General features: G+C 38.3%; 2 protein-coding genes across 3 annotated transcripts; both read right to left on the bottom strand.

Moving 5' to 3' along the window:
* Window positions 1-2,215: 2,215 nt before the first annotated feature.
* FAM98B (family with sequence similarity 98 member B) lies at window positions 2,216-19,996 on the bottom strand. Of its 2 annotated transcripts, none has more exons than XM_059819373.1 (8): window positions 19,918-19,996; window positions 18,826-18,974; window positions 17,860-17,994; window positions 16,972-17,150; window positions 10,032-10,112; window positions 9,510-9,626; window positions 6,939-7,106; window positions 2,216-5,454 (listed from the first exon to the last, which is right to left on the bottom strand). In XM_059819373.1, exons 1-8 carry the CDS (start codon window positions 19,980-19,982, stop codon window positions 5,101-5,103), a joined length of 1,248 nt encoding a protein of 415 aa, XP_059675356.1. In that variant the 5' UTR covers window positions 19,983-19,996; the 3' UTR covers window positions 2,216-5,100. The 2 variants fall into 2 exon arrangements, with proteins under 2 accessions (XP_059675356.1, XP_059675357.1); XM_059819374.1 differs by having other exon boundaries at window positions 17,860-17,985.
* Window positions 19,997-50,216: 30,220 nt separating this feature from the next.
* SPRED1 (sprouty related EVH1 domain containing 1) lies at window positions 50,217-110,331 on the bottom strand. The gene is made up of 6 exons (XM_059819589.1): window positions 109,940-110,331; window positions 74,792-74,966; window positions 66,740-66,908; window positions 65,275-65,324; window positions 56,607-56,765; window positions 50,217-51,698 (listed from the first exon to the last, which is right to left on the bottom strand). Exons 1-6 carry the CDS (start codon window positions 109,969-109,971, stop codon window positions 51,039-51,041), a joined length of 1,245 nt encoding a protein of 414 aa, XP_059675572.1. The 5' UTR covers window positions 109,972-110,331; the 3' UTR covers window positions 50,217-51,038.
* Window positions 110,332-131,266: the final 20,935 nt, after the last annotated feature.

Below are 131,266 nucleotides of genomic sequence, written 5' to 3'. Positions count from 1 at the left end.
GATAGATAAACATGAAAATATATTCAACATTTTAAAAATACCCCAAAATAGCAGCTAAGACTGATAAATCCTGTTGTGCAGCTAAGATAACTCTGCCTGCTTGTGGTATAAACTCTGGATTCTAATAGAACTTGTGTGTATATATACACTTTGTCTGCTCTGGGCTGTGGAGATCATGAACGAACTCTCATTTAAAAAGAAAAATTCCCTACTGTCAGCAGCTGGCCCGAAGGCTACTGTGTTACTCGGTTATTGAGTACTAAGTTTGAGTACTTAGTACTCAAAATTGAGTTATGACCATAGATTTGTACAGTCTTAAATGTTAACTTAATGTTTCTCTGTGGTGTCTTCTTGTTCCTACAAACAATCGGAATGATTTAGAAGGGATCTGTTTGCAGGAACATATGTGGTGCTTCATATATGCTGAAAACTTCCTGCTTCAAAGCTGTCAGTAGATACCTGGAGAATTTCAGAACTCTCAAAGTACTTTCAGGTTCTCTGTTTGCCTAAAACCCCTCTACAGTTGGTTTGGGTTTTTTTGGTTGGTTGGTTGGTTTTTATGGTAGTCCCTTCTTATTTCTTTTGGGACATCCTTTTTGTTGCATGAAAGACTAATAGCAGAAACTGACCTTACTGGGATACTGCTGAAACTGACAAAGCTACTGAACAAAAAAATCACTCACATCCATATTAATCTTCAAGCTGCTTCATGCTGGGAAAAAAAGATACAATTAAAGTACTAAGTGCTGTTTATAAGTCGCATTAGCAAACACTGATACTGAAATTTATCTTGCCATGTCTAATTTAAATGAAAAGCACTCACCTTTATTCCTTCTCCAGGTTCAGCTGTGTTTCATGTACATACAGGAAGGAAGAAAAAACAAGTGCCCCCCACCCCAACAACTGTTTAAGTGTGAATTCTGATCGTTTAAAGATAAAAGCAAATAGACTGAGTAATATAACAATTAACAAGGCAGGGCTACTGTTCATATTCAGATTAAACACAACTGCCTTTAAAGCAGCTTGTATGTTTTTGGAAATACCTTTTTGTTACAGTAGCAATCTGTTATTTTGTTGTAACTGATCTCCATGGCAACTTGAAGAATTTTTGTTTTAATGCTGTTTGAGAAGATTGAAAAAGTGTACAGATTGTAAAGATTTTATATACATTGTAAGATTTCAGTTTACTATTTATAATAGAAAAAAATTAAAATTGCACTTCATGCCTCTGAGTTTGTATCTATCTATCTTGAATATAGCTTGATTAAATTTCTTTATTTTCCTTGACTCTGACACCTGAGACGCTTCTGCAGGATTAACCTAGTACCAGAGTCCCTAGACTAGCTTCACCTTCTGTGAGCCTTGGAACATTGCCTGAGGAAATTTAGGAAGCGAGGTATTTGCAGATCATTCTTTCGGTATTTTAGTGGTTGACACAGTACAGACACTGATTTGCTACTCACTAACTATTCCAAGTATGACAAAGCACAATTCTTCATTAGCACAATCTCTCACTTCTATTAAGAACACTAATTTTGAAAAGATTTCACAGCACAATAGCTAAATTTAAACATTAAACATAAACATGCTAATGCTGGCTATTACACAGGCAGCACTGTATCACCCTAAAGACTTGCTATTCTTTACCTTGTAGTAAATCTCAAAATACCTTCTCTCAGTTATCTTTTTATATGGGGCAATGAACATCCATTGTTATCTTCGGTCATCTGAGGGAGGTGAGGGAAGAAGAACAAGGAGTGCGGGCTGCCTACTGAAAACACGATTCCTATTTATATGGGCAAATCTGCTCTACAGTCTTGCACATGTAAAACAAGTTGTGCTTTACTTCATAATTATAGAATTTAAAAAAAGAAAACTTCAGAAGTAATTAGAAGATATTTCCTTAGTTTAATGTAAAGACAAAAAGTAATGATCATATAGACCTATGTAATTGCTTTTACTAAGGTAAAATTTAACTGAGATTCCTTAGTAATCCCAGACAATGTAATAGAGATATATTTGTGACATGCCCTGTCTGTTGAAATTTTCTTATGTTGTTATCTACAGCCTTCTCCATTTTGGCCAAAATATATCAGTTATTTTCATCATCGTAAAAGGTAAGTTTCATCACTATTGTAAATCACCAGCAGGAGTTTTTCCTTACAAACACAGGAGGAACATATGATAGTGGATCCAAATCACACTACACAAGTGATGCAAGTAACTTCAAATACAGTACTTTATTCCTTAGTGTTTACAGCTGTTAACAAAAGTGTCTCTCTCAAATCCTGAAAAGAACCCCAACCTATTTTTCAATTCTTGATCAAACAAAACAATATTCAGATAGATATTCATTAAGTGTGAATAAACACAAAAAATGCTCACAACCATGTGTATGAAAATCTTCTACTTACAACAGAATTTTTGAAAATACTTTTTTCCAAGACACATACAAAATTTGAGGAGAGGTTTAAATCAATTATTTTCATAGTATTATTGCATCTTTTGATAAATTAAAAGCATACGTTCTGACAACAGAAGACAGAAAAGGATAACTCTATGAAATGTGGTGGTGCTTACTTTAGTTTTTGACTACTGGTTTCACATTTTGGAATTATTTAAGAAAAACTAAAATGGCCAGATTAAAAAACAAAATCTCCAGCCTATTTAAATTTCCATCTTTTACATGGTCTACATAAATATAATTGAAATATGATATTGAAATAATTAAACTGTTAGAATTACTTGTGGGCACATAGCTACTTCACTCGATTGTTTACTGCACTCAGAACTGTCCTACCTGCCACAAACAGGATAAACTGATGAGTGGAAAAGCACCAAGGCACATCCACATACACCGTTACAACAGTTCAACTAAACCAGTGCAACTTCACACCTAAGAGTGATGAAATCTTTATGCATAGATAAGCCATTTGATTTTGCTAGCATATTTCCTTGGTGAAGCTAAATGCTTGACTGCTGTTCAGAAACTACTTGTAGCAAAAAATAACAGTGGGATGAGCAAACAGAATTTTGTATCAAGGCTTTGGTTGTTATAAACAAGTCTCTCCTCTGTTCCTTTGCTGACTTCACCCCCAAGGCCAGCAGTCTCACTTGGTATTTATGTCTTTCAACTGGTGAGCTATTCCAGAGCATTAGGCAAAAACCAAGCTCAAAAGCAAGAAACCCAGTACTATGCTCCCACATGACCCATGAGGGTCTCTCCGTAATGACTGCAGGGGCTGACAACAGCTTAGGCCAGAAAGGAGTATAGAAAAAAAACTGGCAAAGGAACTATATTATTAGCAGCTGGATGAAGTTAGGCCATTATTTCAAGAGTTCACATCCAAGTTAACATGCTCAAGCAAGGAAAACTTCTGCCCTTTTTTGTTAGGCACCTGCTGGTACCCTGAAGTATGGGTAAGGCTGTATCTACCACATCACAAGCAGCATTCTCAAGCAGACTATGATCAGAGAAGAAATAACAGGAGAGAAACTTCTCAAGTTTATCTGGATTAAAATTTCAGATGAAAAGGTTGGTGATAGCTAATTAATAAAATCTCACAGAAGGTAAAATAACATCTTTAAAGCATACCAAATACAGACACCAGTACAAAATTTCTGCAGAAAGAACTCATAACTGTGGAACATAAAACTAAAATGAAATCCTGAAGTTCAGCCTGCACTTAAGCCTATAGCTACATACTCAAAGTGCTTCAAGGTTTCTGTGCTATGCAATGAACAGACACCCCCCAGGTTTATCAGATGCCTTCCCACATCTCTCTGTAGTAACCTCACCCTGATACACAGTTGTGAGTGGACCTGGGCATCATCGCCCGGTTCCACCTCTGTACTCAGGAGTGGCCTCACAGCAGGGGAGGAGATCTAAAAGATGCTGGATGACAAAAACTGTTTCTTTAACTGACAGCTCTAAATTTAATTCTTGTCTATATGTATTTACAGCCATAACTGCATGAAAGCTAACTCCTTCCTCTAAAGTAACACTGTCTGTGAAGAAGGCACCTATACCATGTCAAGACAGAGTTTCTTTTACGTTATCAGACCAATTGGTTGGTAGAGTAAGAGACAGAGAGAAGCCACTGAGGAAGGGCAACTGCTGTATGAGATGTCTTATTAGCTGAGCAGCTGGCGATTCCCAAACATAGAGCAGGCAGGGGAGAAGAAAAAAAAAAAGGGGGTGAAAAAAAAAGAAGAAACAATGTTCTTTCTCAAGAAGCTCAGCTTATTCAACCTTTATGTCTCAAAGCTGATTCAGAAGGAATATATAAATAAACTCTTACCAGACATGATGGTTGCAGAAGTTTCCTGCCCAGTTTGATCTTAAAATATTTTTATGAAACACCAATAAAATGGAAAATAGGTAAAATGAAAATAGACACTATCAAAACTCACCATGATTCTGAGTTTATGGTACATGCTCTGACCTTCAAATAGTCTCTGATACATTTATGAACACACCAAATGACCTGATTTTATTAGTTTCTGTAGAGTATTAATTCAGAATGTTACTTTTATGTGAAGTTCCAGAAGAATAAGGAACCTAATTGAGTAATTTTGACCAAAGCCTTAAGGATTTTAACATTTGAAATTAAAATTCATTTACACGTCCCACATGAAAACTAGATGAAGAGAAAAAGACTGAAAGTGGCATTCTAGAGTCCTTTAAAAGAGTTTCCATCTGGTTCTGAGGCCTATTTTGTTTTTTCTACACAGCATTTTGGAGCAGGGAAGTGGACATGCAACATGCAATAATTAGAGAGGCCTGAACATTAAATAATATATTTTTTGTTTGTTTAGAAAGGATTTTATTCAGTTTTCTGAGGCTTATTTTAAATAAAATGACATATTAAAAAACACCATATGAGCAGTATGAAAAACAAGGACTTCAGCCATCACATTTTACTACAAAAGTTCTGTTCAGTTAACTAAAAGAATTCAATGACAATATCAGTTGGTCTAATGCAATGATTCATATGGTCATACTTAATTCTAACCTAAACCCAAGTTAACATATCTAAATTCCTGATACCAGCAAACACCACCACTATATTTTGCCAGTTACTCAATATTTACAGTATTTTAGTATCTTCGGTAGCCTCCCCCTCCTCTTCCACCATATGGATCACCATAGCCTCCCCTGCCACCATAACCTCCCCTGCCACCATAATCTCCCCTGCCACCATAATCTCCCCTGCCACCTTGGAAGCCACCTCCACCTCTTCCACCACCTCTGAAACCCCCACCTCCAAACCCACCACCTCCTCCTCCTCTTCCCCCTCCACCCCCCCAGTTGCCCCTTCCACCCCCACCCCCACCTCCCCAGCCACCTCTTCCACCACCTTCTTGTCTTTTTTGCCAAGGAGGCATTTCAGGAGGAGGTGGTTCAATCTCTGTTGGTCTGCCTCCACGGTCAGGTACTCTCCCCATCAGAACCTACATGGAAAAATAGATCATTTTTAGTTTAAAAAAAATAGTAATATTAACTTGAAGAGACACGGGGTGGTTCTCCTGTGGACAAAGACATGCTGCCTGCTCTTTACAGAAAATATGGTCCGCTCAGTGTGGAGCTTGACAGCAGAATCCCTATTTCCAGTCCTTGTAACTTGCCACAACACAACAGAACTCTGAAAGCGATCCCATTTTCCACCTGTAAAATTGAAATAACTGCAGCTAGCTAGCTCATATTACTTTTGTGAAATCTTTACGAAGAAAACTACACGCATGCGAAGTATTAGTATTACAATAAGCAAGATACGTAATTCATATATAATATATATGAATTTATAAATATATATTAATCTAGAAAATACTCCTTATGATGCGTCTCTTCTACTTAAATTTCGAAGTTCAAGTTCAAACCTAACCAGCTGGCAAAACCCATAACCTGGCAAACTGATGTGCAGTTCTAAAAGGAACACCCGTTTGCCCTAGATTAGAAACTACTGACACTCAGTAGAGAACTGGAACGGACAAAATACATAACATGCTGCAGCAACACTTTCAAGAAAAGGGGAAAAAAAGGGATCTTGACTTTGGTGGATATTACTCAGTGTATAAAAAGGGAGACTGTACTGAAGAAAGTTACACAAAACATTTAGTTGAAGAACAAAGAGGTATCCAAGTAGGTCTTTTTTGTTGTTGTTTCCGTATTTCCTAAACTCTCTGTGTGATGAACGTTAACATACTCTGGTCAGTCCCAGGCACTCCAATTAAAGTCCTCTCAAGAAAAAAAACCCTTCTCTGAGATCCTACAATAATAATGAAATTCCAGAGTCTTTGGTATCAAAACATATTAAAGGATATCTAAACAAGGCATAAAACTTCAGAAAAATCTGTAAATAAAGGATTAATAAAAACAGGCTTAGTCACCATTTGAATAGTGAAATTAATGTAATTACTGGCAAGCTGCAGCTTTTATCATACACAAGAAAGCAGTACAATGTTGATTTATTACTGTAGCCAAACCAAATAACTTTACTTTGCAGCAAAATGACACTTCCACAGAAACTTTTGTGATTTATAATATACCAATAAACTAAAGATGCTGGTTTACGAACTGAACAACATAATCCTGGCAACAGGTAGCTCAGGAATTGATACCAGACAGACTTACACATATCCTGAACTTGAGGTGTGCAGTTGCACAGAACTCAAGAGGTCATTTACACACACATCCCCCACCATTGCTCCTTATCTAGACTACTGTTTCATCCTGTTGCATGACTGACTGTGTAATAAGATAAAAAAGAAGTTGCTGCAATGTTTACTGGAATGCTGCAAACCTTCCTTTCTTAAAGCACCAGGTATCTTGCAAAAAGAAATTAAAATATTAAGCAAGAGTATAATTCCAGAATTACTTCTGATAGCTCTGTAAACTTCCATGTCCTTTTATCACATTTCAGAAAGAAAAAGTATACCTTGTTGATGGCACAGACTGTATTTTCCCGTGTTGATCCACTACTTGTTCTTATGATCTTCGATAAATCTTCTCGAGCAGCAAGAAGGTGAGCTAACGTAATAGTTGACTTTGGAGATAATGCATAGCGCTTGGGCTGATAGATTCGTGCTATGTCATCTGTTTTTACCTGAATGATAAAATCAATCACAACTTACTTGCTAGGCATAAAGCACACAAACACACTTACAGTAAACCATGTATTGGTCTCAGTAAGTTTCAATTTGAACACAGGGGGTAATGTCTGAAAATCTAGGTTATCTTACAAAATATAGTGCCAGTTGTTACCAATTCTCTTCATATGGATGGAACTATTGAACAAAAAGTGCTGCTGATTATGTTTAATTGATGCTGAAACTTAGCACCATTACAAAAGAAACTCTCCTATCCACTGGCATCAAACAGATTCTTCGATGTTTTCCAACATATGTAAAGACTAAAATTTAGGAGTCCAAACTGCTCTCTCAAGAGCTTTACATAGCCATATTTAACAAATCACTTCTAAATCAGAGGAAATCAGAGCAGCTTCAAAACAAGGTCAATTTGTGGAAAAAAATTTTAAATGTATCAATGCAGCAAAACACTTGTGCAAGCCATGAAAAAGGGAGACTGATAAGGGGAGAAAATAAGATTTTTTCCAAACACACTTTGATGTTTTGTTTGTTTTACAAAAAAGAAAAATAAATACACTTTCTGGGAACATCTAGAAAGATCTTCAGAATAAAAAAAAATTTGATCTTGGATGGACCAGACAACAGGTGCTGTTCCTTTACATGACTGTTTTGCCAGGCAATCACTACACCATTTATGGATCCATTTCAGTCTGCAAACTCACCCCTCTTGGGGACTGAACAAGTTAAAAAAAACCCCACAAAAAATGTCAAACCGTCAAAAGCAGAGAAAGGTATCAATACCTATTTAATGGTGGGGAAGAAAAAGCAAGCAAACAAATAAATTAAAAAAAGGACAGCAATTTGCCTCTTGGCTTAAAAAAAAAAAAAAATCTAAAATATCTAAAATGCCAAAACATTTTCAATCCCCAAAACCTTCCTGGAGAAGTTATAAACAAATATTTCTAAAAGAGAACTAAGGAAAAAAAAGATTTAAAACCGTATGTAATTTTGAATTAATATGTAACCTCGTTATTTCCGTAACTGCATACTATTTCATATCAACAGTCGTTATAAGACAGGAAAATGAATCATCTTACTACTTTATCATCATTAAAAATCTCTTTAAACTATTGTTCTACTGTGAAAGTGTATTCATTGTTTTTCATGTTGTTTGAATGGAATAATATCAAGTGACTTTAAAATTTTAGTCTGTTTAAGTTAGTCATCAGTTAACATCAAGAACATTTTAGAAGCATACTTTAAATTTGAAAATGCATAGTTGTACTGGTACAGCTATAAGGAAGTTATACACTGAGGGACATCTCCTGGCTTCTGTGAGCTAAATGCCCTCCTTTTCCTTTCTTGCAGCATAAAAGCATTCACAACCCCTGCAGAAATTAAATAGTGAGCCATTCCAAAGCAGCACAGCAGCATCTAGATTCACGTCTTCCAGTGATACTTAGTGAGCTTCATGAAACCAATTCTGTCTGCATGTGTCAACACCAAACTGTGACACCAGAAAGACTTGTAACAATTCATATTTTCAGTAAGCTTCTGAAGTTTTAAGACTTATCCCATCTTAAGCTTTCTACACAAACCTTTGGAAGGAAAGTTGATCTTGCAGCTCATGAGAAAAAACATCTGCCTTCAGCTTCCCACATGTACATTCATCAAATTACAAACTTTTTACATCTTATCTCCCTGCTTTCTAGAACAGAAACAATATGTATTTCTGGCTCAGAAATATCAGACTGGTTAAATCATGACTATTTTTTAATATACAGAGTGCTAGGAAATAGTACAAATGATCACAATTAAAATTATACCAGCAGAGAAAATTCACAGGAGTGGTCTGGAATTTTTAGCCACTTGAAGGATTACAAGTAATTGTGTGCTTTTATCATACAAGCTGCTATTCAAATAACCTGTTCAACTGACCATTTGTTTATTCAGTAGCTTTGAATCCAAGATAGGCAGCAGTCACTGTAATCTCACTGACTTTATGGGCAGTCAATCTTTGCACCCAACCTACCATAAAGCCCAGTGTTTGTCTTCCTCCTGCATCTGCATAAGAAATGTTGAGGTTCCCTCCTAGTTTACTCGATTAGAGTGGGGTGGATATAGGAAAGAAAAAGGGGAGATGTGAACTCATTAAAGTGAGAAACCCCAACAGAGGATGCTAGAATTTAGAACTGTAAAGCTATAAACAGTCACAAAGGACGGACTGTGCCATCTGGTTAAATCCTTCCCCTTCCTCAATATATATATAACTTGGATGTTACAACCTGGGATGAGAAACTGGTTAGAAAGACGACAACAGTAATGGAAGTGCATTTACATGGCATGTGTATTCGGTAGGAAGACTTGGGGAATTGTAGCAGACTCCCACCTACAGGAAGCAAAAAATACAGCAAGCTTACCTTTGCTCTATCAGACCAGCCAAAAGACTGTACTGTCACATCTAGCCTCTTCATTAACATACGTCTGCGACATTCATACTCACTGCGAAGAGCATCATTGATTTTTTCCAATCTTTCCTGCAGTGTTACAATAAAAAAATCCAAACATTCACATCTATAAAGTTATAAAAGCCAATTTAAAGTTAACCCCATTCAGCAACTAAGGTATCTACTATGGCCAGGTGACCACTATAAACTACTACATAAAATTAGGTGTAGTGCTGTGTAGTGCTACAGTAGTATGTATCTACAAAATATTTTGGAAGTTAGTAAGTGAATTAATCAACCAACACAAAGTCTGTTTTACAACATTAATTCTGGAAGTATCTGATTATCATTGTTAATATTTAGCAATTGAATTTTAGTTTTAATATTTAGCAATAGAACAGTGACGGTAAATTGGACAAAGTTAGATGAAGCCACATGCATCAATTTTGACCATCCTGTTAAATACAGAAAACAAATGGAGAGACTTTTGTTTACCACTTGGTCAGAATTCAGAGGTTTTGTTAGCAGTGATTTCCCCACATGGTTATTTTGAACTTTTGAGAGAATGTCCTTTATCTGAAACGAAACGCATACTTCTCAGAACACAAATGATATTTACATTTATTTCAGCACAATTTACTGCAATCACAATTTGCTACTCTTAAGATCAAATATAGCACGTTTGTTTTAGCAGACTCATAAAAACAGATATGCATCTTCCGGCTTATCATCCATTACAAAAAGAAGATTTCCTAAGTACCTTCTCTACATGACCAACCTCTATACAAAAAAATTTTATGGCACACCACTTCTCCTCCCAATTATGATAGAACAATATCTACACGGCCAATTTACCAAGTGCATATAGACACTAGGACTAGTTGAATTACTCATTTTACTTATTACTAAACGTTGCAACTACAACTAAGGAAATGTAACAATTGGAAGCTGGGAGTTCTGTTGCCACATGCTAGACTTGGCTACAAAAATCTGGTGATGGGTGCTAGTAAGAAAGGCAGGAGATAGGATCGGTATGCAGTCATTCTCTCTCACTAATTTTCTTTTAATCCCATAATTGGTTTCATTTAACATTATGTTTAAGACTTTTGCATTCACTCCAAATCAGCCTTGCTTATACTTCTTACATTAGTTTTTGCCCTCAATAATCAGGGATGAAGTATGCTCTCTCTTTCTGCTTTCCAAACTCCACTGCATTCTCCTCTCTCATTACAAGAAAGCTCTACCTCCTCTTCTTGAAGGAACTTCCTTTGGCAGAGCTCTTCTAAAACTGTTACCATGAATGACCACAACACTCGTACATACAACTTTCCAGCCAACTGATTTTTCAGCTGGAGTAGACCGCATGCATATTATTGTTCCTGCAAGTTTTGCACACAGTCTGATGGGGAGAAGAACTACATCCTCATTTGCTTTTGTAAATAATTATAGGGAACCAAGTCAAACAAGACTAAAGCTAGAGTTAATTTTCTTTTACATGTCACAAGGAAGGATTAAGGTAGTGCATAATCTACAGTAAGACCTGTAGCTGAGGACAGCCATTAGATACATTTGCAAGGTTTGTAAGACTTCATGTAGGCACACAGGCATTTACATTAAATTTATCATAAAGGTATTGTCCAAAGCTCACTCTTCCAGTATTATCTTAGTTCATCTTGTCAGAGTTTTGAGCTCTATATATTACAGAAATATCATCTCCAGTGACCACTATGAAAAAAACATCTGGGAGACAGAAATTAAATTCCAGAGCACTTAGTCAATTGATTAAAGAAAGCTACTTGAAAAAGAATACTTGATAAAACAACTCTCATATTTCAGGGTTTTTGTAATTATCTCTTCTTCCTTTTTCTGCATATACCAAGGAAAGAATCTGATCTCGAATTCTGTGTGAAAACCAAGATGTATATTTTGTTCTTTTCACATCACCTTTGGGCAGCACTGTGGCAAGTTAAAAACACAATAGCCCCAGGAAAAGTCTGAAGTAAAAAATACTGTGCAGTGAGCAAATTACAGGAAAACAGTGTTTTGACTCCAGCAGAAGACAGCCTAGTAGTATCTGAAAAGTGGCCATCTATTTACTGTAATATTCCCTGCCATTATACTCCATCCATATGAAAAAAGAGGTACAATAAGGGATGAAGTTCTGTTCCATGTACCCTACTGATCCCTACACTCCTCTTTCTCTGCTAGTTGTTGCTTCTTTGCAACCTTTATTTTCTTTACAAAAAGCCCTCCAGGGTTGTCTGATTTGTCTGTCTTCTAAATGTAGCCAACTTGTTTTGATTTTAGTGAAGCGTGTACATGATGCCTCTCATAATTTACTTCAAAATTCAAATATACCTAAGCACAAACTATGCTTGAATTTGAACACATGTCTGAAGAATCAAAACCTAAAGTGAATAATCAACAATATGATAAGATCAGCATGACAGCAAGAGATGAAGACATCAGTAATTAGTTTAGAAGATGGAATAAACAGAAGATGAATTAAAAATTCTACTAGGCAAGAGGTGTCTCTCCATATACCATTAAGGTCAGAAATATAACCTCAAAGGTTCTAATGAGTTGAAAGGAAGAGAGTGTATCAAAATGAGACTGGCTGCTGGAAAAAAACAACACAACAAAACCAAAACAAATCCTCAACGTAATTTATAGCTATAAAGTGAAAGAAAATTTGGAAACCAGTGATGCTGAATACTATCTAGAGATTAGAATTTTTGCAAGCTTGCAGCTGCAAGGGCAGCTAAGAGGTAAATACAACACTGGGCTCCACATACAAAAGCCATACATTCTGCCACCACAAGTCAATCACAATTAAAAGACCTAATCCAGCACTGCATACTCCTGATCTCCATAAATTGAAAAATGAAAGGAAGTTTAGATAGAACAATTAAGGAAGACAATCAGTGAAAATCAGAACTAGAAGAAACAAGAACAGCTAAATGAAACAATCCTTTATTGACTAGGAAACTGCCCCCAAATTTCTGTAACCTTTTTTTTCCAAGTTAAAGAGAATACCTCTGTAATTTTATCCAGTGACAGGTTTATTAATCAAGTAACATTTAAGGAGGAATCTCTTCACTGATGAACTGGTCTACATTCATGTTTGTGACACACTGTAAAGTCATACCCAGATTACTGAATCTCTACTTTACTCCCTCACTCCCATCAGCAGGACTCTGAGGGCATATCCTACAACTACAATGGTGACATAAGCTGAGCTGCTTTACAGTTGCAGAATACATCGTCCAGTCTTGACTGATGACTGATGACGAGCTCTGACGTACACCTGCCTGCGAGAGGACAAGAATCCAACTGATGTGAGAATCTACGCTATAACCCACATTCTGAACATGGCAGTTGCCCTAGATTAAGAAGTATAACCAGGAATTTAAAAAAAAAAAAAACACCACCAAAATCCAGAAAGAAGTCTGCATGGGTAAGTGGGAACAATACCAAAAGCAGTGCCCAGATAAAAGAGCAGTGAAAACATACTCATAGAAATGTAAAAGAAATTGTAACAGCCAATCATCCTAAAGTTCTCACACGCTCAGCTGTAAAAAGCAAACCAATTAATTAAGAGCTAGATGGAGACCAATATATTTGACTGTTCGACATACTATGTAATCAATGACCTTGGTAAGATTAAATATTTATGGTATTGCTTTGGAAGTTCACACACTCTCTAAAAATAGTTTAAAAACAAATCATTATTGGATTTGTTTGAGACAAAAATACTGACTTAAAACCTGCTGTATAAAAATACACAGTTATTCTATCATTACCAAATAAAGCATACCTTTATGTATTGAACATTACATTTCTCATCTGTTTTGTAAGTCTACACTCCTTTAAAAAAAATTTTAGCTCACATTTCACTACCATGTTCCATATATTTATTAATTATCTTTACCCTCTGTCAAAACAGAGCAATAATTTTTATGTTTAACACCATTTGCACAGATAAACATCACATATGCATGCACCTCCAGGGTTTCGAAAAGAAGATTTTTGAAAAAAACCTGATCTGGAGACAGGTGTCATTTTATTAATTTAAGTTAAACTATCAACACTTTACGGAAGGAACATTGTACTAATTAGCCCTAAGGCGTACTTCACAACTGCAGAAAGATCACCTAAAATCTTAAGCGCAAAATATTTTTAACCCATCCTCTGCCTCTCTTCCATTTACCTGCAGATCATTTTAATTTCAATATTTATCTAACTTTAAAGACATTTTTGTTTGACCTTTATGTCTGGTGAACAGGACAACTCTTTCGTCCTGTTCCCTGCAACTACATTGATACTTAAATGTACAGGCACCATTATGTCTTTAAAATTATTAAAACCTAACAGTTAAAAGCAACACACTAACTTAAATATGAATAAATTCTAGGAAGTATTCCCACATATTTTTAAGGATATTCTTCTCATATTTCACTTAAATGTTACTTTAGTTTTGATTTAATTTCTTCGGTAACACTTAGTTTCTTTTCATCCTCAACTATTAGGGGACTACTTTTCACATATTAGAAAACAAATAACGTAGGCCAAAAAAATTTAGAAGTCTTTCAGATAGTATCACATTAAGAAATCTTTCAAATAAACAGTATTAGAATGCCACTTCGTAATTAGGTGTGAAATTCACACTATCTTGACTGGAAAAAAGCCAGATGTGAGGATGAGCTACAAAGCACAACACCGGCATAGACTTTTCTGAATCTCTGATCAACGTTCATTTAGAATTTATGGTGATTTTGGTACTAAATTTCAGAATGCCTCCCAGATTTACCCTTTGTAAATATACTTCACAAGGGAACAGCATTTTAAAAAAAGAACTAAAAAATTACTGTTAGTTTTTCAGTGCTATAGAATAAAATAAAATATATTTAGTGGTAGCAGGCTGTAATACTGTCAATTCACCTCTCATATTTTCTTATCTATGTTGATAACCACTACCCCAGTTTATTACAGGAGATGCAAATTTAAAAGGTACTTCCTATGACTGCATATTCAAAGTTTGAGCTACTATAAAACTCATCATTTGAATGAAGAAAGCAATCTTGATTTTATATTAAATAAACTGACAAATTATTAAAAACAATCAATGTTCTAACGTTCCATACCAAAATACAATGTGTGATCTGTCCCTTTGGTAGATTGCTGCTGCACAGCCAAACTATTCTCAGAACTATTCCCACAGCTACTGACAATGCTGAAGATGCTAGACAGAGACAAAGAGTAGACATGTTGAAATGCTGCAGATACATTTGCAAAGTCAATAAAAATACTAGATTAGTTTGTATGTTTCTATTAAAAAATATATAGTATAATACTAAAAGTCAACAGTGCAATTAGACACAGAACCTAATTAAATCAGAAGCAACAAAATATTTGGAAAAAGAAATTGATCATTTCAAGTGAATTTTTGTGAGAGTCTAAAAAAAGTAACAAATGGCACTCTGAAAAAAACATTTACAAAGCCAGTGAATTCCAACTGGTGGTATCACCGTTCTAACGCAGCCACATCTAAAAATGTAGGTGTCTAACTCTGTGCTGTATCAAAATAACTCTGAACCTGTCCCATATTAAAGTAAGGGATGAAGGACAAGGAAACATACAGCAGAAATTCTACAATATCTCCCGAGAGGTAGGAAAAAAAAAATCCTATGTTTGTAAGGAGTGAAACATGCAGAGAACAAATTACACTGTTAATTTGGAGTCACAGAAGATGAACGAACTAGTTTTGCCACTTGTCTACACTCTGAAGCGAGTATAAGTGGTATAACCACTGTGGAATTGACAGACCTGAAAACCATTGCAAAATAGCCCAGGCAGTATTATTAAAAAGAAAGAAAAAAAAAAAGATTAAAAAAAAGATAACACGCTTTTAAGATTCTGCTCATTTTAGTACTTATGAAACTGTAACAGTTTACATAAACTGTAACAGTAACACCCTACACACCAATTCAAGCCTGTCATCCTATCTGAAAGGAAATCTTGGTTGCAAAAGGTGGCAGATACCAGGAGCCTAATAACTCAAAGAAAACTTTCTAGGCTTTCTATGTGTGCATGAAGGAGCTGGCCCACCAGGTCTGGTCTTGCTGTCCTGCAATTGCACAACTAGAGTCCTACCCTTTTCACATGGTACGAAACTAAATCTGTGCCCAAGAAGTGAAGCCAGGAAGTGAGCAAGAAAGGCCACTGCCCATGGCTGCAGCCTACAAACCCACATGGATGTAAACACAGCTAACACCCACAGAGGAAGATCAACAGTACTAGTCAAGTTTCAATCAATTAGTTATTAGCTGGAACTCTGACATTTTAACCCTCAGAAAACAGTGATAGAATTGTTTCTTCATCCTTTCAAAAATATTTAATGGAAAGACTGGATATAAAGATTTCATTAGAACTAAATAGATCAAGCACAGTTAATAGTGCAGGAATAGGCATTTTCACTGTCACCTGGATGCTGCTTTTTATAAATGAATCTATTAAAGGTTTCGTCTTGTCACACTAAAGACGTACAGATGTAAGAAAACCATGCAATTAACAGGCCCTGTCCCCAAAACCTATGAATGTTCAACTGCCCACTGGCTGATAAGAAAAGGAGGAGGGCAAAGTAAAAAAAAAGCATAATCATGTAAAATTATTAAACTCAAAGACTCAGCAGCAGAGGGAGATTCATTCCATGTATCTCCCATAATTCTTAAAGGGGATCTGTCACCCATTCTCTCACCAAATTCTAGGGAGAAATAAAGAGCAAAACTTTTAGCTGCCTGACAGAGAAGATAAATTCCACCCCAAGAGCCTATTTACATTCTGCAGTGAGGAAGTCAGATTAAGGATCACATCAGTGAAACAAGTTAGAAACTAGTGGGGACTATCCTGTTGAATAAGGTTTAAATCGGCTTACTCACTGGCTATTGGTAATTCAGGCATTTTCATTCTCTTCTGCTACTAAGGAAATGGCACTAACAAATCAATACTTGCAATTAAGAAATTTGTAAACTAAAAAGCAAAAATTTAAGTTTTGGATATTAAATTTAAATACACCCCAGAAACGACTACAGGTGCATAAATGTGCGAACAGTTATTATCCAAAGTCTTCTGCTTGCTGCAGCACATTTGAATGGGTAACAGGAAAACTATGTTACTTCAACTCATACCTTAAATTCGCATGGCAAAGTACACCTCACCAGGTACATCGCATCCTCAGGGAAATGCTGAAATACTTCACCTCATAACTAAAACAGTTTAACTTAAACACTAAGCTGGCTTTCAGAGTAAAAATTTCTTTGCACTTGTCAGACAGGGTTTCTATGGATTAGACTGCTGGGCCCTTAACTCTAAAATGAATGCTTACAGAGATAATGCTTACTGTTTAACAATAGAGAGAACACACAAAAGCCCATACCTTTTGTTCCACATTGGTTAACAAGGGAGAAATATCAGAAGACGAGGAGTTTGGCAGGCCCACTGCATCGCAAATAGCTTGCACTTCCTGATAAATTTCATCGTGCTTTTCCAAATGAGCGCCTTTAGTTTTCTTGCTGTGCAATATCTTTAAAGCCTGAAGTTCTGTACTTAGAAATACTAGAGAAAAAATTGTCATAATGGCAGATTTAGAGACACTTGAGTATTTCTGCATCCACATTCTCATATACAAATACAAGACGTACATTTATAATAAGACCATGATAAAAGGAAGACTCTTTCTGAGTTCTCTCCTGGACAGGTCAGCATCAGTTTCCCATTCTTTATCTGAACTAACTCTCACCTGACTTCCTACCTTCAGTCTACACAACATATTTAACTGCCTAACCCACTTCTGCCACCAGACCGCTAGTTCATTGGCTAGTTTCACATGATCACACTGGTTCCTGCTGCTACTCCTTTGTCGAAGTCCAGCTTAAACCTGGACTTTGCTTCTCTCAATCCTGCTTTCAATACCTTCAGATCACGTAGCATTTTCTTTTAAGCTGCCCAGAAGCCTCTCAGAAACAAGGGAAGCAAAGTCTCAGTTTCAGCTGAGCTGGAACCAGATCAAGAGAGCGATCAGGAAGCCTCAGTAGGTTGAACCATACTTCACAAGGAAATTTTCGTTTCTACTAAAATAGTTTTCTAATAGTTTTCTATTTTCGACTTCTCCACAAAGGAGCTGATGCATGCTCAGCTAGGTTGTAGTGATCGTACACATATACTTAAATACACATAAAGAACTATGTAATGTAAATTGTACAGTAATGATAGAGCATGCATGCAAAATACTGTATTATGAGTGGGAAAAATGGTTATAACTTACAGAGGAGTTTAAGACAATCTTCTTTCTCTCTTAATCTGTCCTTGATGTCTCCAGATATAAGTGATGAATACGGACAAGCCATTTCTCTCAGAAAGCCACTAATCTCAAGCTGGAAGCTCTCTATATCTTTATCACCTATGGGAATAAATAAATGCAAAGCTAATGACTTTTCACAGAAACATCAATCTGTAATCTAATTTCCTTAACTTATACATTTAAATCACAGGCTTCAATAGCTCAGACAAAGATTTACCACCTACCACCCTAGTAACATTTTCTTTCTTCTTAAAGAAGTCCTACATACAAGCAGACAAGCCTTTTAATAGCTACAGCAATATTGCTTTGAACGAGAAGGTGATGCTACAGCAGCCTTTGAAGACATGAATGCAAATGAACATCACTAGGAAGTGAACAGCTTACATCACAAAACAGTGTATCAATGTAATTAATTTTCTGATGAAGAAGTTACACGAGTCATGAACCCATTATTTTCAATGGTTGTTTTTAGTTTTACTACTTTTTGTGAAAACATAAGCAATATAAAATCTCATCCAAGTTCCAGCACTCAACAGAAAGAATCAGGTAGTACTAACGAGCAACTCGCGTATCTACACACAGTGCTGAATGGAATACTGAATTGGACCAACTAGCTGAAATAGCAGGCACTGGAATTTAAGCCATCAAAATATGATTACATATAACAACCACTCATAGGATGTATGAATGTACTTTTTATATTTATGTAGATCTAAAAAGCCCAAAAGCACCTTATTTTTCTTTTGAAAGAATCTTCACAAGACAAGACCTTAATCTAAGAGTCAAATATATGCAAATATCAGCCTCGGTTTGGCTACCTTTCAACTATCGTCTAAACTTCAACACTGTAATTTCACTATTAGCTGAACAATATGGTCTAAATGCACTGAACAAATACAGAATTGCTTTAATAAGTTAACATTCATATACCATCTGTTGAAGTGATGCTTTCTTCCATGTTACAAAGTGACTTTATTTGGGAACCCAACCAAATGCAAAGCTCAAAAAATTCTGGTGAAGACAATCCGTTTTCTGCTGCTTTGTTCAGAGCTTCCTCCTCCAACAGGGGACCTGTGTACCTGCACAGGGAGATAAACATTCGTGATATGAAGCAAGTTTAACATAAAATATACCCATTTAAAAATCATTTTACGAGCTGTTTAGTAACTACACCGCAAGAAATTAATCTTTGCGAGTTACTTTTGTCAAGGAAATAATTCAGACTTTTTTTAAACACACCAAAAAATGAGTGGTAATTTATGAACAAAATGGGTTGTCAGAAAATAGGAGGCAGGCATTTTCACATGCCACATATCACATGTGTATGTGAAAAGAGTTTCATGTCTCAATACATGCTAATCAGACAAGAATTCAAGTATTAATTCAAGTGTTCAGTCAAAGAAATTTCCTTCCAACATTAACGACTCACCGGCCTAGAGTACTGGCAATAAGATAACTGAAAATTAAACTAAATTTTACATTGTTTCTGCTCTGTTGCAGCTGAAGCACCTTCGCGGGGGGCAGGCAGGCGTGACCAAACCGGGCGGGCAGCCCGGCCGGTGGGAGACCCGGACGCGCCCGCAGAGGTGCTGCCCGGCCAGCGGCCCAGCCCCGGCCCCCCAGCCGTCGCTTCAGTATGACTAAACACCACCCCTTCTGAACGCTCTGTACCCCAAGAAACGCCCATGCAGCCGCGCTTCCTTCGTCCTTCCCGCATTACAACCAGGGCAAGCCCAACGCAGACGCTGTGACCCCGCTCCCGGGTGAGGCAAGAGGCCCAACCCCGGCCTCCGCCGGGCCTCCGCCGGCACTCGCCGGAACGCGGGCCCCGTCCCTCCGCCGCCCCCCGCCTGCCCGCCGCGGACGGCGCCGCGCTCCGCTCCGCTCCGCTCCCCTCCGTCTCGGGCCCGGCCTCCCGCCCGCGGCGAAGAGGCCCCCTCCACGCTCGGCCGGGTAGCGCGGCGGCGGGCTCCCCTCGGCCCTCGCCCCGCGAAGGGGGAGCCGCTGCTGCTCCCCGATTACCCCAAGGCCTCCAGCGCGTCCAAGATGTCGCACTCCATCTTCACGCCGGGCGCCAGCTCCCTCATGCCGGCACCGCGGCTCGCCGCCGCGCCGCGCTGTGCCCTCCTCAAACCGGCCCTCGGCAACCTGCACCCGTCGCTGCGTTCCGCCTGCCGCCGCAGGCCCGGGCCCGGCGGGAGGCCCCGGGATGGCGCTGCCCCCGCCCCCTCTCCCGGCGGCTGCCCCCCCCCCGCTCGGAGGGGCTGCAGGGCCGCTCTGTGCCACTGGGTCGCACGCAGCTGGAGGTGACCTTCCGTATAGGCCGGCCCTTGCTTTCCTCTCTTTTCCTGCCTAAAAAACTGGCTGGGTGCCCGGGCCCAAAAGGTTGTGGTGAATGGAGTTAAATGCAGTTGGTAGCCGGTCGCAAGTGGTGTTTCCCAGGGCTCAGTACGGGGCCCAGTTTTGTTTAATATCTCTATCGATGATCTGGACAAGGGGATCGAGTGCACCCTCAGTAAGTTTGCAGAAGACACCAAGCTGGGCAGGAACGTTGATCTGCTGGAGGGTAGGAAGGCTCTGCAGAGGGATCTGGACAGGCTGGATCGATGGGCTGAGGCCAATTGTATGGGGTTCCACAAGGCCAAGTGCCGGGTCCTGCACTTGGGTCACAACAACCCCATGCAACGCTACAGGCTTGGGGACGAGTGGCTGGAAAGCTGCCTGGTGGAAAAGGACCTGGGGGTGCTGGTTGACAGCCGGCTGAATATGAGCCAGCAGTGTGCCCAGGTGGCCAAGAAGGCCAACAGCATCCTGGCCTGTATCAGAAATAGTGTGGCCAGCAGGAGCAGGGAGGTGATCGTGCCCCTGTACTCAGCACTGGTGAGGCCGCACCTCGAATCCTGTGTTCAGTTTTGGGCCCCTCACTACAAGAAGGACACTGAGGTGCTGGAGCGTGTCCAGAGAAGGGCGATGAAGCTGGTGAGGGGTCTGGAGCGCAAGCCTCACGAGGAACAGCTGAGGGAGCTGGGGTTGCTTAGCCTGGAAAAGAGAAGGCTGAGGGGAGACCTTATCACTCTCTACAACTACCTGAAAGGAGATTGTAGAGAGGTGGGTGCTGGTCTTTTGTCCCAAGTAAGAAGTGATAGGACAAGAGGAAATGGCCTCAAGTTGCACCAGGGGAGGTTTAGGTTGGATATTAGGAAAAATTTCTTCTCAGAAAGGGTTGTCAGACACTGGAACAGGCTGCCCAGGGAGGTGGTTGAGTCACCATCCCTGGAGATATTTAAAAGACGTGTGGATGAGGCACTTAGGGACATGGTTTAGTGGTGGACTTGGCAGGGTTAGGTTAACGGTTGGACCTGATGATCTTAAAGGTCTTTTCCAACCTAAATGATTCTAAGATTCTATGATTCCCTTACTGAGGAGCATCCAGGCTCTCTCACCCTTCCCTGGCGGGGCTTGTCTCCTGGCCCTACGGCTGTCCCGGCTGCCCTGCTCCAGATTTGGCCCCAAACCACTGCCCACTGCAGTCGGCTTACCTGTCACCTACCCCGCTTCCATCAGATACCAGCCACCTGGAGAAATACAGGACCAGGAGAGACCACGTCCGCCCTTTTGGCCTTCAGACACGGCTCGTGCCTGGGAAGCCAGATCTGCCACCCACAGACCCTTACAGCCTGCTCCACGTGGTTAAAAAAAACAGGTTTTTAGGCCTGGACCTCTCCAAGTATTTCTGGGATCTCTGAATTTCGAACTGTGAAATTCTGCTTGAGGTGGTGCAGACCATGACTGCAGGGCACCCGTAGCTCCGATTTTCCACTGTGAGGGGCTGCAGCCTTGCCCCAGGGGTGTGGGCCTGATGGGGACCAGCTCCCAGAGCCTGGCTGAGCTTAAAATCCAGTCTGTTTATGGCATTTTTAATAAATCACAGAGGGGAGTTGGGATCGGTGGGTTGTGTTGTACTGACACACGCGATGGTACCAGCTATGAGCATGACCAGCTGCTCCTGCCTGAGGAATGCAGGGTTTCCAGCTGGTTGTGGCCATTGTGATGAAGACCTTGGAAGCGGCATACAGCTTTGCAGCCTATGTGTGATTGCCTACGGCATGTAGTAGCATGGGATCACCCGCTGTGTCACTCTGAGAACGTCACTTTTCAGTCCTGTGACCTGCAGGGATTTCCAGTTTCAGTACTGTTAGACCTATTAATTGGAAACTAGAAGGCAGGTCTCCCAAAACATGTGACTGTCTGATCCTTAGTTTTCTTTTGTCTTCTATTTTGAGATGTCTGGATTCTCATTTCCAAGCTTTTCTTAGCAACAGCAATGTTGAGAGAAAGACATAAACTAGCGCCAGTTTTTTTGTCTGTTTGATCCCAAACTATCCCTGTTTTGTCCCTCATTCACAGCCACTTCTGGTGAAGCATCCCCCGAATTCCCTCTAAAACAATATTGCTATATTAGCTCCTTGGAGTTTTTGATTTCATCTAGGTGAGCTCCTATCTTTTCTATTAACTAGAAAGAAAATGTCACGCTTTTTTTTTACCAGTCTTGCCTTATATGGACCTTGAGAAAATCCAGCAGCTGAATCTTTGATGATGACCAGTAAAGGAGTGCAATCAAACGGAAGTAATTACAACATAGATATTCTTAACAAGTGAAAACTCCACAAATTTTGAAGCAACTATTTTGAATTATTTCATTTAGCAGAAGACGTGGCTTTATTGAAAACTAAGCTTTAAAGAAAATGGGAATTAGGACAGCCATGACATCCTCCCACACACAGAGACAGAAATCTAGAAATTAAAAACATTATATATGGCAGTCAGTGGATAGAAGAGCATCTTAAAATCTGATAGGCTTATGTCGACCATATGATGTACATCAGTGCCAGTAGCTCAGCAGTCTCTTTCACAACTCTCAACCGTGTCTTGCTCCATATGACTGAGCTTTAAGAGGACTTCTGTTTCAAATGGGTTAATATAATAATTTCTTTAAATGAGGGAGAATGCATCTGGGAGTGGAGATTCTGAAAATAAGAACTCTTACTCCTGTTTAAACAACATTAATGTCCAATTAATAGAGTGTCCATTTAATAGAGTGAGAAAACAAGATATGCAGAAATAGCCAGAAATAGCCAGTTTTCTTTCCCTTTCTTTTCTAAAGTTGTATATTTATGCTACCTGCAGTGAATCATCACTGTACATTTGTTCTGAGAAACTGAGTAGTTTTCATATCACCCAACAGTACATGCTAAGAAAATAACTGGGAACAAATGGAAGTGAATCTAGCTAACATGATCTATCAAAACTAAAAAGTAATCTGGTAATTTAAGATGTACTGTGTGGTACAAGTATGTGGTAACATTATTCCCTGGGTCTCCCTCTCTCTGTAAATTTTCCTACAAGCCATAAATGTATTTTGATAATTTATGTTACAGGACAATATAAACTAGTAATTTCTCCTACTGTCTTTTGATAATATTGCATATATATGATAGCCAAGCACATGCATCAATCACTGTTTTAATTTCACAACAACTTTTCTGTATAGTAGAGATATTACGTATATGAGGAAATACAAGTCTGAATGTCACAAATTGTGTCTTGAGACCCACAAGTGAAAGACATTTTTGGTTGTGATCATATACTTAGGTTGCCTAACACCTTCTCACAACTTTGCCATTCACTCAGTCCACGAATTTCTCCATGTCTATTCCTGAGTTTCCCATCCCTGGGGGAGGAAAAAAAATCGTGATAAAGCTGGCTAAAAAATATTTTGTAGCAGCCTACTCCCATGGGAGTGGACTTGATCTTGGCCCCATGCCCTTGTAATATACAGACAAGAACACCAAAGGAAAAGGTCTCAGCATACAGTCATTACTTTCATGTGGAAGGCGTATGTAGCTTCAACTGGTCATCAGTGCCCTAGAGCTTTTCGGTTTTTGTCATCTTGTTCACTAGTCTGCCAGTTAGCCATCTCCCACAGCAGTCAGGTAAGTCCTGGTGCTAGCACGAGGACGGAGTAGAAATGCACAGCCAAGGATAGAAAATGAAGATAGCACTGGATCAGCACTGACTTGAATCAACTTGAACTGATACGAAATGGCATCTTCATTGAGCATGCAGCTGCGGCTGTCCACACCTCTCAAATATATTGGAAAGTACCCTGAGTTGGAAGCAAGGTGAAGATAGGAATTTGGGGGATGGGTCTTCTGCCAATTCATATTAAATCTCTACAATTACAAGTTGCCTGTAATCTTACTAAAAACCAAAATACATAACTCAGTTTTCTATTGACATTAAACTAAGGTAATTCTCAACCACGTACTGAACTACCTGTATGGCTATGACAAGTCATTTGTTGCTATGCTATTCAAAATGGCTCGAGAAGTGTTCCTACTGCCAGGCTTGCAAAGGGGCACCGGGCATTCTTATATTGCCTAATGGCAAGGGTGGGGTGGAAGGGTTCTGCTTACTGCTGCAGCAGAGTGGTCACCCTCTGGTCTGCACTGCCAACCCAGCAGGGTTTTGGTTGTATCTGGTGTGTGTAATCTATCTGCTCCTATTAGGGAAAGTAAAGCTGCCCACAGATAGGCTAGCTGCATGTTTCAAAAGATTTGGTTGCTTTGTCCTTCTCATATGCAGCACAGGAATAAAAAAACAGATCTCTCGAATTCAAATGAGGAGGAGGCAGACTCTGTTTTAATGCAGAAGAGGTACAAATAATTTGTAGTACTAAGAAAAGGTTAGCAGACAATTATTGACCACTAGAGGGGATCATAGGAGTGGAGAAGGAGTTGAATATACTACATAATAAATGCTTTCCTCTAACAAAAGCTTGCCTGTGTGCGATGTCGTACTGTATGTGCACAGTTTAAAAATGATTGAGAAAAGAGAGCACTTCATGCATGTTAAGTCAATACAAGAAGCTTATATTAATTGAGTTTAAAACAGATCAATAACAGGTTCAATTGTTAAAAAGAAATAACTTCTTCACACAGATTTTTTTTCATCAGTTCAAATTAATACGGGTTAAACCTGTTCAACTTCCATCTGTAAAAATGTACTAGCTATTCTTTTATCCTATTAAAAAAATAGGCACTGTTCTTCAGACTGGCTGACATTTAAACAAGTGTAGCTTGCTTGTTTAAAAACTAATGTTAAATTGCTTTTAATCCTTCTAGAAACTCCTCCTTATCTTTAAGGATGATTTGGGAATACCTGGGCAGTATCAACTTAATTACATCATTGTGGAACCAGACTGCAAGTCAAAATCTATCTATATATAAATTACATCGATCTTGCAAATAAAGCAGATGTGAATGATGGGTATACTAACCTGAATGGATTTATACTAGCTACAAGAATCCTGTCCATCCATTTAAGGGCTACCCTACTGAAATTGAAGCTGACCTCCCATCATAAACATTTGATTTAGAAATCATCCTTCTAACACCTCCCAGACCAAACTAAGCCACCTGAAGTAGTGACATCAAAGTTTTCAATCCAAAATGAATTCTTTTGAGAAATTATGCAGAGTGATAAATTCTGCAGAATGAAAATACCAATTTCTTGAAAATGGACTGCTCTCAAACTACTTTCTTGGGGCACATGTCTCTGCACAGATGGTGGGGGAGAGGTCAGAACCAGGCAGTCATCAACACCTCGCACAATGACTGCAACATACTGACTAGTCCTCTTTTTCCAGTACTTATCTAAGGAGACAGTGGCTCTTTATTGTCCCTGAGTTGGAATAAAATTAATAAGGCACAGTCTAGCTGTGTAATTTTATAGACTTAATTGCACATAGTTGAAGTTACTGAGATTTTTGTCATTTACTTTAGAAGGAGTAGGTGTGGGATCAAAATATTTCAGTGGCACATGCTTGTACCTTTTAGCATCACTGATAAAAATAAATAATTCCTTGCAGATCAGGCATCTACATTTATTTGCTTCTGTTTTTTTGAAGTGGTGCATTCCAAGAAAAGTATTATGACTATTGAAAGAACCTAGATTTCTTTTTGCTTAGGTAGAGTCTCACACTGAATATATTCATACACAACAATATAGCAAGAAAGGTGTTGACCATAAGCAGCTTTACAAAAGGAAAAGCTGAGCGACTCAAGGAATTGCCAGCATCTTTCACCTCTATCAAGGGACTCAATTTAATTATCTTCTCACTACCAAGATAGTCATTACACCATGAGGACTATTTACTTCTGAAATTTCTCATGGATTTTTTTAAAGAGAAAGTGAGAAGTTGATTTAGTCTGTAGGCGCCCAGTGAACATTTGTTTGCAGAAGAGGTTGCTGAGTACTGGTCATAATTTTGTTGCCATTATTCTATTATGAATGAGACTGAAGCCTCAAACTAGCGCAACACATTAAGTGAGCAAAAAAAGACAGACCTGCAGTAAGTCTGGCCCCTGCTACAGCAAATGTTCAGCCTGGCAGGACAAAGCAATGAATATTCCAAGTTCATATTTCTCATTCTTTTAAAAATAAACCATGCCCGTTTTGCTCTTCAGACCATATGGCATGAATCATTTTAGTGAAGCATTCATCACATCATGATTTACACTGACATTATTTCTTAGAAGTTAAGTGGTAGGGCTTCACTGTGGGGAGCTTCATGTATTGCAGCTATTCTCTGTTCTCTTTCACTTGTTTCACTGAAAGGTAACTTTATTCATCTCAGCTCAAAACTAGAGTTACAGGAGTGAAAAGCCAAGCACAAATTGTTCCTGCTTTTAGGTTTTCTGGTTGAAAATTAATCTCCTCATAAATGTGCATAAACATTTATTTTAAGCTTTTATACTCATGTATGATGTAGTCATAGGTGCCTGTTTGATACTCACTGTTTTCATTTTAAGAAAGTACAATAGAGCAAAGTCTTATGAGAGTTCTTATGCAAATACCAATTTATTTAAAATATGCTGAATATTTAAATGGCAAAGAAGGTATGTGACCAGGTGTGTGAGTTGCCTGAGAGGGATTCTCTGAGGTCAGAAACCTGCTGCCGAGCCCCCACAACCTATGTCAATAACGGTGGAAGGCTGCAGAGCTCTCCAGGAAAGCGTGTGTGCGAGGGCACCACAGGCACTATGCTGCCTCCATAGGGAAACCAGGCATAGAGATTTGCAAAAGCTCCCTCTTTCAGCTCACAACTCTTTTTTTTAACATTACCTGTTTCTTTATTCTGTGTTTTTGCCACAGTTAAGTGAATTTTCTGTGGGTTTTTTTTCCCCCTATTAGCTTCTTTCTGATGAGGAGAACAGAAATCAGAGAAAGGAAGATCTTTTGCATACAGTAAGACAAAATGATTTCTCTGTTAGTCATGTACACAGTGTGACCTTGGGAAATCACTTAAAATTCTTTGTGCTTCAGGTGTAAAGAAACAGTGTTATCTGGCTAGTAAAGATGGTAGACCAGAACTTAATAAATTTAAGAAATAATAATAATCATCTTACTCTCCTCAACCGATAAAATGTAAAGTATCAGAATATCTGTCCTAGTTAAAATAAAACACAGGAAACATGGGATACTATTAAATGATGGCAATAGTTTACTTCTAAAAAAAACCAAATCAAAACATCATAAAGTGGCAAATGTTGGGTCTTGAATGTAAAGCTGAGACTTTCAAAGTATGCGACATCCTTTCCACTGGGGCTTGACTCACAAGTCATACTTCACAATTTGTAGCAAAACTGGATTCTTAACATATTGGAATAAAGATTTTTAACAAGCTTCCATCTGTTAAACCAGCAAGTTGGCTTGGTCTGATCATGCTTGCTGTTTTAATAAATAGCCAGCATCATTTTTCAAACCACAGCTTTCAAATTAGTTTGGAGGATTTCAACTTGCACTAATTGTGGCCAGTCCTGAAAGGTTTACATTGCTTGTACGTTTGGAGGAGCCTACACCACAAAGAGGGCCCAACCTCACGGCCGGGTGGCTTGGAAGAAAGGCATACCAGTGCCATTTAGGAAGGGTGGGCTGAGAAGTGACCTCAGGATAGCCACTTCCTTGACTAATGGTACTGCAAATGAGACGTAATTGGTCTCAAACAGGAAGGGAGTGAACCACTGAAGTCCGAAAGCAACTCCCTGTCTGGAAGGTGTGTTTGCCACAGAAAAAAAAGCTACTCTGTTAGCATGGGAAAATGAACTGAGGGCATATTTGTCTTTTTGTTGGGGTTTTTTTTTTCCCCCCAACAGCACAAATGAAAATGTCAACAAAGAAGTGTGCATGAAATTAAATTCTTGCTTTTCCCTCTCTAAGAGAAGACACACTTCTAATTTAAAGTGCTAGAGTAGTAGCACTTTAGTGTAGCATCAGTAGCACTATCAGGGAGCCTGGTAATGGAAAGGCTTCAACAAGCAAGATTAGTACCTGATGTTTTGCATTCTCTGACAGAAATTCCCTTCTAGGTAGGGAATTAAGCTCCAAATCAAAGTGTGATTGTGATTCTGAAACTGTAAACAGGCTACTCACATCTGTGTGTACTAACTCGGAAAGTTAATAATGCTGTATCAATAATGGGTACTTATTGATAATCATGTTGTGAGGGAAAAAACAACAAACATTCCCCCTAATCTACCTGGCTAACACATTTATCCGAGCACTCACTACTGTCAAACTGCCTTTCCTTTCTAATCACTGTATGTGAGAATAGGGAAATTTAATTCAATATCCTAAATGGTTTTCTCTGGACAACAGACATTAAATTAATAACCTGTTGTACTTATGCTCATTAAAAAGGAAAACTGCCAGAGTTTGTGGATAACATGACTGAAAGAATCTGCAGAAGAGGGAGGCAACAGCAGGCTGTGAGAGGGTGGGAGAAGGGACATATTTTTGATAATTTTGTATATTAGTATTAAAGGTTAAAGCAAAGCATCGATAAAGTTAAGATGAATGCTTGTGGTCCAGAGTAAAGCATTCAAAAAGCCACCAAAGGAAAATCGTAATGGGAGAGGTGATTAAAAAAAAAAGAATTAAAAAACCTACAAAATATTAACATCTAAAAAGATACACTGGCTAGAAGGGCTGAGCATGCTTGCTTTATGCTCCATGCCTCTCAAGTCCTGAGCGCGAGGAGTATCCAAAATAGGAAGCGGTGAGTATTTGGATGCTGGCCTCCAACCCATACCGTTAGAGGTTTTCTTACGAGCCAATAAAAAAAAATGAATTGTCTAGTCTGTTGTCTCTTCTCCATCTTCACTGTTTCTACAACCAAGCTCATCAGTTTCTCATGCGTCCTTTCCTGTGGTGTTTGATCCAGACTTTTTCTCCTCTCCATCTCAATCTTGTCCTTGTCCCAGATCTCCTCATGCATTTCAAAAGACTGCAAAGCACAGGAAGTGCTAAAGGTTCAGTGAAATGATTGCTTAAATAATCTAATCTACATGAAGGAGCTGAGCCAACATGGCCAAAGTAATAAAAAATTGAGTAAATTAAAGGAGCATGAAGCATTTGAGCCCAAATGATTGAAGACTGACAACTATAGAAGCAATTAAAAATGTATGATGTGGCCTTTAATGCATACAGTCTTCCTCTCATGGAAAATTTAATAGAAACACACATACATGCACACATACATACATATACGTATGTATATATAAAAGCAGGTCACTAACTTATATTTGAGGTTGGGGTTTTGGTTCTTAGGTTCTCTCTTTCAAATGATTCACCTGTGTACTGCTTTTGTAAAAAGTTCTTAACCTAATTCTATCGCATTCTCCTAGATAAAGAAAGAAGGTATTTTTAAAAAGCTTATTTTGCTTTGCCTTGAACTGTAGGCCTTTTTTTTTTAGATAGTAACTCAGCCTTTTGGTTTTCTTTCACCCCTTTCACCCCCTCTGTTGCTATTCCTTGAGAACTGTGGGTGGCTGATGAAGCAGCGAACATCACATGACGTCACTTAGCAACCTGATGTTCATAAATAGCACCAATCATTTTTCTAATGGCTATTTTTCCCCATCAGGAAAAATGCTTAGACCCCGTCCATTCTGACAGTGCCAAATTCTTTCTCTGACCTTCCAGCGTATTTATTGCTTATGCTTTCCTTTTTGGGGGTCCGATTCCAAATGATAACATCATGGCTGATGTCTTTAGAAGGCTTCTAATACATTTTTGAGCTTACTGGCAACATATAATGGCAATAATTGTTAGCAGTCTTGAAGCTCTTTGAGAATAGTCTCTCCCTTTCCCCAAATGTCTGCATTGCATAAATCTCAGATGACCTCTACATAGTGAGATGAAATCAGAAGGGTCATCCACAAATGACTTTTTTTTTTTTTTAAATGCCTTTGGGGAATACTCAGGAAGCTCAGAAATTTTTCAATTCTTTCAGAAAGAATCTAGCAGGATTTTTGTGTGTCCACTTAATATTAGTATAATCCTTTAAAATATTGACTATGCTGTGAAGGACTGCCTTTGTTAAATGACAGATTTTTACCAATAGCATACCTTCACATGAGTTATTAAGACAGAAACCAAAAGATTAGATTATGTACTAAGAAAAGCAGAATTGTGCAAGCCTTTGAAAAGGATCGTGCAAAAAATTGCTTAGGAAATACAGCAAAATTATGCAACCACCTAAGCCCAGCTTGTCCCCAAGGAGATCTCTGTCTGAGAGCACAGAAAAAACCCAAATCCTGTTTGTGCAGCATCAGTTCCCCTCTCCCTAACCATATGGCTGCTCCTCAAAGAGTTGGGGGCTCTGTAACTGAGAAGAGGGAGGAATGTGAGTGTGTAAAACCAAGACACTGTCATCATGCTTCCACAAATCCTCCAGCCACTCTGTACATACTCTTCTCCCTCTCACTATTTCCATTGCTAAGTCATACACCAATTAACTAGTCGCTAAATTACACAGATAGTGGAAAGTATCTGGATTTCTTGCTCCCTTTGTTAGTTTTTTATTTGATTTTTAAAAAATTTAATATACTGTGGAACAGAGAATTAAGGAAGACTCAACTTCCTTTTTATTTCCAAGACACCTTTTGTCGTTCACACCCTCTTTCTGTGGAGCTGCATTTCATTTCTATAAAACTGGGAGGGGGGGGAATCTACATTAGAAACATTTAGCCCACAGAGCTCTATACAGCTTTCACATAGCTGCACTATCTCGTATCAGCAAACCATCGTTATCTGAGCCACTTCAGGGACACAGGCTCATCTGGAGGGTGAGAGCAGTAAAACCACCGTGAGCAGTCTTGAAATTTCAACTTCAGTGTGTCTGGTGGAAGCCAGAGGAATAGGAACTGCGAAATACACCGCTTCCTCTTGTTTGAGGGAAGTAAGGACAGCGGTACTTAATCAACAGCTCTCAAATAGTCTACTAAAACATTTAAACTCAGTTTAACAGGAGAGACAGATACAGGAATCCCGGTAATATAGTACTTTCTACTGTTCCCTCCCACAAGCAAGTAAAGTTAAGACTACTGTCGTGAAAGATTAATTCATCCAAGCTGGGATTTGGTGTAAATTATGCAGACTGAGAAAATGAATGAGAGATTATGGCCTCTGCAAATGCACATTTTACTCCCTACCAATGCAAGATTATTATTTTTTTTTAATTCACATTTTTATTACTATATATATGATGTGATTACTCACAGAAATCACCACATTCAGGACGTACTGGCTAGAGGCACAGGAAAAGCAAGTCCTTAGCCTGATTACTTCCCAACATATTTTTATTTGCCTCGTAGTCCTTTTACACATTATAGTGTGAATTAGAGTCGGAAGACATAGCTAAATGAAGGACAGATTGTGGGGTGTAACAAAACTAAAATCACAAACAGTTATGGGCTGCAATGAAGATGATTTAGGAAGGAAGACTATTTCACACTCTTTGTCTGTCAGTAGATGGTGCTCTGTATACTATCTACATACACAGTGTACGTGCACAGAGTGGTTTTATAGACGATGATTATTATGTAGCCTTCCCTTGCTGGAATGGAAAGGATTTCTGGGGAGAAAAAGTATATTAAATTCAAGTTATTTGTAATTTTAGTTACATTAAATTAAAAATATACTTTTTGGCCCTTATTTTCTTTCTAACTCCTCTTTCTGTTCAGGTGTGTTCTTAGAGGGCTTTTGCTTCAGTACATCTTCTGGCTTCTGCATCAGCATATACAATAGTAAATAGCAAACTGGTAAATAAGTTTGTTTCACAACTTAACTGATTTTCACTGTAACCCCCATAGACACAGCTACAGGTAGCTCCATATGTAGATCTATTTAGGTCCTTATCTGAGAATGATATTCCTTAATAGTCTTTCAAACCCCCCATTTTAGCAATAAACTTACTTTTAATACCATTTATGTTAGCTCTTGATGCTGATCTTCACAAATTATCATTTCCCTTATTTGTTCCCATCATTACGTGACACCTATACACACATTATTATTTAAGAGTTCTCTTGTAGCAGCTTTTGCTCATCCTTGTTTTATTTTTTACAATATAGACATCCATTCAGACACCAGACTACCTAGAAAATTTCCAATCACAAATATGAATAAAAAAATAAGTAGTGTTGAGACATGAGCAGACCTTGAGGTATGCTGTTTCTTATCGGTTTTACTAAGATGAAGAGTTCAGCATCTTGCCAGACTTGAAGCTCTTCATTTGAGAACAGTTACAAATCATAGCATATAGAAAGTATAAAAGCTGTCAATGGCCCACTCTAGTCCCACGATGCCAATGGAAAAGCTCCTTTTCTCTAAGGCAAATTGAGTACACCATGTGGGCACCCAAGGATCTTTTCACCACTGCTTTCTCACACAGGGTTGGTGCTCCTTGCTGTCTTTCTAAACATAAAGATAAAATAAAGGTAGCAAAAAAGTATGTTTAGATGGAAAACAAATGGTTTTAGTTTGTGATTCCACTGACACACGGCTGTGTTTCAAGAAGAAAAAGATGGTGGACAGGAGGGAGGAATCAGGATAACATGCTGGAGCAGAGTTTCAAGGTCAGTTTTCAGCTCTGTCAGTCTTCTTGCAGAAAAGTTAATGGAGGTGCTCAAATTTTCGGCTAGGTTTTGCATGCTACCAGCTGTAATGCATGCCCTGATGTAAGTGCCCAGCCTATAGTCCATAAAGCATAAAAAGGCTTAGATGTCAAAGGGAAAAGTTCATAAGACTGCGTGATCTGAGCAGGAGATAGCTTGGTTATCCAGTAGGACACATCTAGGGGCAGGCAAGGGTCTAAGTGTCGCTGTTCTTCTTCTAAGTAACAGTCAAATTCTTTTTTTAATAGTTAAGAGAAGAGGGTTGGAGGTGGTACACTTCAACTCACTGTTCCAGCATTTTGTGTATTGTGGGAGATCCAAATTCAAACCTCTACTGTGTAGCCAACAGGCTGAGGCTTTCTTGAAGATCATCAGTTATGAATAAATTGGTTTCACAGAGAAATTTCTAGAACCCAGTCCTCCCCTGCCCAGCTGCATGCCTTGAAAACGTGCCTTTTTGGCACAGCAAATATGTGTTTTATAGAAAGTGAACTCCACTAAAGAAATTTCTTAGAGCACCTGGTGTATGGAGCAATCACCTAGGAGCAATCACATCAGCACTGATGCGGACCAAGCCTGGGACCCACAGCCCAAAGGGTTACTCAGTCAACCTGAACTATTGGGACCACCTCATGTGCCCGTCTTGCTGGAGAATTTATACTTTAGATTTAGCTAGTAAATCAAGAATCAAGGACAAAAAAGGATGAGGTACCTTTATTTTGTGAATCCTGGCCGAGCTTCGGAGCTGCCCAGCAGCAGCTAGCTGTTTGATATGGTTGCAACTTGATGCACCTGTATGGTCTGTCCAACAGGTAGCATAACTTCACACATTAAATATTAGGTATTGAGTGACTTTAGGTGCCTTTCTGTGTTGAGTAGATAAGGCAACTGAATGTGTCTATAAGTGTCTACAGAGACACCTGAGGAAAAAAATCTTGGTCTGCATTTAGCCCACAGTCCCTATGACACTGAGTTGGCTGTCCATGAAATGGGAATACTGTCATATCCTTGCTTCCTGGAAGTATTGTAAAGGAAACCACTTGGTAAGACTGAGAAGTGTAGAGGCACTGTACAGCTGTACAGAATGGGAGTGAGGTTAAAGTATTTGATAGAATAAGACACTTTCTTGAGATAAAGATTTCAGGAGGAATAAATATATTTTCAGGCAAAAATGTTAAATAAGTTTCCTCCTAGGTACTACAACTGTCGTAGACATTTATAAAGAAATTACCAACTCTAGAATCAAAAGGAAGATTAACAGCTTTAGTTTTATATGCTAGCAGCCAAATTCTTTTCTCACTTTGTGGAATTCATCTAGGCTTCTACTCTCTAACTTTACTGAGTTACTCCACATTTAAACCAGCGTACGCAAGGGCAAGTTAAAAATACTTGTGCCACAATATTGGCCTTGGAAAATACATTTCTCCATGATAAACGTTAAACTGACTGCTGAGGCAGACAGCATGTCTTGCCTGTAATCATTTTGTATTTGCTTCTTCTCCTCAGTCCTTAAAATGAGTTCATGACTTCATGACTCTAAGAGTAAATACATTATATAATGAATACACTTTTTATTTAATATTTGGAGGAAATTAAAGTAAAAGTTGCATGTAATAATACTGCATGGAAAAAGCAATGATAATTATCTGATGAGAGAGTTAATATGAAGGGCACTCAGTTAATCCTGTGGTCTGAGGTAAATGGCAGACAATCAACTAAACCTAATTAACATCACAAAACAAAGACAAACAGTATTAGCCCACCAGCTCTTGGCTAATCTATTATTTTGTTCAGGATACCATTGCATGAAAAGGTTAGGGCATATATACTCAAATAAACCCAATTCCATAAATGAATTGTCACATTGTACCACTGAAAAAATATCAGCAAAGACCTTTTGTTCCATTTATAGAATGTTGCTTATATGGATTTCCTTTTCCTTTGGAATAAGAAAGGGGTTTTTTATTTGTTTTGGTTTTAAATGAAGCTATCATGCTTTAGCCAAATTCGACCCAGACTTTCAATGTGCACTCTTGCAAGCAAGTCCTTACTCATGCAGGTAGACCTTTGGAAATGAGTTTTGCCTAATGGCATTTCCTCCCCATTATTCTGGTACATGAGCATTGCACAGGGAGAGGGGGATTAGTGAGAAAAGAGAGAAACCACACAACATTGCAATAATAATCATATAATATGTCAGTGCAGACAGTTAAATGAGAGCAACTTTCCTGCTTTAGGTGCACTTCGCTATTTGCATCAGTAATCATTGACGGTGAAGCATCAGCACATGGGAAAAGCTCCTGAAAACAAGTATATTTGGTGTGGATTACTTTTTTCGCTGGGGGAAAGGATTTGTGACATTTTCTTTGAGGTTTTATAAAGCAAATATACATAATATATTGTTAAATTTGATTTCTTGTCATCCTATTGGTTCCTTGTGCTGTTCATTAAAACCTGGAGGACTCTGTCACTTGTAGATAGTCTTTCCGTGAATATAGCACTGTGGATAAACATTATGAGATGTACTTTGGATGTGACAAGGGTCATTTCTTCATACATTTACACACAGAGACTTGGACAGAATATCAGAGGACGGACAATACGAAAGCTTTTTAAAACTGCCTGTTTTCCCAAATTCATATAGAATTGAGTGAATGGGACTCAGAAAGGTTTTTGAAAAGTGAATATTTCTTTTCCGCTACATGAGCCATCCGAGGTGAACAGAGTTTCGTCTCTCAGATGAGGAGGATTACCAGATAAAAATAGCTACCAGTATGATGAACTAGCATGTTTTTCCTAGGGAAAAGGGTAGTAGCCTATTTTCATTTTTTTCTGTTCATACAGTACATATATGCTGCTTAAGAATAAGCAGCTCAGTTATTTCATTATGTTGATTATTAAAGGGTAAAAGGAGTGAAAAAGGGTGCCAGCCCTGAATCCTTGTCCCTTTTCAGCCCTGACCTGGCAGGCAGCCTTTCCCAGGGAGAGTCAGTGGGGAGTTTGCCATATATATTAGGAGTGACTGGGAAGGCACAGAGAGTGGCAATTGTCCATCTGCTGGAAATCTCTGGTACGTTGTTCTGTAAACATGCTCAATTTTACCTAGGTTTCTTCATCTACAAAAGGAAGAGGGGGATGGAAAACAACTGGGATAGAGAACAGTTTTTCTACTTTAAACTCAGGATTTGTGCAAAATAGTGGGTGCTTTGATGATGATTTATGAAATTCAATGAGCATTAGCTATAAACTTCAGAATTTCGTTTTGTTTCGCGTAGATTTGACTATGATGGACTTTGATTAACCTTTCTATGCATTTTTTGTTGTCCTACTTTGTTAACTGTATTGCCCTTTTCCTGTTAATCCTTCATGGTTTTTTTTTCTCCTAATGATAAAGCATTGTCTAGTTAGATTTATACAAAATTTATCCAATTATTAGTCTTTATTGGGAACTAATAGAGTACTCACTATTAAGAAATAAAGCAAGTTAAGAGGGATACGTGCATGTAGTAAAGAGGTGGCATGGAATGACAGGAAAAGGGCAGCAGCTTTAAATTAAGAAAGGAAAATGATGTAATAATGATTAAACCACAAAACAGAACTCTAACACAGTGAAAGAGCAATGAAAATAAGGTAATAAAAAGGAGTACTGAACTAGCTCATGAGACATGTTATTACAGTGAACATTATGCTAGCACTGTTTATTTTGCTTAGCATTATGGCCACCTTCAAGGTTGCTATGACAAATGTGTGTGAGCGTTTAACGGAAAGTGAACATTTTTTTTTAGCTAAGAAGGCATCTACCAGCCCTCTGCCTACTCAATTTCCTAAATTACGTGCCACATAAATTTAACTTTATTGGCACTAGACAAATGTCAACATTAAACACTTATGGGTTAAAACAATTTTGGAAATATTCAGTGTGTTTCTCTGTTGTCATTCCTCAATCCATACAATGAAATCTATGCAGTTATGCAGTTTTGCTTGAAAAAAGTATTCACTCAAAACGTTTAGCATAATAACGGCACCTAAATAAGAAGTTCTACTAGCTAAAGGGCTGATCCAGAGATAAGATGAATATATACAGCTTCTACTGGATTTAAGGGAAATTAACGTTGTTTTCATAACTGGCCTTTCAATGACATTTTTTTTCACAGCACTGAAAGAGTCTTATTCATGTGTGACTAAGTGACACTAAAATTTATGCAGGCTTCTTACAGCAGAGGGAGTAAAAGGAGGAAAAGCACAACAGGGTTTCTCCATGCAACTTACAAAAACATTATCAATGTGGTTCATTCATTGAGCAATGACAAACTCAGAGGCCTGTTACCAGCTGGAATGGATGTACTGGACCAAACAAAGAGGAGAAGTGGAATCGGGACAACCACAGTCTGAAAGCGAGCTAAAAATAGAGCACAACAAGGCCATTGGAACACAACACACAGGGGGGTCACGCATTGACAGTGTGGCTTTCCAGGTTGTTATGTAGTAATCCGATTTATAAAGATTAAACTAGGTATTCGGGAGCTTTGGTGGCATAGGAAGCAGGTGAGGGTTCCCACCTGGCCTATCAGGACACGTAGGGGGAGCGGGAGGAGGCTAGCTGAGCCTTGCCGCGTTTGAACCTGTGCAGGTAGTGCTTAATAATGTACTTAAATAATGAAAACACTAAATGGCAATAGAGTGGGGTCACAATGGAAGTTCTGAGGCAAGAAGAAAAGCTGGTGTAAAAAAAAGAATATGAGATCAGGGAGCCCATCTAATCAGACCTCATCATTTCAAAAGGAATGGATCAATTTCCTCTGCTGAGACCTCAAGCTCAAGATACACTGCCCTCTAACCTGATAACTAAAGAATTTTGTGATCTTATTGTTGGAAACCTTGATATATGCTTTCTCTTTCCTGAAATGTTGTTTAGGAGATGCTTTTTTTGCAAGCTTTTTCTTTTTGTTCCTAGGGGATGATTGGTAGAAAACTCTGTCATGGTCTGTACATCTTAGCACAAGATTGCGATTTCATTGTTGGAGTGCCTGATGAAATACTGTCACTGCTAGACTATCAAAAAGCATCAGGAGACTTCAAGTCACACCACAGGAACCTGTAAGACTACAAGTGATATCTATCATGCTCTTGTCTGATGTTTGTTGTCAAAGATCCAAGCTCATAACAGATCTCCTAAAGAGCTGGCCATGACCCTGTCAAAAGGACTCTAAAGCAGCATGCATATAGAAGAGACACTTCTACAGATGTTCCCAAAGTTGATGTCCTTCTAATGCTGCAAGTGGCAAGTAACAATAACAGCCTGACCATGTACATTTGCTGCTCAGGGAACACTGTATGTAAGCAAACAAGTGACTGAGAACAAGAAAAAAAAAAAACCCAAACACTTTTCTGGGATGTACTTGGTGATGGGAGAGGAGCAGAATCACCTGGCTATGGAGATTTTGCTGGAGATACCACATTCTGTTTCAGCATGGGAGTGGATATTTTTGTCATTCCTGGGGACATGCTGTGGTTCACTAAGCTCTGCCTCACTGAAAAGAAACTTTTCATGCCATGCCTCTGCAGAGTGCTGCATGAGATATTTGCGTTGGTAGAAGAGCTGAAATGGCTGTGATCGAGTTGAACGCAAGAGCAGAACTAATACAGGCGTTGAGCAAGGTTGAATACCAAGCTACCAAGGTAAACCCCATCTCAGCTTTTTCATTTTAGTCCATTAATGGCTTGAAAAAAAATGGAAGCAACCTTATACAGTTGATGCTTAGCATCAGCCCTCAATCACTCATCAGGAGCTATTTCACCTGAAGACAGCTGTCAATAACACTGTAGACAATGTCTTAAAATGGCTTATCTAGCTGACTGATAAACTGCTGCTTGCTCACTGACAGCTACAGGATGTAAAAGTCTTCAGCAAGCTGAAGTTTTTGGAAGAAACCAGGACTGTGCACTCAGCAATTCTTTGCATTCACCACATTGTATATGAGCCCAGTTAACTTTTTAAGCAATTTTACAACCTGAGTGCCTAATATTATGACCACTGTAAGTTGCTCTATTCCAACATATAATTCACTTGGCAGATGCTACAAAAAAAACCCAAAACAAAACAGTTGGGGAGAATCTTTTCTTCAGTCCTGATTTGACATCACAAATTACTGTCAACTGTCATCTAACAGTCAGTATCATAAACAGAGAAAGGTAAGACACTAATTTTTCAGGTATTGTGATGATACACGATGACATGGCAGGCTTTTGAATACTTCTGCATTCTAGCTATGTCCACTGAGACTAAGAAGCACCTGTTGATACCTAGCTCCTCTTGACTAGCTTTCTCCACTTTGGTAACAAACCAAGATAAGAGTGAACTGACAATCTTTCATGATCTTCTTTAACTTGTCGCTGTAGATGTGGTATTGACAAGCTACTTACTGTTCAAAAAGGGAAGCAAAGAACTCACTGAAAAATTATATTAGCATGTTGTTACCAGCCACATTTCAGAAGTTGTTTAAAGTCTGGTAAGTGACTATCTAAACATGTCAGCAGCTGGTGAGATTACTGCAAGTAGAGTTGATCTTCCAAGTCAGAGATACAGTTAAGCCCTAACTACACCATGTAGTGGAAATAGAAAAAAAAAATCACTGAAGATGGACTGAGGCTGATGAGGTGCCATCTGATCATCCATGTAAATATGCAAACTGAAATTCCCTTTGGGCTGCATGACAGATCTCAAAGTTCCACCAAGTCCTGGCAGCATGTTCACCAAATGCTCTGACAGCCAAGACTTTCATCTCAAGTGATGTTGTGATAGTATGTCAGTTGCTCTGTTTTTGCAAGCATGAATCACTCATGATGTCAACCTTTCCTAAATGAGCTTCGCAACACATGGGAGCAATTTCATTTAGATGTTCTTACACCCAGTTACCACACACACAGTTCTGAACTGGGCATGCTTAAAGATCTTTTCTACAGTATAATCATTAATTACAGAAAGTGAGAATTTTCACACATGCAAAATTTTCAGAAGGCACATAATCCCAGAAGAGGTCCACACACATAGTAGGATCTAGTTTGATCATTTACAAATCTGTATCACTTTGATATCTTGCAAAGGAGAGTTCTTTAACCAACAGCCTGATAAGGAAGCCTACATATGTTAAAGGTTCATTTGTGGATAAATGATGGTAACACAAACCACCACTGATTCAGTACATCCTACTTGTGGATTGAAGAGCAAGCCCATACAGTGTTCTGTCCAGGTCTACAGAAAGACTCCACTGTATTACCTAAAGATTACCTCCTCCATGAAGGGGAAGGCTTCTGTATCGTCCTCAGAAGATTAAAAGTAGATTTTCAAGTGCAGGGGCTTAGGAAGAGAGTGGAAAAAATACAAATCAAGGGATCAGGGACTTGAAAAAAGCAGTTGCCAAGTGCAGGTAGCTTTGCACTTGAGATGTAACTGAAGCCTAAACCATAGGGGTGTGTTAAAGGTAACTTCTAGATCATGTTTCAGCAGATATATAGCCAATTAGAAATACCTGCACTGGACAAAGCACATTGTAAAGGTTAGTTTGGAAGATCTGAAACTAATCTAAGTCATCTAGAAATATAAAGTCTGACTGGTTGAGCCTGTTTTCTAAATTATTCTAAATAATAGTAACTGTCCTAACTTACTGTTAAATACAAACCTGCTAGCATTCTCACCTTACTTTTCCCTCTAAATGTAAATGTGTATGTTAAAGAAATTGAAAGGTAGAAACAGAGAAGCTGACGAGAGAACGGAGATCACTTGCAGTGAAGGAGTTCCAGTAGATACATATGGGCCACACGTTCAGGGTGTGAAGTCAGAGTGAGTCTTACAGCTCCAGTGGCAGACAATTGTAACTCTGGTGCCTGTGTGACCTCTCCGCCTGCCCAAAGGTATATTCCCGCAAGATCGCGGAGTCATAGGATGGAAAAGTACAACCACCATATCCCCTTCCACCTCCGCTCAGCTTACTTCCCACCTTACTGGAAGGAGAGACCAAGTTGCTTTACGGTTTTTTTTGTTGCTCTTGGGGCCAAACCCTTGTACTTTACTTACACTACTGTAAGGCCTCAAGGCAGTGTTTACCAAGAAATGAGATCTGCAATTACTACATATAGGAAGTCAATACTGTCAGTGGTCAGAACTGCCGCCACACTCCTGAATGTTTGAGTCAGTTCAGAGGTATCAGGCTGAACAAATGAGGACAGAGAGGAAAGCAAAGAGGTGACAGGTCTAAAAGGAAAAGAGACTTCATGAAATAATTAAGCATTTTTTTTGAAAGACTGGTAGATCAATGGAGAAAAAAAAGCTACAGAGCGCATGAAGTCATCAAGGATAGTGCAGGAAGGACTTGACTCATGATCAGCATGGTACTGAGTAAGCTGATGAGCCAGAGTTACCACTTCAGAACTGGCTGGAGGTAAGCTAGCAGGCATCCATAGACAACAAGATACCTGACAAGCAAACGATGCAGTTCAGGTACTTTTGAATTTTCTAGAAACACAAAAAGGGCCAAGGCTTTTAGAACATTTCACTATTCTAAACTTTTAAGAGAGAAACAGGACTAAGAAATGTGAACTGGCAATTATATAGTTAAAAATCTATTCTAGTAATTGCTTGAGACAAATGTCTGTCTAAAAATGGGATGGATGTTTGTGTGCAGTAATGTTACTTTGATTTTTTAGGAAAGGCATGAAGGGGAATGACTCAATCTTCTCAGCTCCCCACCCATCCTTTGGCTCCGGCTACTGAGCACAGTATAAATTTTGTCGTAGGTGCAGGGTCCCAGAGCCACAGCCATTACTAGCTGCTCGCTCTGCGTGCGTTCGGACACCCGTGTCCAGTCTCACCCTACTGCTGATGCTTCAGTCTGAGCATGTGCATGTGCCTTCCAAATACACTCTGCGCAGGCATTTTTGCCTGGCTTCGCTCAGGAAACTTGCTTCAGATTCCAGCCAGGTTTTAGAGATGCTTTTAAGCTAGATTGGTAATCTGGAAAAGGTTTGGAGGGCCTGTTGTTTTTTGTTTTTTTTTTTACTAAACTATCTTAAAGTTAGTTAGCAACTCTGGGAAAACATTTTCTGTGCCAGAAGAGCATGTGAAGCAGCTGTTCAGTACTTATGCAAACACCTGTGCATATTTTTAAGCTTACTAACAGTTGGAATAGCTTTCCCCCTTACCTCAATACTATGCTAATACCTATTACTTATATTGAAGCCTTGTTAATGATATATATTAATATTTTAATAATTCTGTCAGTGAAAAATATTGAGGTATAATGATGACATGACTAAAATGACAATCCTATGGTACTTGAAATATTCAAGCATTAACGGTAGGATTTGCCTTCAAATCAGAGACCAGACTGAGCAGGCACGAAATCACATCACTTTTCTGAGACTGCTCTCTCGCTTCTCCAAAATCTTCATTTTCTTCAAAAACAAGCCACAGAATTGCTGATGCTGTAAGCGACTTCTGGAGATCGCTTAGTCCAACCCCACCTGCTCAAAGCAGGGTCAGTTTGAGCAGGTTACTCAGGGACATGCCTAGGTGAGTTCTGAATGTCTCTAAGGATGGAGACTCATGCACCTCTCTAGGCAACCAGCTCCAAATGCCCTAAAGCCTTCTGGATACTCCCTCATGACCATGACTTTAGAAATGTAAGTTTACTTTGCTAACATAGCTAACACAGAAATGTCTATGCAAGTCTGCCACAAGCTAAAATTATTCAGAAGTCTGAATACCACCACCACTTTCGAACAGGGTGTTAATTGACATGTCTGGAGAGCAGTCAACCTTCAGTATCAATCAATTAGCTGTTCAGCTATGCAAATCCCAGGCAAGCACTATTTACGAAGAGAAGTATTCTGCACTATGACTTGGTGGATTTCAGAGACAGTGCCTATTACGGAAGAGCCAGAACCTGAACTGTAATAGACTTTACGTATTTATTCAGGTACACAATGAGGCTCAAAGGCCCTGGGGAAGTCAGAAGCTGCATAGCTGTATTCAGAAAGTTTGAAATCTCTTGTGAATACTGTATCACTTGTTAATTCATTCTGAAGAAGTTAATTTTCTGAACAGGGCCCAGACAATGCTCATCTTCCTCTGCTCTCTCTCTTCTTTCCCATTATTGCACACACACAAAATTTAACTTCTGTTCCACCCTGTACCTCTTCAGCTCAGGGATCACCATTCTCACATCTCACGCCTCCACCAATTTCTAGGCTTCTAAGAACTCACTGAAGACCAGCAACCCCAAGGAAAAAGGAATAGTCATTTCATTCTCATGACAGAAGTAGCCCTGAAAGAAAAAGAGCGCTCTCCTTCATAAGCAGCATTTTTAACACATAGCCGCGATGTCATGGAAAACAAGAACAGTGGATCCTGCACAGCTGGTGACTCAACAGCATTTCTAGTACTGTTGAAGGCCAACAGTGACAATGCTCCCAAACTAATTTGTTCCACCATGTTGGTTTCAACATCATTTCAATAGCTGTTAAAATTATTTAACTGTATTACTGGTGTGATTTTTAGGGCAAGAGAGCAAACCAAGAATTGTTTAGAGATTCAGGGTTTCATTTTCCCCCCTTCCCTTGGAAAGGGTTGCCCAATAATGTACAGGAGAGTTCATCCCATTACCTACCTTATAGACAGTTATATGCAAATAGGCAACAGACAAATGAAAATTTAGGTAAAACCGTATCAGACTCAGAAATCAATTCTTTGCATTGGTCAGCCTGTGGCTGAATGCCCACCTAACAGAGAAAACTTCTCAGCGTTACCATATTCAAGAGAGATGCAGTATTTCATACTCTTTTGGCCCTTGCAATACAACTTTTAAATACTATTTATAATGGGCATTCAGTAATCAGCAGCTATAGTCATCAGATGCACACACAGCTTGTAAAAACTCTATATGCTGGCAGAGAAAGCTGAAGAGGACTTCAGACAACGTGAAAGGAAAAAGGAACAAGTTATGGAAAAAATGTAGGAAAGATCACTGTAACACTTCCCTCATAGGCAATATAAAGCAACAACAGAAAAGCACCTAAGCACATTGGCAGGTATGAAGGAACAGTCAGTTCTGGCAAAGGGACAGTGATAGCTGCTGACAGCAGTAGTATGTTCTCACACCCCCCTTTTACTTCAGAAATAACGAAACTAGTGTCATATCCTCAGTTTGAAAGAAATAGTTCACTACAGTACTTGCTGTTTATATGGGATGCAAAATGGCAAGTTACCTACATTGGGGGCTAGGAGGTCTTTAATAGATGTAAAGGGATTTGTTTTCTACAACTGTACTAGTGGCAGGAGAGAGCTCACAAAGGAATGGTTTGGTAGGTTGCAATATTGGAGTAGGGGAGATTAGCCCATAATTCAAGGCCAGTTTTGCATGTAACAGGAAGTTTAATCATCTTAACAGGCTTTCTTACAGCTAATTGTAGCATTGACTGGAGAAACAGACTTGATCGATCAAGACTGGATCTATGTTTAAAAGGGTAATTCCTTCTCTTTCAAACATTTATTGTTGATTCCACTAAACATGGTTCTACTATCACAAACCCCCCAGTGTTTTCCATTGTTAGCAAGCTCGTTAACATCTGCACATTGTCCTCCATGGTGAAATCAGAACTGTCTCTAAGCAAGGTTGCTCATTATTATGGAAAGCAGCTCAATCTGTCTTTCTATAAAGTCTCCATTTTTAGACAGCAGGTCATACTGCAACAGCTTTCATTTAGGAGTTGTTTCATTATCTACCATGTAGGCCTGCGTAGGAAGTAAAAAGAGCTTTCCTGGTCACGGTTATTTTTTTCCTCTCCACCCATCCTTCCACCAAAACCTGAGATTTTTAGTCAGCTTACCTTACCCAGATATATACTACTGAAAATCAGAATGCAGAAAAGTTTTTTGTTGGTGGTGTTAAAAAAAAAAAATTAATTAAAAAAAGCAGTAAATGCCAAACATTAAATAATTGTTCCTGTGCATTACTTCAGACTGACATAAATAACCATACACGTCGGATATAATTTGGTGGGTACTGAGATGTGCCTGGAGTCTGCCAAATCACCACTTAGCTGAAATCACAATTCATCTGAGAGGCTTATTCTGCCAGTGAAAGTCATTATCTTCTCAAATATTCCCAGATTTCTCAAGTCAGGGCATGGCTATCTAGAGCTACAAGCTTCTTGGAAGAACTGACTTATCTTTTTCTTTCTTTTCCTTCTAGGTGAAAACAAATACTGCTAGTCATTCACATTATGCAGTACTCAAAGCACAGTTCAGTCAGATCCCATTGTGTGTGCATGCACGCGCTCTCCAACCTCAAGTTAAAGGTATGAAATGTGGGATTATTTTTTATTCTCATCCATTTACGTGTTATGTCTGTTTCCAAGCTACTAAATTACATTACATAGCTCAGTGTTCCCAAATGATGGAAGTGATGATATAACCCTAAAGTCTTTCTGTTCTGGTACAGGAGCGCATAGTCATCCATGACAGCAAGCCAAAAAGGTCAAATCAACAGTGATACAAAATACTGAGTATTAATTGCTATATGGCAAGGACTAATTGGGATATTTTTTTTATGAACTCTCTTTAGAAATTGGCCACTAGGTCTGTGGTCTACAGACTGTGTTCTGTGGATTAACTTTCTGATTTAATTTATAAACCCCAGCAACTGAGTTTGACTTACCTGTCCAGAAAAAAAAAAAAAAAAAAAACAAACCCCAAAAAAGAAAAAGAGGAACAGCCCCCTTACCTATCCTTTTTTTCTTGTTCAAAACCAGAAGATTGTGCATTATCCCTGATGTTAAGGTAGATTTGTCCGAGATCTAACACTACGTTTTTAATTTTTATGAAACCCTGTTTAATGCTGAGTCACTTTCTCATATGTGGTCTTCACATAGTCCTATAATATTCCCTATTAACCCCTCACCTTGTTAGTCAATTAATTTGCCTGTTTCCTTTCTCTGGTAGACCTGCATTTTCAAATCATCAGTTAAAAGCTCAAGTATCAACAGTTAATAGTCCATGTAATGATTACATTCAGCAATAATAAAATTCTTCAAGTTAGAAACTAATCTGATGAACAGCAAGAATTACTTTATGGGTTCTAACCAGTAAGAAAACATTTGCAAAAGCTAGAGGCAAATACAATCCAATTTAGAACAATCCATCCTAAATCCTGACCACTGAGCTTTCAAATTATAGTCTCACAGATTTCTACGTGTTCATCTTAATTTTTCTTCATGGTGTGATTAGTTTTCCTTCCTTTTCTGGTGTATACCTTATTAACTTGCACAAAGCTTAGAATTATATTCAGAGATATGTATTTCTGTGGTGGGGTTGAGTGGGAACTCAAACAAAAATGATTTATATGAAGGAATCTTGACCTCCATAGCATGATGTCGAAGTAAGCTGGTGCAGGCACATTTTTGTTTAAAACATTATAGCAGCTCTTAAAAATGGTTCTTACGATGAAAGATGCTGGAGCCTGAAGGTAATACAATGTTTGTTTGACCACTCTTAAAATCATAAAATGATCTCATTAACATTTTGTTTAACCAGTAAGCAGAATACTATGGCAAAATGATTACCTGCATTTACATATTTTTAAATGTTGCCGCTCAAGAACAGAATAATTTCATATGCACTGTTCTGAGTAATCCCAACACAGAATGGAAAAACGTGTCAGCTGTTTCATTTCAAGATAGTTTTAATCAGGTAATTACAGGAAAAAACATTTAAACAATTTTTATGGTGTTATCTGCTATGTCGACTTACAAGGATATGATGTAACAAACCAGTTACAAACTTAAAGGCATATTTACATTATATACTCAAAGTAACAAGCTATATTCATACTCATAAAGGAAACACCTATGGGATGAGTTAACTACAGCAGTTGAGGTTTAATGGAAACAATATACACATGAGGCACTTTGAGGTCATTAGGGTGGAAAGCAAATGGCACCAAGCAAAAGGAAAACTGTGTACAGCTTATACTGCAGCTTTGAACATGAAGGCTTCTTCACCGAATGCTTTGATTTCTTGAATGAACCACAACATTTGCAATTAAGCGAGAGAAGCTTTCAGGGAAAAAAACCCAAACCCAAACCCAAACAATCCCCCACAACCCCTCCTTGTATTTATCAGTGCACCGAAGGAAAAGGATGCTTTATCCACCCAGCTGCTGGACTAAGAGTACCATAAGGCATCTTTTTAAAGTTATTGTTTTGTTGCCAGCCACCGCCCCTTGATCTTCATTTTATTAATATGAATGTATCACTGTACTGGCTGCATACTGTGCCATAAGCTCTGAAAAGATTTAAAGTCTAATTTAAACCTGTGCATTATTTACACAGGAGTTCAACATTATCCTCCAGGTACACATGGACAGATCATTCTGAAGAGAACACATCTGAAATGGGAATGTTATATTCCAACATGCAAAATTAAGACATTCTTCAAAATACCCTTGTTTCTCTAGAGGAAGCTGCACTGTTTGGAACATCCCTTACATAAGCTCTGGAAAGGCATCTGAGTTTTATGCCATCATTTGCTGCTGTTTACTAAACAGTTACCATAGTAATTGTGGATTATTATCAGAATATTGCTTTCATCTTGCACACAGCTGTAGGTATACCCTTCACAACTACTGAATTACATGTCCAAGTGCACAGACCCACCTGTGCATACTCAAACCAAAGGGCCAGATTCCCTCTGCAGGAACAGCAAAACTCCATCACTTCGCTGTGGGAAAGAACTTCAAGGGGGGCAGGGGTGGGGGATCTTTCTTATGAACCCAGTGACAGAATCAAAAGAATTTTCATTTCATTCCTCATTTTTATGCTCTTATGTAACAGGCCATTGTAAGTATTCTAAACCTAACAGAATACATGGTTAAAGCATTTTTACTTTCAATCAATATTGATAATGAAACTTAAGAAGCACGATGAGAGAAAGAATCACAGTAAGAGTCCAAATTACTATTTTGTAAATTCATAACTAAAGCTTAACATATTTTTGTAGCTTAAGTAGTGCACTGATAGCCAGTTAAATTACTACGTAATCAAATATTGTGCCTGAATGCAGCTGAATGTTTTTCCCCCAGTAGATGGTGCACAAGTGCTGCTATAATTTAACTTCTTCTCCCACTTTCAAGGGGGAATACTTAATTTTCACGGTAACTGAGGCTTTCAACAAGTGAGGGACTTAATATTCAACGATGGTTCCGCAAGGCTCGGGTCTCCCCTCGAAGCAACACAAAGCTCTTCTACTACATGCCTGACAAACTACAGTCCTGATGTTAAGGGCAAGGGGAGGAGTAAGGATTGGGAAAGAAATTTCTCTTTTCCCAAATGCTTAAGAAAGTATTTCAGAAGAGACAGAATAAATGTTACGTGCTGTCAATGTTACATGCATGGATGTAACAGCCCGTTCTGGAATGGGTTTGCTGTATGTCCACGTTCCACCCCTCATCTCCTAACTGCAACAGTGGGTAAGATCCCTAACACCAGAAGAAAAAGTACATGTGCATGCTACTACAACCAACCCTCATGTAACCACGTATCTTCGCAGTTCTTTTAGTTGCTCTCAAGCTGGGCATGCAGGCTGACACTTCCAGCACAAGAAGAAAAAGTGAACACGTCAGTCAGTTCAGTAACCCTTTATAGATGGATCAAGTCTTCAAAGAGGAAAGCAAAAGGTGAAAACATTTTAGCAGCAAAGTAATTAAATGCATGGTGAAAATATTAGTTTACACATTCAGTAAAAATATTAAAGCGTATATGTTTCATATAAAATACAGTACAGGACCAGGAGTTTCACTATGTTGTATAGTGCTCAGAGGAAACTGTTAAACTCTTTTCTTTCTGACGTATATACACAATATGATTCTATAGCATTTTCCTATACAGCCAGCAAGTTCTTTTCTTAGGTTGTTCATACCTCTCTTCACCTTGAATTAGGAACCTAGCACTTAGAAATATTAAATTACTCTTATTTACTAGAAAAAACATCACCTTTTTTTAATCAAAGTTGTTTTTAAAGTTAACAGTCTATTCTAGGCAACCAAGTTTAGCTGAAAATGTGTGAAGCATGAAAATCAACCAGAGTAGCAGCTTTCAAATATATAAACAGTAAAAACCAAGACTGCTGCTACCATGTCATATTCTTGGACTTAATTCATCCAATCAACTCAATACAAAACTAGAAGCTCTTCTGCAACTTCTACATTTATCAATATATTTGTCTTCTTTTCAATGTGAAATAATACTTTGAGATGATCTATGTACACAAGGTGATCAATTCAAGCTGTAATATAAATATAAATGTTTTCTTTTAAAAATATTTTACAGACAGATAATGTTATATACATTTGCTCATTTTACTTCTGGGCTACAAAGGAAAACTAAGGGCACTGATACATGCAGGAAGTAAAATTACACAAAATATACTGAAGAAATGCATAGGAAGTGAGAAAAGTAAGTCATGTGCATCTTTTAAAATCAATTAGGTTTTTTGTTTGTTTAATAACAGGGCCATACTGAGGACAGTCTGTCCCACTCCAGCCAGGATATCAAATAGGCACCGTTGCTAACGAATTATGACTGGTTTTAGTGTTTTACATATCTTCAATGAGAAGTGAACGTTTCTTACTTTATGACAGAGCAAAGCATGTAATGTTTTAAAAAATTCTCAATGGGTTAATCGGTTAATTCTTATCTGAAAGTTAAACACTTAGTAAGTACAAAGCCATAACAAATATACACAATATACCATCGCGCATAGACATATATTCTCTCCCCCCCCGCCCCCCCCCCCAATTTCCTCAATTAAGAAGGTCACTCCACTTTTGCCTGGGCTGTAATTTATTTCTCAAGCTAAGTCTTTTGTTGTTGTTTTTGAACAAAACACATAGTACTGTTGTTTTTGCCCATTCAAGTAAGAAAAAGTTGCAGTTCAAAATAATGAAAACAATTTCACTTTTGTTATTAATCTTTTGTTTTAATCATAGTACTTGATAAACAGCTGAACAGGATCCTAGTTTAACAGAAGGATAAACAAGAACACTGATGACAATTTGTTACAACTGCCTTAAATGTACCTTTTGCTTAATGAACAGTTGAATATGCAATAAAGTATTTTTGGAGGACACCCCAAAAGAAAACAACTTGCTGGTTGAGCAACAGAAACAACTTCCTTTTTTACTATTATGTTGAAATCAAAGTCATTTATATATAAAAATAAATGTTATGTTCTAACAAGAACATTTTAGACAATTACATCTGTGCTTAACAAAAAAATATTGGTCACTCAAGACTAGAATAATTAATATTTTAAAGGTTTTTAGATTATCAGAATGTATGGATACAACTCAACACAAACTGTAGCTGAAGGGAAACAGGACTGAAAATACCAATTTGTCCATCTGGAATAAAAATGCGACTAAATTAACTAATTAAATATTTAAAATACTACCATGGAATGTGACAGTAGATATGGTCAATACCTACTATATCAGAGGGAAGGGAAGTTTAACATGTAATAATTCGTACCTTACGCATTTAGTTAAATATAAACATTTGTTATTTATACATAAAGTCGCTTCCAAAAAACTATTAATAAGTGATTTAGTTGCACTTAAAATCAGTTTCATTTCTCATTTGCCGAGTATTAACTTTTCTTAATCTTAAATCAACTGTCACTAGTGCACTTTTAGTTAAAATTTCCCCTCAGGTAAGTTTTAATCCTTTTAAAAGAGCCCCCTCACCTAAACCATGAATGTACAAAGTGGCAAAAGTTAATCCCTTTTAGTATAATCATAGTTTATATACTCATTTTATAGCCAATAATAAGAATAGGCTTTCCTTTGCAAAATCTCCTTCACAACTTGCAACAAATGCCACGCACTCAAAGGAAATAGGCATGGCTAGCACTTGTAAAATGCCAAGGTCTGACAAGTCTTGTTGCTTCCTCCACATCAAGCATCTCTTACATGAAAGAAGATTCCCTTCAGCTTGCCAAAAAGCTTCCACAAATACAAGTTAGATGCTTCCTGGAAACAAAGATTTTTCAGCTCTGTTTGGCACAAGACTGATTCATCCCGCAGCTTTATGCTTTCCTCCACAGCACCCGCATACCTCACCACAGTGATGGCATGCTCTCAAGGGGAGGTAGCAGCACATACATGGAGCAATGAACGAGAGTGCCACCAGTGCTAACCAGCGTAAGCAGAACTTGTCATCACTAGTGTCACAAGAGCAAGGATCAGAGAAATCTCCTTCAGAGTCTGACATGCAGTGATATAGCATGCTCTCTGCGCAAAGCATGCAACTAACTTGGTAGATACATCTTTTAATAGGATCTGGTGCATCTTGACATTTTCCTCTGCCATTATCTTCATGATTAAACCTTTCCTGGCAGTATATACAGCGGGAACGCTCACCATCCTCTTTTCTTCTTTTTGAGTTTTTAAATTTTGATGAGGAAGGCTGAGTTTTAAATACCACAGAACTCTTTGAGTCTTTCAGGGAATTCAACTTAGTTCCATCCCCACATGGGTATAAATAGTCAGATTTTTTACTGTCTGATTTAGAAAATGGTATATTTGAGTCTGTGTCATCCCTCTCCAGGTCGTTTTTCCACATGTCAGGATGCCTGTAGTCTGCATAACGACGTATCAAAATGTCACGAGGGTTTATTCTAACAATTTCATCTTCATCCTGAAAACTAACGTGTCTGATTGACTTCAGTGGGACCTGAAATGGCAAAGCAAGATAAGTTGACTATAGTCAAGTCCCAAATTTATGTCCACCTACAATATAAAACTTAGATTAGAAAATTAAAAAAACAGGATTTTTTTCCTTGCTGCTTGAAGATAAAAATTTCAGCTTTTCTACTTGCTAGTACAATTTATAGACTTCCCCACAATAATAAGCCTTTTGCATGACATTAGGACCATGAACTTTAGTATTCTTTCCTGACCTTTTAGTATCTCATAAGAGCTTTGGATATTTTGGTGTCTGCATAAAACTTAACACTGTTCTTTGCATTATGGTCAAAATTCAGGTTTTAACATCTTACAGTGGCAATTAATTCCACAGATCAATTACGCCTTATGTAATTTACTGATTTCACGTCAGTGATGATGCACTACTTTAGGATTAACTCTCCGACATGCTCACTTTGAGGTACTCATGTCATCTAGAAGAAGCTTTCCTTTACTCCTGCTCTAAGTTTTCCAACTGCCTCCACTTTTGCAACAAGAGTATTGAATACTGGTTACTTATTCTCAAAGCTGTAGCCTAGATAAGGATTTTGCCATATGAAGAATAATATTCAGTAGCATGATCAATCAATAACAGTGGCTTCTAAATGCATCTCCCCTTAGCTAACATACAGTACTTAAATTGATTAGTTTAGGACACCGGCAGGCAAACACCTAAGTGCTTTTTAAATTCTCAACGTGTAATGGACTGACCATAATTCAAGACCTTTTACCTCAAAAGGCAAGTAAGAAGGAACGAGCTAAACACATACAAAACCAACAGCAGAGAGATAAGATAAAGTTCTTGTTTATTCTACCTTACAATGAAAGGGTATGGGGGCATGAAAAAGCTGTTGAAGGTGGCAAATTTGAATCATCCGAATTGAAATACTGAAGACCTTAGATATAAATGTAAGATAGTGGACTGCCACTAAATGTTACTGAAATTGTATCACAAATGACTTTCAAGAAAAGGTGCAAATAATGACAGGATAAAAATTTAGCACATGTGTATGGAAGGAGCTCCTGAAAATAGCAGATAGTGCAGGGAAAAAAAAAAGTCTCAGTATGTCCCAGTATTCCTGCCTTACAGACAGGCAATTATTTTCCTACACTGTAGGGCTATTATAATCGGAGCCAGAATATAAGCGAGCTTCAAGTTAAATTCTGCCTTTTTCTCCTGTCAAGTGCACAGCCTGCAAACCATCTCACAGAAAAGACGGGGGAAAAATAAAATAAAAAAAAAAAAATCACTCCCTAACCCATTAGCCTTACAAATTCTTCCAGAATAATGAATTATTTGGGAATGCATCTTTGGCATCAGTATTGTTGCTTTGAGAGTGTTTACCTTATTAGTACTGATCAAATTAATAAGAATTAATGTGTCACCATTTCATAGTCTAGAACAACAGTTGAACTGCATGTTCCTAATCTGTTGCAGTGTGCAACAACAAACTAGTGAAGATGATGTTTTAAGTTAACACACTTTTATTTCACTTTGCACGTGTCTATGCTCCTACTACACTGAAGTCACGTCCTGCTTTTGGGGTAGGAGGCAGAGGAAGGAAGAGGGAAGGCAGTTGGGAAAAAGGAAGGAATAGCTTCTTAAAATGTGCCAGCTTCTGATCATGTAAGAATATCTAGCCTGTTCTAACCATCACTTCCCTGCTTGATAATCCTTGTATGACATATTTTAAGTACAGAACTGTAATTAGAGCTGTTTTGCCCTGGGAGTTTCAACTGGAGTATGCTAACAAGAATAATTTTTTTTCTTGGCTTCAAGCCACGTAGTTAGACTTCCACAAGGTCTCGAGGATACAGGGTGAAGAAAGGTTATATCCTATTCAGCTAACATCACCAGTCTTCCATACTTCCCCCGGCTCCGATGCGAGCTGTTAGGCCTCCCCTTTGCTTATAAAATCAGAGTGCTTCTCAACTCTATTCTGTTTTCAAACAAGAGAAAGAGCCTATTGTTTTAGCATCAATAACCAGCTATGGCTAATTGGGTTTTTTGAACAGTTAACAGCATAAATTTGTTTAAGGGAAAAAGCATCAAAAATATCATTACAATTCTGTACGTTACAGGCATAAAGGATCCTTACTCCACTGTCCGCAGAATATTACGCATGCATTTAAGACATTTAATAAAATCCATTGTTTAAAAGAAAAAAACACCAAAACCTCAAACCAAAAAACCCACCCTCAACCTCCCATTCCCCAGGCAGCTAGTAACCATTAAAGATCACTACAAATACTAACAACTGTAAAATCTGATGTCTCCTCAGTCTTTGAAGGCTTTTTATTTGTTTGAGCAGAATACACCACATACACAGAACTCATTTCTTTTTTTCAAGTCCCCAGCCAAACACCTACTAAAACGCTTAAGGTCTGACATGTTACAAACAAGGCAGCATTACGTTCTTTCTGCAACTGATATTAAGAAATAAATTTTTAAGAAAGCAAGGGGGAAATGCTGAAAAACAAGCAAACAGGAGAAATGTTGGAAAAGCTTTGTTTATAAAGTGCTTACATATTGGGTGTTTAATGGGACCTGTATGAAAGCGTGAGGTAGATGAAACCTTAAGAACAATACACAATCCCGATTCAGTTAGGTACAAATACCAGCAAAATTCAATGAGAATAATGCACATAGTCCTCTAGCCATTCAAAATTATAACTCAGTACAAGTGCCATCTCTGTGTAACAGGCGAAGTAGGAAGGGAGGAAGAGTATTACAGCGAACTGAAATTCCAGAGAATCTCATTATGAACATAATTAGCCAGCTGGAAATTAGGAAGAAAATTTTTGTTGACACAACTGAACTCACTAGTATTACACCTTACTTCAAGGGGTGCACCTTTAAACAAGGCATGGACACTTGCTTGGTACTGTAGCCTTCACTGTCTCTCCTCAAACGGATATACCTGACTTTGCTCAGCTTGCAGCTCCACAATATGAGGACACTGGCAGCTGAATATATCATTGCAAAGTACTAAATTTAAGTTAAACACACATCAGTGTATCAGAAGCCAAAGAGCTGAGGGAGTTGGGTATTTTTTAGTAACAGCCAAAGTATTACAGGTAAAGATGTGAGCTGTCATTAATCACTTCTTTAGTTTGAGCATGTAGTTCTCGAGCTATTCAACTTACAAGCACAGTAAGAGTGTTTAAACTTATTTATACACAATTGAAACAAAACAGGTATTTACCTCAAGATCTGCTGTGCAACATGGTCACATGCATGGAGTTCAGCAGAGACAGTGCAGTGTGTGCACATACTGAATGTGAGAATCTGTTGACTTGCCTATGTTCTAAATGTGTGCACCACAGGACCACGCAAAAAGCATGGAGTGTCAGATGCAGGTGGTGCTACAACATGAGAAAAATATTTTAAATAATATCTACTTAAATTTCCATGGAATCTCCCATAACTTCAGTCTACAAGAAGTGAATTCTAGCATTGTCATTTCAAAGAAATTCCTATTTAATTTATATCAGACAGACACTACCCAGTATACCACAGCTTAAATTATGGTTTTCTCAGTAGCCAATTCTATATGTGCTCTTAAAACACACAGGTATTTTAGGCTACTGCACTCTTCTTTACAACTCAATGAAGACTAACAGCACATACATCACTGGTTACTGCAGCTGTTAAGTGTAGCTGCAGTAACTTAATCACCCATCTGTTCTATTCTAAGAAATTTTTAAATTCTCTTCGCAAGTAAATGGGAAGAGGGAAAAATATGTTCCTCTTGATAAATAGAATCAACAAAAATATGAGGTGACTTATACAAGGAGATAACTGGAGCAGATCAATGATTAAAAATCAGAAGTTTGTAATTTCAAGCTCTTTAGCTAGTTCTCCAGATAACACTGTTTGCCTCTTTTGCCCAATAAAGCAGTTAGAAAGCAGCTGATACAAGACTTCAATACAACCCTATCTTTCTTTGCAAGAATGACCAAGGGTATTAAAAAGCTTTATTTCGAGGAGCAGAAATATTTTCTAATGAAGTGTTCACAACTACTTGAACTTGCATTTTGCTTTGACTTCTGTTATTAAGCTTATTCTGAAAAGCTTCCCATTTGTCTGCTTCTAGGCGTAAGACCCTCAAATTAATTATCTAACTCACTATTAAGTCTACTTCTACAGTCTACAAAAACTGACAGTTCTTTGAAGCTTAGAAAAAAGCAAAATATGTATTGTTACAGGAAAAACTGTAACATTGCCTTTCCAATCTAATGTTGTATAAATATGACCTCTTTTAAAAAATGCCTGTACATCAGCCTTCCTCACATTAGTGGTTTGTTCCTGTTTTAAGAATCTGTTTACCAATAGCTTAATACTTTGCATGCATAACCGATATACTGTTTTCCTTTCTGTACCAAAATAGAATATTTTAGTTTAAATAGGCAGTTAGAAAGCATAAACAATGTTTCACTAAAAATATTTAGCAAAAGTGCCCCACTGTGTAATGCATTCAAGATACCAATTTTAAAGATACTTTTCAGTATTTCTAATCAAAACAATATTAGTATACATGTAACTGAGATTGAGCTCATGGCCAGTTAACACTTTCTCAACAAATTTAAACAGCTTTTCAAGGCTGCAGATACGGAAGTCTGTAATACAGAAATCTGACTTCAAAGAAAGTGAAAGATTTAGTCTGCTGCACTACAAGCATAGGTAAATACCTTCACAAAGCTTTACCTCTGCCATAATAATGCAGTAATATTTCAGCTGCAAAGTTTACATTGATCATTTCAAGAAGTTTAGAGCATAATACTACATACAGTGACTCAGAATGAAAGTGCTTTCTTGTCAGAAACTATGTACTGTGCCATTAATCATAAATGCAGCAAGCAAAGTAAGAACTTCTTCTTTTGTTGGTAGTCTTACCTCGTTAGGTTGGCTAGGAAAACAGGCTCTCCTGGTGTTGAAATCCTCAAATGCTGAAGGCCTTAAATTTGCACCGTTGTAAGGTTCACTGGTTACTACAGTTTCTTGTTGGAAAAGGTGATCTTTCATTAATGAACCTGATGTATTTTCTTGAGTAGCCTAGAATACATAAGAACTCCCTTGAAATGATTTTGCATTTATACAAAAAACACACCAAAACCACCAAGTCCATACATAAATGCATCAATATCCTACATAACGTGTTAGAGGCATCTATAAACACAGGTATTTTAAATACACATTTTTAAAGTACTTGTAAGTAGGCAAGTATTTTCTTTACTATGAGTCAGCCTTGGAAAATAAGAGTTCCTTCTCTGCAGAGCATACAGAACTTGGGCATTAGAGACACATGCCTTTAACTCAGTTGCCAAATCAGACTGAGGAACTTCTTTAAGGAAGGACAGATTAGCTGTCTCCAAGATTATGTTTTCTCTAACTACCCACAAGGCTGCCAGTATTTAAAGTATACAACTGGAGGAAAAATTTCTGAGACTAGTAAAGCAAAAGCTAGTCAGACCTTTTAATAAATTAGAAGCAAGATCAGCTGGAAAGGAACATAAAGTCAGTTTTAACATATACTGGCTCCATTAAAATATCTAATTACAGCAAGTGTGTACTAAACAACTAAAGACTGTCTTTTTGAAATTAAGGTTTTATCAGGCAATTTGATACCAAAATGAGACCATGTGGCAACATATAATGAGATATCTGCAGGACGTGTGCCACTCAGAATAAGGAAGAGGAAGTATGTTTGGGTAGAATATTGGCTTGTGAGATGATCCAATTTCTGAAAAGAACAGAAAAACAAACAGTTCTCATTCTTTAAGCTTAACTGACTGGGATATACCTAGGATACAGTGGCGCATATTGATACAAATCCCATTGGACTGCCAAAAAAATGTACTGTACAAACTTTTGCTTGTATTGAGAGATGCTGTAAAGTTAACTGGCTGTCATCATCTGATAGCACTGAAAAGATTCTGGCATCATCCAACTTCCAGCAATGAGAACGTTTCACCTTTCTTACAAGGATTTGTATATACCAAGAAAACATTAAGGGGGAAACAATAAAAATACTGCAGAAAACTACTGAGGCAGAGGCAAACCTGAAGTTTTGGCAGGTTAAGTATTAACACTGAATCATTAGTTTTCATTTATCAAAATATCTAAGAAACTTATTCTGGGATTACATTAGTACCTGATGTACATAAAAGCCTAATGTATCAAGTTCTAAGACATCTAGATAAAGTGGAAGTAGCTATTCTGTAGCTGATCTTTAGGAGAAGGAAAAAATCACATCACTAAGAATTTATGTATTTTTCAGAAGCACTCTGAGTGGAAAAACATTAAAATTAGTAATTAATTAATGATCAGCTTGAATTAATACTAGAGACCATACACCTATGAAAGACAATAGCTCAATCAAGTTAAAGTTCCACTGAAAAATTTTGAAGATAGACAAAAATCTAGGAAGAAGTACTTTTTGCAGATCCTTGCGCATGACACCACTAAACAATCAACCCTGTTGTCAAAATTAAATTTTCTGGTCAAACACTGTTGGGAAAGGAGTACAAAAGAAATGTTGAAATGACTGGCAAGAGTTAGATTTCATAGATGTATACTTATTTTAAGAGCAAAAAGCATCAAATATTAGTGCAATATCAAACATCTTCCTAGCAGGAGGTACTCCTGCAGGTACATTGCCCAGTGACATAAAAAGCTTCCAAAACACTGGTTCAAACCACAGGAGAGCTGCATTCAGAATGAGGAAGAAATGCCTTCAACTATTTTTGGTTTGAGCAATGTTATAAATGGTTACAAGCGGAAACTATTTAAGCTAGGAACACACTTAACAGCTAGAAGCCATTTTACAGAAACCACAGTGATAAGCACTACCTAACCCCCTTACCACCCCCCCAGCTATTATCAATTTGAGTGGTATAGGGAGAAGGATGAGAGCTGCAAAAACTACTCCTCCTCCCTTCCCAGGGAAAAAACACATACTACCCACAACCAGTCTTTATCCCTGGGTGAGATTTGCAACAGCCTTCATTATTTCCTGTCCCTGCAGGTGATTCACACCTTTTTTCTTCAGAAATAAACTACCTACACTATAGAGCAAAAAAGACACACGCACGTGCTCACACGGACAGACACACACACATGCTCACACGGACAGACACACATGCTCCCCTTGGCAGTCAAGAAGAGCTCCATATAACAAAGGATACAGGCACTGATCACCTATTACAGTGCTAACTAGGAGTGCCAGACACTGATGTATGAAATACAAACCTTAATCTTAAAGCAAGCCTTTGTGCCCTATATGCAGCAATTATAAAGGAATACTTTTATAAAATTCCAACACAGACACCACAATTCAAGCTAATTGACTTCAAGGACAAATTTGGGGGTGGCAGGAGACAGAGAAAGGCATCTGACCTTTGTAAGGCAAGAACTCATGAGACAGCTGTTCGGAAAGCACAACACTCAGCCTACCAACCTAGACACTACAGGTAAGCAAGCACAGCCTAACTTCTGGTATTTATGAAAAATGAAAAGCGTTCAGGTCAGTTATGATCTTATTTAGCCTATAAATATTCACTATGCAGAACTACAGAAATGCCAGATGAATATCCTGAACTCTGTCTTTTTAATTAAACTGATAGTTTACGTACAGCCAAACCATGTTTATTAGTATCAAAAAGGCTTTCTTTGGATGACACTTCCTGCTCCAATGTGATGTTTTATGACAAGGCTGTAAACACCTGAAAGCCCACATTTATAATGGAAACACCAACAACTTGAAGGGAGAGGCCCTAGAAACAAAAATGCTATTGTATTGAAAATGCATTTAAGTAAAAAGCAAACATGTAAAGTTTTCTACAAGAACTAAGCTTGGTATATTAAATATACAGAATATTACACACAAACACAGATGCACACATTCCCCTTTTCTACTGTCCAAAGCAATTACACCGCCCACATTCAATGTCTTTTAACCACAGCCTGCAAAGTAGAGTACTGGCGTAGGTTATTCAGTATCATCTGTAAAGTAACCTACGCCAGTTTTTAATGCACAACGGAAATCTGGTTTGCTCCCAGCTGCTGGTATAATAATTACTGTCCTATGGTTGCTAAGAGATACTCTGAATTTTTTTCCAAGACTAGTAAAACATTTCTGTGCGCGCAGGCAAAAGGATGCTGGGTAAAGCAATAAAATGACTCCAGCTGTAGCTCTCCAGCAGAATTCAAAGCCAGATGACAGCTGTAGAGAAAATGAAAACCAGACCGAGCTTCTCTTCTTCAAATTTTCTCTCCTTACTTCTCCCAGTTTGCCAGAGTTAAGTCTGGGAGAGAATTCAACATTGTTCTGCAAACATTTTTAACAATGTTCTGCTCTAAGTAAGTTTAATGATTACACAGAAGGATGGATGAGAGACCACATTTCCGTTGCATCCCAGTTCTTGTATTTACTTCCCATGAGGCCTGAAAATCTGCTGTTTGATGCTAACCAACACAAGAAGCATTTACATGTTTTTTCCTTAATTTTTAAATTGTGAATAAATTATACAGGTTTCAAAAACATTTCAATAACTTCCTACTGCTTTAGCTATTTCTAAGACTGATGGAGCAACTCCTTTCTTATTTGGCAACGAAACTCTATTATTATCAGGTATGTATTTTTGACATGGACTGAAACATTACCTAAATTACTCTGAATGTTTTGTACAGTTTAAAGTAAAAAATAAGGCATTTGGCGTGCCTCTTTCTTCCAAGGCTGTTCTACCTGACTATATAAAGCATACTAAAGGTTTTTAGGGATTCCAAGGAAGGAAGTAATAAATTAAAACACAAAACATAACTCTGAGGAAATAAGAGAGATGGAGATGTAAAGAGGCTGGTAGGGATACTGGTGAGAAAAAAAAAAATATTTTTCCTCCTCTTTTTTGAATACTACTCCACAAATAGCTTAAAAAACTCAAGTAATTTTAGCACAATATATTACTAGATTTATTTTAAGTGGATAATATAAATTCGTATTACTTTTAGTTCTAGGAACTATACCTAGCTAATTAATTAAGTGGACTAAATATTGCTAATCTTTAGTGTTTTATCATGTAGTATTTTCCTCTCCATAAAAACAATACAGTGTCAAGGGTAAATTATTTCACATTTCCTTACAAGTCATAACATCAAGTTATTTCTGTAAAATAAAACAACTGCGAACCTTTTGTTATAGAGAAAATAAACTGAATGGTTGCTAAATAGGGCATTTACAAAGAGGCACATGAACCATTTATGTCCTCCTTGCCTGCACCAAAACCACTTAAGATACATGTTAGTTGCAGGCCTTTTCCCCTTCATATTGACAAAAAGCCCAATGTACCTATTTTTGAAAGAACAAGCCAAACTTTTTTTTTCTGCTTATCATTTACCAGTCTACAGTTTTCTTCTGCCAGTAGTAAGAAATTCAAAAGCTTAAGTGTGCTGTTTCTTATTACTTCAAAACTGTTAAAATGTGTTGATAGCCTATAAATAACACCAGTATGGCTGAATCAACAAAACCTGAAAAAAAATTAAGACTCAACTGCTCTATTTTTCAGTCCTCAAAAGCAAGACTTACGCATTTCAGTATCCAAAACCCACATAAAAATACTTTTAAATGCATGAGCTCTAGATTTCATTTAGTTAGATTTACTTCTAAAGAAGAAAATAGCTGATTTTTCCATTTGTTTCATTTATTCTAGATGAGTTTTAGAGCAAGAGGTTTATATTTGGTAGAGGTAAAGAATCTGAGCCAATCTTTGAACAAACAAGCAAACTGACTTAAACAAGCTGTTTGTCTACTGCATTCAGAATGCCTGTTTTTATACCAAAAAATCCAAACCTCCTACCAAAACAAATTCCCAGTGTATATTTCCATATAAGTACATATACATTCCCACGATCCATTTACAAACATTACAGGAAGCTAGATAGCTCTGCATTAACTCATTTGTTTATTTCTATTTCAAATTAATCTAGTAAGACTAAGGCTTATTTAATGATATAAACAATTTGCATATAATACGTTCACTAAAAAGCTAATAGTAATTGTAATCATCTAAGCAACCTTTACAAGCAAATTTGAACACTTAAGTGATGGTATTTTTTTAATAGTAAGATTTTAACATTATTTGTGAACAACAGAGCATCTAAAGAAGCTATAATGAAGCTATGTCTTAAAATGATAAATTTGATCTTCAATAAGAATGCTGTCTGTGTGAGATTTTATTTAAAGAACGTAAAAAAAAAAAAAATCTAGTGACCAAAGATACAATATAACGAGCAAAAATGCTAGCCGAGAAAGCACAAGATCAGAGTTCAATTTTTGGATTTGCATTTAAGAGTTGCACATACGAGTTTTGGACAATCCTTATTTCTGCTTGCTACATCTATAAAATGTGATAATACTTATTACAAGTAGGCATTGAGGTTTAACAGCAGTGCCACTGACTAGATCAGAAGGCTATGTGTTTTGATCTTATTTGGATAATTTTATTTGCTCTCTGTAGCACTGAATATAACACAGCCAGGAAAATAACTGACAAAGCATGTTTTGCTGTCTTCATCACTAATCATCTTCATTTTTTAAAAAACACTGTTAATGAAATTTATGTACAAACTACATACTATATTCATACTTCAAATATGCACTAAATATACGATTCCTGCTGTGTGAGATGACTAGAACAGCACAGGCAAAACACCTTGACAGCAGATGATGTAACTGACAAAGACCTGTTAAAATTAATATTTTCAAAGGTACCTTGATGACGCTGTGGGGACTTTACCTACCATACTAACGAACGAAGAAAGAAATGAAACTGAAGAATACCAGTACACATGATAGTTACTACAGGTTATAAACAAAAACATAAGTACCTTAACAAACATGCTATGAAAAGTGAGTGTGAAATAACCCTTTTCTCTTTTCGATATTCTGCTATTTTAGAAACAACTTACGACTACGTAATATTTTTGATTAAATGGAGGAGCTCCACTGCTTGATCTTTTGTACTTCATTCCTTACAGGTTATAAATTACAATTCTGGAAGTTTGTTCTGATGATACAACAAACATCCCATTGCCCTCATATCCAAGTGTCAACCTGTTCTTTAACATTCTATCCACACTCTAAAATGCCCTTGCATAAATATACTCCAAAACTTACTCAAAAATACTATTAGAGACTTGGGAAAACAGCTTACAGAATAAATGGGGGGGGGGGGAATCATTAGGCCTTTTAAACTATAGTGGGGTGGGAAGAAGCGGGGACAAGTGAACATGACTCTTCAAATACATAATACACTATCTTTGAATAAAATGGTCTTAGCAGCCTTTCAAGTTAAAAAAACCCTGGGGTATCAAGTTCTGCTTACAACAGTATCAGTCTTGGAAGGGAGAAGGAATTAGTAATTTGGAGGAGAATGTATACTATTTCGTATTTCCAAGATATTCTTGATGACTAGACCTGGTGCCTGTAACTGAAATGCTGTAGCCTTTCTACACTGACATTCATAACCCTGCAATTACAGCTTCCTTATTGATACACAAACCTGATTTAGATGAAGCAGAGCTAAGCCAGGGTGGGTTCAGCCTTCCCTGCATTTCTTTTTTTTTCCCCCCCTTCTGGTGTTGTTATCGATAGGTAATTCCAGTATCATATATTTTACTTTGGTATGCAGAGATAGGGTAAGAGAGACTGGCTAGCTTTTTTGCCTCTAGAAAACAGGTAATTCTTGTGATCTATCCGCAGCACAAATCCACAATTAAGCAATGTGTGTTGTGGTGAAGTCATGAAATATGTTTTCCTGTCTGGAATATAACAGATAATTCTACCAGCAGTTTGCACCAAACAGGATTGTTTGTAACTCTTAAGTTATATATAGAGAGAGTATTTTTAAAAATAATGTATTTTTAAAAAACACATATAAAGTAAATCTACATCATATATTTAAATTTCTAAAGATATCTATATTTACATCTATATAGAATAGAGGCTGGAAATACACTTTTCTCCACTTTCCCAATAACAAACTTTGTAAATATAAAGAATCACAGGTATTTGCTTCCATTTTGGCATCCTTATATAGAAACATAATAACTAGGCAGTATAATCAAGAGGTAATTAGTTTCCTCTAATCTCGTTAGGCCTGTAGAAATGGCTCAATTATTAATCCTTGCAACAAAGCGTGTTTAAAGAAGTCTTTTAATGCAATCCTTAATCAGCTTTTAACTTTGGCACACATTTCCTCCACCCTGTCAAAATCTCATTCCTATTTTAAATCCAAAATATCTAATATTCATAGCGATTTTACTTTAAAGTGCCTTAAAATAGAGAACAACAGGTGGCTGCACAGCCAACACTTACACAGAGAGATACATTTCTTCCACCATAAAATGGAAAGAAATCAGAAGACTCTTCTGCACTGCCACTGCATTGCAGTATCCTTTCTAAATACTTGACTCTCAGTCTCCTATCATAATTTGATTCTGACCCATATCTTCAAAGTAGGCTGCTAATTTTCTTGATTCTGTGTTGCAGAGGTTCTACACTGCACCCATCTACACTGATAAAGAATTTAATATTGCATAAATGACAAAACCCTTTCCCTCAAGGAACCACTTAGGAATACTATCAGTTTTCTGAATCGTCACTAAGACCCCTGAGTCAACTTGTTTCTATATCAGCTTCATATTAATTTAAATACCTGCACTCTGAAAACTGAATGTATGTGTGAATAAAGCCAAGACTTTCCCTGAAACTGTAAATAGGAAAGAAGAGATGACAAGCACACATAGACACAAGTAGGTTTTTACTCAGTTATATTACAGCTATTTACTGTATACATGTATCCATAATATTTGTTTATACTGGCTTTTTGATTACATGGATTCTTGGCTACTACCAGGCAGTGCTACACATCAGTGTTACAGTACTTGATATGGTATTTGTGTAAAGCATTGTAACTCTGAAGCATAGTAGGAGATAAGTTTTTACCTCTTATGCCATTATGACCTATAGAAATTGAATGGTGCAAACAAGGATCAATAAAAATTTGAACCCAAACAAGTGACTGCTTTATCTTCAGCATGTTTTTAAAAATTACTCGTACTTCTGCCCTTGTTTGGACTAGATTCTCAGCATCGTTTCAACTCTAACCATACAATGTTAGAAGTGTCTATCACTGCAGAGTGAAATCTAGGAAAACAAACAGGATGTGCATGTAAAAGAAAAAGATTTCTGACCCCTCTTTTTTTTTCCCAGAAGAGTATGTCATGCTCCTATGAGTTCAAAGAGGACACATAAACTAGAACAGACATTGTAAACTTAAAAATTAAACTTAGGATGGTTAATCATCCTATTAATTAAATATTGACTACTTAGTTTAGGACAGACAATATTGTAAGTCTTCTAGATAACTGTTCTGGAACTTACTTCATTAAACTGAATTTTGCTATTGCTCTTATTTTGCTTATTCTCACTAATGAAAACAAAAATTGTTCAATGAATTTCTCCAAAAAATAACTGCACAATTAATTGAAAAATTTAAATACTCACTTGAAAGCAGTCTTCGGCCACTTCAACATCATTTTGGGACGGTGGATAACCTACAGAAAAAGTAAAAAAACCCACAAAATAGGCAAGGTTATTTTCTGTTTATTTACAGTTTACTGCTTCCAGAAGTCCATGCCATCCTTCAATATCCATCTATGATGATATAAATATGCTCATTTACTTTTTTAACCAGCAGATCACTGTATTTCAAATTGACTTTAAGAAGCACCATTAACTTCTACATTGTGTATTTTATATACTGAGTATTCCTAGCCACAATCCTCTCTCTTGTTCACACCTTTCTTGTAAAAGCATTTTCAAAGTGTCATCAGAAGTCAGAAGCAAGGGAGTCTATTCTTGTTAATGTAGCATTTTGAAAATTAAAGGCAGATAACATTTGGCTGGCATGAATGCATATTGTGCTATATTTTGCTAAAAATCAGCAGAAATTGGAACTGTGAGACCCTAAGAGAGAAAAGGTCTCATATGTTCTCTAATTATTTCTCTTGCAGGGATATGGATGATATCAGCACAATTAAAAAGAAGTCATTCTAGTATGTCGAAAAGCATTTCCCTTCAGAAATGTGTTTCTCCCTTTGCTAATATGGTAACACACATTAAATCCCTAAATTTAGAGCATTTCCCTTCAGAAACGTGTTTCTCCCTTTGCTAATATGATAACACATATTAAATCCCTAAATTTACAGCACATCACAGCACAGAATATTTTGTTTAAATTTCTCCGAGTTACTTTTTTTTTTTTTTTTTTTTTACAAGCCTGAAAGAGATGTTCTTTCCATTCAATAGACACCCGTTCTCTTCTCTCCCTCCCCCTCCCTCTCCAGCAATATATTTATCATATTTTCAGCTCAGAATTGAGGCTCAATGATCTTCTTCAGTTTGCTCACTAGTTCCATGAGGTCAGTGAAGCTCTGGAGCCAGTTAGCCATATTACTATTAGAGTAAATTCTTCTACTGTCCCATACAAACCTGTCCTCAGAACTACTCTGTCAGCAAACAAATAAAACTATTAATTGAAAGTATGTGCAGATAGAAAGAGAACTCAACAGGTCTCAAATCATTCAACTTCACAGCTTATCCTCTACGAACACAGAAACTGTAACAAGCTTCTGAGAAGAAGATCCAAGTAAGACACTATCACACTCTAGCTTCCTCCGTTTCTTCATCTCTAAAAAAAGAGGCAATGCTTTATTATGTAGGGATGTTTCGGGGACTTACCATATTAGTGTTTGTGAAACAATCGATTTAAGACACTTGGATGAATGGCAATTTAGAAATGCCAGAAATACTATTTAAAAACTGTTAAAATCTCAATATATTATAGATCAATCCACATCCTTAAATACTGTCAGCATTAATGTTGTGCAAAGTGCTTTCACTTATCACATTTACTAAACACTCAACACCCCCCTCCATCCCCGCCAACCCCTTCACCTGAAATATGTACCTTGAGAAATATCTTCTACTGCTCTCCGAATACCTCTGTCAAATGCTCTTGCGTCAGCAGGACTCTGAAATGTGAGGCCAAACTTTTTGTCATCAATCTTCCAGTGGTAAAATGTAGGAGTAACTTTGTTGTAAACGAGGTCCTTCTTTAATGTGCATTCCAAGATCACCTTCCAGAAACAAGACAGGAGGAAAAGATATCACTAACTAATACATCAAATTTAAGAACAAAAGGTAGTCTTCATGAATTACCTAAAACCATACATCATGAGAGCAGATAAAAGTATCTGTTTAAATTTCTTCCTGTTACAAGGATGTAACTTTAACTTCATTTCCGTTATGGCCAAATTATTCACTAACAGTTACTGATAGGTGGTATGAGTGAATCTTCTCAGCCTCAAAAGTCTCTCATACCTGCAGCAAGCACTTCTGTAAGTACAGACTTGCTAGATGTTCAGCAAAGAAAATAGGCCACACCCTGAAAAAACATTACTGTGCTGATAGCAAGTATTACTGTATCACTGGGAATTTTATTTGTATACTTATTCTACAGAATTTTTGAGCACTGGACTAACTTTATGCTGCTTTCAGGCCATATCGGTTTTCTCCCAGAAAGGCTACTAGACAAGAGAACGTATTACAGGAGAATTGTTTTAAAAACTGAAATTAATGAAAACTAAAATATTTTTGAATGTAATACTGCCTGTACCTAGACACAAAAATATTTATGGCTCAAGTTCAACTATAATGAAAACAGTAATTAGGAGTAAATAACAGAACTATTTGGCTACAAAACCATTACAGGTATACATGCACATTCAGTTATGAAGCAAAGTCGCAGTATTCACATCATTTCCCCACTTGAAATTAGCTGTTTTTTAAAATAAATTTGCATATTTAATTTACCTGCAAAAATTATTTTATGCAACATTGTTACACTGAATGTTTCTTGATTAAAAAAATCCAGGTGAACAAGAAAGTACGGAGGGACATGCACTGATCTGCTCCTGTAGCACTAGGTATAATAAAACACAGAGCAAGACGACCTGTATCCCTGTATTACTACTAGATTCTGAAAAACTACACTGAGAGGTAAATGAGGAATTTTAATGTTCTATAATTTCAACATTAATGTATTTTCAGGATTTTAGTATTTAATTGTTACATATGCAGCTTTTTGAGAGAAAAATACAAGATTTCTTACAGCTTGTGGAAAAATGAGGTTAATTATAAACATGAGAAAAAAATCTCCAAATTTGGAAAAAAAAAAAAAATCTGTCTGTACTTAGATTATTCTTACATATCCTTTGTGTTCTTCCTCTCCTTTCATTGTCTAATTATTACATAGGCAAATAGGGTTTTTTCTCCTGCTCTTCATTATTTATTCCCCCTACCCTACATCCCACCACTAATCATCTCCTCTCGAGTTTTACTGCCTTTAATCTCTGTCTCTAGAAGGATGACATTCTATCTGCACATATAAAATCTTTCTGCATTAAAATAATTTTTGTTACTCTACTCTGAATTCCCTAAATGGTCAACAATATGCAGGTACAACTGCCCATAAGAAAGCATAGGAAGGAATCTAACTATTTACTGTAGATGTGCAGGAAAAGGTGCTGCAGCAAAAAAAAAAAAGTATCATTCTGCAGTTCTAAGGTGTATTAAATGATCATTCTTTGCTCCTTTTGATGATTTTAAACTTGCTTCCTCCTAAAAAGAGGCGTTAAAAAATGAAGATTTCTCACATCACTGCATTTTCTAGGTCTGTGAGCACTTTCGGGGGATCTCTACTATATTAAACACCAACTACTTTCACACTATATTTTGTGTGCAGTTTCACCCAAAATATGAACAAAAAGTACTGCAAGACTGATTTTATAGCATCTCAATGAACACCTGCTCCCAAAGGAGTTAATCCAGATTACTTTAGACTGAAAATTCATATCTGGATGACAAATATTTTTAAAAGATAGTACCACTGGAGATAAACTACTGGATTAAAACTTATACTGAGTAGAAGCTACGATTTTCAAAAAAACCCAAACCAGAAAACCCCCAAACCAGAAAACCCCAACCCCAAAAGCCACACTGCTACCACCCACCCCCCAGCCCCACAACATTTTTATAAGACAAGCAATCATTAACAAGACAAGCAAACATCCTGTCCAACACCATGATTGTTTTCAGTTTGATTTAACAAAACAACAAATTTGACAGGACGACACTGATTTTTCAGATCTAAAGCTGTATGAAAACAGACCAGTTAACACAGAAAAATTAGTTGCATCAAAATTGTATGCGTTATCAGACATAAGAATCCATATAGGTGAGACTTTACGCCTGCCCCCGAGAGAAAACTCAGAAACTGTAGGTCAGAATTAGCAGTGGGACACAAATCTATAAACACCCAGCCTTCAATAGTTTTTGTAGCATCTAGAAATACTAAAAACCCAAACCAAACAAAAAACATACCAACCACCCCCTAAAGCATTTTTTTCTTCCCAACACACTCCTATGCTTTGCAGCAACAATGTATTTTTTCCCTGTTAAACATAATGCTGTCAAAGGCTTCTTTATACTGAAGCATGCAAACTATCATTGGGACTGGGGAGGAAGTATCCCAATACACCTATCTCCAAAGCCTGGAAATGGAAACCAAGCTTTTAGCAATACAGATTTTTTTTTTTTTTTTTGAGTCTTCAAACATCCAAACCTCCAATTATTTTTTACTTCATTTTGCTATGGTTCAGAACTCTCCACATCATATGTGAAGATGATATCATACTCTCCCACACGGTTACCAAAAATCTGCCTTCGCAAACCTTTTTAGGTAGATCTTTCCCAAGATCTCCAGTGATAAGCACAACAAAAACCTGCAAAATTGTAACTTAAGTGACTACGGCGTAACAAAATTGCATTTTTTAATAAACGTGGGTTAGCATGCTGAAGGTTTTCTTCATTTGGAGACTTAATATGACATCCATGCCAATGCGAAGCAGTCACCTTAACATGTAATGGGAAATGTTGCAGAGTTATCACACTCAAAACAGAAGAGCTCCAGATCCACATGATCAAGATCTAAATTCTCAGAGCATAAATAGGGCTGTATGTTTACGTACTACTATTTAACGAAAAAAAATCTTTTAATATCCAGATGTTATTAAGTGCAACATTAAGGAGTTCATAGCTACTTGTAAAAATACTTGCTTGCTACATGTTTCTTTTCTCACCTCTACAATCTACATCCTTTAAAGATACTAGAAACTGTTTGGCTTGTGTAGACAAGATGACTCTCTAAATTGGAAATTTTAAACTTCAACACTTCAAAACCAAATATTTTTAAACAAAAATAAGATGAATACTTAAGATATTAGCATAATTATCTAGGGCTTTTTTTGGAAACGAATATGAAAAACGCCTTATTGCATTTGATATACATTTCTGTTTTGGTAACAGACCCCATAATTGAACATTTCTAGATACTGGATACTATTTTACTGGTTTCTAGCTGTACTTTCAACAGCTTTCAACATTACATGTAGATAGTTTCACAATTTCTCATTCCCAGCCCAAACCTACAAACACATAAGCATATAGTTTTTGATGAAACTTCTGCTAAATAGAATCAAAGGCTTTTCTCTAGTCTTGGGACCAAGCAGCATGACCTGAGTTTATTCATGCTACAGAACATGTGGCCCCAGTGCCACCATGACCCTGTGACTTGATGATTATTCTGTGCATGCTTTTTATTTTTTTCAGTTCAAAAAGTAAGATGATGTAAGGACTGTACTACAACCCATCAAAATCAGCTTTTCTCAAAGTTTAAAGCCAATTTAAAAAGTAAATGATAAACTAAGTTTTTGAACAGCAGATTTTTAGAAGAGAACAGTATTTATATTCCGTTTCAGCTTTATATCTCTCCCTTTACACAATTACCTGTTCTTCAAAAGAAAGATTTTAAACTTTGATTTGTCACTCCTGACTCATGATCCAAAAGACACTAGTCACCTTTTTTTTTTTTCTCCTTCAGTAAAAACTTGCATGGCAAAGGACTGGAGCAGAAAATGAAACAGAACAGAGAAGTCTATTAGGCTTTTCATTCAAAAATGTAAAATTCAAAGCCTAAAAACCTGTTAGCTTGAGCCTAATGTATGTTTAACACTAGTGCTATTAAGATATAAAAGAGCTACTGTAAACACAGTAAAAGAGAGCAGCAGACCTGACCAGGTTAGGAGGGAGTGCAATTGTTCCAAGCAGACTGGCTGGAGCCAGATCTAGGAAGGTGAGTATAATAAAGGAGGAAACGTGTAATTATGTCAAAGTCTTCATGAAATACCCTTACATTCCAACGCAGATCTAAACAACCTGAGCAAACTAGCAGGAAGCATTCCCTCTCCTAAATTAATTCAATGATGCCACCACTTTGATCTTCTCAGATAACTAGGATGCTTTTTGTGAACCCCATGAGATGTTTTAAATAGCTCGGTACTGCACAAAAATTTTGGAAGTTCTACATGTAGCCTGAAGTTGTTTTGTAAAAGGTCTGATAGCAATATAACTCTCAGATATATACAGAAATGATGAGAAACGCCCCCAACAAGGAACCTGAATATTTTGATGTTCAGTCCCAAAGTATTTGATTTATACAGGTGACTGAGATCTATAGTCCTAATTAAATGCCCATATATCCTGTAAAATACATGGAGAGATCTGGCACATTGGAATGGAATTGCAATGTAGTGTCAGAAGCAGTACTTGGAGAAGTACACTAAAGCTAGTTTACAAGAAACAGTAAGAGAAGAGATAAAAGATCTCTGAATATAACCATTTAAGAGGCATCTGGAAGATCACTCCATCAAATACCTCATCTAGGAATTTCAAGTTGCTTTGGAATAAATTCCACCTTTCTACAGACACATAGGTTGAACAGTAATACTGGCATTATGATACCCATATATCTTACGTAAAAGCCATAGATGTGAATTCCATTTGCTCTCTAACCTGAGATATTTCAAAACCCATGCTTCCCTGCGTCCCAGAAAAGTGCTCCAAGTTCCACGCTATAGGTTTTCCAGCATAAGGGAATTTCTACACCTTTTCTGGAAGCTGAGCCAGTTCACAAAAGACTTACTGGCCAGAGGAAATCAAAATATAATCTAGTCATAAAGGTATTTTAACAGCGTGTAATGTGACTTGAAGGGAGGTGTGTGAAGACTCCATTTGAAAGGTTTACTTTCTTTTTTAATCCACAGAAGTATTTTCAGAAATGGCTGTGTGTACCTTGCAAGAAAGTGAGTGAACTGGAAATCATGGTCCAGCTGACCGAACCGTAATGACTTCTAGACCCTACAACAGATTAAACACTCCTGAAGACACATGTGCTCACAGTCTGAGTAACTGGAAAGTTCAAAATGGTTTAGGAAGCTTTATTAAAACAATATTGCTACTTTCTCTTTGCAAATACAATGGCAGAGCAACCAACTAAACAGCGTACAACTAACTTCAAAGATTATTCAGGTATGCAGATTTACACACTGAGGTCATTCTAAAATGAGATTAGAATAATAATGTTGGAGCACAGAAACAGCAGATTCAGTATAACTCTTACTCAAAATCAGAAGATGATCACAATATTTGGTCCATGTTCAATAGCAAACACAATGAACCCATAACAACTTCCACTTTTACTTTATTTTTAAAGAAAAAAAAAAAAGCATTTTATGCCACTGAAGTAATCTTCAACAACCCTTTTCAGGGTTGCCTCTTTGAAAACACAGCCTTCTCCACTCTTTCAGTTGGAGCAGACAATTACATTTCAACTTCTTGGTGGTGTTTTCCTTGGTCTTTTCTTTGTATTATGAAATATAATAGTCACCTGTCCATTCTATTTGGACTAAAAAACCAACTGTTTGCCTTCATTAAAGAAAAGGCTAAGGGTTGTGCTTGAACAGTGAATCCACAGGAATATCCTAAGGACAAACGTAAAACCATTAACTATACTGAAAGCATAAGGATCAGAACAAGTTTAGAATCAATGACCGGATCCCTGTCCAACAGAATTTCTCTTCCAGTTCCTGCTACAGTCCTTCTGAAAAAGTGGCATGACCTAACGATGTCCTCACATACCTTGGTGTAGGATCTTGCTTCTTTTATGCCAACAGGGGTCTTGTTGCATACTGTGCAACTTTGTTGTTAATTCATGACACATCAGCTGTTGCTTATAAGTGCATTATTTGAAGTCTGAGGAAATACATGCATACATAGCTTCTGTTACCAAAGCATCACTGGCTCTACAGTATTCTTCCCCACAGCCTAAATCTGTATTTGTTAGTTCCCTGACCTTTATTCAGTATACACTAGATAGATGTTCTTCCTAGCTGCATTTCTTCCATCTTTTATCCTGTGTTTTTGAGGGGCTGACTTCCAACAGCAACTTCCTAAAGCTGCAGTAAGATCAAGATCTGCCCTGACAGACTAGTAGGTCACATTCGGGGGCAGTAGCAGGGGGACAGACAGAGGCAGGACAGGACACACGCAAAAAAAATGAAAAAAAAGCAAAACAAAACAACCTGTTCAGGACAACAAAGGTTTGGAAAACATATTCATACTAACATGAACTCGATTTTGGACAGGAAGAGGAGCAGAGACATTTAAAGCCTCCTACCAGAAGTGGAAATGAAACAAGGCTTGCCCAGGGGAAGCAGGAGACCAAGCGCAAACAGACAGGATGCTGATGGCTGCAACATTTTCATATGCATACAGGAGAAACATAAAATGCTCAGAACTGAAGGCTGGTTTAATTACCCTCAGATTCTTAAGGCAAGCTGTGAATGTCAAAAGTATTAAGAATTAAGAGAAAATTGTCAAGTATCTCTAAATGCAATTAAACCCCTCAAAACCAGCCTCAATAAGGCTAAAAAAAGTTCTAAAGGGAACTACTGCAAAGTGAGGAAGGAACTGCAGGTGCACATAGCTGTGCAGGAACACAGGGTACTCTGCTAATAGCGCTACGCCTCGCTGAAACAACTGAGTCAGCAGAATTTCTATTTATATGCTCTCTTCCTACAACAGTCACAGTCAAGGCAGAAAACTCAGCCGTCCTGCCTCAAGGGAGAAACTGGTATGCTTGAGAAAGAATCAGCAGTACGGTGTAAGAAGCAATTCTACCTTTTAAGCTTACACAGGAGTCATAAATTATTGGCAGAAAAGAGAAAGTTCATGACAGAAGTCATTAAGATGGAGGTTTTGTGCTTTCCCCACTTCTCTTTGTTTCCTCAGTAAAACAAAACCCTCCCCCCTTCAGAAACCTATTTGACACACAAGTAACCAAGCAAGCCTTAGTAAGCCAATTTTGTCTTCCATACGTCTCCGCATGTAGAAATGGCTGAGATCCTACACCAGTTTTCCTTTTGTGAGGCTGACTTTCGTGATGCTGTTTAAGACCAAGTTTATTACTGGTATTTTATTTAATGGAGCTGATAAATGAGTAATGTCTATGTGTTCATCAAACCAGATCAATTCTTGGACCTGTCAGCTTCATGCTTTCTTCCAATGCAAAAGCTGTTTTCATGAAAAATGGCTACTTTTTGTCATAGCCAAATTCCACAACTCACTGAATCATTACTGAGGAACTCCTTCAGATTTTGTGTTTTTTAACAAGTTATCTCATTTTCCAACACTCCTAATAAACACAGTATCATTAGTGCATAAACAGGTTAACAAGAAGATACAACTTTAACCCTCCCTTGGAAAAAAAACCTGAGTAACAAAATGTTTCTCCAAATGGATGGAAATCTCCATTAAAAAAAACATGTTTTAAAGTTTGTAAAAAATCAACATGCTTAGTTCTAGAAATGCATGGTATTACACCTAGAACAAATAAATAACTGGCTCTTTAGGTATATAATCATTGATATGGATAAAAGCTCAGCAACAGCATTAAACTGAGACTATAAATTTACTTTCCAGTCTACAAGCAACAATAAGCAAACATCTATTCTTAGGTCCTATGTAGTTTTAATAGGAACATTAAACGGATGTAAATTGTTACCGTTTTATCCCTGAGTCGTTCTCCATGGATAAGAAAATCAGCACAGCTATTCTCTTCCTGGGGAATGACTTTGAAGACTGTGACACAGCTTAGTCCACCCCCTCCAAGTGGTAACCATCCACCACTTGAGTCATCCCGGGTCATCACCACAGCTCGCACTCGTGCATAACTATTACTGGAAGAGATGCAAAAGAAGAAATTAGTTTTCCATAAACGCAAACCAGCTAAGTCTAGTTAAAAAACAAACCAAAACAACACAACAAACCCACAACCAGGATTACGGCAATTAACATCGTGCCGTTTCAGTCCTTCCATAACAGTCCAGAAGAAACCAGTCTAAGAAGACCCTCTGAAAAATGCTCCTCTGTACTTTTATGCCTTCATTAGGACTTCTTGGAGCTTACATGCGACTCCTTGTAAAGAAACTTAACTGGGCAATATAGTCCCTCAGAGTCAAAACTGATATTCTTCTAAAAACTTTAGAGTCAGTGATCTAGCTAGAGAAAGTCAGGGATGGGAAGAGAGTAAGAATCAACTCCTGATTTATTTTAGACTAATAATGAAGCCAGTCAGCCACCATGAAATTGCACAGAAAATAGAACAAGAAAGCAGAAAGAGGTCAGGCCTTCTGCCACTGAAATCTAAACAAGGACAGGCTTCTAGCCAGAAATCCCACTTCCTTTCATCCCTCCCTCCCTCCTCCCCACGCACATAACCTGTCCTTTGCAAGGGTAGCTCAGGACATACAGGCTGTGGGGTTCGACAACAGAACCAGTTATGGCTACTTAAAACCTAATATTTGCAGTGTGTACTAGCTGGTTCTCTCCTGTATTCTCAGTGTGTGGAAAATTACTTGCATTTTACAATTTAGCAGCTTTTTCCATCATTTAGCATTTTTATAAAATAAACAAATGGTTATCACTTCATTACTTAAAAGCCAAATTACTTTCTCAAAGTCTTGGAAAAAAGAGGTTTTGGTGATGATTTCTCTCTCTCAGCTTTTATTTATTTCTTTTAAATTAAATGACACGTTTTAGTTTTGGTTATGAATTTGCTGCTACATCAGTTGGAAAACCCCATGGTTTACCAAGGATTTTGTAAGATCCGACATTCGAAGTATGGTTTACTTCATGAATGTAATAGTCCATGAATGAACATTCCAACACTTTAAAAGAAGTAAGCTTCTTGATATCTTTCGCAACAATTTTCTGACTGAGGGTTTAAGTATTTATGCCACTTAGCATTAGTGATGTCAAATTTAAGGACTGAACAGGAAATATTAGAAGAGGACAAAGTTGTTCCTTCTTTACAAAATTATTTGTGATATAACCATTCACCAAACTGTTTTATTTTAAAATGATCACTGCTTTATTTTTTTTCCCCCAAATGTCCCAAAATAACTGAAGGTAGGCTTTTTTGCGTAATTAATATATTACATTCTCACACACACACGATTCACACATATGAGTCACTTTATGTATACATAAAAAAGAACTTTGCTGCAAGCATCTAAAGCTTAAACATGTAACGGTTTGCAAAATGGGAAATAAAACAAGACTATCCAATTTTAGCTTATAGACAAGCAAATTTGTTTATAGAGACTTTGTTTGCCCCCTCCAAGCAAAAAACCAGTCGCCTCCTCCCCCTAAACCTCATAGTCAAAATGACAGTTCAGGCAATGTTTCTCACCATTTCTGCACCAACATCTTTTAGTAACTCTTCCCACACAGCAGACAAATATAATCAAGGAAAATCCAATCCTTCATTGTATGCATCTGTAAATTCTAATGTCTGCAAATAAAAATGGCTATATCTTGATGCTTAATAATATTACTGAAAGTTGAATCATTCATTGGTCTCTATCACTGTATTCCACTCAGAGATAAGTTCAGATTGTAGTTATATGTTTCAGACACAGGTAGTCTCTTTATCTCAGTTCTCTCAGGTGAAGAACCTCTTCTGACAGAAACTGAGGAGACTGGGACTTTCGTCTGAAACAGTAAGAAATAGGATGCACCAACTGGTTAAACCTACACACTCTTTGCTATTCTCCATTCAAGAGAACCACAAATTTAGCTTCAAAAGTTGTTCATTCTATAAATTTGGTTGTAAATCTGAATATTAGAGCTTTCTTTTGTATACCAACAGACTGCAGCAAGAGTTCAGTTAATCATCATTCAGGGATATCACAGAACTTCACTTGGGCTACAGGAGAAAACCTGAACTATAACAGCTTGAATTATTTTTTTTTAAATGAAAGTTTACACTCCATATCCATTTTCTTTTCAAGAATTGCTAAAGAGAAGCAAAGATGGAGGACACATGTCATACCACAATGGCTTAGATACTTCCATTTGCCAGAATTTTTCTGCCAGTGTTGGGCTTTTTCCCCCCTTCCCTATACTAAGATGCCTAGTCTGGTCTAGCTAAGAATCTTGTGTTTTGCTTCTATGTTTTCTAAACTGTTTTGAACAACATTTATCCTTTCAAATATTTTAGAAACTACTGTCAAATCCACTGCATTAGTGCAAGAGCCAAAATAAAATTCCCCAACAGGTAATATTTAATGAATAACCTCTTAAATTGAAACAAAACTTTTTCCAGACAACCACCCTGTAAATTAACTAGAGAAATGCATTACTATACTTGCAACAATGCCAAAGACTATGAAGAGATTGCTTAGTTTTGTGGTTTTGTTGTTGTTGGTTGTTTTTTAATATTATTTTTTATATTTTAAAGGAACTCGCAATCAGTAACAATAGCTATTTTTAGTAACAATATAAGTTGCTTTGCAATTAGTCACAAAGCAGCAGCAGGACATAGTGATTTCCATTTCCAGAATCTTCTGCCTGTCACACTACTGGTGGTATCGAAACGACCCAGATGTCTTGTATCTCTAAGTGTTATAGCCCCATCTCCTTTTGGGAATTTCGGAACAAATTGCTAAACTGCCGGTACAGTTTAGCTGTGGGGAAAAAGGGCAGACAAGGCTCCAGTGTTTTCCGGCACCAGCCCTACAGCCTAATGTTTTTACCTACTCTTGCATGTTTAGCAGCTCTATCAGGAATAACTAAACAAAAGAAAAACAAACAAACAGGGCAATCAGTTAAGCATTGCTCTTATGAAACCTTACACTAGAGCTACAACAAGTACGTGAAACATAGCATGAAGAGCAGTATTGCAACAGCAGGCCCAAACCTATTGTATCACATCCAACCTTTCCTGAGACCCCCTGATTTTGGTTGTGGCCACTGGAAACACTTGACACAGACCAAGGTTTACAGGAAAAGCTAAATAGGATTCTGTCCATAGGAGCATACTGCTTCCCAAGAGTCAGTGCTGAGCACTGGTGAAGACTGGGGACAACCACACCAGAATCCAATATCAATTCCTAACAACTCTGGAAACAGATCTTCCCTCCAACAGCTGAGTGCCTCAGGTAAGGAGATGAGAGTTCAGTATTCTTACACTGATTACAGTGAGCTATAAATTGTGATGAAGCACAAAGAAAAAAAAAAAAAGGTTATCTACAGTGTTATTTCCCCCTGGTAGTTAAGAGCTACTGAAGAGTACAGCATGTGTCTGAACAGTATACCTATTAAACTTGAAATGAAGTATTTTTAAGATAGCATAGCATGCTGTGTAAAGTTTAATTCTAAAAATATTAGCAAATGAAGATGAGTCTTGTACCAAAATCAAAAGCTGGAGTGGGGTGAACTAAGAAGCCTGAGAAAGCATTAGGGTGCAGAAACAAAGGGCTACAAACTGTAAGTGGACAGGAAAGGTAGAAGACTTACAGTCCTTGCCTGCCATCAACTTTATTTTAAGAACCTCAGGCACTAAAATCTGACCACAGGTTTTAAAGACTCTCTCCTCCCTCCAAAAGCTGTGTGTTTTTATCATTGTAATGCTCTTGGGCCCAAACTGACTTATGACCTGAATGACCAAACTGTTCAAGCCTGGGAAGCACTCCACTGACCTTGACAGCCTGGGATCTTCAGCTGAGCAACTAATGAACAATCCTGCTTTTGGTGGCTAGGGGGAGGAACACAATTGTAATTTCATCACTATGGCTTTTTTTGTAAAAAATAAACTATTTTGATAATTCAGGGTATTTCTTATGCATAATATCAAGCCAATTAAAGATACCAAATATTGTTACAACATTTGTCCTTTCTTCCATTAGCGATCCAAAAGAGAGTGAAGGTTAAGAATTTCCTGCCAAAATATTTTTCCCAGAGAAAAAGGGGAAGAGATGTTGAAGGAGGAAAAAAAAAGCAGCTATCTTGTTGCATTACATTTATTTTAACCCAGTTTCAACAGTATGCAAATCTTCCCTCTCCTAGATTCATATTAAGTATTAAGATTCTTTTACTTGCATTGCATCTTGCACATTTCTATTTTAATATAGGACTGAAAAATAATAACAGTGTGATCTCAGAAATGTTTGTTAAGACAACTGAACTGCAACTGCAAATTGTTTTTTTGGAACTATAAAGCTACGACCATCACCATTGAGAAACCTGGATCTTCAAGTGGAATTATAAACTGAACCATACAAGAAACTGACACTCTTCGCTTTGGTAAAAATATTTAGCATTATGGTTTCTTTCAAAGCTGGAAAACAGATTTGCAGAAAAGGACCTCAGGTTTCAGGTGGACACCAAGTTGAACATAAGCCAGCAACGTGCCCCTGCAGCAAAGAAGGCCAGTGGTGTCCTGGCCTGCATTAGGAGAAACACTGCCGGCATCTCCAGGGCAGTGATCCTTCCCCTCTACTCAGCACTGGTGAGGCCACACCTGGAGTGCTGTGTCAAGTGCTGGGCTCCCCAGTACAAGAGTGATGTGGAGCTCCTGGAGGGAGTCCAGCAAAGGACACTAAGGTGATTATGGGACTGGAGCATCTGTCATATGAGGGAAGGCTGAGAAAGCTGGGGCTGTTTAGCCTGGAGAAGAGAAGACTCTGGGCTATCTTATCAACGTACATAGATACCTGAAGGGAGGGTGTGAAGAGGACAGAGACTGGCTCTTTTCAGTGGTACCCAGTGACAGGACAAGAGGCAATGGGCACATACTGAAACACAGGAGGGTCCATTTGAACATCAGGAATGACTTTTTCACTGTGAGGTTGCCTGAGCACTGACATAGGTTGCCCAGAGAAGTTGTGGAGTCTCCAACCTTGGAGATATTCAAAAGCCGCCTGTACATAGTCCTGGGTAACGTGCTTTAGGTGGCCCTCCTTGAGCAGGAGGGGTGGGAAAGACGACCTCCAGAGGTCCCTTCCAACCTCAATTATTCTATGATTCTTTCTTTTATTTAATATCGTATCTCAAAGTACAGCGATTTCAATAAAATACAACTTTATAAATAGAACTAATATGGGTTAATTGATGAGAATTCATGATACGTCAAAGTAAGAGTTGTCACTATGCACAACTGCTGTTTAAACGCTTCTGACAAAGCTAAGGGAAAAAAAAAAGAGCATTCTGAAAAATCATGACACACTCCGCTATGAAATTAAACTATCTTTGCTGGCATGCAAGTAACAACTGCAGGCTGATCTCCGAATGTGAACTGGTCATGGATCAAGGCTCTTTACCTTTGACTGGCACTTTACACACATACTTTAACCCCTTCAACTTCTGGTGCAATATACTTAAGTGTTTGTAGCCTCACCCAAAGAGCATACATGAACCACACTTGGCTTTTTACGGTTCTTATTATCCAAATAGCTTAGTAGAAGATTTTACAATTCCCAGCTAGAGAAGTGCTCATGAATACATGCATGCCCAGAGTACCAAAAGGTAATACCAAACCACTGAGCTGAAGTCTATTTTACTTGCAGAAAACATTTGTTAAGTATTGGCTCATTTTAGAAAAAAATAACTAATTTCACCAGTATCACATGAACATACTGGTACACTGCTGATGATACATAAAGGTTTAGAGAATGACTGCCACTGGCACAAAACATTAATGACTTATCTACAACAGAAGGAGATGCAAATATAGCACGAGTACTAAAGAAGACATAATTTACATCAAGAAAACATATGACTACACAGGCTATTAATTTTTATGAAAAGGAAACTGCTGTATATGTATTTTTTGCCATAATAACAATTACTATATGAGGCTCTGCCTGACATGACTGTTACCTTTCTCCTCTCAAAATTATACCAGCAAATCAGAATATACACCAAACTATTATGCTGGTAGAAGGCAAAACTTTGCAGATTTTCTCCTTTAAGAGAAAGGCAAAAGGTATTCTTCACAGTAAAGACAGGTACAGCAACGATGTGTGGCTACTATGCCTAAGAAATTTATTTTTGTGAGGAGCTTAGCAAGAGAAGACATGGATTTCCAGAAGGAACTACAGACAAATGCTGTTACATTTAGGAAACTGATACCCACACTGATTTACAGATGAAGAGCTTTGGACTTTACCAAAAAACCTGAATGGGTCATTCCTGCTTGAACAACATTAAAAAAAAATCTACTTACAGAAACCTGAACTACCGAGCAAAATGGCTTGAACCCAAAATGGCAGAAGGAAAAAGCTACGTGGGAAACTGTATTACGTAAGGAGGGGATAAGTGGTATCCTGAAAGAGCCAAAAATACTTGATTACACAATTATTATTCAGCAGGCGAGGCTTGTAAAACAAGGTGTTTGACAGTGCACCTACAATTCAAAAGGGAAAATGAGACACAAATGAATAAGCGTCCAGAACTGGAAACCATCAAAACAGTATATTGCTGTTACGAAGTGCTCTCTTGGACACAACATCAGAAAAAAAAAATGTTTAAAAGAATAGTAGCACTAGTGCCACATTCCTATTTGAATACAGACAACTTAAGATTTGTGAACGCGTAAAGTAACCAATGCTGCAAGGAAGAACAGCTACTACCGCAAGAGCTTTTGCAAAGCACAAGAGCACATGATGAATGGAGAAGCTGTTAAAAAGATTTGAAAACCATGAAAATTACACATAAAGTAGGTATTTGACACTTCTGTGAATAACATTTTAGCCTTGCTCGACAGCACCTCCTCTTGTTTAATAATTGTAGCTAATTTCTATTACTTCTGTACATCATCCATGAGAATTGGTTAAATGAAGTAATAATTTAGCAGACTAGAAGGATATCACAACACATACTTGGGTTCCACCTCTTTTAAAGAAACTGCCTTCTAGAGGCCTAAGTTTTTGTAATAGTATGGATTTTGTAACACCATCTGGTCAAGGGGTATTACTTAGAAAATTGCATCTGATATCAAATACACAAGCAAATAAATTCAAACAAGCTTATTTTTCTTTCTACCCATTCCCCACAGAAGTTAAAAAGAACCAAATTAACATTCAAAGATGGTTCCACAGATTTTGGACACATGTAGCAGAACTAAAAGAACAGTATATAGTATGTGGTTCCCCTTTGTAAGAGTTGGTGAAATGAGCCAGACATGGAGGATGCTTTTCAATGACCTCCACAGCTGCCTGCTTAACAACAGAGGACTGCTGGTACCAGAGACTCCTGGATTAAATTCCATCCAATTTTAGGCAGATTAACAGAATTTGAGTGGTAAGGTCCTGCTGCTCGTGTGCCCCCAAAGTTTAATGGGCTTCCTCCAGAAAACCCTAAATTTGCCTCATTCTTACAGGCTGACATCCAAGAACTTCAGAAATATCCACCCTTCATCCCAGCCTGGTTTCTCCTCTCTCTATGTATTCTCATAGTTTTTTCTTCCTCCTTACCCCAGAATTTCTGAAGATCCAGAGGACTCTCTTCACTCCATTTATTGCACAGAACTGTCTGTACCTCTTCTAATTTTGTGAAATCACTACTTGTTTCTTATCAAGTAGCAATCAAGCTATTGGGTACTGATGCCATGTATTAATTGTGACTTGCTTAGCATGGAAACATGTAGATAAAGATGAAAAGGCCCACAAATAAAACAAGAAAAAGAGTTAATTTTTTAGATAAGAAAAGTTTCCATTTCTTTCCAACCTTGCAAAACCAGAGGAACATCTAAAGAAACGATGGAAGACATGCTTTTAATTTTCTCCGGCACTTCAGCAAACTTAGGACAAGCACAAGTTTGTAGCTTAAGGCAGATTCCACTGAAACAAAGACAACTTGACACTTCCAGTAAATGTCGTCAAACAACTTCCATCCAGTCTAGAAGGAAATATTTTATTTTTATTTTTTTTTCAAATGAAGATTACAGATTCAGTTGTGCCTTTTATTTTCCTTGGAATAGCAATGATTAGTATAGTTTATGATACATAATTTAAGGAAAGTTTTTGAGGTAATAGTTATATCTGGGCAAATCAGAATTCTTTCTTTTCTCAGGGCCATCTTCCTCCAGTCTTACATACTCACAAAGTCCCTGAGCTTCACACAAGCATGCAAGTACAATTAGATCACCCTCATAGTCAAAGCTATTAGTCATCTAGCCATCAAGATTAAGGATGGCAAGACTCTGGGGACCCTGTTAAGAGGAGATGTGAATGCATTAATCAACAAGTCATTTTGCAATAAAAGTTCTTGACCGCTAAAATAAGATAAAGGTAACTAATACATTGAAAGAAGACCATAGTAAGATTCCTTATGAATAATTATAGCTACTGTAAGAAGGTATGACAGGCTGTACTGAATATACATTAGTTTCAAACAAGCACCTGTGTACTTTTTATTCCACTGCTCCTTGCATTTAAGATTAGTGCTCCACAGATGTCCAAAAAGCTATTATTCTCCTCCTAACACACCTAAGAACTTATTTAGCAAAAATAAAGGACAAACCAAGTAGACCCCACTATGCTTTCTCTAACACAGCAGAAAACATTGTCTCGGATTTTGTGTTTACTATGTCTGAATTTCTTTCAGCTTGTCCTGGACTATACACTCTTTGGGAGAGGGACCATCTGTATCAGCGTAATTCAATAGAGACCTGAGTGCATGTTGGTATACAGAGCTTAGCTGGTGAGCTGCTACATATTCTTAATCTTTTGGCAATACATTTATGGAAGAAAAAAGCATCAGTCCCACTGAGTTTACTTACCTCAAGCAACACTTGGTATTAGGTAGGCAACCACAAAATTTAAATTTTAATCTTGTCACATTAAAACAAATTTATAAAAGGTCCAGAGCATTCCTGGCATGCATTTCCCACTCAGCCTGCACAGAAAAGGAACACAACCTGAAACCAAATAAAGCATATCCACACTTATAAAAATAATCTTCCTCTGCCTTGTTGAGCTGTGAGATTGCTAATGAATGTTGTATAAGCAATAGTGTTTTAAAACTATGTGAATTAAAAGTGTAACATCATTTGGTGGTGTTGTTAAATCTAAAGCTTATCTCAACATTTACACTGATGTGGCTTTTCAAGGACTTTAACCTGCCCATATGAAAGTGATCTTGCAAAGTAAATTACATTCCAGTAAAGTCCCTAATGCTAAATTGCTATTTTTAACATAATAAGAGAACAACAAAAGTCAAAAAGGATGTTTCAAACACACACAAATGGACAAATCATAAATGTCCACACTAACAAAACAGAAAGACTACAAGCCAAACTGCAAAATGCTTAATAAATAGCACCAAAATCAGAGTAAAAAAAGAAAATCTGAACGAGCCTTAAGGAAGATAGCTTGTGAACTTACAGATCTGCTTTAAAGGTCTATGTTCAGTGACCGAAAGGAAGCTACCATTCCCTCGCTATGCAGCACCACACTTTGTGGTTTGAATCAGTCTTTTTGTAGTTTTAACAAACCACGAATATTTGGGATAGAGGAAATAAACTGAGACAGACAAGTGAAAGACACATGCAAAGATTTCTATTACAATAATCCATCAAAGGAGAGAAAACAAAAGTTTAACAAGATTATACAAAATGTTTTAATGGTATGCCCTTCATATTTGCAATACGTCACCATGAACAATGTGACCTACATAGCCGATATATAACTGTATGATCTATGTTTGATAATCTTGGTAATAATTAGCATCCTAGCTAGCAGTCTCAAACATAGAAATAAGTGATTCACAAGTCCTAAGGTCAGAGAACATAGGAAAATTAATAGTGACTCAAAGAAGTGTAACTAAGCCTCGTGTAACTACATTCCCTGCTCCATCTACTGCTAAAGTAAGACTTTTCACAAGTTTCTACAAAAAGCTGTAATGAATAAATGGGTCATGCATGAACATAACATAGAGCAAAACCGCACACTGAAAGGCCTCTCAGTTCAAAAGGAAAATTATTTAAGTTGTATTATTTGCTGCTGTTCCAGAAGAAAAGTTTAGGAACTTGTAACCAACTGCACAGAAAAAGAATAAAAAGTATACATGCATCCCCCCCCGCCAAAAAATGCAACAAAACAAAGTAAGAATACATTCACACTTCATAAATGATAGCTAGTCAAGAGAACTCCTACAATAATCACTGAATGTCTCAGTCTACTCAGCAACTGAAAAGGGATCCACCAGCTACATTTTCCTTGTTTTGGCAATGACAAAGTCCTAAACAAGGCGTTACAACACTGAGATCATGAGATGATTTAGTGTTATGATTACATCTCGTTGCTTCCTCTTTGGACTTTTCAAAACCATTAGTATCATTAGAAGTTAGGGGTCTGGAGTGGGACTTGACCATAAGGAGGAGGAAGTTCTGAAAAGGGTGCTGGAGACAGCGAAGTCAAACTGCACAAAGTATATGATTAGAGTATCAAGAAAGCAAGTGCAACATGACACAATGCAAGCTCAAAACAGTTTTTAGACAGCAGAATCCAAGCAAGGAGTAAAAGAAAGTTCTTTCTGCTCCAGTCAATCTATGACACAAAAATGTCATGTAGGAACAACTAGGCAGATTTTTTTTGGTGCAGCTCTGACATCTATGTTGCACAGTTTTACTAGACAAAACAGATTGCTATCCACCCTAAAAATATTTTAAGTGGCTATTTGCCACTTCTATTACACAAAATATGGTATAATAAAATAGTTTATAAAATTTACTATGAAGTACAAAATTGAAAAATCTTACTAAGATAAACATTAAGTCGTTCCACAAATATTTGTGTTCTTGTATTTAACAGCACTGAAAAATGAATCCTGACTGCATAATTGAAGAAATACAAACAGAAAATTAAATATCTCTCTCTGCTTAGAGAGACAGAAGACAACATTATATAGTCAATAAATATAAGGAGACATTAAACTGGTGGAATGGACAAATAGCTGTAGATGGTGAAGATCAAACTCAAGAAACAGGAATCTAAATTTGGCTGTTTCATTTGTACCCCTGTGTTCCGTTATGAACTTTCGCTCTTATTCCAGCAACAGAAGGACCTTCTCTATTCATATCCCAAGCACAGGGTCTACTATTAAAACAGCAAAAATTACAAATAATTTTCCCTTATTATAAATAACAATGAATTTTGAGTACTTTCATCTGCAATGAGACTGTCCAAATAATCCCAATAAACCAGAAGTCATTAACTGCTTTACTAGCTAAAGAAAAGCAATCAGCATTTGATTATGCATCCTGAAAAGTGAGGTCAAAAGACCAATAACATATGACAAATAACTTCTTTAGTGATGCTAACAAATAATCTCTAATTTTTGAGCCAAATTTTTCCACTATTTAGGAATTTAAGCCTAAAGTACTAGCTGTATCATAAAAGTTCATCTGACAGAATTCTGTAGACTTAGTTCACAACCCAACATCGGTAATGCATGCATCCCATATGAGCTTTACATACAGGATGTACAATAGTGTTTTTGAGGCCTCTGCTTCTTGAATTTGGTTGCTCAAACATCAAAAAGTTATTGTGTCTGAAGGGAAAAAAGAATATTCCCTAGTCATGCAGTAATTCCTAGACAGAATTAATTTAGCTGTAATTTTTATCCATTCCTCCCAGTGTTATTAAAGACTTACCATTATTTTTAAAAACTTACTGACTAAAAGAAAAATCAAGAGAGAAGTGATTGTTTGAGTCAAAAGATTCTAGAACCGTCACTCTGCAATTTTAACTACCTGATGATTAAAGAAGTTCATCCTTGTTTTCTTCACCCATATGTTGACTGGGAAGTGTTGTTGTGTGACCGGTACTCAACACAACCATCTACTTGACGCATTTTCACAAAAGACTGAGTAAAAAAAAACAGTATTGACTATTCCACATAAAAAGCTGATGTTTAAAGAAAAACAGCTGACACAGTTGTTTCTTTAGGAAGCACAAAAAAGAAAAGATTGCCCAAGAGTTATTTAAGGGGAAGAAATGGTAGCTAAAAATGCCAGAACTCAAGTAACAGATGTTTCAAAAGTCAGTGACATGAAAAGATTGGGGGGGGTAGGAGGGTGGGAGGCGCGGGGGGGGCAGGAATAGGGCTTGCGTAAATTTTTCCCTACCAAGTAAATAACATTAAAAATAAAAGGGGGGGGGGGGGAAGAGGAATAGGAGAGAGAGAGAAAACAGCATCTCCTTCTCCCAAACAAGAAACAGACACATGAGGAAAAACTGGGTGCCCTTCTTCAATGCATGCAGCACAAACACAAATATTTGGGTTTAACTGTATAAGACAAGCATAATCACAAAGCATATCACTGTTCAGCATTCAATTCTTATGCTATGGCTTTCTATAATGCACTGATTTTTTTCTGCATTAAAAGGGAAGTATAAAATCTTGTAGCTAAATCTAAACTAGGAAAAATTTGGTTAGATTGGTTCCAATGAAAAAAACACAGTAAAATACTGAAATTTTTCCTTTTTAACTGTATACGGGTTAAGTAATTTCCAGCAAGTACAAGCTATCGTATTACAATCTCTATCATATTAATAGTTCTAAGCAACATAGGTGGAAAACTGCTAGGGATCATGAAGGAGTGGGAAGAAAGGTTCGAAGAAGCATTTCCACAGTGAGTAAGCAGAGAGAGATGAAAATGCGCAGCAATCAGATTTCTTATCTTTCCTGTAACCACTTTCTGCAGCCTGATTTCAGGAGGTCCTTTAACAGAGACTGGTGAGAGAATACAAAACTACTGACAATTCTACATTATCTACTACTAACAAATCCAAGGCAACTTTCATACCTGCACTACTATTATTGTTATAAGCACTTTAAAGTAATATGATTAGGCACTGTTGCCAGAAGCACTCACTCTCCATCCTTTTCTTGCCCTGATCATTTATTCCTGCCATGCACTTTCTCCACTGCTTCTGCAACTTTGCAGTGATCAACTCTGGGAAGCTGATGTGAATCAAAAATAATCCAGAAGAAAGGTTAACTTCAATCCAGAACAATTATCCTACCTTAATCAGTAAATGACTGATGTTGGTCACAAGGCTATCTCTTAATGCTCAAAGTGGTTCTGTAGATATGATACTTCAACACAAGTTCCAGAGCAGTGTCTGAACACATGTATGAGTGTTTGCTTCACCCCCAGCATCTGTTGCCGAATTCTCATTCAGATAAGTCTGTATGGATCATGAAAAGAAGGGGTCAATCATGTTACAGCTCAGTTGGAGCTTGACTGCTTCTCTACATTATATATGTATTTTGAGATTAAGGCACAACTAGCAAGATGAGCACCTAGGATTTAAGTCACAAAGTTTGGCACATTTGATCTCTTTCTGCAGGATCAACGTAACTTAAGTCTTAAATTTTCCTTTCTTTGGCTTCAGGAGTGTGGAATGATGAGCACCAAATGTAACAGAGTTATGAATAATTTTCTTCCTCCCATGAAATGTGAACTTTCTTTCTCTAAATTCTTACTGCAAGAGGTTTTGGCCCTCTTTGTAAACTGCGCTTTACTAAATACACGCTAACAAAACAGATTGAATTTCCTTTATGTAATGACTGAATACACAAACGGAAAGCCCTCTCAATTCCAGAAGACGCAAGGGGATTAACTCTGGTAGCACAGAAGAGATATTCTGAACACTGCAAAAAGTTTATCCCGCAATGTGGTGAAAACTGAGATGCAGAGAAACCACAATTTTCAAGAAATACAACTGAAAATACATCACAATATGAGAATCAATTATAAGCACATGCAACCTGCATGTAGCTTTTAATTTTGGTATCATTAATCCATGTAAACCCTAGTATTTTCAATACGGAGATAAAAGAAATGAGCACTACCTTGCTGCAGATTAAAACATTGATACAGTGTATCTGGCCAAACTTTTATATTCATAAAACAATAGTTTTACAATAAAGTAACACTAAAGATTGTAGTCCGACTGTATGAATTTAGAAGTCCAAATGCAAACTGTAATAAGACTCAGCAAGGGTTAAAAGTACTCAGTCTGGAGCTTTTTATTGGAAAGGAGTTATAGTAACCTCTATTTGAAAGAAGTTTAATATATACCAAACAAATGTGATTTGTCTGAAGTGATTCATCAGCTCATCTTCACTGATGCACAGTCACCAATATTCAAGGAAGTATCACCCCAAAAAAGTTTTAAAATAGAAAAATAGCCTTTAAGAACAACCTAGAAAAATCCATTTGACAACTGAGCCTCTTCTGCTCGGAAACATCTATTCATTTTAAGCAATAACAAAAATCAAAGAAGTGACTATACTAACTACTTGTAATGGAGACTAAATTTTAATTGAGACTAGTCAATTTACTGGTACAAGACATTTTCCAACTGCAGTACTACTGGCATCGTGAAACACTGTTGCTTGTTACCACTTTTTTTTTTTTTTAGTTATTATGCTAAGCACATAAGGGAGAGGAAATACAAATCTCCCCTCTTCAAAAGAGGAGGAAGAAAAAAAAAAACACATGAAAACCCTTCAAGTTTTGCAGCTATTCACCCTTTAATAAGGATCATTATTTACAGAAGGTTATTCAGTATCTGTTGAGAATGCAAGGAAATACAAAATCCATGAATTTCAAGCTTTAAGCACTGGGTTCCAGTACACTGGCACTCAGAAGAAAAACAGCTTCCAGATTACACTCATGCAAGCATTTTGACAGAGACAGACGATGCATCTCCAAGAGACAAATTAAAGGGCAATGCTCCATTGAACAGTTATACGATAGGAGTACAGTATACTATGCATAGCACATAAATGCTACATACATCTCTCATTTTCTGAGCTCCTTATTAATTGCAAGCTTTTATTCATAAGAGATGTCTAAACAGTCATACATGTAGAGTTCTACCAGTGATTCAGAGTCTGCAGCAAAAATTATTTCATTCTGTGGGATAATGGGAAGGCAACTAAACCTACTCACCTAAATCCAGCCTGAATCCCTACCCCTTTCTTCTCCTCCAGACTTGGGGGCACAATTCTGCTACTTCCTTTGTGTTAACTCAAACCAGTATGCAACTGTGAAGTGAGCTGGTTGTGCAACCGAAACAGAAAATCCATCATCCCCAAAAGATTGTTCTGAAAGATCAGTGCCCCAAATCGCCTGCAGTCATGTGCCCTTCAGATCTAAGGCCAATGCAAACTATCCCTTTCAGTGGCAGCCCAAAACCATACTTCATCATTAGAAATGCAGATTTACACCATTATTTAAAGACTTACCTAAACTATTCGGGGGGAAGGGGGGGGGGGATTTATATATAAATTAATCTTTAATCCAGAGGAAAGCTATAAAAGTTGTTCTCTAGTCCATACACAAATTTTAATTCTAAATAGTTTACTTTTTTGTTTGTTTTGCTTACTGCTTTAACTCTGGTTTAAAATCAGTCTGAAACTGATGACTGCTAACGTAGCCATTTGTCCAACATAAAAATCCATTTGTTCCTTCTGTACAGTATGGGAACAAATAGACAAAATTACCCCTTTGCTTTAAGAGACCCAGAAACCAAGAAAAATTTTCTGTTGCATTTGACATATTTCAATCACCGTAGATCTATTATACACACACTTCCACCACCAGATGTGACTCTCAGGAAAGTCTCATTCAGTCAGGATACTGCTACAGTAGTGTTTTCCAGATATAGCCAGTATTGCTTACATTCAGTTGTATATAACATTTGAAAAAAATAGCCATAATCAAGCCACGATTAACTTCACAAAACTAGAAGCTGAGAGCATCACAGCATCACAGTTTCAGATATGAAATAAATACTTTTATCATTTTAATTTGAAATTAGTCCTGTAAGTCTATTTATTTATGCATTTACTCTTGTTCCTCATGTTCCAGCTTCCCAAGCAGCAATGACATGGTTAAAACCCGATGCCTATTAGAATAAACTTCTGGTGGGAAGCGCTAAGAATTCACCCCGCTGCCTACCAATCTATCCAGAAATCTGTTCTCACTCCTACTTCCTCCTGTCTGTTCCTTTCTGAAACAGCAGTAGGGGGGTTGGGAGTTTGCCTTTCCTCTACTGGATCACAGTTGTGTACATGACCTATACCGGACCATATGGCAATCTCTTGCAATTCGTAAGAGGCAAAACAAGCTCCCTACCAACCCAATCCAAGGAGATCCAGGTAAGAGAGAAAGCCTACAGATACCAGCGTTCATATATCCGTGTTCACAGAGACCAGTTACTAAATTCTGCCAATATACTGAAGTAACAAGTAGGAACTATAGAAAACGTTGCTTCAAGGATAAGAGCAGCCCTGCCCATACTCACATAAGCATTTACAGCGCACTCCAGGTTCTCTCTCCACCATACACAAAACTACCCAGACGCCTACATGCAACTTCAAGTACTCCGGAGAAAAAACAAAGAATATGATGCATTATTCGGCATGCAGGAAGGCTTTGACATGAAGAAAGTTACTCTACTGAAGGAAGAACAGTGTCTGTTTAATGAGCAATGCATGCAGAGGTTGAGCCTATTCGCAGGAGAGTGAAACTGAAGAGGAGAAGGGTTGAAAGCTGAAAAGAAACCTCTGTAGCTGCCTGGAAGCTGACAGGCAGAGGCAGGCCAACCAGAAACGTAGTGGAGATGGATTTTCCTTTTGTGAGGGGGAAACATTAAAGTTTTATTGAATGCCAAAGTGCAAAAATCCAGTGGGAAAACACCCCTAGACACAGCACCTCAAGAGAAATTCCACTACTCGCTCTCAGCGAAGAACAGCTAAGTTTCTCACAAGGGCCCAACCTTTGAATACATGAAGTTCTGTTTAGCTCTTTGGTAAAATTAGGATTGATCAAATACACTGGAATAGGATCTTGCTCATTTCCTTTACTGGAAAGTTAAAACTTATTTTTACAGAGACTTCATTTTCAGTCTTACAAAATAATCATTGCATTTTACAACAGCTTTTAGCCCAGCAACCAAGTTCTTGTGTAAAATAGTACTAAATTTTGTCTGCATTTCCATACTAAGTTTTAGGGAACATGACTTACATGAACATGCAAGGAAGTGACTTGCCAGAAAATAGCTCCCTCAGCTGGAGCTGCATAATTTTTACTTTTTAGTTTAATTCAACTAGTAGAGTTATTAAAAATGTAACTAAATTATATTTGTATTAACAGCACAGTAATCTAATTTTCTTATTTTAACTTTACTGTTCACTACCATGGTCTGAAGTTCTTTACTACCCCATATATAGCTTATGAAGAATAACAAGAAGCAACTATATCAGAGGGAGAAGGGAGCAAACCAAAAGCAGTATAAGGTGTTGCCCATTACCTGCCCTAAAGAAACACGAAAAACAGCAGACAGACAACTGCCAACTATCTGGAGATACATCCAGGATCTGCCTATATTAAAACAATAAAAATCAAAACTAGACTATGGTTTGCCATTGCATCATTTCTTCTTCAACTTTAATATTATACACAATGTGGAGACAGGCATGGGCCATACAGGATAAGATTGAATAATTAATAGGTGTTAATGCACCTGTAATCTGTAATCACAGATCCATGACATTTGATACACTAATACCAAAAGTGTTATTTTAAACAACTATTCACTCCTTATGTTAAGGTTAAATATTCATCCCTCTCAATTTAAAACATTTGAACATTTCTCTCTGTCCACACTTCATAAAAAAAGAGGACCTAAGCAATTAAAGAAATAAGGAGTGAGGTGGCCAAGAGATTTTAACAAAAGCACTAAACTAAGAGGAAGCCTGACCATATCTGTATTTGCCTTAGAGAGAAAATGTCATCTTTTACTGAAACACTCCTCTAGGCGTGACTAAAAATTGCCACTTCCAGAATAAAACCAATTTTCTTCTCATTGATAAGCAACTATGAAAGGAAGCCACCTTTGTATTTTCTTGGTTCTGCTTTACATCATAATTGCATGTTATGAAGGTTAAACATCCAAAAACATTAAGGGTTCAAATGTTAGCGTGAAAAAGTTGAAGGGTTACAACTCTCCCTCACTTAAACCTTACAATGAACACTGGCAAAAGGATGTCAAAGATGCCACTAGCCTACCACATTTTCAGCCTTCAGAAGAAAGCTGTAAAAAACCCAACCAACCAAAGAAAACCCACCAAATCACAAAAAACGAAACACACATACATCTTTGAAAGAAACTTCAAAACCCACGTTTAACAGCAATGAGTTAAAATACTAAATAGTCTAAAAGTTAAAATACTAAATCTTAGAAGTCCTACAGGGCGATATAGATTTCAGAAAGCTCACGGAACCTCTTTAGGGACAAGGTTCTCTAATTCACGCCACAATAATTTAAGGTTCAGTTAGCGTCAAGCACCATCATTTCTTAAGGGCTTTTTTCAGACAGATTATATGTCAAATAGATTTAACCCCAGAGATGTAACATGATCTTGTAATAGTTATGACTAAATTACAAGTTTTAAAGTAGACAGCCATCAAAGTAAGGAGAACAGGCAATCGTGGATTCAGGAAATGTACATTCCCCCATAGTCAGCTAATGGCAACTTTAATAGGATGTGATGGATTTTTCTCCACCAGGAGAAAATACTGCCTGCATTTCTGCTTCAACAACCCACGCCAGCTGACTAATGGAGTTATATTTTTGTCTTGTATGAGGACTGTTACTTGCCCATCCTTTAGCAGTTGCAGAATGAAACACTAACAGCAGCTGTGGGGTGAACAGAAAAGCTGCTCTCTTTGGTAGCCAAGATCCAAAGTACAGGCCTTGCCCCTCGAACAGTGGAGCTCATTTTCTTTCACAGGGTGACGAAAAGACACAGCACAGAACAAGGACACTTTTAGGGCTTAAAGTAGCTAACTGAAGATACTTTTAAGGAGTAATAAATCTTCATGGGGAGGAAAAGTAAACGATTCACAGAAATTAAAAATAGGGTTCTTGGACAGATAAGAGCCCTTGGGAGCTTAGAAGTTGTTGTTGGAAAGAAATACTGGAGGATCAAAACAGGTTTCTTAAAACAACTCTTATCAAATACTATTAAATGTAAAAACTCTTCACCTTGACATAGTAACAACCCTAATCATAACAGACCAATCCTAAAGAAACACTTCTGCCACACTACTGAATAATCAGCATACGCCTGCAACTAGAAACATCTTTTTATGCAAGCACTTGGGCTTCAGTCCTGCAAAACTTTAAATATATCACTGAGTAGACCTACAGATCTCTGTGGAAGTCTGTAGAGTTTATCACACACATAAAAGCTAACACATATTTATAAGTCTTGCAGGATAATTGCTTTTGGCAGAATATAAATAACATTGCTCTAATGTTATCAGCATCATGGTCTCCTGCCTTAAGAACCAGGCATTCTAGTGAAGCCTGTCATTCTTAATATAAAGAGTGGCAGCTGCATAGCCCACAGAGACATTTAAACTTCTCTTTGCATTTTCTTTGAAGTTTCACAATAGTGTTTGGGCATTCTTTAAAAGTAGCAAGAAAGCTAACAAATAAAGCCGATAAAAATTGCCTAGAAATGCTCTTTCTTACTTGTGCCATGGATACCCATCAGTAGGACTGGAAGCAATTCTTAGACAAACTATCTATAGCTTCTAACACTTCCAAACACTGCATCAATTAGGATGTGGAGTTTACTAGGTATTTTTCCAGAACCCAATGCACTGGGTGTCAGGGCAATAACTCAATATGAGAAGCAGTATTAATAAAGGACTCTAATGTTCACTGTACTATACCTCAATGAAAAAGCTTAAAAATCTGCTACAAGAAGAGCTTTCAAATAGCAAGACAGGCATCTGAAATAATTTTAGAAACTTAATGCCAGTAGTTTGCCTAATTGACTTTTAAATGCATACCTAAAACTAGGCCTCAGATTTCTCTCCTCATCAGTAATCTTTATGTTTTCAGCATTGTCTTACAGTCTCTATTGCCGTTCATTTTAACTTCCAGCAAGGATAAACTTGAACAAAGAAAGGGAACTTTGGTAACTGTCAATGCCATTGAGAATTAAAAGAATGGTATATATCACGTCCTGCAGTCACTACTGCTTCTGCGAGCCCCAGCTGGAACAGCAGATCTGTCTTGGCAGAAGGCCCAGCTCTAATAATGAGAAAGGAATTAATCCATTTTGTAGACACAGGTAGCTCTTACAGAAGGTTTACTTTTGCCCTTCCATTCTGCACCCCCCACTTATTTTCATTTGATACCTTTGACACCTTCACCTCTTTAATCCCACCTTGAAAAAACAAGACAGTTTCACTGATGATACATCATCAAGATTTTTACAGCTGAGAAAGCATTGCACGCAACAAGAACAGCCCTGGTATAATTTACTTCTAAGAAATTGTCTGCAAGTAGTCCACAAACACTAACAGCAATGAGGGGAAAAAAGTAATTTAAAATACTCAGCAGCTCTCTCAAACCCATATGATTTCTCATTTACAGTTTGTATTGCCTTTGCCCAAATAACCAGTTAGAAATTCCTTCCATTCAGTTGATTTCTATTAGCAGATTTTGTTTTGTGTACAAAAATGACAGATACATCTACAGGTAAATGGAACACACAGATAAATTTTCAAGTATTTACCTAACTTTTAATCAAGAAAGCTTTTGTTCATACCTCAGATATATCTAGCGTATAGTAGCATTCTCAGAAAGTAGGTTAGATCTGATCATAAGCACACACAGTCTTTGAAACATAATTAGACTGCCCTTCTGATAGCCAAGGTGGAAACAAAGCAGTTTCCAAGTATTCATGAGCCAGCCCTGACTGATTGGAGACTGAAGGAAGGTGACACAGGTGATCCCCTCCCCAATTCAGGAGGTCCTTGTTCAAGGCCAAAGCCCAAGAGAACTGGCACCTCCCAACCTCCCAATCCCCTTTCTCCTTCTACTAAAACGCTACTTCAGCATCAGAAAACAAGCAGTAGACACTGACATTACCATAAATTCAATGCATTTCCTGTCAAAACTGAATTGCTAAGTTCTTCCCTGGAACATCATGCTTACCATTTTACCTCATCACCTTATTCACATGGTTCTTGTGAGACAAACAGTTTCAAGAAAAGAAATACCCATGCAGCACACAATGCTCTGAAATACTCCATTTAGATATGAAGACTAATTTCAAATTCTAACATGCAAACATGAACAACAAACTGTACCAAAAGACTAAAACTGAATAATCTGGCATAGCAATTTCAGTTCGCTTCAACTTCAGAATGCCTAAAAATGCAACACTTGTATTATGAACAGATAAGACATCCAAAACAAAATTGCTGCTCAAGTAAAATGAAGTCCTACCAAACAACCACATGGTAAAGTTTTCCACCAAAGAATCAAGAAAAAAATAATGTATTTCAGCTCAAACTTCCTGATGAGGAAACAGATGCATATGGAATTTAACCAAGTATAGGAAGTGGAAAAGTCAGAGAAAGAATGTCAACAAGAATTTTTGCCAGATCCTTTATGGCAATTCTTACGTTTTTATGTAAAGCATTAATTTCTTAACGTAATAGCAGCATTAGCATCTTAAGATAATAAAATATACTATTACTTCATTATTAATCTGTGATGTCCTTGGAACACTTTGTGCGGATATTAACTGCATCTCTGAAGGTCTTCAATATCTTCGTTACCAAGTTTCTTGAACGTTTTCGAAGTGAGATTTCCAGTCTCCCAGAAAGGAGAAACTGTAGCTGACCCCTTGGTAGTTTTCAAGTAGTTCAACCATCATCTGCCTTGTCACAAAAACTTCCCCAAACCATTTCAAACCACAGATCTGCTTTACCATTAGAAAGCAAACAAGTGAGCAGCTAAGTTCAGTGGATTTTAAATAAATCTACTCCCACTCTCCCTCATTAACTGATCTCATCTGTAAATTTCCTTTAGATGCTTTAAGAGGTGGCTATTAACTACATAGAGACAAAGTTATTTTGTGTGTCAAAATGACAGCACCGGTGCTATTTATTTAGTGAAACTGGATTTGTCAGTGTTGGTAAAACGCAGGGTATTAATGGAATTCTTTTAATTTCTATTTTAAATGGCTTGTGTATTTATGCAACTTTAGATTATTTTGAAATTCTTCACAGGTTGACAGAAAGGATCTGGAGAAAAAAAAACCAAACCCAAACCCATTCTAAAGAGTTATGCATTTCAAATCATTAAAACAAACCCACCCATAGCACATATTAGTTATACCACTACAAAACTTCATACCATTTGGGGGAGGGGGCATTTAAAAAGAAGTTCAGATTTTCATCTGTTAAAAACACTGAATCACAGAATCACAGAATCACTACGGTCGGAAAAGACCTGTAAGATCATCAAGTCCAACCTGGGGGAAAAAAAAAAAAAACCACACACAAAAAAAACCCCCAAAACCCACCATACAACAACAACAAGCCACAACACACCCAACACCACACAGCACCATGTCCATCAAGCTACATCCCACAATGCCACATCTACACGCTCCTTGAATACCTCCAGGGAGGGTGACTCTACCACCTCCCTGGGCAGCCTGTTCCAGTGTTTCACTACTCTCTCAGTAAAGAACTTTTTCCTAATATCTAGCCTGAACCTCCCCTGGCGCAACTTGAGGCCATTTCCTCTAGTCCTGTCACTAGTCACTTGGGAGAAGAGACCAACACCCACCTCTCTGCAACCCCCTTTCAGGTAGTTGTAGAGAGCAATAAGGTCTCCCCTCAGCAAGGGGAATTACTCACAGAATTATGAAGATTTGCTTGTGAATACCTGTTTCTGCATAGTTTTACCTTTGTAAAGGTTCTTAATGATGCTTCTTTAAACATCAACTTCCAGACTTTCAGAGCTACAGACAGACAATTTCATGCAATCCCAAATAGTATCATTAATACTGAATTCAGCTTAATCCTGTGGATCTTGGAACCTCACTCGGTAGTAGCCTCAACCGCCAGATTGAGCAACTGCTGCTGCAAGGCTGTGTATTGAAATGAATAAACCACACACAAAACATTTTCCGTTGTGAAGGAAGTGGCATACAATGGAGCTCAAGAGACTGAAGATGAATGAACAGAAGTTTTATCATTAGGAAAAAACAAGCCTTACAAAAATGATAGACAGAAGTAATACATAATCCTCCCTACTTCTGCTGTCAGGTATTGGAGAACATGATCAGAAATTGCTCTATGGAAGTTAAAGGCATACAAATACTACCTGGCCATTTTAACCCTGAGAAGCATCAATCTGAGCTTCTTGTGATCCACTGGAATAATGCACGAAGAAAGGGTTAGACCAAGAGAACTTCCTACTTTTTGACCAGCATTGTTATTGCCAAAGGACATATCCCCAAGTCAAACAGAAGCAATTCCTGACAGAATTATTTGCTGAGCTATAATAAGAACTCATTGCGGAGGAAAGCAAAAATAGTCCTTTGGAGAACACCATTTTCCAGTGTAAATAAAGACAACAGAAGTTGCATCCCACTGAAAACACGATACAACCAGACTGATTTTCTTGGTTAATGATAAAAGCTTGAACAGTATCTTTCAATTTAACTGTTAAGACTGCATTTCTCAGAAATCACATATACCATTTTATTATACAGACAAAATAAGGGAATATTTGTCTCAGCCAAGGAATACCAAAACTGCAAAAAATCCCCTCTCACCAAATACACCCTAGATCATAGATATTAGTGCTGTAACTGGGAAATTACAGTTATGCTTTCTCCACTGTAAAACACCTAACTATAAGATAGACAAGAAACAAAAGATGTAGAAAGCAGATCCTTTCTACTGTAGGATACTATGATTTCTGCACTATCTGATTGTAATTGTCTTGGAAACAAATTGTGAAGCAACCTCACAAAAGCTGGCCAAAATTACTCTTGCCCTTGAGAAGTGACATTTACTCCTTCCTTTGACATGTGAAAGTTAATTAGGATACCTCTTGCAACTTCTTGACTGAAATCATCTCTTCCTGAAGCACATGGCAGAGATTTGGATCATCGTGCCTTATTTAGGATGACACACTGATGAAAGCTCATTGCTTGCACCCTCCAGCTGGAAGGAGCATGAGGACCGTAAAGCTTACTTAAAGCTTTTACTTCATCCATTGAGCTTCAGTTGTGGGGATCAAGCTCAGGCAGCACAGATTTGCCAAAAGATAGAAAAGCCAATCCTGTACCCCCCCGTAGCTGCTCAGGCCTGAAAAAAACAGCTGAAATAACAGATTTGGTAAACTTATTTCCAGTTATTCCACAAGTCTAATCCATACATCTTGATTTTGTTCAGAAAATAAGCTATACATATAATTGTAGTTCTACTTCAGGAAGATTTGTTGAATTTTCTGTAGTGGAAAAGTCGCTCAACATTGATTTTCAACATTTCTGTAATGTCCTCTCATTTCAGTGGTGAAAGGACAATGAACTTGTAGCCTGTGGGAAGCATTCTGTCTTTCTACAGCAAAGGAAACACATGTTTTTATTTGGGTTATGTTTTTATCATCCCAGAGCGGCGAAAAACAGGCTTCTTGCTAGCACTGCTCAAGGGTAAAACCCTGGTATTAAGACCTGTAAGGGTGCTGACTGGGCCAGTCGAAATGACTCAAAGAGACGCTAACCAGTGTCTTATTTTCTGGAGACGCTTTTCAGGATAAGCTGTATGAGAATACTAATACAGACAATGCTCAGAAAAATGCTTCCCAAAATGCTAAAAACAAAACAAAACCAAACCTACAAGGATGGGTCTCTCTAAAAGCCAACACACTTCAAAACACAGAAAGATTTGCCACTTTCAGCAGTAAAAAAGCAAACAAATGGAAAAAAAAAAACAAATAACAAAATAACTAAGCAGAAGATTTGCCACTTTCAGCAGTAAAAAACCAAACAAATGGGAAAAAAAAATAACAAAATAACTAACGCAGAAAACTACAGTTTTAAAAAGGTACAGCAGAGAAGGAAAGAGAGGGGAGAACCTGAAAAGCTCCTCTAATTAGACAGCTAAGCTTATCAGTTTTCCCCTAGTTAACCACAACTTACTCCAGAAGAAGATGACTAAAAGGCCCCCATAGGAAATTACACTATACTAGACTACAGCACTCTAAATTTATGCCTTATTCTGGAATACCTTCCTTGAATAGAACTGTTCTTCATCCAGAATTCAACTAATAGATGAAGACCTCATGTTTTCTACCTTGCTTTAGGGGAATGAATGTGGATATATTCTCCCTTTGCAGGATTTGCAGGCAGCCATAACAGAGAAAGAAAAGGCAGTGAATTCCTGCACTGTCAACCTAAGGAGTTCAAAGAAAAACAAAACTGGATTTGTATCAGTGACAAACATACAGCATGCTTGCACAAGCATCTCCTTTACACTGTGCAGAGCACCCTAAGCATATGACGTAAGATACTTAAAAGCCTGTGATAAGGCAACACTACTTCAGCTTCTTCTGAAACTATTTCTAAAGTCCTCTACACTCCTCAAACAACCTGAAAACAGGGAAGCGTCTAATCCCGTAACGAGATTCCCTCAGCCTGCCTGTAGCCAAGAGGCTAGGGTGGAGGTATGGTCCCAGGCTCAGGACTCAATTTTCAGCGCCCCAGGCAAGCGCTTAACTTATTTCTGCAAATCCTCCATTACCTAACATAGGGTTGTTAACATGCACGATTCTTTTCCATCACCATAGTAACAAAGCACGTACATTTTAAGGTGCATATGGGGGCTCTTCTAGAGGATGTGTCAAGTTGAATACAGCTAAGACAATATAAGATATTTTAAGCTAGACCCGTTCAGTACAAATACAGAAAGCATGAAAGTACTGTGCTAGAGATCATCACAGGACTGTTTGAGCAGTGGTTACACATCCATTAAAAAGTTTTCTGGAAGCTGAAAGAAGTAGAAGATGAAGCAAGATTCAGTCAGGACATTTATAGGCCTTAATACATAAAAACAGCTGTGTATTAACAGCCTGATTTTAGACACTCTCTCTAACTTCTTCAGGAACCACAGAGCAGAACATAGTAAAAAATTTTAAGAACAATATACTTTACCTACCAATTGCCAAAGAAAAAAAGAGGTAGAAAAAACGATGTAATCAGAAAAACATATCTACTGATAATAAATGACAAGCAAATGGCATTTTCATTTCGTTTCAATGAGAGCTGCAAGTACTTCGCACTTACATGCCTGAAGTATGACACTATTCCTGTAGGATACGTGAGTGACTGACAGCACAGAAACCCAGGTTTAATGGTAATCCATATGTTAGGTGCCTCCACAGCAGATATGCCCATACAGGTCAACAGCCTAACTGGCACTCTGTGACTATGATACTAGATGCACATATCCCATCATGGCATGACTTCTCCTAACAGAAGCCTTTATCGCCTTAAAAGAACCAAACCAAAAGCAAGTTCAATATAACAATCGTATTATTCCCTCAAAAAACTTCTCATACTACACTAGAGAGAGCTTCCAAATTGGGGGGAAAAAAATCCAACACCAAAATCCCAACTTTCGGATAAGGATTAAGAAAATCAGGCTAGCAGAAAGAATGTAAGAAACAGCACGCTACAAGTCTGGATAGAATTACAGCAATATTACCACCATCTGAAATACTCCCATAGTTGAACTCTGAAGATTAAAGACTAAAACCAGACTGAACTGCAGAAAGAAACAAACAAAAAAACCCTAATAAACTTGTTAGAATGATGCTTTACTTTTCAATATTAGTATTTAGAGAATTTTAACACTTATTAAGATACAGTCTTCAATTACACAGCACCACCTGTGCGTGATCAGAAGCTGCAGTCCTCCTCTCTGGCACAGGATGAGCAGCAAATGAGGCAATGGGCTGAAAAAAAGAAAATGGGCGTTTCCTAGTATTGAAGGTTTGAGAGCCGAACCCATGCAATCTGATTATATTCCTGACTCTGTCTCATTATCAAAATAATCATAAAAAAAACATACCCCCTGGCCACATGGATTATATCTGCACAAACAATCTCAGTTCTCAAGATTGAAAATTCTCAAGCATTTCGTTTTACAACTTTGCATTCCCTTGGCACACTCATTATGCACCATTGGTACCAGCAATCATAAATTTCTTCTGCAGGTTTGTTTTTTTTTTTTTCTTTCTTAAAATCTTGCAAAATTAAAGAGATAGCAACCCCAGAATTTTTTCGCATAATATCAGTAGCACAGATCAGCAGCATTTGAACTACAAATGAAACTTGTAATGAGATAGATAATTGCCCCCTGAAGAGTGCACAAATACACCTATCCTACAAGTCTACCCTAACAGGAAACTTCCAATCTATTCTTGGTCCTAAAAGGAGCCAAGACCAGTGATTATCAACAGTAACTAGTGCTTAAAAACATACAGGTTTGGTACATAAGGTCAGCCACTTACACAGATTAAAAAAAAAAAAAAACAAACAGGATTTCCCATTTTAAATGTATAAACCTCAACTCTAAATCCTGAATTAACTTTACACCTTTCAAAAATGTGTTCCTGTTCAAGGCTAAACATGTATTGGCCTCAAACACAGGCTTCATATTAAGGCATGCTGTACTGGGATCCAGAGTAAGCACACCATGCACAGAAAGAAATACCTAGGGCACAGAGTACTTAATCTCATCCTGAGAGGCTGAAAAATGTCTAGGAAGCTACATAAAAATTCCTAAATCAGAGCAGGGTCTGTACTCCCACCTTTTAATACCCTTACTTAGTCCATTCAAAAGGTTAAAGAGAGAGAAATCACTTTTCCCCTCAAGGTTTACACCACTTCACCAAAACAGTTCTCCACAATTTTGGAAAGAAATAAATCCCAGGTAGGAATACTCACTGAGAGTTGTATCTTACCAGTTCTGGGTTTATTTACGGAAGGCAGTCAGTCTCAGTAACAAGTTTTAATAAACCTGACACTAGTTTTCAGTAATTACTTGATTAATGAAATTCTTGATACTTCTTGTTGCTACGCGTGTTTATTCACAGCATTTGACTTCACTAAAACTGAAATAAATCTGTTGCATTTTTGCTTTGACAAACTTCAGTTAGTGTTGAAAATCATCAGTACAAGTCAAAGAAAAAGGGTAATTGTCAACAGTTGTCAGATCATCTTGGGGAAGATCTATTTATTTGGTACTGTTTTTCTAGAGTTTCTTTTTTAAGTGGGGAAAAAAAAAAAGAAGAAAAAAGGACAACTCTTCCATAGACTTGAATGATGCCTGCTCTTGCAAACTATTGAAGCCAAACATCAGCTCACAGAATTTCTTTAGGGGTTCTGAACAGGTGAGTGTTTGACTTACTGTAGCAGAAGTACAGATTACAAGATTTCCTCACCTAACTAAAATATCACAAACAGCAGTAGTCAAAGTTTTCAAGCACAGGAATGAATGCATGGGGGGGGGGGGGGGCGGGGAGAGAGGGAAGAAAGAAAAAAAATTAAATCTTTAGCACCTCATTTTTAAGATGGTTTAGATGTTTCGACAATGCACATTTGGGGAATTCTTGTGTAGCACACACACGAAAAATATTTTTTTCTGAATGTAAGTTTGGTATCAGGCAGCAATGCAGAATGGAGCACAGTAACTACTGAAGTTTCTATGGCATATTTTCCCTGTTTGAATTGAAGTATTTACTGTCATATGACAGTGAGTTCTTAGAGAAAAAATGCTTGTGACGTCCTTGCATATATAGATGCATTTATCATCATTATATTGGGACTTTATTATTATTATTATTTATTTTCCACACCTTATTTGTAGCATTGGGAATTAGGGCCTGCAACTGTGTGGAGCAAATAAGTTATTATTTAATCACAGCCACATTTATAAACAATTTTAGTACTCAAAGCACTTAAATGCACATTTTTTTGTCCCTTAGCATAGCTAAAGATTTGTTGGTCATTTGGTTTTTTTGGTTTTTAAAATTCTTTTCTTGTCACACATAGGAGGTCTTCTTTCTTCCTACAAGTAAGTGCTGTTCAATACCACCATAGCCTTAGAGACTGATTCCTATTACAGATACTTTTCAAGTAGGAAAGATACCATGTTCACCCTGGTACCACACACCATAAAATATGTTACCATACACGACATGATACCATCTCACGTATGAGGAAAAACCCCAGGGAGCAGTGCCAGCCAACAGATTTTACTAGATCACAGCCTAAGCACTAGCAAAAAAAAAAAAAACCAACAACTTCTCTTACAGAGTACAGGAAAAGTAAGCACAATGAAAGTATGTATTGCTATTGTCTTAAGTCTAGAAATATATGTTAATACAGCATATCAAAAGAGCATCCAGTCCCCTTCCTTCCCTCAAAAAACAAGCATCGCTGAAGATTATTCCTGCTGAATACCAAGACTGGTTAGAAGACACACCTAACGAAGTATTAGAAAGTATAAAAACAAAATGTTGTGAATATGTTTACATCTTACTGAATTTGGAATATTTGTACCACATTAGTCACCAATAATTAAATAAATACTTCACAATTAGAAGTGCTTTCAGAAAGAGGAATGAGTATTTTCAAGGGAGAGAAAGGAGGAACAAATTTTGTATTTTCAGGGACCATTTAATTTTTGTTTACAACCAATTCCAGCTATTCAGTAACTGTGCTAGTTAAAATTTGCTTGCTAAATGTTGTTGCACATTAGAACAGAGAAGAAAAAGACAAAGATAGTTCCTTTTTAATATCTCCATAAAGAAACTGGGATCCTCAACAACATGGCAACTCCCAGCCATCTTTGAAATTCTTTTAAGGAAACTGCAACATGTTCCAATCGAGAAAGAGGAACAGGATGGAGAAAGCAGACATTTAAACATTAGCCCACCACTATTTAAGACAACATACACTGTATGCCGTATCAGTTACTTTTTTTGAATCAGGGGAGTAAAAACCAAAAAAGACAAAAGTATTTCTTCTGTCTCCTTTTTAGACTTGTGTCAATATTCTGAAAAGTATTTTTTGTTTCTGGTGTTTGTCCCATCAAGTCATCACCAATGCATACAACTTCTCCAGATACACGCAAGAATGGGTAAATAACAAAGAAAAATGCCAGTGTTTAGCCTAAAAACCCAAGGAATGCCCTCAGCTTTAATCCTGTGACTTCCGATCCCGTCAAGATATATTCCTTTCAAGAAACGTCTCTACTTTTGAAACATACACTGACATCCTCACTGCCATTTTAACACTTCAAGAACATTAAATTTTAAATGAACAAGGGAAACACTCGTCATTTTTTAATTCAAATATTATTGCTGGCTCCAGTTATGCTGAAACGTTCAGAAAGCATTTTTCTGCAATACCACAGTAATCAAGGAATGTTGCTAAGGTGAACCTTTTTTAAAAAAAATAAAAAAAACCCCAAAATCCTGACTCCCAGATTACGTAACTTGCAAATTCAGTTTCACCTTCAAAATAGTGCCGCGTAACATAAAGCCAAAGAGACAGCAAGAAGCAGTTCATAAGACTGGAAAAGCCTCCCCAGGACTCTATAAAGAACCATTCCCCCAAAAGAAAATACATCAGAATTGCAATGATTTCATATAATCAACTGGTTTAGAAGATGCTTTCTTTAAAAAAAAAGTAATCTTTTTACAAATTCCTTATGTTAAGGGCTGAAGAATTCCAAAGTCTATATATGCCCTAAATAGCAGAAAGAAAATTAGCCTGCTGAAAAGTGTTAAAATCCTCCCAGAACTAATAAAACCAAACTAGATGGCTTTACCTTCTGCAATACGATTTCATGTTCATCTTTCAGTATTTGGGCTTGTAATACAAGGAGTCCTGAAGCACAAATGATGTATAAACAGTATTTTCATAAATATTGAAGGAAGACATGAACATATCAAGTATGTTATTTTAAAAATTTAGTTCAGCTTTACTTTTTCAAATCAACACTTGAGGATGTTTGTAACATCATAATCTAGAGGCTGTTAAGTACACAGCATTAGTATACACTCCGTGTTTCTTTAATTTATGATCTCTTGAATTAAATTATCTAGGAAAATGAGTATAAGATTACCTATATTTATATAGCAAAACAATTAGCATGTGACAGTCTGAATCTGTAAAAATACAGCATGTAAAAACAACTCTGAATATAATTCAAGAGCCCAAGCATTCCCTGAAAAAGAAAAAGGCCACCTGCAATCCAAATTAAACAAGGCAATAAAGCACTAGTCCTACTTTTCAATAGCAGCAGCTCAGACTCCATCTTAAGCCTGTCATCATTCATCCCTACTGAATGGGGACTACAGAACGTAACAATTATTCTGTTTCACCTAACACTGAAATTCAGTAGCATTTCTAGACAGCAAGAAAATCTGCCACCAAACCAAGAATTTGGTACAGTGCTTGCTGACCTGCCTGCTTTGACATTGTTATGTTAAATTGCATGAACAGCAAATTGACCCACGAGTCCACAAATCCTACTAATTCCTTCATTTAAAAACTGATAGCATTTGTGAACACCACATTGTGTTCATGCTGACCGCACTGATTGCAAAACACCACTGAGGGGAAAAAAAAAAATTATCTGGAGGTATAGAAATACTCTCATTTAACTAATACCTAACTGACAAACAACAGTAACATCATTACAAGAGCAATGTAAAAATCACCAGCGAAGATTCATCTGTGGCAATCAGAATTTTCTAAGTCTGCCTTCCATATGTTCATGACTGACAAGAAACCTCGTAGTCCTTAATGCAGCTTTGTAATTAATCTTGCCCACCACCACTGAGAATTGAACATTATTAACTGAGGTCACACTCTAGGCTCCGCAAATATTTATATCTTACTCCACAAAATGAAGTATTATAAACAAAGAATAATGCTCAATTACCAGAATATTCCTGGTAGCCACAATGAGACAAAAAGCATTGCAAAGTACCCATATTCGCCCTTAAATGCCAAGAGAATTGTTAATGAAAACAAGGCCATTGATGTCATCAGTTATACTGATAAAATTGAACACAGTGAACTTTTAATATATGGTGAATTTCAATTTGTAGATCTGCCCTATTTTCACAAACGGTTTATTTGGCATTTCAATCATATTACCCAATCATTTAAAGTGATACGCTTGTGCTATGTGCAAAATCAACCAAAGAGGAACGATGACTCTGGCCTCGCCAAAAACACTGTCAAAAGAAGCAAATGAAACCGAGAAGAGAAATACTTCTCTTATTTTTCTTCTGATATTCTAATAACCAAAGTAAAAAAAAAAAAAATCTATTCTTTGAGAAAAAGCACTGTTTACAGTGCTTTGTAAGGTTATACACATTTAGCTCTAAAGCAACACTGAATTAACTCAAACCAAATACTGTATGTGAGCTTTCCTTTCTCATTTTAAGTAAAGATTAGTAGTCTTCCAGGTGTTCTCTTAGGTTGCACTAACAACAAAGCCTCCTCCACTCTATGAATGTATAATTAAGGATCACCTTACTGTACTTTGTTAAGATAATGAAATAGTGTATTCACGAGCAGTGAACATCACCATTTTAACATCGGTAACCACAAAACAGTTACATCAAACAAATATATTGTCTGCTTCAGGGATCCTTCATTGCTAAGTTTCACTCGATTCTATTTGTTGAAAGATTTCAAAATATTTAAAATCAAAGTTCATACACTGACCTCTGAACAGTTCATGCCACATTAAAAACATTTATCTGTTATTCTGATATTTCAGAGGTCTCTTCAGCCACGGCACAGGTTAAGGAGAAATGACGATAGCTAATCTGCCATAAAATTCTCAAAGTAAACAGACAAAAATGAACTGCATTGCTGATTTGTATCAATTTAGTTGTCTTCACCGATACCTGTATTTCACAATAGGCAACATTTTCAGATGTCTCATTAGGTATGACTGACTTCCTTCTACACTATGGTGATATCTCACAGACTAAGACAGTATTTTTCAATAAAATGTAAATTACCCAAAACGGATTAACATCCTGCCTTGAAAACCCGTTCATAATAATGAATTCGATTTTCAGTATTTTGGGTTTGAGTCAGTATTTCTGGAGGGGAAAATACTTCAACGTTTTCTGAATAAAACTCTTCCCTGCTTAGATGTTCGACGGTACAGCGAGAAGGCGCTTCCGAACTAATGCTCCTTTGTGGGAAACGGACAAACACAAGCCATAAAAACAACTCCCCTCCCCCCCCATCTTTACAGTAACTTCCCATGCTCGCAGCCATAAGCCCTCTTTCTGCTGCCCTCTCTGATAAACCTGCCGGCCTGGCTGCCTCTCCCCTCCCATGCAGGTCTGGGCTGCGAGGCTGCTGAATGCAGACACTGTACTGCACTGTGAATGGACAGCCAGGTATTTTATGAATGGAGCGGATCACGTGCTCCCAGCACCTCCCCGAGCTGATATTTCCCACATAACTGTGTCAACAAGCAGCCAACAGCACATATTAATACAGCAGGTCCCGGAGACCTTCCCCCGCCAGCCGCTGGCTGCGGGCTGGTCCTGAGCACAGGAGCAGCAGCTCCGGGCACTCTGCGTGGCAGGTTTTGCCGCAGGTCAGCGGCGATGACAGCAATTTTTTTTTTTGTTATTTTTTTTTTTATGAATGGAGATTGTGGTATGCAAATGAGAGCGATTCACAAAAAAGGAAACATGGCGGCGGCCCCGGCTCCCGGCCCCGCGGGCGCCGCAGCCGCTCCCGCCCGGCCCGGCCCGCTCCGCTCCGCGCCGCGGCCGGCAGCGCGGATCTCCCCGGGCTCCGCTCCCCTGCGGGGCCTCGCCGGCGCTGCTCCTCGGGGATCAAAACGCCGCATTTCGGGGAGCGCACGGGGCGGTGCGCAGGCTTTGCTCCGAGGAAGGCGGTGAAATGGGGGATCCGTCTTCCCTGCGGAGGAGACGCGCCCGCACCCTGCCAGCCGGGCAGCTCTTCATCCCCCTGCCGCTACCTGCAACACAATGGGCGCCGCGCTCCCTCCTCCCCACCGCCATGGCCGCGGCCGGCACCCGCATCATTCATAAAATCGCCCTGAGCCCACACCGACATCGCAAACCGTAACGCTAAAGCTCGGAGACCGCAGCGATCAACCTTAAACTGCCTGGTAACAGAAAAAGTTTCAAAATACTTCATATTTGCTTCTCAATGCCGTCAAGAAGTCGGATGTTTCCTGACAAATATTTATCTCCTCCGACTGAAAATGTATTTCCAAGACAGATTACACGCAGAGGGATACAGCCGCGCACACACATTCTCCTCTGGCTTTCTTCCAAACCGGTCACATTAAAAATATTAAGAGAACCTTGAACTATCCCCTTCCTCTTTGAAAAAAAAAAGAAAAAAAAAAAAAAGGAGTCCCAAGTGCTCATTAAAAGGAAAAAAAAAAAAAAGGCTTTAGGGTAGGTTTAAGCTGTATTTACACTGACTGACTCATCCAATTAAAATTCAGGAGCAGTTTCCTGCAGGATGAAGCTCCCACACACTAGTTTCCATGTGAAATATCTACAAGTAATAGGATATTATCAGAGGTGGTACGTGCCGATACCTCCCCGGGCACTCAAAACCCATCCTCCCCCTCCAAGACACCCTCGTTACCTGCACCGTTTTCTACCGGACTTTAATTAAACCACGTTCTTCTGGCCGCTGGCTCGCAGCCCTTCGAAGCCAAGCTCCTTCACAAAGAGGGAGCTTCTGGGCTCCCATGTACGCGAGCAGAAATGCGCAGAAGGCGCACGGGGAGGCCAGGACACGTACGTGCGCGGGCAGAGGCCCCCGCGGGGCGCGGGGCCGGGGGACGCGCCGAGCCCCCGCCCCAGCCCGATCCCGGGGCGGAGGGGAGAGCCGCCGCCGCGGCGGAGGGGGAACGGCCGCTTACTCGTTGTTAGAAGTCGCCGTCTCTTCGCTCATTTTCTCCTCACCGCGGTCCGACAGGGAGACGGAGCAGCACCGACGCAGCCAGGGCGCAGCCAGAACTCACCAGAAACTTCACCATTGTTACCCCCCCGGCCTGCCGCCCCGGCCAGGGCACGGGCAGTGTTGTGAAGCGAGGGACAGGGAGGGGAAAGGGGAGGGAGCGATCTTTATCCTGGAAACACGGAATCCTGTTGTCCGGCGCTGGAGCGTATTTCCCCCTGTCTTTAGAGACGATGATGATGATGAAGGTAGTGGTGGAAACAGCTGCAACAACCACAGATCTTCTGCTCTTGAGCTGCTCCCGGTTAAAGGGGAAAAGAGTGGTGGAGACGAGGGAGGGCTCCCCGCCGCAAAAAGCTGCACCGCACCGTCCTCCCGCTGCAGCTCATCTCCCGCTGCAGCCGCCTTCGCTGCTGCTGCTGCTGCCCCCCTCCTCCTCCTCCTCCTCCCGCTGCTGCTGCTCGGCCGCCTCCCGCGCCCAGCCGGGGCAGGCGGCGGCAGAAATTCCTCCAGACACGGGAGCTGCCACAGGCCGGGGCAGGCGTGGGGGGGAAGGGGGAAAGGGGGGCAGAGCGGCTCGGCTGGGCAATCCCACCCCCTCCAAGGCGACGCCGAGCACTGCGGAGGGAGGACGAGCCGGCCCAAGGAGAAGGCTGGTGACGGGGGGAGGGAGGCGTTTTAAACCAGCCTGGGGGTGGGAAGGGGGGGGCCGGAGGAGAGAGAGGATGCGTCACGGCTGTTTGTGTGAGGAGAGGAGCGCGGAGGGAGGGGAAGAGGAGCTGCCAGGGCGAGAGGGGAGCCCCCGGCCGCAGGACGAGGGGGAGAGGAGGGAGAAAGCCCGCGGGGAAGTTCAGCGGCAGCGCTCCCTGCCCGGCAGCAACTCCATTAGCGGCGGTCGCCGCCTCGGCTCCTCGCAGCCGCCTCCGCCCCCTCCTCACAGGAAAACTGGGCGGAAGCGTTGACTTCAAGCTCCTTCCGCCGCCACAGCTTGATCCAAAATAACCACGGGGGAAAGGGAGGAGGGAGAAGAGGGAAGAAAGTAATCCCCCTGACCCGCCGCCCGCCGCCGGACGGGCCCGCGCCGCCGCCGCCCTCCCCGCGGCGCCCGGCGGCTGCCCTGCGCTCGAGTTTCCTGAAAGTAGTTCCCGCTCTCCCTTCCCGCCCCCGCGGCGCTGCCTCACGCGCTTCGCGAGGAGCCGCCGCCGCACACGCACGCACGGCGCCGCGGAGGGATACGCGAGCTGCGCCGGCGGCGCTCTCCTTCCTGCTGCGAGGGCGCGGGGCAGGGAGCGCGCGGGGCTCCGCGGGAGCCGCTCCCGCCCCGGGCCCCCAGGCCGAGGCGGGGGCGCAGCGCCAGCGCGGCCGGCGGGCCTTGCTCGGCGCGAGGCTGCGCAGACCCCCGGGCCGCCGCCGTGGGCCGGGGTGTGGCGGGAGCGGGCCGCGGCTGGAGAGGGGGCCCGGCCCGGCGGCGGCCTGCAGCGGCCGGGGGGCTCGGGGCGGGCGCGGCTGAGCGCTGGCGGGTTTCCATGGGGCCGCGCCCGGGCGCCTGCGGGCTGCGTTTCCACTCTTCTACTTTTTTGAGCCGAAGTGAATGAAAACGCTACGTGTGCGGCAGCCTCTGGGGAGCGCGGGGGGCTGGTGGAGCGGGACTCCCCGTGTCCCGTTCCCGGTAGCCGGCACTGGTGTCGCCTCCCTCACAGCCCGCCCTTGGCCTCCGTGCTCAACAGAACCGCCGGTAAAGAGGATGGACTGGCGAGCCAAGAAACGCGGTCGCGTTAACCTGGATCGGCTCCGCTTCAATGAGGGCACGCGAGGCTGTCGCCAGCACACCGCCTCTGGAGATGCGGTGCACGGCTTACCTTCTCCCTTGGGAAGGGGAGCCCGCGTGTAATTAGTTCCTTAACTCTAAATCTGGGAGCGGATCTGAGTGGGTGACGGCACGGGAGGGTGCACGAAGCCCTGACTTGGCCTCTCTCTCTAAACGCACACTGAGATGGAAGCGTTTGTAGTTGATCCAGGTGGTCACTGAAATCAAAAAGCAGCAGCAACCGAACCCAAATCCCTTTTCAGGAACTTAGCGTGGTAAACGTGCTGCGTGGTTTGATGGAAAAGTGGAGCAGTGCTGCAAACCCTGAGGAGTCAAAAATCATGAGTCAGACCATCAAGTAAATTAGATTATAATAAAAGATTATATTGTGGTTTTGTCTGTCGGTTGGATTTTGAGTTCTTCCTGCTTAGTCTTTGCGTGCGTGCTTGCCAACTGATACATCCCATTGTCCAGAATTGATGGAGTAAAATATTGCGGTGCTACTGTAAGAGACATCACTTCCCCAATGCATGTTTGTTAGCCCAGCTTCTTGTGTACTTCCTCACTTTTTCACAGCTGCTGTCCAAGAGCCTTCTCTGTCAGCTCTAATCCCATTTCAGTTTTTCCTGTAACTGCGGGATTTCTTCCCAATTGTGGTGGTGTCATAGGAGCAGCAATGCGCTGTTCTCTCTTCCTGTTTGACGAAGATGGGGCGAGCTCCCTTGGCGGTAATAACATGTCTGATTCCCACACTACCGTTGGTTGGCTGCTTTTCCCAAGGAAAGGAGAGACTGGAACATGGGAAATCAGGAGAAGGAGTTTTCACCGTTTACAAGGGAACCTGGAGTGCCTCACATCATTTTAGGCCAGACTACAAACTTGCAGCATCTGTTTGAATGCACGGAAGCAGAGCAGTATTGCATTTATCAAGAGCAGAATTCTTCCTTTTCACCTAAAGATTAAAGAACAATTTGTCTATGGGTCTCAATGATGTCCAAAGATTTTTCTTGAAGACTTTTCCTTTTTGTATGTGATTGAAAACTATAAGAAAATGTTGCAGCAACGAAAAAGCATATACAGTTTCAGTCAGGTTTTTATTTTGGGGGGTGGTTAGTTAAAGCGTTTTAAACATAGATCTATTTTTATCTCATATAACAGGCAAGAAAAGGCACGTTTTGTTTCTAGATAGTTTATATTCGTTGCAATATTACTATGGATTGAAATTCCGTGTTTCTATAAAAGGGTTCTACCATAAGCATAATGGAACAATTATAGTAAACTGCTGTCACGCTCTCTCTGACAAAGGGCCTATAACACATGTTTCAAGCAGCACAAATCTCAAACCTGCTGTAGTAATGCTTGCTTCCTTATCCGGGAGGCTTTTGGAGGAAAATTTCCAATTCTTTTGTAAAAACTTTTTTTTTTTTCCTAAAAGGGTACACTAAAAAATGTTATTCATGGCACAACCTCATCCAAATACTAGAAATATATTGGAAACCAAGTTTTGTACAATTTTACAACTCGCATGAATCAAATTGAGTATCTGAATCATAGGACACCCCCCTCCCATGTGTTTTGAAACTCAGCTGTGGGGACATAATTATTCTATTCAGCAATGAGGATCCTTTCAGAGAACTTCCTGTCTTGTGACTGCCAGATATTGTGACTTCCTGCTAATTTAATTTTCATTTTCTACTGGCTTCAAAGTTGAAGTATTTAACATTCTGTAAGCTAACAGTTTATTAAGATAATTTGATTAATATGAACCTTTACAGGAACGCTGAGGAATTGGCTCATTTTGTCAGGTGGAGGTATAGCTCTAGTCAGATGTACCTGAAGAAAGAGACATGATGATGACAAGAAAGAGCATTATCTGATTTTTTTTTTTTATTCCTTAAATATATTATTCATTAAATATATTTAATGTTAAAATGCTTTTCGCCATGGCAATTCAATAAAATGAACCATTTTGTAATATACCACAAACAATGTCAAATCATTTCAGTCTCCTTAAGGTTTTCATGAGTGTCTTTATTAAGAATCAAATGTATATTCAGTTGTCAGCTGAAAATGTGAGACTCATCCTGCGAATTTTCATTGTCTGCATGGAAGAGGTAAGGGGAGAAGGGCCCACCACTTCTTCCTGTGGTGGTTCTTTGACTTCTGCAAGTAGTCTCATGCTGCAGTATGTGTAGCAGAGGTCCTGCAAGCAGTTTCTCTCCCTTCATCCGAATGTCATAAAGAGGACAGAAAATCTGCACTGGTCTGTGTCTTGCTTTTGAGATGGTGTTTGTTTGTGTACCTCTGCCCGGGTTGGAAAGATTGGAGAACAAAGTCCTGGAGTATTGGCATCCTTTTGCGGAGCATAAAATGGTTTCAGGGCTTTCCAGGTTCATTTTTTTTCTTTTTTTTTTTTTTTTTTTGAGCAGAAATAGATGATCAGGTGTTTTCCATGTAAATGGCTTATTTCAGAAGTATGTGTGAGCCCTGCCTGTGCAAACAAAGGCAGAAGCGGGCTCGGCATGGGTGACACCATTCAGAAACCTCGGACAAATGACGACTTCATGTCCCAAGCAGCACATGTTTTGGGGTCTTGCCTTTCTTTGTACATTCTGTGCCTCTTTGCTTTCTGTTTTTACAGACTTCACAATTTAAGTGTCCTGAGTTGAAATCTGGCCTTCCTCTATACGATCTGGAAAAGATAACTCTAAAAATGAAAGCTTCTAGTACTTTTCACTAGAGCTGCTGAGGTGTACTCACTCTTTGGTGTCGGTACAGGGATGATTCCTTAGATAGAGACAAGATATGCCCAGTACGGAATGCGATAAATGTGGTTAAAAATCACGATTTTTTACATTGCTTTTGATGTTTTCCTAAATCCATTGCCTACTTTAGTTGCACTTTACAAAAACTAATTTATACCTCAATGCCATTGCTCTGCTGTAACATTTTGATAGCTGCGGTCCTCTGAGGTGCAAATATTCTCTGCCCTTGCTTGCAGAGACCCTTTTAAATGAGAAATGGAGAAATGGGGAGGCAACAATTACTGCTAAAGGAAAATGAAGACAACGTATGTAATTGGGAAACCATGTAACACATGAGAAATCTATGTAAGCAAAATAATAATCTGTATTCTGAATTTCTGTATTTTGTAATTTTCACACATGTATGTGTCCCACACTCGTCAGCTTTTGTCCTTCTGTGACTAACACTAGTCTTAACAATGCTCAGTTAACCAGCAGTAATTATGATGAGGCAGCAGTCTGCTCTATGTTACAAAATATATTTACTTGACTAAGTGGGACTAAAGCATTTCTCATATCCATACTGCTACTGAATGTAGAGGCAGCGTACATTTGGCCGAATATGTTTAGTTGCCATTCTTTGAAATGGTTATGCTTATGTCTGTGAATGTCTCTGATGAAAGAGCTGGTCAGGAGTGGCTGTGGAGTGTAGCAGGACTCCGAGTCTGCAGCAGAAGTATTATGTGTAGAAGATGTGTTAGGGGGTTAGGTGGTATAATTCTGATCAGCATGGCATTCACATCTTAAAATCCATAATAGGATCAGTGGAAGTTAAGTAATGCCATCCAGATTAGTCGGTCATTGTAGAACTTAAGTGACCAATTCTTAGTTGAGGTTTTATCTCCTAAATATAAAAGTTTTGAATTCTGCCTCCACAAAACACAGTGATGCTTATATTCATATGCAGATGCTAATGATAAATCTAAAAAAAATGGAGGTCGGATGGCTGTTCTGCCATTTTGAGGAAAATTATTAGAGGTCATTTGGAAATTTCTTTTGTAGTAGCTTTCATTGAGAATCCTAGTGTGAGTTAAACACTGGGTGGTCATTACACACATCTTAATAAGGATTTAGCTCAACTGAGCTGATTAAATATATATTAATATTTCAGCAAAGTCAGATTTTGTTAAGTTCTAACCAGGAATCCCATTATTGCATACAGGATAAAAAAGTTGTTTGTTCTACTTGATGCTTGCTTGATGCAAAAAATGTTTTCCAGCAAGATACAAAATGATGTTAGAGTCAAATCCTTATCAATTCCAATGTATTTGAGATGGATCTAATTCATTGGAATATCAGAGTTTCATAAATTATTCCAGTTACTGATTTGTAATAACCTAGAACTATTTCTACTAGAAAGAAAAATGCTAGCAATTGCTGCTACGTGTTGGAAGAATGGAGGCCCAGGTGGGAGTATGGGGGGGACATCTTGTGTGTTTTCAGGTGTATCAGCTGTTGTACCGCTGATGTGGCTGATGTGCACAGCAATCGCAGTGATCTGTGGTATCAGTTGTTTAGTAACTTTATTCTATCCTTTTTGAGCATGCTCACAGGATGTTTTGGGATAAGCATATGTTTGATTTTTGTGATACCTTATACGCCTTAAGGTTTGGCCAGCTAGGGCAGCATTGCCACTGAAAGAAGCAGCCTCACGTTCCTCCTGCTCTGCTCCCTTCCCTATCTTGCACCTTAGGTGGCCCAAATATTTGTGTGTTGAGCAATGAACTCCACTGGGAAATTCACCCAGATTAAAACTAGTGTGAGAAATAAAAACTGATTAGTCTTTTAGTATTTCCAGTTAACCATACAACTGGAGAAACACCCATGCTCACCCAGGAATGGATAACATGGAGGGGAGAGCAAGAAAAGGGTGGCAGTGCAAAACTGCTTTTTATGGAGGCAGTGGTGATTTGTGCCAACCTAAAGTGTGGCTTGGTAAAATACTGCAAAATTTGGGTAAATAAAAGGAAGAAAACAGACAATCTAAGTACACTGAAAATGACTGCAATCTCATTTGTTTGCTAATGGTTATGTTAAGAAGTAAACACTCTGTGAAGAGCACGCAAAAATCTTACTTAGAATCTCATTCTAAATTTAATATAATCTTTCTTTTATATATAATATTATATATAAAAATACATATAACTGTTATATATATAATATTTTAATATAATATTTCTTTTTTCCGACTTTTTGGCCTGTTATTATCTCTAGTCACCTAGAAAATTAGGCTCCAGGATCCTCCAAAGGGAAAGTCCCAAATGGATTCAGAAATTGCAGTGGTGCCTGCTGGCCAGCAACTGGGGACAGATTCATTGCAGTCATTTCAGTCTATATAAAATAGGAACCGGAGACACATTTCTGTTCCATATGCAGAAATGTGTTGTCTAGGGGAAACTGTGGTCTAATGTGCCGAACACAGAATGACACATCAGCAGTTCTGGTTCTCCTCCCAGTCCTGCCACCCCTGTGTTGTGCGATCTTTGGCAATTCATTTAAAAATCTGCGGGGTACGGCATGATTGAACAAGAGCTTGCAATGTAGTTGAAGAGATTTCGGCTGAGATGCTGTGGTCAATTGTATGCAGACTTTTAATTCATCTCAGGCCACAGCTGGGAGATTAGTTTCAACCTACCACTGCAAGGAGTTAAAGCAAACGTGTTTCTTTTGCAGTAAAATGAACAAGGAGCATTTACAGAACTGTTTAGTATGTTCAGCCATGAGGAAGTAGGTTCCTACCTCACTCAACTTCCATGGGAGGACAATTCTTACTCCACCCTGATTTCTCTTGCTTCTAGCAATGAGAATGGAAATATCCACTATATTTTTAAAGGTGCCTCAGAGATTCAAATGGATACATAACTCTTTCAAGCTTTTCCATTCCAATAGAATCAGAAAGTAATCAGAAATGGATATGCGAGGTCTGAATAGAGTGTTAACTCAAGCACAAATGAATGTTGCATGTAGTCTACACTTTAGAAAGTAGACTCTGCGGTACCAGGATTGCAAAGAGAGAACTTGCCTTGCACCACTTCAGGCGCCCAGTTACTCCAATGTCTTCTTCCACCATGCTTATTATTGCCATTTTATTGAAATTGTTTAATTTAAAAGAATGTTAAAACTTGAGACTTTCCGCATTGTGCTTGTTTCTTTTCCTACAAATGGGCTTGTGCCACAAATCAGTGTGACAACTAAGCTGTGTGTGCCATTATTTCTAGGAGCCACACGGAGTTGTGCTAAATTAACTAACGGCATGATTATACCATCAAACAAATTCAATTAAATTGTTATATGTGCATGCTGCCTCTTGTAGAAAAGCTTTGACTCAGGGAAGGAGAGCAAAAATTTAAAGCAGCGATATAAACTAATTTAAAAATCAAGCATCCAGTATCAAAGGTTTTTTGGTATTTATACTGTGTGTTTCCATTTCTCCTTCTTTACTACAAAGCAAATTCATCTTTTTATTTAAAAAATCACTTGCTTTTAAGTAATGGAGATTATGAATATTATTTTAGAACTATAGTGTACTTCATATCTGGCCTATTTTTAATTCCAATTGCCTAAGACATTTTTCTTTTGCCCAAGAAGTTCTTCAAGCAAAAAGTCCTCTTGCTTACTTCTCCAGTTCAAGCTCATCATGTGTAACCCTAGAAACTCACTGCTTCTAGTTATCAGCACTTGGACTAGGATGTAGCTCTGGTTTAGTGACTAGCTTAGACCAGACACCCAACTCTTAGATGGCTAAACGAACCCTACTTACTAGCGCTTTCTATACTTTAAAAAATGATCAGTCTAGCAAATTGGTATGATACTCTAGGGTCTCTCAGATCCTGAATTGCTTTGATGTCTCTCAGCTGAGAAATAAACAAGGTCTTGATTAGCAGTGTTTATTAAAAGCCCTGTGGCACTTTTTGCCCGAGCTGACTCTAGATGGGTAATCACATCCGCGGTTACATAATGAAGATAAACATTTCACGGCATTATAAACTCTCCTGCTGTGAGGCATAAGCCACCCACCAACTGCCTGATTTTAGGAAGAACCCTCTCTATTACATAAGTGTTCAGTATGGGGGTTTCTTGCACCTGCCTCTGAAGCATCTGGTACTTGTCACCTTCAAAAACAGGATTGGAGACTCGATGGACAACTAAACTGAGCCAATCTGGCAATTTTTATGTAACTGAAGGCTCGCTGTGACAGGAGAACGTGTCATAGTTCTCGCTGATGTATCTGCCGAGTTCCCAGGGCTATTTAAAATGTGTATTGTATGTTCTTCCTTAAAAGTTCATTTTTAAGCTGCTTGATACAAGGTAATGTTGTAGGAATCGCTATACAAATGTGCAAACGAGTGGGACTGTATTCATATGTGTGATTGTGGGTGACTTTTAAGTACATTTCTGTTCATGAAGAAGAAATGAATTGCTAGCAGAGAAAGTGGGAGTACTATTACATAAGTTGGAGCTATCCAGGATATCTTTAACTCGTTCTCATGTGCTTTGTGCATTTTTCCTTTCTACGCAGAAAGTGCAGAACAGGTGTACTATTTAACATCGGATGTATCTCACCCTAGATTCAACTCTGCCCTACAGTGTTTAGCTAATGTGGACTCCTGATTGCTCTCACAAGCAGATCACACAAATGCTACCAAAATGCTGGTGAAAGAATTTACACAAGAGATCTGTATCAGGGGATTTTATCATTTATAGGAAGAAAAATTTTAGATACCTTCTACTGAAGTAACATCTTTGATTTCGAAGCAATCTTCAAATCCTAGATAGGAAACCTGTTCTTTGTCATGAGAATGTATTAGGCTCTGGGATCGTAAATGGTCATGTTTAAATCAAAGTATTTTCTTTCTAGCCCATATTTAAATCTCACTGATGTTTCTGAGAATTAAGCACATGCACAAAGCTAAGCGCATTCTTGACTATTTTGTGGCTTTAGGATAGTGTAACTTGCTGCCTGTATTAAAACACATCTAAGCATTTCCCAAACAAAAGTCTTGTAGTGCACAGCAACACAGTGAAACATTTTATTGTGGGACATTAACAATACCATATCTAATTGAAATGTAATGCTCTTTAAATAAGAAATTGGTAGCATTAGGTGCGGTATACATGTTCTTTGGTAATGATATTTAATATTTTAAACATCGGATTAATCTGAAGCTCTCCAACCAATAGACTTTGTGAAAAGCTGTCCAAACATTTTCATCCATCGCTGTGGGTCCCAAATGTATTGCTCTTTGTCTTTTTCCTGGTTGCACTGATTGCAACTGTCACTGAGTCACACAGCTTGCTTTGGGCCTGCAGCCAAGTGGATTACAACAACAACTTGTGAACCATAAAAAGGTAGTCTCAGATCTCAAAGAGAGCTGAATTATAAAGAAAAAGGACACACTAAATCAATCTGAAAAAGAGTGGACTCAAAAAGTAGTTTTGCATCGTTTTCACTTCTTTCTCAAGAAAGAAATTATTTATCAATGGTGAAATTAATTCTCTTCAGACATTACAGGCAGCTACAAATGAAAAAGATGTTAAAGCTGTCTGTAGTCTATCAGATGTTAAGGCAGTACGTGTTAGTGCAAAGATCACAGACACAGGTTTAGGAGCAAATGCACTGAAATAATTTCTTAGTTACTTTCAGTGTTATTTATTTCTCAGTAAAATGACTGCTCACCAGCTATCTAGGAATATTTGACATCTCCAGGGTGTAAACAATAAAACTAACAAATTTCTTTATACAGCAACATTTACACGGATGATCTTTATACAGTGGATGGTAAACATACCAAGTAGGAAAGAACTAAACTGTTGTCTTTTGGGGGGCCCTGGAAAGCACTATTATTAAAAATAATATCACACCCTTTTTGGATGACTGACTAAAAAGTTTTCTCCCTATCTTCCACAGCACAGCATGGCTCACATAAATCACTTGGGGAAAAAAATACTTGGGTTCACAATGTTTTAACCCATATATTTCAATTGCATGAATTCAATGGGGGTTAGGTATATAGATAACTTTTAAAGCTTTCAGTCCATCTGGTGAAACACCAATTTAAAAACGAAGTTTTGCATTAGATAAACTAAAAGTATTCTATAAAGTAATGAGGAGCAAGACATTAATTTGATGTATGTGGCTCCACTGACAGGAGCACCTATGTTATATAATTTTTCTTCTGTAGTGACCAAACTTTGTGTTAGAATAACCCAACTTGTTTCTCCTCTATACTCACAGTGGGAAGCTGATCTCTGTCTTCATTCCCTAATTAGGAGAAAACATCCTAATTTCCAGCCTGAATTTATTCATGATCAGATTATGCCCTCGTGTTCTCATGACAACACTGTCTGCTAGCTTGAATAGTTATTTTCCCCCTTGATATATTTATACTCCGTCATGATATCGGTCCCCATGCTCTAGATGAACCAGACCACGATCTTCCATTTTCTTCTCATATGCCAGGCTCTTAATTTCTAAGACCAGTTGAATAGCCCATCTCTGCAACTACTTTAGCTTGAAATCATCCTTCTTGAACATGAAACACAGGAATTGTGCAGAATAGATCATAAGAGGTATTGCCAGGGCTCTGCACTAATGGTATTAATCCTTCCATGACTCTGATGTAGCCTGTGAATGCATTTCTTTTTTTCTTTGGTTATAGCAGATTGGTAGCTCAAATAGTTTTGTATCCAGTTAATGTATACACGTCATTCTCCTCTTGAGTTGTATCTAGCTGAGGACCTCAGATTTTATAGTAAAACTTTTGTTCTTAGTTTCTAAATGCTTGATTTTGGCCTTTGAATTTCACTTCATTTCTGTTACTCCCGTCCTCAGTTATCCAGTTTTTCTAGTGCAATATCCTCCTCTGTTGTGATCACTTTGCTTTGTCAGTCCATCTCATAACCACAGATGTTTTCTGTGATATCTACATCCATCCAGATTCAAGTAAGACTGATCCCAAGAGCAGTGTCTGAGGAACAGTCCTAGCTGCCTCCCTCCAGCTTGATGCTTTGCTTTCAACGTTGGATGAGAAAAATCTGCACTTTGTAAGGTGACATGGAGACAATCGCTCCTGCATGTATTTTAAATGAGATTTTAAGATGCATTTAGGATTAATCAGGTTAACTGATTTTTTTGTCAAAGAAATTCGATTCCTCATTCAAGGCCTTAAAGCTATTTTGGTCCATCAAAGTTCCCCCTGCTCCCTCAGACTGCTAACATTTGCAGGCAATTCACTAGTTTATATGACAGCATTTTAACAACTTCAGAACAATTAAGAGCAAATAAACAATATTAATATTCAGATTAAATATAAAGAAGTATAATCTAATTTTGATGCTTCATTTGATTTAGAATTTAGATTAGAAGGCATCAGAAAACCTACAGCTTGTCTACCCTTTCATCCAAGTTTGAATAAAAACTATGAAAGTAAAACTAAAAGCCTTTGTGACAAGGAAGGTCGTCAGGTTCATTCAGATCCAGAAATTCAAATACACCTTGGAACAGTAAGGCAGAAACCACACTTACTGTTTCAGTTGAATCTGCAAATCACGAAGCTGCATCAGAATTAGCAACAATTTATATAATTCTTTATAGTTTCAGTATACAAGGCAAGACATAAAGACTAAACTAACACCTACTATCTGCTTTCTCTCATTTCTTAGATTGTAAACTGTTTGAGGTAGGGCTAGTTTTAAGATTATTCTGTTTCCATAGTGCTTAGAAAAATGGGCTCTTATTCTTAGTTGGCATTATTGTAGGAAACACCATTTCTGAAGAAGTATGGACAAAACCTGCCCTGTTGTCAATGAATCGTGGATAATAGTAATGCTTTACCAATATCCTCTTAGCCTCCACATTCTGTAAAGATTTAAAAAAAAAAATGTTCCACTGTAAATGACAAAGTACATGTATTTGCTGTACAAAGAGCAGTGTTCAGTTAATGTAATGACTAAATCCAATTCACAAATATACAAAAAATATTGTCAGGTTTTAGAAACTATTTTTAATTCTTTCCATCATACACACAAGCTGCAACATGTATGATATGACATTCCTACATCTCTGATCTCTGTAAGAGGAGAAGGGAATTTTAAACCTATTCTTGATTTTCTGAGATTGATTAAAGTGCTTCAGCACAGCTGAATCATGCAGGTGTAAATTGTCTGTGTGTGGGAGGAAGAGACAGAAATGCTTCTCTTCAGCCTCATCTGACTTACACTACAGCAAGCAGCCTTTTCTCCTTTACGGAATGTGTGGTAGTCAAGAAGCACCCTGCTCCTCTTGTGATCTGGGGTACTGACAGAGTGTTTCCAGTTATTCCTTCTAGATGGGAAATGCAGACAAGTACAATGCTGAACACATGGTTGGAAATGTGCTTTGGGTTTTTGGTGGAATTCTTCCATCACTAAATCAATCTTCTAAAAGTCTGTGAAGTGCCCTTGTTTTTAAGCTGTCTTTCATACACACACACACACTCAGACACACATGCGTGTATAGCCATGCACACATATACATGTGTGTGCACAGATATGCATACATATGCGTGAACACATATCTCAGTTGTTTCTGAAAAATGAAGTGTTTATAAATTAATAAACCTTTTCAGCTATTTTTCTTCCACGATATTATACCTACTTGGCAGGCTTTGATGCTGCTGGTGTCAGAGTGTCTACAGGGCTCAAAGATTTGGGATTTGTTGCACTAGCCATTGAATGTGCACACAGAGAAGAATAATCTAATAAAGAGTGGAAGTCCAATAGTGTTTGCAGGCAGAAATGGCAGGCACCTATAACTATTATCCATTCATTGCCTGGAGATGGATAGGGAGACTAGACTGTAAGTGAGGCACCTAGATCATTGGCCTGAAGATATGTGTTGTATATTTTTTCTGTCTGTGATTTGCCCAAGGTTGTGCTGAGTCTCTGTGGTAAGAGCATGAATTGATTCCAGATCTCTTGATTTCAGTCTAATATGTTAACCACGCATTATTCTCCTACTGTTACTAGAAAATACATACCTGAAAATGCTGTGTATCTGAGGTTGCTGGGAACTGTTATTTGGCTTGACTGGCTATCAATCAATTTAGAACAATAAGAGTGGGCATACTAAAAGTGGATTGGTAACGCATTTTGGGAAATTAAGAAATTTTAAAAGCCCCAAGAAAGAATCAAAGAGCAAAACTTTCTTGGAAGTCAATGGAGAGTGCAGCTGATTGATTGACATATATTTGATAGAGAACTCAAATCCACCTAGTGTGCAAGAGCAATTGTTAATGTAAGAGCAAACAACCTTTGTTTTTTCAGCCACTTGACTAGAAAGAAACTTGCTGCTCACAGGACATAGACTATATGGAGAGCTGCAAAGAGTCATCCAGTGGAAAATACATTTTGAGGATGTTCTTTGGACCCTTGGCTTTATTTAGATTCCTGTCAATGAAGTCTCGAGAGATCATCTCTTTGCTGATATGCCCTCCTGAATGAATGTAGTAATTACCTCTATTAAAATAGCAAATACCATCTGAGCAGCAGTCCTGTAACCACAGTTCAGGTTTCAAAACAGAAAAATAAAGTGCATTTATCTTCAGGAATGAAGAGGAGTCAAGCAACACAGTCATTCAGCACATAGGTCTTTTATGTACCCTGTTCTCCCAAAACCATCAGAAAGATTTTGCTGTGGTGTGTTTCACGGTGTTAATGGACTGATAGGAAAAATGGTGTTTGTTAAAAAGTTTTTTAAAGTCCAGGAATAGACAAACTGGGACAAAGACATAGTAGAAAGAATCAAGGAGGGCATTTTTCTTGGTCTGGTGCTAAATCTCTTAGTATTTACAAGCTTTCAAAGATCAGCTGCTGTATTTTGCAGTGGAGAACTTGGATACAATACCTAGCAATAAGGTTTTGCTGGTTTTTGTTAGTTTAGCATTTATGTAGTTAACATTGACTGTAACAGCTAACTTGGACTTTCAGGCAATAATTGTGTATGGTCTACTATTCCTGGATGTGTTTTCAAGTGCTATGTCGTATGAATCCTACTGGCAGGAATTTTCTGTCCTCCACTGTATTACTTTTCTAACAAACGTTACAAATATTCAAACCGCCACATATGCATATGTTTACACGTACATTTTCAATTTTGCTTTTAGAAATGTTACTGTGTTTTGTATGGCTTACAAAAGGTTTGGGGTCAAATTTCTGCCTGTTGTGAGAATGTAAAATTATATTACTGAAGAAACACTAGCTTATGGCAGCCACAAGTGTATATGAAATGTAAAGAAAACATATTCTTCTAGATTAGAGAAAATATGCTCTTTGATATCTTCTTCTGCCAACCCAGCAGTGCAAGAGACATTTCCAGAGGAAAGACATTGTTACTGGGAATATATAGTTTTGCAATAATTTGATAACAAAACACTCTCTTGATCTCATGATATAGTTATAAGCTAAGGCAGCCCTGAAGCAATCTGACTTTGGGACTGACAACTTCAGGACTTGGGGAAAGTAAAAGGAGCAGCCTCTTGGCACCACTAATTCTCTGAACATTTCAACTGCATTCAGCTAGGTTCAGCTAGATCAGGGTGTTTGTCCTTTCATCTTTCCACAACTCTTTTTCCTTCCTACAATAATGTCAATGCTGTTGGGTTTTTTTTTATTTTCCACTACTAATAGAGTCATAATCAATGGCATTCAGGATTGGTGAGCAGCTGACATTTGCTTTGGGGTTACCCCAAATTGTCAGACCATTACTATCTCCTATGTTGGCCATGACCATATTTCACTGCTTATATATATGCTAGCTACTGTATAGTGATTACTTATATTAAATGAAACACATGGAAGACGCTTTGCCAGCATCTTAATGAATCTTCTGAGAATGATTCTTTTGTGGTTCAAGCTGCCTTGCTGTAGCTCCCAGATCTTTCATTTTCAAATCTACCACTTAAGTTTTCCACAGACTTTTGTCATTTGCTTACAGATAAGGCGAAGAAATGGGAAGTATGAGAGTTGGTGCATGCTGTTGCTTTCCAAATCCCACAAAGATTCTTCAAACACTGTAGACCACAGCAATGTCTTAGGCAATTCAAGCTATTGTAAATGAAAAAAAATCAGATGCAAAAAATGCTGATGGAAGATTATATACATTTATGATTAAAATGCTCTCGTGGGATACAGAAACACACAATATATGCTGCTCTCAAATTACTCACAGGATTGCTGTAAGAAGTCATCCTGCTATTCTTAGAAACAGTTCAGAGAACATTTATTTTGCTGTACGATCACAAATAAATCCTACTTCATCTCAAAACCTGCAGAGGCTCAGAAGCCCTTTCTGTGCCACCTTCGGATTGATCAGGATACCCCATTCCATGATTTTGGATGAATCACTGAATCTTTTTGAGCACGATTGTTACTATCACATAACTACCACCCAGATAATAGAAATGATGCTATCTCTTCTTGTTGCTGACTGAATAATCACCAGCTGGAAAAAGCAGTAGCTGATATCAGGCAGTACACAAAAAGCAGGAGAGTTAATATTCATCAGTGAATGTGATGAAGAACTGAGCTGGAGTATTTTTCTCTAGCTTCAAATAATTCTATTTATTTTTAATACTACATTTTTAACATGAGACTGAATAAGTGTATAGTTACTCATGTGGAGACTCTTTACATAAACCCTGGTTCTCGGGCTGCACCTTACAAAGTCTGATCAGCATTTAAAGTAAAATCCCCTTCCTGATCAGCTTGTCTGCAAAAAATATTTTAAGAAGAGATCCCCTGTACAGGATATGACTTCTTCTATTTGTATCCACTTGAAAGCTCTCTTTCTAGATTTCAAAACTGTCCCTGACTTGGCTTCACACTTTTCTGATTTCATATTCTGTTCTTCCCATCCCATCCATTTCCCAATTTTAGATTTTTCTCTCTTTTCTTTTTCTGCCCTTTTCTTTTGTGAATCATTCTTCCATGTGTACTACACATCCTTTCTTACAAACAAATGTGGCCGGTAACTCTTACATGGAAACTAGAATTGGTGAAAATCATAGTAACGCTCCTGAAAAAGCTACAAAATTTTGATGTTTTCATAACGGTTTCACTGAAGATCTTAATTTTGACTTTAGACACACTTCCTTCGCAATATATTAGTGATTTAGCATATTGAGTATGATATATAAATCTCTTAGGTTTTGTAATGCAAAAATACATGAATAAACAAGTTCCTAACAACCAGAAAGAGGAATTATATCTTCACAGAGAACAGAAATGTCCACTAAGACTGGCAGGTACACTAATGATCCCTTAGACTTCCATCAGACTATTTGCATGAGGAAGCCTTCCCTAGTAAAGCCATGCAATCATACAGTGCAGAATATTCCTATGAGGCATCTGCCTGGGGTTTATTTCACCACTTCCATGTTGTGCTATTTTGGCATGACCATCATTAGGCTTTTGAGGTCTGAAACAACCCTACAATAAAACACTATTTTTTTAGTATAGTTATAAAACACTCACAGCATGAAGTCCGTCACTGCCTCCTCATACACCACAAGTTAGGAAATGGTGTGGGATAGCATTTGCCTGTTGCTATTTTCTTAACGTCATTTGTATTTTTTTCCCCAGGTATTTTTTTTTCATCTACAGTCCTTGTATTTTCCATAGAGGAGGGTTAGCTACCAGAAACCAAAACACAAAAACCTATTAAAGATAAATGAAAAAGAGACAAAAAAAAGAGAAGTCTGAGGAGACCAGTGCTATGTTCTGCGAGAAGTCGGCAGTGAAACACACTGATAAAAAGTAACGTGTGCCCATTCTTCTTCCTCTTGTTTGAAATGCAGTATTAGATGCTATCTGAGATTAGAAAACACACAAAACCAAATCTACATATGCAACTAATTTAAGCAAAGGGATGGGAGGGGTGACTAGGACAGATCAAATGCCACAACCATACTTTGCCGCAAGAAAAAGTGTGGAGCTGAGAGTGGAGCGGGTAAAAAATTTCATCCATATGGTCTAATTAATGATATTCAATGCCTTTGTCATCTGCCAAGCACAGGGAGATGCAACTGGAAGTATGTTGTTCTGGCTGAACTTTCTGATGGTTGCTTCCCCCATATTTCTGTTTAGAGTGATAAATCATCAAGGACTACTGCGTAACAATGTTTTCTTCTTACTCAAGGAAAGGCTGTGCCTCCAGTCCCCTCCAATTATAGCTTAATATTGAGTCTATGGAGAGAAGGACAATAGAGCATGGGGTGTTTCTTACTGTGCAGGATGGTCTGCTTGCCTGTGGCACTGAGAGGGGTACTTCAAGCAACATAATTTTTCTTTTGATCCTGGCAAAGATTCAATAGTAAAACCACATTGTTCTTGCGAGAGCCCTTGGGTCGGGGCTCAGCTTCCTGCCAACGGGACACATCCATGAGACTGTGCTGAGCTTGCCCAGGGGAAATGGTAGTTCCCGCGTTTAGGGAACTGGGCCAGGCAAGCTCTAGGAAATCGACCTTGCAGTTACGGAGAGACTGATGAGATATTTCCCCACTGACCATAACTGTTTACAGTATCCCAAATTCTCTTGGATTATAAAATAAGGATTGTGAAACACAGGAGCAGACCCCTTGATGCAGTTCCCCTGGGAGCAGGAAGGAAAAGTGAGCAGGGGGTACGAAACAACCCAGAATTCATGTTTTTAGCTTTCAAATAGTGCTTAAATAGTTGATACCATTGCAATTAGTTCTCATGAGCTATAACTTCAGCTTGGGAGTCAGGCAGCATGGAGACATTGCCGGCAGTCTATTCTTTGGGATTCAGTTTGGCACAAGAGTGCAGGACAGAGCACAGCACAGGTCAGCTGCTCTGTGAGCAGCACAGTGTTCATCCTCCAGGTTGTCTCATTGTTCTGGTGCTTTATCACATCTGCGTGGGACATGTTTTTCCCCACTGTGAGAAATAAATTTAACTCGCAGTACTCTTATTACTCAAATGGGGTGAGGCATACATGTTTAATATCAGCACTGGCATTTTTGGAAAGCTTTGTAGATTATGTTTCCTGCTGTGTTCAAAATTCTCATCTGCTCAATAAAGCAGTTTCTACCCCTGTCCACCCCCCCAGGCAATCACAATTGCCAATTTTTAAATGAAAATACTTCAGCTCTTTTGAGCTTCTTCCTCTTAGAAAAGGCATAGCTAGTGCCAGTACTAATAAGCAGATTTAGTGCCAAGCTTCTGCTTGGTTCAGTCACACATTTTAATCAAACTTTCAGAATTGAGTAAAGCATTAAGCACACTTCTTCCACTATTCATTTTTTAGTGAATTATTCAGTAAGCATAAAGCAATAATTGACTACTGTATGTTGTGACAGATAGCCTCCCCCTTCACTAAGCCACAAGTATGAATATTGAAGGAGCCATCTAATTCAGACTCAGGTTGTTAATGTATTCTTATATAGAATTTTTTTCAGATGGGCCAATAGCTGACATCTCCACTTATGGGCAAGAACGCTTTAATCCACAAAAGGATTAAACATCCAACTGATGTTTACATGAATTTTACCAACAAATTCAACAAGATCGAGATTAGCTCTCAAGCAAACCATTGGAAATCTAAGCAAATGCAGTTTTACTACCCAGATTTTTATCACTTCCGTGTTACTGCTTGCAGATAAATTCAAGTTCATGAAAGGGCAAGTATCTGTCATTTAGCCCTCTAAGAAAGGTGCTTGTATAGAAGCTGCAATTTACACCTCCTTACTTCAGTAAAAACGATATGAATAGCTCTGATCAGTGCAGGGAGCTATATTGTGCTCTAGAGCAGTCTAACCAATCGCTAATTTTAATTTCCAAATCAAAGCTGTTTCTTAGACATTCAAGAACAAATCTATATGCGTGCAAAAGTCTAATTTTTAAAGGAACTCAAATAACTTAGAAATAACTCTGCTTACTAGGAAAATAAGCAAACCCCAAGCCATGAAAACCTGAAGTAACAAATGTGTTCCCAGGCTGAAAGTATTCTAAGTTTGTAGGGAAATTTAAATATTGTCTGTAATTTCATGCAAAGTGGTTGAAGTATTACCATTATAGTTCCGAATGTTTGCCCTTCCTTTGCATGAATGTAATGAGAGTCAGACCCACGCTGATCAGAATAATTAAATCATATGGTGATAATACAGCGAATAAACATTACAAAGAAAATAATATAATTTGTTTCATTAATTCTGCATGGCATATTCTCTGGCTAAGTATGTCAATGAAATGCGTAACACCTTATCATGCAAATATTACACATGTTAAATGATCTGAAACCTGATCATTTAATTAACAATTATCTTGCTGTATAAAAAGCTTTAACTACATTTGAGTATATTAAAATATACAGTAAAGATTTCCTAAGTTTTAAATCCACATTTCGTGCAGCAATCAGGGAATAACTCTGCTTGTGTGTCATATTATTATCCTGGAACTTCTGCTTCCTAGCAAAGATCAGTCAGATTGGTTGTACTGTTAAGACTGAAGTGTTACAAATTTAGGGATCCATTTGTGGATTGGATATTTGTGCATATTTACCAGTTTTCATCTTACTGTATGCGTGTGTATCTGTACACACACACACATGTATATACACACTAGAAGACAGAGAAAAATGTTGTAAGTAAGTAGCTTGTAATTAAGTAACTTGATAGGACACCTGCATGCAAAGAGAATGTTACCTTAAGGACAATGCAAAAGCTTTATCTATAGCTTTGCCATAATGGAGGAGGCTGTGTTAACTGTGTATTTTTTACAATGAGGATAGGAATGTTCAAATAAGTCCCCTTAAGGTAGATTTAGACAAGCTCATTGAAGGAGTTCGTGTGCTGTAGAGAGTTTATGCTCACTATTAACCTGAATTAGCCTATTTTTAGTGCTGAGGAAAAGAGAATTGATGTAATTGTATCAAGTTTGGAATAGCAGCTCTCCCCACTTAGGCACAGGTAATAAAGCACCACTGAAGGTAGCACAGTTGCCAGGGGTCTCAGGAAGTGCGTAGTTTTGGTTAAAGAATGGAAAATAGGTTAACTGATTTTATTCATGAATTAAAACAATTTCAGGCCGGTAATACATCAAAAAAGCAAAAGCCGTTTCAGAGTACCAACAGCCATATTTTATAACTGAACACAAATATATTTGTGACCAATTATGTATTTCTGAAATGGAGCTTTACAATCACATTGCCCCACAAGAAAAGAAATACAGAGAGAAAAGTTTTTCTTACTCCGAGACCTGTCAGAGCCTCCAGCTTAGTCACTCTTCTTTCCTAAAGAGCAGCATCTGGCTGCTGATGTGTTTAGCACTTACCTTAACATTATTTATAAGAGTTCAGGAAACACATCCTACAAAAACTGCTGCTCATAACAGGCTTAGTTCTAAATAAAAACTCGCCACAGTACTTTCCTCCGACAAAAGTCAAAGAACCAAGCTAGGTTTTGGTAATTCTGTAACCACAGTAACCTATGCGCTTCCACACCGCTGTAAGTCAGTACGGGTTAGCGTTTGTCCAGTAACCCAACTCTTCTCAGGTCTGGGACCATGAACATTTGGGTATTCTTGGTACTTAGAAACTGTTTGGTATTTTGCACATGAAAGAAATAATAATGCGTAATAATAACAATGACGACCATGATAATAAAGATAGACAAATGCAAAA

Source organism: Gavia stellata, chromosome 7 (genome assembly GCF_030936135.1).
Source record: "Gavia stellata isolate bGavSte3 chromosome 7, bGavSte3.hap2, whole genome shotgun sequence".
Lineage (NCBI taxonomy): Eukaryota > Metazoa > Chordata > Aves > Gaviiformes > Gaviidae > Gavia > Gavia stellata.
Note: the sequence above shows the minus strand (reverse complement) of the source record. Positions and strands in the feature narration are given on the sequence as shown.

Coding starts and splice junctions, on each gene's coding strand:
- FAM98B (XM_059819373.1), bottom strand. CDS start 19,982: ATGAGGGAGCTGGCGCCCGGCGTGAAGATGGAGTGCGACATCTTGGAC. Junction 10,113..16,971: donor TAACCAATGTGGAACAAAAG/GTATGGGCTTTT, acceptor GTTTCGTTTCAG/ATAAAGGACATTCTCTCAAA. Junction 7,107..9,509: donor GCTGGTCTGATAGAGCAAAG/GTAAGCTTGCTG, acceptor TTTATCATTCAG/GTAAAAACAGATGACATAGC.
- SPRED1 (XM_059819589.1), bottom strand. CDS start 109,971: ATGAGCGAAGAGACGGCGACTTCTAACAACGA. Junction 74,967..109,939: donor ACGGCGACTTCTAACAACGA/GTAAGCGGCCGT, acceptor CATCTCTTCCAG/TAATAGTTATGCACGAGTGC. Junction 51,699..56,606: donor TTCCTAGCCAACCTAACGAG/GTAAGACTACCA, acceptor TTGCCATTTCAG/GTCCCACTGAAGTCAATCAG.